The following is a 144,179-nucleotide window of genomic DNA, read 5'->3' as shown; positions in this document are numbered from 1 at the left end:
ACTTCTTTCTAATTTGGCCTACACTAACAGAAAAGATATATTGCTAATCATCTTAAATACAAACCACCAAACATTATTAACACCACAAATCAAGACATTCAACTGAACAACAACGGGAGACTGCAAGAATATTCAAGTAAATTCAACTTTTATCACTGTTATCCAGACGGAAATGATAATTACACTTTGGAAACTTTTATAAAACACGATAATTTACCAGACGACAATGAAATGCAGTATTCTTTTCTTATACCAAATATGAGGACGGAAAATAACTGACATATTAATCAATAACACAACAAAGGTCTATTATTTTAATATTTTTACACAAAAAAAAAACAAAAACAAAGATAATTTTTTGACTGCATGGATTTTCAAACATTCATTTTACAGTGAGCACTAATATCATTTGCGATGACTCTCCAAATTTGTATTTAAAATTGCTTGCTTTTAGAAATAAAACAAAATAGACACTTAACCCTTTGAATACGTGGCCCGTATCCCATACGGGGGTAATTTACTGTCCCAGGACGTGAGGCCTGTATATACGGATTACTTTTTGTGGTCACTGAATTGCATTATTTGACATTTAACCTTTGACATAGTTCAAACAAAATAAATGCAATTTTTTCGGAAGGCCAAAACATTCCACATAATTTCGTACTTATCTATCGTATTTGATTGAATAAAAAAAGAAAATTTAGGCCTTTATGAAATAGGATCCAAATAAAAGTATTCCAAGAGTTGATTATTATATTATTTAAACCAACTTAAACAAACTAGACAGATAACTTGAAGTGCTACTATAATTGTAATACAATGTGTGAATTAATATTAATTGACTTTATGCAATTAAACAAATCATGCGGATAATTAAAAACATATTTTCATTTCCTATTTAGAGATTTAATCTCAGTACCACGAACGTTAGTGGTGTCCAACTGTATTTGATTGCTGTAACTACTCTTGTGCAGGTATAGAGTTATGAACAACACCATACTCGTGATCTGATGTGTGTTTGAGTGCCACCCGATAATTACACAATGTTAGATCACGGGAATATATGCCCACTTTTATGTACTTTACCTTATTCTGTAATGTTGGAGATACACCAAGCTTAATGAGATTAGTCACTATTTCTAACGTAGGTTTAACATATCTACCACTTAGATGTACATGTAGAGCATTGCTTCCTTCCTAAACAAATAAAAAATGTTATATTTTTAATAAATAAATATTTCTCTTCGATTGATTATGCAACATGGATAACTAAATCAAAATAATTGAAAGGAGCTAAATATATTATACCAAGAGCAGTTGCAACGTGTTAATAATAATAAAACAACATAGTACAATAGTACATTACCTTCTACATTTGAAGGTAATAATAGGATGAACAAAAAAAACCAGTATGCTTTATTTCAATATACATTTTTATGACAAATTACCTCTTTTGTTAATGTGGGGGATACACCATTGGTTATCAGACAAAACAATATCTCTAATTCCACATCAAGACGACTCAGATAAATATTGATCGGTGTGTTTCCTGCCTGTGAAGAAGTCATAAACATCAAATATAATGAGTCTTATAAATAACTTTGGGGTTGGGTCAACCGGCTCCGCTACAGTGATTAAGTTCACTTAGGTTGACCATTTTGTTATTTATATATTGAAATAGACAGAATAAATAATGAAATGAAACACTGTTATATAATGTAACAACTGAAACATGAATAATACCCATACTCCATTATTAGGAATGGTGAAATGCAGTAAGAAAGTCAGAAAGTTTTAGATCACTTGATAGTTTGATCATTTATAAAGAAATGGGAACCGGTAACTTTGAAATGATTGCAAAATCAAAGTTTGCCGAATATAAGAGACTCTTGAACAACTACAACACCAGGATTGTAGTAAAGCTGGCTTATTACAACGTATTCATAAGCTCGCGAGGCATTGCATCTTACATTGGCTCAGTAGTTTAAAATGGTTCCAGCATATCGGAAAGTGGTTCAAACGATTGTCAACAATAGTGATAAGAGATGTATTTGAAAAGGATATGGTGAGGATGATGATACAACTAATAATTGAAAAGTTGAAAATCTAGATTGTTAGAGATATTTAAAACAGAAAACACATCATCATAATATCAAAAAACATCAGATCAAATTTGCTGCTCATGGCGTGAGACAACCACATTACATCCAGACGAAACAGCTACTGTTTAATAGTTGATAAAAATTGTAAAATATGGTACCAACTTTAATTAAAACTGCAGTTTCACATTAATTTAGAATTGTCTGACACACAGCTAGATAATCCAGAGGTAGGAATCGGGTGGTTGAGAGATTCCAGGTTGTACAATGATGTATGGCCGTTTGGGCAACCACCATTTTTGGTGATTGGCTACCATATAATAATAATAATTATTATTATTAATTAAAGATGTATTGCCCCCAAAATCATGAACATTAAAGAGCTATAAAGTCAGACTTTGAATAGATAATTTTGCAGTTTTAATAAAACTATTCACTTCTATAAGAAAAAAACCCAAAGAAAATAATGATTTTACTTATTCATTGTCTTGCATACAATTTTACAATGTTTTGATTTACATTACAGTTTTCTCAGGTAAATATTTTTTTTTCGATCCAAACTTTGGTCAAAGTGAATAACTATTACGTGAAATTAAAATGGCATATTCAACAAAAAATGTAAACCAATTATTTTTTCAAGGGGACAATACATCTTCAACTACTTTTAAATGTTATGCATGTTTGAATGGATATAAATATATTGGTCAAATATAATGATCAATTCGTAGAACTAAACCTAAACTTTTTTGTCGGTATCTTAGATGGTAAGTATACCATTTTTGAGATTCTATTTTTTTAAATTTATTACCATATTTAATGAGGGTGGCCTATCCAGTTCTTTTGAAGGAAGGGCCCTCGTGAGTTAGTTTGTGGCTGCTTAGTAATGTAGTACAACGGTGTAACCACCTACTCGTATAAATAAAATATGCACTACTTTCTTTAAAATGCACATGAGCTAGATTTGTACACTGGACCTATGGTTTATAGTCTTTATCCGAGAAGACTCTTTCTCTACCACCAGAACCATGGAGCGAGTGAGCCTCGACCCCTTACGTTATGGCTACGGTTCCACTCTCTTAACCGCTCGGCCACTCACTCACTCTATTTGTCTATCTGAGAGGGAATTTATTCAAAGCAGGACGTTTATTCAATAAATTGGGCTTTAGAGATATGTATGTGACATGGGAATTTCCGTCGTATAATTAATTCATAATCATGATGTTTATACATACATGTTATTGCAGCAAATAATTGTAGAAAAGTAATTATAATAAAACAAAAAACAAATTAAAATAAAAGGGTTTGCTGGTGTATTATTGGTCTGTGAACGTGGGCTCAATCTATAATAGCACTAAGCCAAAATCTCCTCCCAAACTGACACTAGCGCCGTTCGAGATGGGGCACCTTTTAATTCTCCTCTATCCATTAGTCTATATTATAACGAAAATGTCTACGAAAAAATGTGTTTTAGGCCAATTTCTTTGCAATTGCCGAATGCCGCTTTCGGAAATTACTGGCTATTTTCATTCGTCACAATTAGATCACTAGGGTAAGTAGCAATATCGATATCGAGAGAGCACACGTCATGTGAACAGCGCAGCTGCAGTTATAATATAGCGGCAGAACTCCGTGCCACATTTCAAATAAAACGGGCGGTAGGCCTACAAAACTGTATTCTTGCTCATGTTTCTATATCATGAACATCGCTCCCGCCAAACTTAATTCAGCAACCCTTTACCATTTTTCCAAACACCAAATGCAGTGATAACACTAGGCTACCGTAGGTTATGTTTCTCAATAAATACAAGGTCTATGAAATAGCTGAATGCGGGATGATTCGGCAAAGGTGTAACGGGAATCGGCTCACTTTTAGGCCGATATAATATCTGATTGGCTGGTAATTTCATTAGCTCCCGATAGGTGTATAATATGAAATGGTGTGAAGTACATTATGCTTACACTGTGTTTTGCTATTTTTTGGTTGATTTTTAATTGTTTGTTTTATGTAATTTATTTGCAAAGAATGTAAGCTATTGTATATAAGGAGGTACAAACAATGAGGACGAAGTTGCAATTATATTTACTTCTTTCTAATTTGGCCTACACTACCAGAAAATATATATTGCTAATCATCTTAAATACAAACCACCAAACATTATTACCACCACAAATCAAGACAATCAACTGAACAACAACGGGAGACTGCAAGAATATTCAAGTAAATTTAACTATTATCACTGTTATCCAGACGGAAATGATAATTACACTTCAGAAACTTTTATAAAATACGATAATTTACCAGACGACAATGAAATGCAGTATTCTTTTCTTATACCAAATATGAGAACGGAAAATAACTGACATGATATTAATCAATAACACAACAAACGTCTATTATTTTAATATTTTTACACAAAAAAAAAACAAAAACAAAGATAATTTTTTGACTGCATGGATTTTCAAACATTCATTTTACAGTGAGCACTAATATCATTTGCGATGACTCTCCAAATTTGTATTTAAAATTGCTTGCTTTTAGAAATAAAACAAAATAGACATTTAACCCTTTGAATACGTGGCCCGTATCCCATACGGGGGTAATTTACTGTCCCAGGACGTGAGGCCTGTATATACGGATTACTTTTTGTGGTCACTGAATTGCATTATTTGACATTTGACCTTTGACATAGTTCAAACAAAATAAATGCAATTTTTTCGGAAGGCCAAAACATTCCACATAATTTCGTATTTATCTATCGTATTTGATTGAATAAAAAAAGAAAATTTAGGCCTTTATGAAATAGGATCCAAATAAATGTATTCCAAGAGTTGATTATTATATTATTTAAACCAACTTAAACAAACTAGACAGATAATTTGAAGTGCTACTATAATTGTAATATAATGTGTGAATTAATATTAATTGACTTTATGCAATTAAACAAATCATGCGGATAATTAAAAACATTTTTTCATTTCCTATTTAGAGATTTAATCTCAGTACCACGAACGTTAGTGGTGTCCAACTGTATTTGATTGCTGTAACTACTCTTGTGCAGGTATAGAGTTATGAACAACACCATACTCGTGATCTGATGTGTGCTTGAGTGCCACCCGATAATTACACAATATTAGATCACGGGAATATATGCCCACTCTTATGTACTTTACCTTATTCTGTAATGTTGGAGATACACCAAGTTTAATAAGATTAGTCACTATTCCTAACGTAGGTTTAACATATCTACCACTTAGATGTACATGTAGAGCATTGCTTCCTTCCTAAACAAATAAAAAATGTTATATTTTTAATAAATAAATATTTCTCTTCGATTGATTATGCAACATGGATAACTAAATCAAATTAATTGAAAGGAGCTAAATATATTATACCAAGAGCAGTTGCAACGTGTTAATAATAATTAAACAACATAGTACAATAGTACATTACCTTCTTACACTTGAAGGTAATTATAGGATGAACAAAAACAACCAGTATGCTTTATTTCAATATACATTTTTATGACGAATTACCTCTTTTGTTAATGTGGGGGATACACCATTGGTTATCAGACAAAACAATATCTCTAATTCCACATCACGACGACTCAGATAAATATTGATCGGTGTGTTTCCTGCCTGTGAAGAATTCATAAACATCAAATATAATGAGTCTTATAAATAACTTTGGGGTTGGGTCAACCGGCTCCGCTACAGTGATTAAGTTCACTTAGGTTGACCATTTTGTTATTTATATATTGAAATAGACAGAATAAATAATGAAATGAAATACTGTTATATAATGTAACAACTGAAAACATGAATAATACCCATACTCCATTATTAGGAATGGTGAAATGCAGTAAGAAAGTCAGAAAGTTTTAGATCACTTGATAGTTTGATCATTTATAAAGAAATGGGAACCGGTAACTTTGAAATGATTGCAAAATCAAAGTTTGCCGAATATAAGCGACTCTTGAACAACTACAACACCAGGATTGGAGTAAAGCTGGCTTATTACAACGCATTCATAAGCTTGCGAGGCATTGCATCTTACATTGGTTCAGTAATTTAAAATGGTTCCAGCATATCGGAAAGTGGTTCAAACGATTGTCAACAATAGTGATAAGAGATGTATTTGAAAAGGATATGGTGAGGATGATGATACAACTAATAATTGAAAAGTTGAAAATCTAGATTGTTAGAGATATTTAAAACAGAAAACACATCATCATAATATCAAAAAACATCAGATCAAATTTGCTGCTCATGGCGTGAGACAACCACATTACATCCAGACGAAACAGCTACTGTTTAATAGTTGATAAAAATCGTAAAATATGGTACCAACTTTAATTAGAACTGCAGTTTCACATTAGTTTAGAATTGTCTGACACACAGCTAGATAATCCAGAGGTAGGAATCGGGTGGTTGAGAGACTCCAGGTTGTACAATGATGTATGGCCGTTTGGGCAACAACCATTTTTGGTGATTGGCTACCATATAATAATAATTATTATTATTAATTAAAGATGTATTGCCCCCAAAATCATGAAAATTAAAGAGCTATAAAGTCAGACTTTGAATAGATCATTTTGCAGTTTTAATAAAACTATTCACTTCTATAAGAAAAAAACCCAAAGAAAATAATGATTTTACTTATTCATTGTCTTGCATACAATTTTACAATGTTTTGATTTACATTACAGTTTTCTCAGGTAAATATTTTTTTTTCGATCCAAACTTTGGTCAAAGTGAATAACTATTACGTGAAATTAAAATGGCATATTCAACAAAAAATGTAAACCAATTATTTTTTCAAGGGGACAATACATCTTCAACTACTTTTAAATGTTATGCATGTTTGAATGGATATAAATATATTGGTCAAATATAATGATCAATTCGTAGAACTAAACCTAAACTTTTTTGTCGGTATCTTAGATGGTAAGTATACCATTTTTGAGATTCTAATTTTTTTTATTTATTACCATATTTAATGAGGGTGGCCTATCCAGTTCTTTTGAAGGAAGGGCCCTCGTTAGTTAGTTTGTGGCTGCTTAGTAATGTAGTACAACGGTGTAACCACCTACTCGTATAAATATAATATGCACTACTTTCTTTAAAATGCACATGAACTAGATTTGTACACTGGACCTACGGTTTATAGTCTTTATCCGAGAAGACTCTTTCTCTACCACCAGAACCATGGAGCGAGTGAGCCTCGACCCCTTACGTTATGGCTACGGTTCCACTCTCTTAACCGCTCGGCCACTCACTCACTCTATTTGTCTATCTGAGAGGGAATTTATTCAAAGCAGGACGTTTATTCAATAAATTGGGCTTTAGAGATATGTATGTGACATGGGAATTTCCGTCGTATAATTAATTCATAATCATGATGTTTATACATACATGTTATTGCAGCAAATAATTGTAGAAAAGTAATTATAATAAAACAAAAAACAAATTAAAATAAAAGGGTTTGCTGGTGTATTATTGGTCTGTGAACGTGGGCTCAATCTATAATAGCACTAAGCCAAAATCTCCTCCCAAACTGACACTAGCGCCGTTCGAGATGGGGCACCTTTTAATTCTCCTCTATCCATTAGTCTATATTATAACGAAAATGTCTACGAAAAAATGTGTTTTAGGCCAATTTCTTTGCAATTGCCGAATGCTGCTTTCGGAAATTACTGGCTATTTTCATTCGTCACAATTAGATCACTAGGGTAAGTAGCAATATCGATATCGAGAGAGCACACGTCATGTGAACAGCGCAGCTGCAGTTATAATATAGCGGCAGAACTCCGTGCCACATTTCAAATAAAACGGGCGGTAGGCCTACAAAACTGTATTCTTGCTCATGTTTCTATATCATGAACATCGCTCCCGCCAAACATAATTCAGCAACCCTTTACCATTTTTCCAAACACCAAATGCAGTGATAACACTAGGCTACCGTAGGTTATGTTTCTCAATAAATAGAAGGTCTATGAAATAGCTGAATGCGGGATGATTCGGCAAAGGTGTAACGGGAATCGACTCACTTTTAGGCCGATATAATATCTGATTGGCTGGTAATTTCATTAGCTCCCGATAGGTGTATAATATGAAATGGTGTGAAGTACATTATGCTTACACTGTGTTTTGTTATTTTTTGGTTGATTTTTAATTGTTTGTTTTATGTAATTTATTTGCAAAGAATGTAAGCTATTGTATATAAGGAGGTACAAACAATGAGGACGAAGTTGCAATTATATTTACTTCTTTCTAATTTGGCCTACACTACCAGAAAATATATATATTGCTAATCATCTTAAATACAAACCACCAAACATTATTACCACCACAAATCAAGACATTCAACTGAACAACAACGGGAGACTGCAAGAATATTCAAGTAAATTCAACTATTATCACTGCTATCCAGACGGAAATGATAATTACACTTCGGAAACTTTTATAAAACACGATAATTTACCAGACGACAATGAAATGCCCTATTCTTTTCTTCTACCAAATATGAGGACGGAAAATAAGTGACATGATATTAATCAATAACACAACAAACGTCTATTATTTTAATATTTTTACACAAAAAAAAACAAAAACAAAGATAATTTTTTGACCGCATGGATTTTCAAACATTCATTTTACAGTGAGAACTAATATCATTTGCGATGACTCTGCAAATTTGTATTTAAAATTGCTGCTTTTAGAAATAAAACAAAATAGACACTTAACCCTTTGAATACGTGGCCCGTATCCCATGCGGGGGTAATTTACTGTCCCAGGACGTGAGGCCTGTATATACGGATTACTTTTTGTGGTCACTGAATTGCATTATTTGACATTTTACCTTTGACATAGTTCAAACAAAATAAATGCAATTTTTTCGGAAGGCCAAAACATTCCACATAATTTCGTACTTATCTATCGTATTTGATTGAATAAAAAAAGAAAATTTAGGCCTTTATGAAATAGGATCCAAATAAAAGTATTCTAAGAGTTGATTATTATATTATTTAAACCAACTTAAACAAACTAGACAGATAATTTGAAGTGCTACTAAAATTGTAATATAATGTGTGAATTAATATTAATTGACTTTATGCAATTAAACAAATCATGCGGATAATTAAAAACATATTTTCATTTCCTATTTAGAGATTTAATCTCGGTACCACGAACGTTAGTGGTGTCCAACTGTATTTGATTGCTGTAACTACTCTTGTACAGGTATAGAGTTATGAACAACACCATACTCGTGATCTGAGGTGTGTTTGAGTGCCACCCGATAATTACACAATGTTAGATCACGGGAATATATGCCCACTCTTATGTACTTTACCTTATTCTGTAATGTTGGAGATACACCAAGTTTAATGAGATTAGTCACTATTTCTAACGTAGGTTTAACATATCTACCACTTAGATGTACATGTAGAGCATTGCTTCCTTCCTAAACAAATAAAAAATGTTATATTTTTAATAAATAAATATTTCTCTTCGATTGATTATGCAACATGGATAACTAAATCAAATTAATTGAAAGGAGCTAAATATATTATACCAAGAGCAGTTACAACGTGTTAATAATAATTAAACAACATAGTACAATAGTACATTACCTTCTTACACTTGAAGGTAATTATAGGATGAACAAAAACAACCAGTGTGATTTATTTCAATTTACATTTTTATGACGAATTACCTCTTTTGTTAATGTGGGGGATACACCATTGGTTATCAGACAAAACAATATCTCTAATTCCACATCACCACGACTCAGATAAATATTGATCGGTGTGTTTCCTGCCTGTGAAGAAGTCATAAACATCAAATATAATGAGTCTTATAAATAACTTTGGGGTTGGGTCAACCGGCTCCGCTACAGTGATTAAGTTCACTTAGGTTGACCATTTTGTTATTTATATATTGAAATAGACAGAATAAATAATGAAATGAAATACTGTTATATAATGTAACAACTGAAAACATGAATAATACCCATACTCCATTATTAGGAATGGTGAAATGCAGTAAGAAAGTCAGAAAGTTTTAGATCACTTGATAGTTTGATCATTTATAAAGAAATGGGAACCGGTAACTTTGAAATGATTGCAAAATCAAAGTTTGCCGAATATAAGCGACTCTTGAACAACTACAACACCAGAATTGTAGTAAAGCTGGCTTATTACAACGTATTCATAAGCTCGCGAGGCATTGCATCTTACATTGGCTCAGTTGTTTAAAATGGTTCCAGCAAATCGGAAAGTGGTTTAAAAGATGATCAACAATAGTGATAAGAGATGTATTTGAAAAGGATATGGTGAGGATGATGATACAACTAATAATTGAAAAGTTGAAAATCTAGATTGTTAGAGATATTTAAAAAAGAAAACACATCATCATAATATCAAAAAACATCAGATCAAATCTGCTGCTCATGGCGTGAGACAACCACATTACATCCAGACGAAACAGCTACTGTTTAATAGTTGATACAAATCGTAAAATATGGTACCAACTTTAATTAGAACTGCAGTTTCACATTAATTTAGAATTGTCTGACACACAGCTAGATAATCCAGAGGTAGGAATCGGGTGGTTGAGAGATTCCAGGTTGTACAATGATGTATGGCCGTTTGGGCAACCACCATTTTTGGTGATTGGCTACCATATAATAATAATAATTATTATTATTAATTAAAGATGTATTGCCCCCAAAATCATGAACATTAAAGAGCTATAAAGTCAGACTTTGAATAGATAATTTTGCAGTTTTAATAAAACTATTCACTTCTATAAGAAAAAAACCCAAAGAAAATAATGATTTTACTTATTCATTGTCTTGCATACAATTTTACAATATTTTGATTTACAATACAGTTTTCTCAGGTAAATATTTTTTTTTCAATCCAAACTTTGGTCAAAGTGAATAACTATTACGTGAAATTAAAATGGCATATTCAACCAAAAATGTAAACCAATTATTTTGTCAAGGGGACAATACATCTTCAACTACTTTTAAATGTTATGCATGTTTGAATGGATATATATTGGTCAAATATAATGATCAATTCGTAGAACTAAACCTAAACTTTTTTGTCGGTATCTTAGATGGTAAGTATACCATTTTTGAGATTCTATTTATTTTTATTTATTACCATATTTAATGAGGGTGGCCTATCCAGTTTTTTTTTAAGGAAGGGCCCTCGTTAGTTAGTTTGTGGCTGCTTAGTAATGTAGTACAACGGTGTAACCACCTACTCGTATAAATATAATATGCACTACTTTCTTTAAAATGCACATGAGCTAGATTTGTATACTGGACCTACGGTTTATAGTCTTTATCCGAGAAGACTCTTTCTCTACCACCAGAAGAACCATGGAGCGAGTGAGCCTTGACCCCTTACGTTATGGCTACGGTTCCACTCTCTTAACCGCTCGGCCACTCACTCACTCTATTTGTCTATCTGAGAGGGAATTTATTCAAAGCAGGACGTTTATTCAATAAATTAGGCTTTAGAGATATGTATGTGACATGGGAAATTCCGTCGTATAATTAATTCATAATCATGATGTTTATACATACATGTTATTGCAGCAAATAATTGTAGAAAAGTAATTATAATACAACAAAAACAAATTAAAATAAAAGGGTTTGCTGGTGTATTATTGGTCTGTGAACGTGGGCTCAATCTATAATAGCACTAAGCCAAAATCTCCTCCCAAACTGATTCTAGCGCCGTTCGAGATGGGGCACCTTTTAATTCTCCTCTATCCATTAGTCTATATCATAACGAAAATGTCTACGAAAAAATGTGTTTTAGGCCAATTTCTTTGCAATTGCCGAAGGCCGCTTTCGGAAATTATTGGCCATTTTCATTCGTCACAATTAGATCACTAGGGTAAGTAGCAATATCGATATCGAGAGAGCACACGTGATGTGAATAGCGCAGCTGAAGTTATAATATAGCGGCAGAACTCCGTGCCACATTTCAAATAAAACGGGCGGTAGGCCTACAAAACTGTATTCTTGCTCATGTTTCCACCTCATGAACATCGCTCCCGCCAAACTTAATTCGGCAACCCTTTACCATTTTTCCAAACACTAAATACAGTGATAACACTAGGCTACCGTAGGTTATGTTTCTCAATAAATACAAGGTCTATGAAATAGCTGAATGCGGGATGATTCGGCCAAGGTGAAACGGGAATTGGCTCATTTTTAGGCCGATATAATATCTGATTGGCTGGTAATTTCATTAGCTCCCGATAGGTGTATGATATGAAATAGTGTGAAGTACATTATGCTTACACTGTGTTTTGTTATTTTTTGGTTGATTTTTAATTGTTTGTTTTATGTAATTTATTTGCAAAGAATGTAAGCTATTGTATTTAAGGAGGTACAAACAATGAGGACGAAGTTGCAATTATATTCACTTCTTTCTAATTTGGCCTACACTAACAGAAAAGATATATTGCTAATCATCTTAAATACAAACCACCAAACATTATTAACACCACAAATCAAGACATTCAACTGAACAACAACGGGAGACTGCAAGAATATTCAAGTAAATTCAACTTTTATCACTGTTATCCAGACGGAAATGATAATTACACTTTGGAAACTTTTATAAAACACGATAATTTACCAGACGACAATGAAATGCAGTATTCTTTTCTTATACCAAATATGAGGACGGAAAATAACTGACATATTAATCAATAACACAACAAACGTCTATAATTTTAATATTTTTACACACAAAAAAACAAAAACAAAGATAATTTTTTGACTGCATGGATTTTCAAACATTCATTTTACAGTGAGCACTAATATCATTTGCGATGACTCTGCAAATTTGTATTTAAAATTGATTGCTTTTAGAAATAAAACAAAATAGACACTTAACCCTTTGAATACGTGGCCCGTATCCCATATGGGGGTAATTTACTGTCCCAGGACGTGAGGCCTGTATATATAAGGATTACTTTTTGTGGTCACTGAATTGCATTATTTGACATTTGACCTTTGACATAGTTCAAACAAAATAAATACAATTTTTTCGGAAGGCCAAAACATTCCACATAATTTCGTACTTATCTATCGTATTTGATTGCATAAAAAAAGAAAATTTAGGCCTTTATAAAATAGGATCCAAATAAAAGTATTCCAAGAGTTGATTATTATATTATTTAAACCAACTTAAACAAACTAGACAGATAACTTGAAGTGCTACTATAATTGTAATATAATGTGTGAATTAATATTAATTGACTTTTATGCAATGTAATATTGTTTCTAAAAAACATGTCGGTTATGACATGTCTTCATTTCTTTCTTCATTCAATAACTGCTTCTAAAATTCGCAATAAATAAATCAAAATAATTAATATTTATTATAAATTACATGTTATAAATGAAATAGAGATGTTTGCTTGAACAGATACTGTTTTCATAATAATGACATAAATACCACTATGATTGTATGTACATTACTACATGTTGTGATGTTACTGATGCGCCATACTATGTGAGACAAGTCACTATTGCTGTTAGAATATCGCAAATACCTATGTAGTGTATTGTCTCCATACTAGAAAGAAGTCATATTCATGTAATGTATTAATATTTTTTTGTTATGTTAAATTAAGACCCAATGAAATTAGTTCAAGAATAATAATTATATTCTAACGAGCTTAAAAAAATAGAGAGATAAATTGAAGAACTACTATAATTGTAATACAAATGTTTGAATTACAATCGATTATATGACGTCATAATTGGCGAGACGCACTTAGTCATACTATGGAATAATTGTTTTTACAAACACATATCGATCATGGCATGTCTGCATAATATAGTTTTTAATTAATTTATTTTTTTATTTAATAAGTATTTTTAAATTTGCAATACCTACTTCTAAATAATTCATATAATTATAAAAGAGACGTCATAAATGGAATAGAGATGTTTGCTTGAACCGATAATGTTTTATTAATACTGGCATAATAGACCTCCTAAAGTTGTATGTTACCTCATCTTGTGACGTTACAGATGCGCCGTGTTGTAAGAGATATTCCAATATTTCTATTGTAGGATTGGACCATCGTAAATACAAATGTAGTGGAGTGTCTCCAATCTAGAAAGAAATCATAATCATGTAGTAGTAAATATCAATTCCAGCTGTAATGCCATCATATATTTCGGTCATGCAACTTTGATAATGGTTGTAAATTCTACATTGTTATGACAAAATCTTCGCAATGTACAAAACAATAAAAACAAGCTACATTCTTTTGTACATTATTTACCACACATAGCTTGTTACATAGCATACCGTACTGACCAACGTCAACGCAACAGTATACTTTTCTACGCCTTTATAAAATAGGACCCAAATACAATTATTTCAAGAGTTAATTATTATATATTATATAAACCAACTTAAACAACCTAGACAGATACATTGAAGTGTTATTATAATTGTAATACAATGTGTGAATTAATATTAATTGACTTTATGCAATGTAATATTGTTTCTAAAAATATATGTCGGTTATGGCATGTCTTCATTTCTTGTTTCATTTAATAACTGCTTCTAAAATTCGCAATAAATAATTCAAAATAATCAATATTAATTATAAATTACATATTATAAATAAAATAGAGATGTTAGCTGGAACAGATACTGTTTTCATAATAATTACATAAATACCACTATGATTGTATGTACATTACTACATGTTGTGATGTTACTGATGCGCCATACTATGTGACACAAGTCACTATTGCTGTTAGAATATCGCAAATACCTATGTAGTGTAGTGTCTCCATACTAGAAAGAAGTCATATTCATGTAATTTATTCATATTTTTTTGTTATGTTAAATTAAGACCCAATGAAATTAGTTCAAGAATAATAATTATATTCTAACCAGCTTAAAAAAATAGACAGATAAATTTAAGAACTACTATACTTGTAATACAAATGTTTGAATTACAATCGATTATATGACGTCATAATTGGCGAGACGCACTTAGTTATACTATGGAATAATTGTTTTTCCAAACACATATCGATCATGGCATGTCTGCAAAATATAGTTTTTGATTAATTTATTTTTTTTATTTAATAACTGTTTTTGAATTTGCAATACCTACTTCTAAATAATTCATATTATTATAAAAGAGACGTCATAAATGGAATTGAGATGTTTGCTTAAACCGATAATGTTTTAATTAATACTGGCATATTAGACCTCCTAAAATTGTATGTTACCTTATTTCGTAACGTTACTTCTGCGCCGTGTTGTATGAGACAATCCACTATTTCTGTTGTATGGTTGGCACATAGTAAATACAAATGTAGTGGAGTATATCCAGACTAGAAGGAAATCATAACCATGTAGTAGTAAATATTAATTCCAGCTGTAATGCAATCGTATATTTTGGTCATGTCACATTGATAATAGTTATAAATTCTACATTGTTATGACAAAATCTTCTGAGTGTACAAAACAATAAAAACCAGCTAAATTCATTTGTACATTATTTACCATACATAGCCTGTTACATATAGCATGCCGTACTGACCAACGTCAACGCAACAGTCTACTTGTCTACGCCTTTATAAAATAGGACCCAAATAAAATTATTTCAAAAGTCGATTATTATATAATATAAACCAACTTAAACAACCTAGACAGATAAATTAAAGTGCTACTATAATTGTAATACAATGTGTGAATTAAATATTAATTGATTTTATGCAATGTAATATTGTTTCTAAAAAAACATGTCGGTTATGGCATGTCTTCATTTCTTGCTTCATTCAATAACTGCTTCTAAAATTCGCAATAAATAATTCAAAATAATTAATATTAATTATAAGTTACATATTATAAATGAAATAGAGATATTTGCTGGAACAGATACTGTTTTCACAATAATGACATAAATACCACTATGATTGTATGTACATTACTACATGTTGTGATGTTACTGATGCACCATACTATGTGACACAAGTCACTATTGCTGTTAGAATATCACAAATACCTATGTAGTGTAGTGTCTCCATACTAGAAAGAAGTCATATTCATGCAATGTATTCATATTTTGTTTATGTTAAATTAAGACCCAATGAAATTAATTCAAGAATATTAATTATATTCTAACCAACTTTAAAAAAAATAGACAGAGAAATTGAAGAACTACTATAATTGTAATACAAATGTGTGAATGACAATCGATTATATGACGTCATAATTGGCGAGACGCACTTAGTTATAATTGTTTTACAAACACATATCGATCATGGCATTTCTGCATAATACAGTTTTTAATTAATTAATTTTTTATTTTATAATTGTTTTTGAATTTGTAATACATACTTCTAAGTAATTCATATAATTATAAAAGAGACGTCATGAATCGAATAGAGATGTTTGCTTGAACCGATAATGTTTATTAATACTGGCATAATAGACCTCCTAAAATTGTATGTTACCTCATTTTGTGACGATACATCTGCGCCGTGTTGTATGAGACAATCCACTATTTCTGTTGTAGGATTGCCATATAGTAAATTCACATGTAGTGGAGTGTGTCCAAGCTAGAAAGAAATCATAATCATGTAGTTTATAAATATCAATTCCAGCTGTAATGCAATCGTATATTTTGGTCATGCCACATTGATAATGGTTGTAAATTGTACATTGTTATGACAAAATCTTCTGAATGTACAAAACAATAAAAATCAGTTAAATTAATTTGTACATTATTTACCACACATAGCTTGTTACATATAGCATGCCGTACTGACCAACGTCAACGCAACAGTCTACTTGTCTACGCCTTTATAAAATAGGACCCAAATAAAATTATTTCAAGAGTCGATTATTATATTATATAAACCAACTTAAACAACCTAGACAGATAAATTAAAGTGCTACTATAATTGTAATACAATGTGTGAATTAATATTAATTGACTTTATGCAATGTAGTATTGTTTCTAAAAATATATGTCGGTTATGGCATGTCTTAATTTCTTGCTTCATTCAATAACTGCTTCTCAATAAATAATTCAAAATAATTAATATTAATTATAAATTACATATTACAAATGAAATAGAGATGTTTGCTTGAACCGATAATGTTTTATTAAAACTTGCATAATAGACCTCCTAAAATTGTATGTTACCTTATTTTGTGACGTTACTTGTGCGCCGTGTTGTATGAGAAAATCCACTATTTCTTTTGTAGGATTGGAACATCCTAAATACACATGTAGTGGAGTGTATCCAAGCTAGAAAGAAATCATAAACATGTAGTAGTAAATATCAATTCCAGATGTAATGCAATCATATTTTTCGGTCATGCCACATTGATAATGGTTGTAAATTCTACAGTGTCATGACAACATCTTCTGAGTGTACAAAACAATAAAAACCACCTAAATTTATTTGTACTTTATTTACAACACATCTGGCTTGTCACATATAACACGCCGTACTGACCAACGTCAACGCAACTAACAATCAGTCTACTTAAAAACCGGTTTGCAAAACGTCGTAGTAAGTACTTTTTTATTTCGTACATAACTATCGAACTAACTTGATTGAATCAAAAAAGAAAATTTACGCCTTTATATAAAATATAACCCAAATAAAAGTATTCAAGAGTTGATTATTATATTATTTAAACCAACTTAAACAAATTAGACAGATACATTGAAGTACTACTATAATTGTAATTAAATGTGTGAATGACAATCGATTATAATGATGTCATAATTGACTTTATGCAATGTATTATTGTTTCTATAAACAAATGTCGGTTATTGCATGCCTTCGTTTATTGTTTCATTCCATAACTGCTTCAAAAATTCGCAATAAATAATTCTAAATAATTAATTTAAATATAAATGACAAATTATAAATGAAATGAGATGTTTGCTGGAACAGATAGGCCTACTGTTTTAATAATAACGACATAAAGACCTACTGTAATCGTATGGGCATTATGATTTTGTGTACATTACCATAGTTTGTGACGTTGCTGATGCGCCGTGCCGTATGAGATAATCCACTATTTCTGTTGTAGAGTTGGCACATAGTAAATAGTCATGTAGTGGAGTGTATCCTTGCTAGAAAGAAATCATAATCATGTAGTTTATAAATATAGATTACAGCTGTAATGCACACATGTTTTTTATTCATGTCACATAATAATTAACAACTGTTGTAAATTAAATACTGTTTTGATGACTAAAATCAGTTACATTTATACTCACAAACAGCTATGTTACAACCCTGAAGTAAAAAATAATTATAATTACTATAATGATAAGCGAAAAAAGTGAATACAAAGTTGCTGTTGTCGATTGACAAAGACATGTGAGTCTGGTCACCATTATGAATTATCTGTACTAGATGGTACGCTCGCTTCGCTCGCGTACCATCTAGGTCGTGCCCACAGACACAGATGGTTCTCGAATACATAATAATTTCAGCGTTAAAAAACTGGCGATTTCATATGTACGTACCGCAGGACAATAATACATGTCGTTTACAGCCTACAGGAACGAATAAATAGACACTGTGATTTATGTACTCAACTAAAATTAGCACCATGTGAATTACTTCCGAAAGAGAAACCAATTGTTTAAGTCAAATTTAAACAAACTTAATTTGTGTTTTGTATGTAACATTAGGGTTGAGGGATGGATATGGGGAAGAGGATGGGTGCAAAGAGGAACAATTTTTTAATATTATTCTTTATCCATTTAGTAACGAAATATTAATTGAACTTATTCAACCTTATGTTCCTAAGCGGTCTCTGAGATCTAGATCCGAGTCTCTTCTTGCCCATATATTTCATCCTTCCACTAAGTTTTATGGAAATCGTTCATTTTCTTTGGCATCCGTTTCTCTATGGAATGCGTTGCCTATTGAAATCCGTCAGGCTACTTCCACCAGTGTCTTCAAATCTCTCCTCAAAACCCACTTTTTAATTTGTAAATTTATAAATTGTTCTGTCTTTGTAAAGCGCATTGAGGCTTTCAGCATAATGCGCTATATCAAGTACCAGTTATTATTATTATTATTATTATTGTTTTCATGTTTTACAAATAATATACCACTAAACACAGTAAAACATTGCGATGTAATACTTTGTTGAAACTATCACCGTCCTAGTCGATTGAAATAGTACAGTGGGCCCTACATGTAACGATACATCACTACGACGTGTATATGTTTATATAATGTAAAACAATTTGTGAAAACCACCTCTATTCGGGAAAATCATAAATTCGATTTAATCGTCAATAAATATTAAATTATTTAACTTAACTTAATTAGTAGGCCTAATGGTTTTCAATTGTTTCTTAGAGCCAATTCATACTTAAGTTGGTTCCTACCCTACCCACCAAAGTTGTTCTGCGTTTAGGGCATGTGATGTACCGTAGGCCTATCCTTTACTGGTTTTACAACGCTACTCATGCCAGTGAGGGAAGGGTGATGATGTGGGTGGTTTAACTGCAATAATAAAGATTTATAAATAATATACGGCGAGTGAAAACGCTAGCTCTTTATCCGTTTAAAAAAAATGTATATCCAACCTCTGCAGCACAGATTGAAAAAAAAAATGGATCGAATTTCTGTTATGAGTATACAGTACTTGCCTTTACGACGCCTGAGGGAATAGACACTTGTGGAACAGAGATTGGAATGTTCCATTCATCGCAAATCAATACATTTGTATAAACGTATATTAAATCTATCAAAATAGTATTTTTTAAAGAAAATCGGCCTGTCTTCAACATTATGATGCTGTACTCGAGCTGTTCAACCGGTTTTCAGCCATTAAAAACAATTATCGTAGGAGAAGATAGGAAAATGCGAAGCATCCTCGTATTATCGTCTGCGGGTATTTTTCAAGACGGACATCCATTAGACAGTGTATACCACGATCGAAAAACACCCCTATTTGGGGCAAATCGTTGAACCTAAATTCGTTTTAATCGTCAATAACTAATTATCGAACTCAATTTAATTAGTAAACAGGGTTACATCAGGCGGTTAAAATCAGTACCGAATGTACGAACCAACTTTATATACCATCGAGTAAACATTCTAGAAATAACGCGCGATTTACCGAATTTTTCCCTTACGTAAATTTATATATAGATAATGATTTCGAAAAAGTTTTACTAGATTGGATTTGGATGAACTTAATTATTATAATTATTTCACATACAAAAAAATGGCTCTTGACTTGAAACTGTCATTCTGACCGTCTAACTAATCGGCCAACCCTCTACAGTAACCGTACACATCGATCTCATAATTTAAGACAAACATTAACAGTAAGTACCGATAAATAATGTCACTAAATTTATTTATTTATTTAATTTGCAGCATTCGTCACTAAAGCATATGTTATTGATCCAGGATATTAAACAGTATTCATTATATTTGAATATAGGTATAATGATTACACTTTACAATTTACATAAATGTATGATCTTCTTGGAACTAAATGAATTACTATACTTTCTTATTAGTAATAATATGGAAAGTCTATCTTTTGTTTTACCTCATCTTTGTTTTTCAAAAGATCTGGATTTTTCTGACATATTTCTTTAATTTGTTGCAAGTCATTCATCTTAAAAGCATCTTGTAATCTGTAATGGTCAAATATGAAATATAGAATGAGTTACATCAATAATTAAAAAAAATGATAGCATTTATGTTTTTCGTAGCCGTGTTCGTATAGTATTGTAACTCTTCAACTTTACAACTCACCTCGACATCTTAAGTACTATACTTAGTCTTCATAAAGCTCTTTGCTGGTTTAGTTTGATTTGATTATCTGAAGATGATATTATTAATCGAATTAAATATTATTATTACAATACAAGTTTTGATACAACATTAATATATAATATGTATACAGCAATACTATTAGTGAACACTAGTATTAATATTCAGTTGTCAAAAACATTTGAAGTACAATACAAACATTGCTCATTAAGAGCACGTGACTTTCTGTTGGATACAGGACAAGAACCCTACGTGCACAATAAAACAGAACAAGAAGAAATTAAGCTCGATCTATACAAAAAGATTATTAAGACTATTGTGTAATATGATTTATGAAAAGTATCACAGAAAGTTTCTTCAAATGAAGACTTTTAATTTCTCACAAAAAAAAGTTCGAAAATTAATAATTACGGTTTTTTGGAGAATATTGCGTCAAAAACTGTAAATGTAAATGTTGTTTTTTGTTTGTCTTATGTAGAATCAACCCACTTTTATTTCTTCATCAATAAAATGTTCGTTTACAATGCATTGCACAAGAGTAATGTAATGATACAATACACTATAATTGACATTAAATAACTTTCACTACATCTGATATCTCACTCCTACCATTACATTTTATATATAATAGTATAAGGAAAGAGGAAAAAAAACATTTTCCTCTATGTTATACACACTTTACACGTTTTTCAATCCTTAACAATGTACGTATAATTTACCACATAATTCTTTATTTTATAATTCTTTTTATCTCTTTCAGGCAATCAAAAAAAAAAGTTATATTTTACTTTACCTAAATATCAATTTTATAAACGTTAATTTTATACCTTGCTAAATTGTTACGGTCCATATCTGACCACATTTTTTTTGCCTTTTCTTTATTTATTAAAAACTCACAATTGATTATACCTTCTAACTCCACAGTGAACATTAACCATGGACATTTTTTGACAAGTCCTAGTCTATGTTTGACTTTACTTTTATAAACACAGAAAGTTAAATTGGAAAATATTTCAGTAATTTTGACATCTTATTTTCCAAGTACAATTTTCTCCAATGTAACTTCCTGAGTAAATGCAAAACATGTTTTCAGCATAGCGCAACATTTTACCCAGCAATGTTTTACTTCTTTGCATGTAAATAACATATGTTTTTCATTTTCAACCTCCTCATTACAATATTTACTGTTTGACAAATTTCATAATTTTAGCTTACACCTAGTTGGTAAAATGTTATGTAGCAACTTAAAATTAAAAAAAGCCACTCTTTTTATGTGCAACATACTCTTAACTGTATTATTATATAACACAATAATAGGCACAATTCAGCACTATAAGCAAATTATGCTTCAGATCATAGCATGGCAACAATTTACTATCATACTAACGTACGTGCATGTTGCGTTTGCAGGGATTTTTTTTATTAAATGTCAGGAAAGTTATTTTTATCACAAAAATTACCTATAATTTGTGAAAGTGACAAAATCAAACAATGACTTGACATAGTAGACGCTTTATTAAAAGTAAAAACACAAGCTAAAATTACACTGAAAATAAATGGAATAATTTTCCTGAATAAATTAAACATCTAATGGTTCACGAAAACTGTACATTTATTGAACCTTCATACATTTAAATGAAAACAGAAAATACATACCAACAAAAAGATGTCTGAACAAAATAGAAAAACAACTCAACAATAACATAGTATGCTGCATTACATTCGGAATGTCATTTATACTAGTATAACAGTAAGGTAAAACTAATCGATAGCAGCTAAAGCAACGTCAATATAATTCCATAACACTCCAACAGTATAATGGCTACGTTTACAAACCCATACATAGTTAAGGCTTTCTTCTGCATAACCGTAGCTTTTTGTATAAACAACTAAAGTGTAGGACTATTGTGTTTGTGAACTCGGGGGTTTTCATTCAAAATAAAGAGGTTTCACATGACTACTAAACAAACGAAAATGAATTCATCTTTAGTTGTATTGACTACTGTGTAGCATCATAAATATATTTATAAAACAAGAGTTGGAATCATCATGTCAACGGATTATATATCATCTACTAGCAATAAAGCTCTAGACAATTGCGGTTCTCTTATTAATTCCACAAATGTTTATTTTCTGTACTGTCCTTTCCGGTTTCCAATTTACTGAAACTATACAACACTATAAAGTTAACTATAAGAATGAGTACATATTCAAATACATGCATGTGGGAATTAAAAGGCCTACCAGCCAAACTAAAATATACATCTGTTCTTAAATAATTAAATTTCTAACATTGTATCACCATGTCAAGAACTGTTGATGATGGAAACATAAAGGTTTAACGTAAAATTTACCATTATAACCTGATTTATAAAAAATAAAATAATTTGTCTTGTTTCAAGGTTTAACCCCTTTTCAGTTGTTAGGGTATTATTATTCATAAGCTTCTTGGTATTTCCTGTTTGGCAATGATACCTCTAATTGCTGATGCAAAACATGCATTGGCTAGGCTAGGCTTAACTTGGCTAAAACTAAGATGATGATAATTGGTGCGGTTTTTGTAGACTTCGCCTTCATACATTTGCAAAGAAAATAAATAGGTTTTCGAGGAACATTGCATACACTAGCATGTAAACGTAATATGATTTTGCACTTTTCTAAAACTGTTTAACAAATAAAACATTATAATTTTAACAAATAACAGATAAAAGTAAAGAGGATTGGAGGAGTGAGGCCGATATGCACTTTGGCCACAACAACATCGCTATTCGCAATATGGTCCCGATAACTGTAAAACTGCACATTGAAAATATTAACCATATTAATGAAATTGAAACGGAATTGTCACAATATTATAAATACACAAATGGTAAAACAGAGAATATACATACCAACAAGAGGCGAGGAAATAAAAAAAACATGGATGAAAAAAATTCAAAACAGTTTATGTGATTTATACTAAAAAGGTAAAGGTCCCGTATTTAATTCTGAACATAGGGTAATGAGCTAATTCTACATGCCCCGCCATTATGTGGTAGGGTAGCAAATTTCTTTCCACGCCGCCTTATTCTCTCTAGTATTTTCAATCAAGTACTCATTTACAGCTGAGTAGACTGGGAGTGTTGGGGAATTGAACCCAGGTCTCTCTGTGTGACAGTCAAGTGTCCTAACCACCTGGGTGACAGTCAAGTGTCCTAACCACTCGATTACCAAACTACATTTATACTAGCATAGGGTAACATTAATCGGTAGAAGCTAAAACAACTTACATATAACTTCACGACACTCAAACAGTATAATAAAACCATACATATTTGAGGCTTTCTTCTGTAAATCCGTAGCTTTTTGTTTAAACAAATATAATAAAGTGTAGGACTATTGTGATTATGAACTTGGTCGTTATAATTTAAAATAAAGAGGTTTCGCATGATTACCAAACAAACAAAAATGAATGAATATTTTAGTTTAATGATAATATACTTTGAGTAAATATCTATCACTGTATTGACTACAGTGTAGCATGATACGTATTATTGATCAAACTACAGTTGAAATCATCATGTTGACTGATTATATATCATGTACTAGCAATAAAGCTCTAGACTATGTAAATGCCGTTCACTTCTTCATTCCACAAATGTTTTTGTTTGTGCGGTCTGTATCGGTTTCCGATTTACTGAAACTATACAACATTATAAAGTTGACTAAAAGCTTGAGAGTACATATTTAAATACATGCACGAGGGAGTGAATAGGCCTACCAGTAAAACTAAAATAATACATCTTGACATGTCTTAAAGGTGTTAGCCAATATTTAAATTTCTAACTGTTCACCATGTCAACTAATATTGATGATGGGAAAATAAATGCTCAACTAAAATTTACCAATATAAACTTATTTTTAAAAAATATAGAATATTTTTACAACCCTTTTTCAGGGGTTAGGGGATTTCTATGGAAGTCCTAATTATTCATGAGCTTCTTGGCATTACCTGTCTGGCATATCATACTGATGCAGAACATGCATTAGCTAGGGGAGGCTTAACTTGGCTAAAACTAAGGTGGCGATAATTATTGCACCTTTAGTAGACTTTGTCTTAATACACTTGCAATGAAAATAATTAGGCTTTTGGGGAACATTGCATGCAAAAAAGCATGTAAACGTTAATATGATTGTGCACTTTCTAAAACTGTATTTATCAAATTTACGTTTATCTGTTATTTGTTAAAAACATATTTTAACAAATAACATATAAACGTAAAGAGTATTGGAGGAGAGATATCCTCATGTATGTTCAATTGACTCGATAACGCCCTATATAGTTTATTTGTTAGCATGATTGAAAACAAAAATGTTGCCAAATGAGGGCACGCGTACCTGGAAGCCACTTAACTAACTAAACCAACACTGAAGTGTCAGGAAAACTATATGATATCTCAAAAAGTACCTACAATTTGTGAAAGTGACGAATTAGTTTTATTTTAGATGTGGTGTGTACGAAAGACAAACATTATAGACTCTCTATTCAAATTCAAAACAACATATAAAATATCTCTAGGCCTAATATTTACCCTGAATGAATAAAACATGTAGTGGTCTGTAAAACTGTACATTGATTGAAAATAGTCAACTTATTAATGAAATTGAAATCAAAACATAAATAATCTTGACTACGGCATTGTCACACTAATAATAAATAAACTCTTGACCAAACAGAGAAAATACATACCAACAAGAGGCGAGAAATATAAAAAAATAGTTAACAAAAACAATAACGTATACTGCATTACAGTCAGAATGTAATTTATACTAGCATAAATGTAGGGTACAACTAACCAGTAGAAACAATAGAAGCTAAACAACTTACATATAATTCCACGGCACTCCAACTGTATAATGGCTACGTTTGCTAAACCCATACATATTTATGCTTTCTTTTGAATAACCGTAGCTTTAAACAAATAAAGTGTAGTACTATAGTGTTTGTGAACTCGGTCGTTATCATTGGAAATAAAGAGGTTTCGCATGACTACCAAGCAGACGGAATTGAATCTTTAGTTTAATAAAATAGATGTTTAGCAATTACATATCATTGCATTGAATACTGTGTAGCATTATACATTATTTATAAACTAGAGTTGAAATCATCATTTTTACGACTTTTACCTATAAAGCTCTAGATAAAAGCGGTTCACTTCTTCATTCCACACATTTTCATTTTCTACCTTGTTTGTTCAGGGTTCCCATTTTACGAAAATATACACACAATAATTATAAATGTGACTATCAGCATGTTTACGTATTCAAATGCATGCATGAGAGAGTCAATACCAGTCAAACTAAATTATTTTATTTAACTCAAGCTGGTAAACAGTGGTAGTATTTATTAGACCTACCTAATAATTCCTTTACCATAATTCTAATAAACACTTAAAACAACACTGAACCTATTATAACATTCATAAAACTAGAATTTAAGTCTTCGATTTGACGAATTATAGGTGATCATTTATATAATTTTGCTGAAAGTTAATTTAAAAAAACATTCACTTATGTTAAAATATGATCGCAAAATATTGGCTTGATTTATGTATGAATTGTACATTTTTCAGCTTTCATTACATGACCTACGTTATTTAGGTGTTTAGTCATGAGAAAGATAACTAATTGAACAAGCACATATCAAAATTTGAGGGAAAATCGGGCACAAATAATCAAGATGCGTTCTGTTAAATGTGATAATATTTGACGAAAATAATCAAGATGCGTTCTGTTGAATGTGATAGTATTTGACGAAAATAATCAAGATGCGTTCTGTTGAATATGATAGTATTTTACGAAAATAATCAAGATGCGTTCTGTTGAATGTGATAATATTTGAAAAGAGAAAAACAAATTAAATTGACTCGTGGCCATTTGATGACGTCACAATATTTTGTAGCTCAAATGTGTACATGAATGCATATCTACAACTCAATGACTTCCAGAATAAATTAAAAAAGTGAGGGTCATCGTTTATTCTGAAGAATTATTTTCATTTTAAAATTGCCTTTTTCTCTTTTACTTTTCAGCACTTTTTGCAATTATTGTGCGCATTTTGTCATTTTTTACCTGCTCGTATAGCGTTATTTTAATTCGTAATTGTCTCAAATTTAGTGAAATGTACTAAGAAAGGGATTGAAAACAAAGGAGGTACCTGACAAATTAGGGTCAATCTGAAAGAAGCATTAAATCAAACTTTCTCTATAGACTATAACATTCACTCTGAATCAAAACACTAAAGACTGTCGACAAGCATTCGTTTATTCAACCATGTCTTTAATAACAAATCTGTAAGATCTCTTTAATTTAAAATCACTGGTTACGACGCATTGTTTTGTATTCGTTTGTCTAAATAAATACAATCAACCAACCACATTTCATTTGTACCTTGTTTATAAACATGCCAATAAATAATATCGGATCGTATAATGCAGTTCTATGCAGTATACCTATTGTTTTAATTTGACGTTTAGTGCAGCATACACATCAAACTTTAAACGTTGTCCTAAATAGACATCATTTTGTCGTCCTGAAATTGGCCTAAAAATAACTGTTATTTATGTCACCGGAAGACAGCAAAAAAAGTAGAGAAAAAAAGAAAGCACACAACTCCAAACTGAATGGAATATGTCATATATTTAATATCGGAAACGATTATGAATAAATAAAAAATTTGGCAGCCACATCATATTATTTACATTACATATCAAGACACAGTATTTGTATTACAAGCAAAATTGAGATGCTCAAAATCAAATAATTAGATAATCGTTATTTATAATAAAAGAAAAAAAATAATATCAAGGGTATGTTAAATGAAAAATACACATTTAGCAAAACTAAATTACAATGTTTTGCACTACAAAGCAAAAGCTATTGTGATGTCACACGGAAGTGAGCCCTCTAGAGGAAAAGAGGGGAGATGAATAAAGATGGACGACAACTACAACGTGTTTTGTTATGTTCTTATTGTTGGTTTCAGCCTAACGAGCGAGCCCGTACCAAATTGGGGGGTCATCCGGGAACAAAGTACGGAATTGTAGTTGTAGATCGAACTGATGGTAATTTTAGTTACTTATTCTAAGCTGGTTTTAGGTTTAGAGGCGTTTTATAACGAACGAGGTTTGGTGGTCGTCGAGCCAGTACACTGTGTTGTTGTTTTAGGCTTGTGTAGGCTTGCCTGTGATAGTAGAAGTCGGTTTGGCTTTTATTTTAGGGGTCTAGTTATTGAGACCACGGCGCACGGTAGGTTTAATACTGTGTGGGCTTGGCAGGTATTTCATTACTGGTGCCTTAATTATCGTCATATTGGTTATTTTAACCTGTGTTTTTGTTTGTTTGTTTCGAATAGAAACTATGTCAGAAAGTGATTTTGACGAGGAATTTTTGGATAGCATGTCCATTGAGGTGGTAGCTCAGCTATCAGAGGAGCGTTTGCGACTCCTAGGTACTAGGGTTGGAGCATCTATAAATGATACCATGAATAAATATGACTTGATAAATGTGATTGGAAATCATGTTGGTTTAATTACTCATGAATCCGTAAAAACTGCGGGGAATGAGGTCGAGTTGGCTAGAATTGAGTTGGAACGTGAAAAATTGATTTTTGAAAGAAGAAAAATAGAGATGCAAACTCAAAGAGAAATGGAAAAAGAAAAACATGAATTTGAGTTAAAGAAATTAGAATTAGCTAACCAAATGGGTCACACCACACGGGTTTCTACACCTAATGATTCAGAGATTACTCAGAATATTAAATGGGTTCCCAAGTTTAATGAGGACGAGGTAGAGACATATTTTTTAGCTTTTGAGAAAATTGCTAATAGATTAAAGTGGCCTGCTAGACACTGGACTGTGTTTTTACAAACTGCTCTTGTGGGTAAAGCCCAAGAGGTATTTTCTGCATTGGCTGATGATCAATGTGAAAGCTATGATGCGGTTAAAACTGCTGTTTTGTCAACTTATGAGTTAGTTCCAGAGGCGTATCGTCAGAAATTTAGGAACTTAGGTAAACCTTATGATCAAACGTTTACAGAATTTGCACGTAAGAAGCAGATTCTTTTTGATAGATGGTGTAGTTCGGAACGAGAAAAGGGTGAATTTGGAAAGCTTCGTGAGCTTATGTTAGTTGAGGAGTTTAAATCTTGTTCCCCTACTGAAGTTCGAACACATCTAGAGGAGCAGAAAGTTGATGATTTAAGGAAAGCGGCTTCTGTTGCCGATAATTATGTGCTCACGCACAAGGTGGTGGATACCAAATCGGTTTCCAAATCTGTTGATGATTCTAAGGTCCAAAGTCAGAAAACTACAGTTAATAGTAGTAGTAAATTTGTCAGAACTTGTTTTTACTGCAAGAAAAAGGGTCATATAAAGGCAGATTGCTGGCTGTTTCAATGCAAATCTAAAGGGGATAATAAGAAACCCCAATCACTTCCAAACACGTTAGTAAATACAGTCCCGTTGAAAGTGACAGCGAGTCATGACGTTGATGAATGTGAGAAGTTGATCCAATCTTCAGGTCCGGAAAAAGTGCGAAAGCTATTTAAGCCTTTCCTCTCTACTGGTTCTGTAGCATTGATCAACGATGTGAATCTGAGTAAAGTTCGTGTCTTAAGAGACACAGGGGCGTCACAATCCCTGATAATAGAATCGGCATTGTAATTTTCAAACGAGTCTTCTGCTGGAGCAAGTGTGCTCATTCAAGGTGTTGAAGGGGGTTATAAGGAAGTCCCACTTCATGTAATTCGGATTGAAACAGATATTGTTAGCGGAGATTTTGTTGTCGGTGTCGTTCCGAGTCTTCCAGTATGGGGTGTCACACTCCTTTTGGGGAATGATTTGGCCGGAGACAGAGTGACAGTAGAACCGGTTGTGTGCAAGAGTCCTGTTGAAGACGAAAACACGGTGTGTTTAGAGAAAGAATTATCACATGTGTTTCCATCATGTGCGGTGACGCGATCTATGGCAAATAAAACCATAGATGAGGATGAGAGTATTGACTTATGTGATAGTTTTTACGGAGAAATTACAGATCGCGTTTCCCAAGAGGCTGTCTGCTCAGGTCCCAAGTCACACACTGCCCAGGCTGAACAACAGCACCCAAAAGTGTGTGATTTCGGTCCGACAGTTCTCAATTGGTCTAGGTTAGTGGAAGAGCAGAGTAATGATCCTGATTTGGTGTCATTTGGTCAGCAAGCTCTTTCTGTAGAGGAAATGTCTATTGTTCCTGTTTGTTATTATATAAAGGATGGCATACTTATGCGTAAGTGGAGGCCACCAGATATTCCAAGTAGTGATGTTTGGAATGAGATTCACCAGATAGTTATTCCTAGTGGATACCGTCAGGATATTATTGGTATTGCGCATGATGATCCTCTTTCAGGGCATTTAGGTGTCAATAAAACGGTAGACAAAATTCTCAGGCATTTCTTTTGGTCAGGTCTTAGAAAAGATGTGTCTAACTATTGTAAATCCTGTCATGCGTGTCAGGTAGTGGGGAAGCCTAATCAAAAGGTTCCAGTAGCCCCACTTAAGCCTATTCCTGCATTCGGTGAACCATTTTCAAGGGTTATTGTTGATTGTGTGGGTCCATTACCACGTACTAAAAATGGAAATGAGTATCTATTAACAATAATGTGTGCATCAAGTAGGTTTCCAGAAGCGATTCCTCTTAGGCGTATTACAGCTAAGAATGTTGTTAAAGCATTGGTCAAATTTTTTACATGGGTAGGATTGCCTAAAGCTGTTCAGTCCGATCAAGGATGAAACTTCATGTCAAAGATATTTAAACAAGTCTTAGAGCAGTTAGGTGTTGCCCATATAAGTTCAAGTGCTTACCATCCACAGTTTCAAGGGGCACTTGAGAGATTTCATCAAACACTTAAGAATATGATTAAAACCTATTGTTTTCAATGTGAAAAGGAATGGAATGAGGGAGTTCCCTTATTGTTATTTGCTGTTCGTGAAACAGTGCAAGAGTCCTTAGGGTTTAGCCCATTTGAGTTGGTGTATGGTCATTCGGTCCGAGGCCCTCTTAAAATAGTCAAAGAAAGGCTGTTAGGGAATTCAGAAGAGTCTGTATCGATACTAGATTATGTGTCTGAGTTTCGTGATCGATTAAATCGTGCTCGTGAGATGGCTAGAAAGAATCTTGTGAAGGCTCAGGGTAAAATGAAGAGATTGTTTGTTAGGAAATCAGAAAAGAGAAGGTGATGAAGTGTTAGTTATGTTGCCTCTTCCCAGTCAACCATTATCTGCAAGATTTGCTGGTCCTTACAAAGTATTAGAAAGAGTAGGAGAAGTTGACTATGTGTTAGATACTCCAGATAGGCGTAAGAAGAAGCGACTGTGTCATATAAACATGTTGAAACCATACACAGCGAGAAATAAAATTGATACCTGTACGTCAATTCTGAAGAGTTTGGTGATCCTGATACATGTGTTAAGTTCAGTAATTCAGATGTTCTTGCAAACATTGAAGAGAAAGTTGGTCATTTATCTCGTGATCGTAAGGTTGAAATTGTTAGTTTGATATTTGGAAATCTGCAGTTGTTTTCGGATGTTCCAGGTCGAACGAACTTAGTGGAGCATGACGTTAAGACAGCTGATTGTTCACCAATAAAACAAAATCCATATAGAGCAAATCCGTTCAAGATGAAGATATTACAAAATGAGATTGATTACACGAGCCTAGTTGCAGTGCTTGGAGTTCTCCATGTATATTAGTTCCGAAGCCAGATAAATCGTATCGCTTTTGTACTGATTATCGGAAGGTTAATGCCAAATCTACTACAGATTCATATCCCATACCGAGGATAGACGACTGTATTGATCGTGTGGGTAGTGCTAAGTTTGTCAGTAAATTTGATCTTCTAAAGGGTTACTGGCAAATTCCTTTAACCGAGCGTGCGAAAGAAGTGTCAGCTTTTGTAACTCCTATGGGTCTTTATCAGTATAAGGTCATGCCTTTCGGTTTAAAGAATGCACCAGCCACGTTCCAGAGATTGGTTAATGGTATAAGTTCAGGGTTGGAGGGCTGTGAAGCTTATATAGACGATTTGGTTGTTTATAGTGATACATGGGTTGTACATGTGCAGAGAATTAAGGCATTGTTTGACAGGTTGACAGCTGCAAAGTTGACAGTAAATTTGGTGAAAAGCGAGTTTTCCTGTGCAGAAATTGTGTTTTTAGGTCATAAAGTTGGTTGCGGAAAAGTGAAACCATTAAGTGCTAAGATTAAGGCAGTCTGTGATTTCCCAGTTTCAAAGAGTAAGCAGGAGTTAATGCGGTTCTTGGGAATGGCTGGGTTTTATCGACGTTTTTGCAGAAGTTTCTCAACGCTTGTAGCTCCATTAACGAATCTGCTGAAAAAGAATGCGAGCTTTGTGTGGTTGGAGGAATGCAATAATGCGTTCATTAAAGTTAAAGCAATGTTATCAAACGAACCGGTGTTGATGGCTCCACAATTTGATAAACAGTTCTCGTTAATGATTGATGCCAGTGATGTTGGTTCTGGTGCTGTGTTGGCGCAAACAGACGAGAACGGTGTTGACAAGCCTGTGTGTTTCTACTCCAGAAAATTCAACCTGCATGAGAAACGTTATTCTACTGTTGAGAAGGAGACATTAGCTTTGATGTCAGCGTTAAAGCACTTTGAAGTGTATCTTGGATCTACTCCGTTTCCAATTGTAGTGTGGACTGACCACAACCCATTAACTTTCTTGGCAAGAATGAAGGACAAGAATCAACGCTTGTTGAGATGGAGTTTAGCAGTTCAAGAAATGAATCTGGAAATTCATCATATCAGAGGAAAAGACAATGTTGTAGCTGACGCTTTGTCAAGAGTTTAGATAAAACATGCATGAAATGATTTTAAAAGTTTTGTTGATTTTAAAAGTGTTTATTTAATTATAATATGTTAGTTGTGATAGAGTGATGCATTAATGGCATACACGGATTTAAAGTAATTATAACTTGTGAAATTTTAAAGAAGCAGTTGAAGTAAATTCATATCAACGACCTGTTAAAATAACTACTGTATAAGAAAAGATTTAAGATGTTATAGTAAACCGTTATAAGTTTAATCATATCAAACTTTCTTTAAGTGGGGGTGTGTGATGGGTTTCTCACACTGAAGTGAGCCCTCTAGAGGAAAAGAGGGGAGATGAATAAAGATGGACGACAACTACAACGTGTTTTTTTATGTTCTTATTGTTGGTTTCAGCATAACGAGCGAGCCCGTAACACTATACATCTGGAAATTAAAAGATAACAAACATTGTAAACAGTGTGGCATCACTGATGGTGAAGATCACATTTTCTTCAAATGTAAACAGATTAAAGATGTTTGAAAAAAGTAGGAAGTATTCTTAAATTAAAAAAAAAAATAAACGATAAGTTCACATGCATACCTGTTTCAGTAAAATGACAAAACATAGCTAGTACCGGTAGTTTATTGTCTTCTATATTTACATCATGTGTTAGACACAAAATAATATTGTAGGCATGCATGCACTGTACAGTTAAAAACATACAAATCAAATTTAAAACAAGATTTGAAATACAAAAACACAGTATGATATTGATGAAAACGTTAACATGTTAAACATAATAAAAGTTAGGAACATACGATCACTGGAGCAACGATTATATTTTAGAAAAAAAACATTTGAATTCGTAAAATTACCGATGGTCAATGTAACTCTTTGAACTTTAACTGTTTACGGTTGTTTAATTTGATGCCGGTGAGTTTTGCTGCAGTATTTATAATTAATCTGTTAAGTAGCTTGTTCGCTATGTCTTGCAATAGGGCTTGAACTATAATATAGTTTGTTTGTTTTTTATTATGTATTTTCACGAAATTCGAAAAAATATAGACATATATTAATTATAAAAATACAAAGCATTGAACAACCGGGCATACACACACATCCTTAAAAACATAGTGGTTATGTTGGTACTCTCCATGTTCAAACTATAATAACGAATCGTAACTCTTTTAAAGGAGTTAAAGAATAGCAAACTAAGTGTAGCAATGACATCTACTAAATGTAAAAAAAGGTAGGCCATATGCCTAGTTTGGTAAATAAATGTGTGGACCAGTTTTTTGTTACGACTAATAAACTCCGGATCTTTCCAGTTTGCTTAAATGCATGAAATGTTGATTTGGGAAGATATTTTTATTTGTACTGAATGGGTACCAGCACTGTAAAGCATAATACCAAGAACACAGACGGATGTGGAGTTACCCATCGTATGTGCCTGAGTATTACGCTTAGGTGTCATCGCCACTTTTAAGACAATAATGTACTAACTGTATTAAAATTCAGTATTATAAAATCAATTCATAATATCATACCGACATTTAAAACCTATAAAGCTACTAAATTATACTATGCTACTGAATATTAATAATACAACTGTATCACGGTATTGCATAGGTATATGACACTCCCGCATTACATCACAACAATAATGAACAAGAGTAACACAAATATAAAAACCAATGGTGCAATTATGACAGATAGGCCTATGTACTGTAAATTCATCTTATTTGTATAGTATAGTAATGCATAGGTACATTGATTGCAGTAGTGGTGAAATGTAGACCACCGCAAGTCAGCTTAATTTCATTTCATCTTTTCAAAACGTCCTTCTCAACTGATTCAAGTTTATCTTCACTTAGCAACCCTCGTGATTCCAAATCCAAAATCAAACTCCACCTGTCGTCATACTTCTTAAGAACAGGGAAGTTGAAACGTCCATCAAGAGTTTTCATATCTAAGTCACTGAGACTTTTTCCCAGATTAAACAGATTTATGGTATGTGGTGAAAATGACAATGTAGTTTGGGTCTTAAAACTTTGGAAAAAAGGAAGCTTATTTTTAACCATGTCCTCAAAGCCATTTTGTTTAGTTATCTGTATTGTATCATACAGTACAGACATTTTTTGTCGACTCAACAGCCCAGAATCAGTTAACAGTGCTAACAGGTCGAATGTACTGGTAACTCTATTCAACGCTTCAAAGTCGCCTAGCATTTCTTTGAACAGAACTTTCAGTCTGTTAAGGAGTCCACGTTCATCATACCATTGTGCAAATTCTGTAATTAACTGTTTAAACTCATCTTCCGAAAGATCTACATGGTTAAATAAAGCAATTTTACAATATGTAATCAATTCAGCATAATAGGTTAACATGATTATAATCACTGTTGTCATTTGCTATAAGATTGTGATTATAATATAAAGTAATGAAACACCACTCAGTATCCTTGTACACTGTACACTTTATAGTGAACATTTATTATTGTGCATACTTTTATGTGACTCTAGATCATTCTTTCATTATCATAACCATCAATTTCGTTTCCATGGCCTAACAAGTATACAAATGAGAGGTTACTTTATATAAATGTTTTAAACATGGCACCGAATGTTATCAATTGTTAAACGTAAAATTCACTTCACTCATATTTACAGTTCTCTGTTCTATCAATGAGCGACAGTGAGTTCGACTGTAGTGCATTGTAATTAATATCCACTAATCTAAACCACTACAACCAACAAACCTAAACCTCTGTCTACACTATCAAACTAGTTTGACAAAAAAAGTGTGATGTTCCGAAAGAGGGTAGCGATATGCTTAAATATGGTCCATATATGGGCACATCACTTTTTTTTTGTCACATAAAGTTTGATAGTGTAGACAGAACTTAACATACCTGGATATGAACTTGATGCTCCAACAACACCTGTAACAAATACAATTCATATTGTCAAAAATCAATATCAGAAAAACAATACATAATATTTATTTATAAATCGTAAAATCAATGCAAAAGTAAAAAAAATTGAAAAAAACTCAATTCGTAAAACAGTTTTCTAACAAAATAAGCTTTATAATATGTAGAGTTCTATTAGTAAAACAATATGTATGTTTATAAGGTGAGAGTATGTAGGGCCACAACGCAACTCGTAAAATCAACGCACGAAAAACGTAAACATTAACACACAACAATTTAGAAATTAACGCCATTTTCCAAAATATGCTTTAAAACATATAGAACTCCAATAGTAAAATTAACACAAACGTAGAAAGAAAAAAAAAAACAAAAATGATAATATGATATACATATGGTCCATTACAAACATCTAGATTTTAGGTATATTAGCAAATTTCATGAATATAAAACGGGTCGGTAAATTATGTAATAATACCATCATTTAGCAATTACTTGTATTTCTTTCATTCGACTACACCTTTACTATTATCAACGCGTGTATAGCTAATATTTCAGATTTATTTTTTGGCTTAGCATAATATTAATTATACATATTATTTTTAATTTTTAAAAACACAAAATGTTTGTTTCAGATTATCTCTCATAAACCTTTACTAAGACAGTTGTTATTACTAGCAGGCAAGCTATTATTATGTTTAGTTAAATCTAAATTTGGATAGAAACTACAGGAGATTAAATTGCTAAGTTAGCTGACGATAAGATACTTTCGGTTGGAGATAAAAAAAAATATTGAAACTTATTTAAATGAAGTAGACTGGTTTTGTAAGGTTTTTTTGTTTGTTTATGTTCCTTAAAATCACTGATTAACATAAATTGGTGCTTGTATAACGCAATCTGGCTCTTCTAATAGAGTATCTGCTCCTGTTGATTACTATATTGTCCAGTAGGCCTATATGACAAGGGACAATAAACAGAACCTGCATTTACTTGTCTACTACTACCCTTCCATTACATTTTTTCCGTTACTTTTTAAGTGCCCTGGGTCGTCGCAAATGTAAATTCCATTCATGTTTCTGAACATGACATGATACGGCGTAATATCATTTTACTACAGTAATTCATGTTAATTTTATTCCTCGTTTTTAATTTCTTGAAACATATACATACTTTCAACCAAAATGAAAATCAAATGATTGTGGATCTTCAAAACATTATGTTTTGTGAATCATTTAGAATACAGTGAGTTGATGACCCTGTACATTATTTGGTACTTTGTTTGATTACAATAACAAGAAATGCCACAAAAATAATTGAGGTGAGAAGATCAACAAATTAAAAAAGGTGTTAAAAGCTTGGGAAAAAAGAAATGTATTTTGGTAAAATAATGAAATTAAAACTTTCCAAGCTAGTTTACACTACTGCTAGTATATTATATGTGCCCACAAATATTATAGATACATGGTTAGTATTATTTGTAATAGAAACGAGAAAAAATAATAATATAAATTACTGTATGTTTCAATAAATTAACATATAATAATAAATAAATAATAATAAAATTAACATGAATTATTGTAGTAAAATGATATTACGCCGTATCAAGTCATGTTCAGAAACAAACATGGCATTTACATTGGCAGCAAGACAAGTAAAATGCGTGTGCTGTTTAATACTGGACTATATAGTAATCAACCGGAGCAGACTCTATTTTCAAGAGCCAGATTGGATGGCAGAGGATTTTTTCATCTCTCGATTTATTGTTAATCAGTGATTTTACCCAAAAATAAGAAAATTAGAAGCAATGTGTCTTTTATTTTCTTAAAAATATAAGAGGTTCATTCCTAACAGTCCACTCAACATTTGTTTTGTAGAAATCGCTGAATTTTGCTTAGTTTTATTACATAGTTAAGAGTTAGTTAAGACAATTTACCAATATTAATTTAAAATGTGTGAATAATTATTGTATAGTAATTAATTGTAATTTTGTATTGTATATTGGATTTCAATAAATTTAGTATTATTATTTCAATTATCTAACTGCTTACAAATGTTTAGTGACAGATTAGCTCTCACGGACCCAAGTGAAGAAGTTGTAATCAATAGCAATATAGCTATAGACTCTTTTGCTAAGACTCTTAAGTTCCAAACGTTATTTGTTGATATATATCATTGGTAATGACGAATAAAGATGATGAAAAGGATGGAGATTTAATTAAGATGAAGTAATTAAATTGACAAGGAACATAAACAGAAAAAACTTACCTTTAGAAAAATATCGCTTGATATGAGCTGTATTCATAGACGTATCGGTTCCACATGGAACTACATCATTCTTCAAACACTTTTCAAGGTCAACTAAGTGATGTTCCTTTGGATTACAAGCATCGCATACCACACGTAGTTTGTAACCACTACCTTCGTATATGTTGCATACGGTTTGTAGTTGATCCTTCAAGTAACTTAGTACCTGAACACATGGAAGGGGTGTAAAATATTTAATTAAATAATTAAAAATTAAATCATTTAATTTACACTACATTTTGTTTGGAAGTGTTTATGTCACGCATAATAATAATTACCTTCATACAAACACTCGGTTGCAGTTGTCGTTTCTTTGGTTTGGCGCCACCAACTTCTGTGTCATAACTCTGTTCTTTCCTACGATATATTTGAAGCTATTAAGTAATAAAAAAAAGTAAATGTTTGTTGATCAATCTTTTCTTTTTTTTTATTAAAGATGTGTAAACATCATTTGATAATTTTGTTGGTTGATTTGTGTTATTGTAAACATTACTATAATAGATATGTTAAGTTGGTAGGTATAGGTGCGTAGTGCAAGATGCGTTATGCAATCATATACGATACCATAAGTAATAAATAGACCATATATTCTATTGATCTAGTATTTATGTATATGCTACAAAAATAGTGAGATATTTAACTTTTATTGTCCTACCTTAATTGCGTGTGGTTTTTCATTTTCACGCTTAATTTGTACGGCACCTAAACTGACTTTGTGATCTTTAAATTCAAAATCACTACGATTCCGGAACACTTGTGAATCATCACTATCTGTACCCGTCATCAATTCAAGAAATGCAACAACTAAAGTGTGGTACACAGCCTCAGGAAGAAAGTCTTTCGGAGTCAGGTAAATGGATACCATCTGCATGTCATCTTTTGTCACTTCTAGACTAGTATTTGTATAAACTTTCATCTGACATGGAACCAAGAATTCACGGTTACCTTCTTGTACCTGTTATTATAAACATTGGTGATTACACAATATTGATGAGAGAGAATAATATCTTATAATTATCAATTGATGCACATAATACTTACACTCTTCTTCTCATAGAGCAACCGAAACACCCTCATCACTTCAATGAAGATTTCGAAGTGATCTTGGGTTTGAGTTGTCCACAAATAACGTAGTAACTTTTCCTCAAGAATACCTTCTTCGTCAAGTCTTTTCCATAGCGTCTTCATTTTCTTCTATTTACAAATAAGTAAGTAAGTATACACAATAATTACTACAAATTGCTTCACAATTGAAGACTCCAGTTGTCAGCAAAATAGAAATTACATTTTATGTATTTTTTTTCTCATTCTAATACTATGATAATTATTATGATTTGTCTACTTACATCTTCAATATGTGGTGGAAATACTGTGATTACAATTGTCAACATCTGTATCATCGTGTGGAGATTAGTTATTACTGTCTTCTTTAATTTCTCGTCTTTATTGGAATACATAATCTTTCCAATGTCATTCATATACCTTATGGCAACGATGATCGCTTCTTCGGCAATTCCACATTCAGTGCAAATTCGAGAAGCCTAATACAAATGTACATTTTAATAAAACGATTTTTTACTATTATATTGACGAATAAGTAAATATAAACATTGTGATAACAAACTACAATTGTATTCATTATCTATATATACATTTACGTAAGGGCAAAATTATTCGGTAAATCACGCCTTACTTTTAGAATTTTTACTCGATGGTATATAAAGTTGGTTCGTACTTTCGGTACTGATTTTAACCACCTGATGTAACCTTGTTTACTAATTAAATTAAGTTAGACAATTAGTGATATTATAATAATAATAATAATAACCCACAAGGCTTATTTTAACATAATCATTAGATTATATTGATTTAAGCATTAGTTAGTTAATTAGTTTATATTTTTTTATACGGCTCATATTGTATCAATTTCTGTATTTGGATGTATGATGATGATTCGTGGATATTCGGTTGTCACATATAATCTGTTTAATGGTAACAGCATTGTAAGTGTATGATATATTATTTGTATATTATTTTAATCTTTTTTTCGCAAAAACAATGAATAGTTTATTGTGTTATTATGGTGCCGTAAATGTTTTACGTTAATATAATTATTGTATGTTATAATGACGCTCGGTGACGCGGTGACCAACATCGGCAATGAGCTTAAGCGAAACGAAATTGGGCATAAATATATAATAATAATATTGAATAAAATGAATACGTAGTGTATTTTTTTCAAATTAAAAGAATTGAATTAAAAATTAATACATGCAGACACAAACCTACATATTTAGCTATTAATTTGATATGTGATACAATATCATTAATGCGGTAGAGATTTTGTTTTCAAATGTGATACAATTTAAGGAGTGTATTTGGAAGCCTATAACATAAGTAAACAATCACTTGTTAAAAATCCCTTTTTTTAAATAAATTGTAAATCAGAACACACAAAAAATATCATACTAAAACTACATTGTTTTTTCTACAGTTTCTTTTAGAGGAATGCGAATCTCTCAAATACTGAAGGTATTAGTAAGCCACTACCACACACTACCATCTAACAAACTTGATATCGCGACGCAGTCTCTGAGTCGGATTATCTCGAGCACTCGCGAACACGTGATTTGCATAACAATGAACTCACCAACAAGAGGGAAATGGAAGATTAAAAGAACCGACACTCAATTCCAGTATCTTTGGATATTATTATCGCTTTTTTTTGTAAAGCTCAGATTAGGCGTACCTAACTACTATTAAATACTTTGCACACATACACGTGACAATTGTATGAACACGACACGGGTACTGCTGTTACGAAAGCACAATCAAAATTTACCTCATTAAATGAAATGCATAGTCTTGTTTTTCCAATTTCTTGCAATCTTTCCTGAAAATCAAGCCACTTTAGAGGAATGACCTTCGCCCCTATTACATTCATGTATCTAACAACGTTCCTCTTAAGTTTCTCAATACCTTCGTGTGATTTCACCGTGTTGTTGACCATGTACATTTCACGATCTACATGCTCGGCATATTCCATTCTTTCCATTTTAGCAAAAATGGTCTTATACATATTCTGAACCTTCAAAAAATGACAGTACATGTATTAATATTGTTACAGTTTACGTTTATAAAAAATTAATAATTTTAATTTAATATATTGCAATGTGTGTTTAATGTTGCCAACTATGCCTATTGCTAAAGTCTATCAAATTTATAAGATTCAATGTTTAATGTTGTTTCAGTGGAGTACTATTTTTAATTAGGAAATCGTTTGTACATGTACAATATATGCATAGCTGTCCAGATGATACGAAGCTAGATAACTGATATTACGTGGTATGTCCTATGTTGATACACACTATGCCTACAACCACGGTCGTATCAATATTAAAATAAACTCTAAATTTATCTTAATGCAACCGTTTGGTTGTGGTGTGCGAATACAGTATAATACGGTTACGGGGTATCGTGCACGATTCATTTTGAATAAGCATCTACTGGTTCATTACTACGATTGAATTGAAACACTTTGTGAGAAAGAAATATTTTCGGACACACACTAATCAAGCTAAAGAAAACATTGTTGGCTTAACTTGAAATGTATAAAGTTGATGAGTCTAAGAACACTTTGATGCATAAGAGCAAATTCGGCAAATAAAAATAAGAATAGTGTCAGTCGAACACAATTCTATTTTGAAACTAGAGAGGGCGTAATTTTAACCTCTTCAATTTGGTCGCCACGAGGTTCAGACATCCACATTTTGTAAGAAAGACATTCAATCTACCCTCCCGCCTACACCCTCTTACATAGTTTATATTCTATAGGGCTATTTTTCTCGGATGTGATGTTGATTGCAATGTATATTTGATGTATGTGTATTATTGTTTCAGACGTATCTTAGTGTCAAAAAACTGTTGACATTTTGGTGCATAGCATGCAACACAAAACATTCATTTAAACACATATAATTATCTTATCTTTATCATTATACACGTTGTTGATTGTTGAAGCACTAATTCCGGCACTGATCAAAACTTAATTACACTCTTCTGATATTATTATTTCTATTGATGATTGATTGAAATATATATTTATACTGGGTTACCTCTTCAGTCAAAGACTGGTCTCCCAGAGGGCCCAGTTGGTGATCAGTGGCTGTGATGTACTAATACACCGGGGTAACCCCCTACTCGTCTCGAAAGATGTACTAGGTTCTTTAAAGTGCACACGAGCAAGTTGTGTACACTGGACCTACGTTTATAGTCCTTATCCGAGAAGACTCGTTCTACCACCAGAACCATGGAGTGAGTAAGCCTCGAACCTCTGCCGATGTTATGGCTACGTGATTACGGTTCCACTGTCTTAACCGCTCGGCCACTCACCCACTATGTGATAGATGTGTGCTGATTATTTCCATTTTCTTGGGAAACCGTTATCCAAACGCATAACAGTTATATTGATGATTTCTAAGAACTCATAAATGTATACAACATTTGTAATTCTCCCAAAAAAAAAAAACCAGGAATATTATTTTTGATAATAGTGTAATATTTATTCTATTTTACATCTTATCTGTGTATCTTGTAATACTCAACGTTATGACCATTGCTCTTCATATTATATTAATTATGTTTTTACATACTAATACTTCAGTAAAACACTGTTATAAACTAATAGACCGAAGTAATCAATATATATTCATAAATCTTTATATTTCATTAATTTATTGTGGCTATTACCTCTTTCAGCTTTTCTGATTTTGTCCCTGGCAATTTGTCTATATGAGTAGCAACCAAACTGATGGGAGGCGACTTTATCACTTTGCCATCAATTGAAATGGTGTTTCCTGAAGCATGTTGTACCACAGTATGTTCATATACTGACCTTACCCAGAACAGAATTATGTCCAAATTAGTCATTCCTAACGGACCCTAAAATGAAATGTAATATAGATTTTAAAAGGATAAAATTATACTGTATTATTTTATATAGTCAACGTCAATTATAAACAATATTCTAATATTAGATTTTGATAAAATGAGCATAATATTACGTACAGTACTTGGTGAACTTACCAATGCTGGATCTCGTCCTTTAGCTAGTTCGTCTAATTTATCCAAAGCACTAAACGCAATGCAGTACGATGCTGTATTTGTGAGGAAAAACTGAAAACAAAACACATTGTAATTGATGTATATAACACTTTTTGGAACATCATTTTGGCGGCTGGAGCATTCTCTACCTGTATGGAGGACAACTTGTGGGTAATAATACTAACGCTATACACATGTAGGTTGTTTCAAATTCACTTTTAATTTGAAATGTTTACTAAAACAGAATCTTTTTTATGGTATGTGCATGGTGGTCTATGAACTATTTGGCACCTATGGACGGTCCGATTATGTTTACAACAATTAAATGAAAAATGCTCCAATTGCCAAAATAATAATTAGAATATACCTCAAATGTATTAATGATAAATATATAAATGGTTGATTGGTAAATGTTATCTTATGTAATGTTAAAAAGATAATGCTAGCTATATTCGTTTTATTGCAGTGCAAAAAACGCAAGTACGTTGTGAAAGATACGGACAGCAAGATTTACGTAACGCAATATTATAACAGCATTGTTAAATAGTTAAAAAGATGTCATAAAATGTACATGTGTTTGTCATTAAGCTTGTGTTGGCACACGATATAATATAATAATGAAGAATTATTCATACTGAAACTATAAGGGGATGTTTACGTTACCGCAGAAAATGTTAATATAGATAGCCATCACCGCAAATAATTTTTCAATTTAATACGTTTGTATGGAATATACAATTACGGTAACGGTAATATCGATATTACGCCTGCCTATTAATTTTAGGGATAATGTCAAATGCAATGTACATCCTATTTACATACTTTAATAATACTACTTATATTAATAATTAACATATTGATAAGCACACCCTATGCGTTATGTAGTAGTCCAATTGACCAGCGTAGTCCCATATGCTAGTTATTTCATTTGGAATATTCTCTGAATCATCACTTCCTATTTTACTTCTTATAAAATCTTCGAATTTGTTCCAGAGGCTCCGGTTTTCATTGCTATCTACTGCAGGATAAACAAAAACACATGTAAACAAAAAGAATTTGATCGCTGTCCAGTTTTTCAGGAATGCTTCTTTTCATTAAATGTTAATTAGATAGACATTTTTGTTTGGGGGGGGGGGAGGAGGTATCATATTTGGTTGTAGACACCTACATACATGTTTCGAGAAACATTACCCATCAGTGTGAATCTATTTTACCCTCTTTATATTATGTCAAGTTTTTTTTAAATACTATCCTATGATTTACTATTGCCAGTACTTTTCATTTCTATTTTTTTTTTATGTCTTGTTTTTTAATTTTAATGTCACGTTTTTTTAATGTCATGATTTTAAATTGATATTAATCATGTGGTTTTTTTTACCTTTTGGTAATCCTAAATAAAACTGTTAAAGTTCACCATTTTTATACTATCGTCTAGGTTTTATTCCTTAATATCCAATCATTAATCTACAGTTTCGTTTATCATAATTGATAAATGAAAGGTGAATACATTCAAATGTTAACAAGCTTCCATTATTGTTGCTGTACATACCCTGTTTTAACTCTTTGTCAACTTTTTTTGCTAATGCATTTTCACGCATTTTCTTGGTTAGCTCAGAATCTGTACAAATAAACTAATTGGTAAAAAATGAAGATTGTATGCAAAGATGTTGTTTAAAGTTTATCAGAAAGACGGAGTTAATTTTAACATATATCATGCCTATTACTATGTGATGTCAGTCATTTAAGCCTTCACACAACGCGGTGTCTATTCCTGATACAGAGTTTATCAATGTTAAAGTAATATAGATATAGATTATAAAGAAAGTAACACAAACATTTACAGTTTTGGTAATCAAATTATCTTTACCGTTTTCAACTTTAATATTCTTCCATTTACTCTCTCCAGTTGCTTTAAACACGGTAGCTGTAACTATACCATCTGTCGATGGTTCTTTGGGGTTGAATCTATTGTAAACATGTACGTTGAAGTTGAAACAAAATTCCTTAAATATTTTTAATCCATTACATCCAGCATTTAAGTTTAACAAAGTGAAATTATCAAACTAGCTGATACAAATCAATTTTAAAAAGATTTAGATTATACAAATCCAAGAGAGGCAACCAATAGTCAACATATTACCCGTATGCATTTACGTTGAAATAATTGATTAGGCCTAATAATATTAGCTTATGTTAACACATATTTGTACCAATTGTATTTTTTTTTACCTCTCTCTAAGCATGGACTTTACGCAGCTTGTCTTACCAGCGCCTTCCTTCCCAAGAAACATACATCTTGAATTCACAACTGCAATTTTACCATCTTTCAATTCATCTTTATATATCTTAATAGCCTCTTTACCCATGGCAAATATTTCTGGAGGAACTAGCAGTTCTGATTTTAAATAATTAAAAATACGCATAACATACAGGTATTATTTCGATTTTCGCATTCATGGTTATATGTAAAATGTAATGTATGAATTACATTTGTTTTTAAAATTCAAATGTGTATTGCTAATATCGAGAACATTTCGCTTTAAAGTTTAATCAACTTTAATTTAGTTTACTTAGTTAAAAATGGCATTTTCCACAAAAAGTTACGAGCGTACACGCGTTTACAAATTTGAAATGCAAAAAATCAATTTCTAATCATATTTCTACGCGTTTCATGTAATTTTAGGCATGTCTAAAATTTCCACGTGCGTCCAAATGTGTTCCCTAAAAACATCTTTTTTCGTGTGATTTATGTTTTTCCAGCCTTTTCTAGTAATTTTACCAACTTAAAAAAAAATTCGACTTAAAATCACGTCATACGAGCACGTCGAATTGGACAATTTGCGCGCGTTTTTGATGAAAAAGTTAAAAAATGTGTCAAAATTATGCTTTTTTTTAAACAGCCCTAGATTCTAAACAAATTACATATTCTGGAAGTTGATAAGTTTTAGATATCGAATAATGTATCAATATGGCTAACATGACATTGTGACGTCATCGTATGGCCACTCGAATATAAAATATAGAATGTTTGTCTCTTTCGTCATAGCTTTTTTTTCTCTCTTTTGTGGGGGCAACCCACTTTTGCCATAGCTCATCACATTTAAAAGAGCGCATCTCCACTTATCCGTATTCCATTTCCCCCCATAATTGTATATTATGTAGGTCAATCAATTATCTTTCGCATCTTTTACCATTTTAAAAATTGGGATGACGTCAGCATGTGCAAAAGCGGGAATAACTTTGGTCATTTATTTTCAACATTCCAATAAATTGCAATATGTTATAACTCCTCATGATCAAAAGTTTTTCTGGAAGCAGTTGAATTGTAGATACGAATTCATGTACAAATTATGTCCATCGGATAGTGTGACGTCATCATATGGCCATATGGTCATATGGTTGAATTATAAAAGTCGTATTTTCATATTTTGCGTCATAGTTCGTGACATTTAAAAGAGTGCGCTTCAATATTCTACGTATCCAACTTTCTTCAACACGTTGTTATGCTTTTGCTATGATAATTTCCTTCAAAAATTGCTATCTACGTATTTCATGTTGTTTGATGACGCAATCATGTTAAAACTTTCATATATGCTACACTGTATATAACATATACAGTGTATTTTGTAAATAGTGTTATAATACCTTAATGATATAGGTACCATTCAACACTCTAAACATATAACATAATTCATGTCATAGGATGGCATAATATTTGTCGACGTTTATATTGTTTAACGTATGTGGATGTGGCGTGTCCACGGATAACTCGAACTCGTCAAAGTGACGAGTTCTAATAATTTAATATAATATTTTTAACTTACTGTCAAAATACTCTAAAATCATCATTTGTTTCGTTTGTTCTATTTGCGTATTTTCTTCTAAAATAGATACTGCTGTTTTTCCTTCCTATAAACATAAAAGTAAATTAAATATGTAGGTCATTCGCGTACTAAACAATTTCAGCCCACTCTATGCATCATACACGTCAGATGTGTTATTTTCGCAATTCTGGTTAAAGTTGATGATTCTGGAGTGATTCCCATGATGATGTAGTCATCTGGGAAGCTACTTTTAGTATAGCCAAGACAAATGTATGTGCTTTCGAATGTTTTCAAATTGTTTGATAATGATCGAATTGGTAAGTTTACTTACATTTGTTTCTAAATAAGATAGAATTATAAACATTTGAGGCCAGTGTATTATAAAAGGATTATTAAACGTAAAAAACATCAGTACCATATTATTGGAAATTATTCAAAAATTAGTACTGTATTGTGTTAAGGAGAAGTTGAGTTTTTTGCAAGATGCAATAGTATGAGATAGTTAGGTTGTAATTTACCTCCGCCAAGGAGGTATATGTAATCGATCGCGTTTGTTTGTTAACAGGACTACTCAAAAAGTAAAAAGTAACAAGATCTTTACCAAAATAAATGTACAGATATATATGTGGTCAAGGACCATTCCATTATATTGGAACCATTTGGGACCATGGTCGTAATTCTGGACCACATTTTAATATACTTTTCAGACCTTCTAGTGTTAAAAGAAAGTACAAAATTTTAATATAAATAAAGTAACAAGTAAACTGAAATTGTACAAACTTCATTTTTGTACAAGACGCAATGGTTTTTTTTGTGATTTGTAATTTTAAAACATAATTTGATTTAATGTACACCTGTTGATGCCAGTAGTTTAAGAAACCAATTTGTTTTCAAATTCACTCGTTTGATTTTCGCGTTGCTGTTCTATTGTTAGTCAACTGAAGCTATTGTTAATTGAAACGCGTGTTACATAACCATTACACTAAACGCGCATACACATGTTTTTAGTGAAATTAGCCTAAATCACAAACAGCATTAAGACACACACAAATATAAAAATATATTTTTTTTCCCGGAGAAATCTTATGTAGGAGAATTTTGGCAACATTAAGCGGCAAGATGGAATGGAGAAGAGAGTGTTGGAGGCTTAAATTCCAGGGAAGAGAAGAAGAGGAGGACCAAGATGCAAATGGGAAAATAATATAACAGATGTGTTTGGCTCTATGGAGCAAGCAAGTAGGATGACAGAGGACAGGAGACGGTTTCAGAATGCTGTTAGAGAAGCCACGCTCTGATCAAGAGTTTGCTTTGACGACGACGAGGAGGAGAATTTTACAGTAGGCGGATGTATGCACTTTTGGAGTGACTTTCTAGTTATAAGTAGTATTCGTACTGGAATAGAAACGTTTGAAAATTCCGCGGCGTGTTCTTCCTGTCATAATTCATTCGTATCATTATTAAATATTTTGATGCCATTGTTGTAAGTTACATCACACCAAAACATTACATTTTTAAATGGGGTAAAAACAGATAAATACACATAATTTACCAAACTAATTGTACGCCTTTTTTGACTTAAAAAAAGTAAAAAAGATATGATAAGCCCGATAATAATTAACTATCATTACCATACACTATATACTATTTAATTTAAATAGTAAAAAATCCATTCCATACAAAATAACTGCTTCCTCAATCTGGTTATAACTCAGGCAATAATAAACTACGTCTCTTCAAAGGGAACTAATTCACCCAATAAAGTTATTGTATTTAAAATTAATGTTAACAAATTTATTTTGTTTTTAACAGTATTTCCAATTAAGTTTAAAGTAACATTTAATGAAAGGCATTTTTGTACTAGTATATAGTGTACATGCATGGCACATGGGCGACGTAGTCAATTTGCTATAATTTGGATTATGTGTTTTTGAAAAAACAAAACAACTATAATTCAAATGACTGTTCATGCTGTGGGGTGTTTCAGTCCTATAAAGAAATTATGATCATGGAGTTTATACAAACAGGTTATTGTAGCAAATAGTTATAGTTAGATTATGATAAATAATACACAAATATATTGAAATAAAAGGTTTTGCTGGTGCCTATGTTGTGGACGAAGACTGAATTATATAAATTTTCTGTGCATTCCTTAATTTTGAAATGTTAATGAAAGGTAAAGAAAAATCCAAGAAAAGAAAAAATAAATCATAATTGTGTAGTTTAGGTTAATGTGAACATTGTTTTTTGTCATTATTCTAAATTCAACAAATCTATAATGACATGTCCACATAAAACTATTTAAACCATTAATAATTTCATTGCTCAATATACCAATCTCACAATAATTGTAGGATCTTGTTTAATTACTACTCAATAATTATTGCAGCAAGTCATTCTAAATAACTCAATCAATCTATATATAAATTTACGTAAGGGCAAAATTCGGTAAATCGCGCCTTACTTTTAGAATTTTTACTTGATGGTATATAAAGTTGGTTCGTACTTTCGGTACTAATTTTAACCGCCTGATGTAACCCTGTTTACTAATTAAATTAAGTTAGATAATTAGTTATTGACGATTAAAACGAATTTAGGTTAAACAATTTGCCCCAAATAGGGGTGTTTTCCGATCGTGGTATACACTGTCTAATGGATGTCCATCTTGAAAAATACCCGCCACAAAAATGCGAGGAGGCTTCGCATTTTCCTATCTCCTCCTACGATAATTGTTTTTAATAGCTGAAAACCGGTTGAACAGCTCGAGTACAGTATCATAATGTTGAAGACAGGCCGATTTTCTTAAAAAAATAATATTTTGATAGATTTAATATACGTTTATGCAAATGTATTGATTTGAAATGAATGGAACATTCCAATCTCTGTTCCACAAGTGTCTATTCCCTCAGGCGTCGTAAAGGCAAGTACTGTATACTCATAACAGAAATTCGATCCATTTTTTTTTCAATCTGTGCTGCAGAGGTTGGATATAGATATTTGTTAACGGATAATGAGCTAGCGTTTTAAGTCGCCGTATATTATGTACAAATCTTTATTATTGCAGTTAAACCACCCACATGACAGCATCACCCTTCCCTCACTGGCATGAGTAGCGTTGTAAAGCCAGTAGAAGATAGGCCTACGGTGCATCACATGCCCTAAACGCAAAACAACTTTGGTGGGTAGGGTTAGGAACCAACTTAAGTATGAATTGGCTCTAAGAAACAATTGAAACCCATTAGGCCTATCATTAAGTTGAGTTAGATAATTTAATATTTATTACTCGAATTTATGATTTGCCACGAATAGGGGTGGTTTTCACAAATTGTTTTACATTATATAAACATATTATACACGTCGTAGTGATGTATCGTTACATGTACTATACTATTTCAATCGACTAGGACGGTGATAGTTTCAACAAAGTATTACATCGCAATGTTTTACGGTGTTTAGTGTTATATTATTTGTAAAACATGAAAACAATTAATATTTCGTTACTACATGGATAAAGAATATATTTAAAAATTGTTCCTCTTTGCACCCATCCTCTTTCCCATCCCTCAACCCTAATGTTACATACAAAACACAAATTAAGTTTGTTTAAATTTGACTTAAACAATTGGTCTCATTTTGTGACAAGTTTCTCTTTCGGAAGTAATTCCCAGGGTGCTAATTTTAGTTCAGTACATAAATCACAGTGTCTATTTATTCGTTCCTGTAAACGACATGTATTATTGTCCTGCGGTACGTACATTTGAAATCGCCAGTTTTTTAACGCTGAAATTATTATGTATTCGAGAACCATCTGTGGGCACGACCTAGATGGTACGCGAGCGAAGCGAGCGTACCATCTAGTTGTAATAATTATGATATGAAATAAAGTGGATAAAATATATTTGCGGCGCAGACCATACGTACGTTATAGGTGTAATCATATAAATTATTTCTAGACTTATATCACCTTATTTTGTGCTGTTATTGAAGCACCTTGTTTCCTGAGATAGTTTACTACTTCCAAAGTAGGTTTATTTGAACGCATGTATTCATGCAGCGGGGTGTTTCCGTCCTATAGAGAAAACAAAATATTATGACAACGTTTATTATTAAAAGTAAAAAATAACAGTTGCACATACCATGAATATATTGGAATCTATTCGAAAATTAGTATTGTGGTAAGGAGATGTTGAGTGTTATGCAAGATGCAATATGAGATAGTTAGGTTGTAATTGAAAGTGGTATTCGTACTGGAATAGAAACGTTTGAACATTCTGCGGCGTGTTCTTCCAGTCATAATTCATTCGTATCCTTATTGATTATTTTGATTCCATTCTTGTAAGTGACATCACACAAAAACATTACATTTTTAAATGAGATCAAAAATAGATAAATAAACATAATTTCGCCGACGTTGGGTGTAATCATATAACTTATCTGTAGCCATATAATTACCTTATTTAGTGCTGTTACGGATGCCCCTTGCTTCGTGAGATAGTCTACTACTTCTAAGGTAGGTTCATTTGAACGCATGTATTCATGCAGCGGGGTGTTTCCGTCCTATAGAGAAATTATAATCATGAAGTTTATACAAACAGTGTATTGAAGGAAATAATTATAGTTAGGTAATGATAATAATACACACAAAAATTGAAATAAAATGTTTGCTGGTGCATATGTTGTGAACGTAGACCGAAGTATATCAATTGTCTATGCATTCCCTTATTTTGAAATGATCTCTAGCCCATTATTACCTTATTTAGTGCTGTTACGGATGCACCTTGCTTCGTGAGATAGTCTACTACTTCTAAGATAGGTTCATTTGAACGCATGTATTCATGCAGCGGGGTGTTTCCGTCCTTTCAAGAAATTATAATCATGAAGTTTATACAAACAGTGTATTGCAGCAAATAATTATAGTTAGATAATGATAAACAATACCTACAAAGAAAATTAAATAAAACGTTTTTCTTATGCATATCCTGTGAACGTAGACCGAATTATATCAATTGTCTCTTATATTGTAATTTTACAGAATAATAAAGGAAATCATAATCGTGTAGGTTATGCATACAGGTTAACGTGAACATTGCTTTCTGTCATGATTCTAATTTCAGCTCTTTTATAATGACATGTCCACATAAAACATAGTCGATATACCAATCTTACAATAACGGTAGGATCTTGTTTACTTTCTACTAAATAATTATTGCAACAAGTAATTCTAAATAACTTCAATCAATCGTAATGATATAAAATAAGTGGATAAGATATTGTTCCGTTGCAGATCATACGTACGTTAAAGGTGTAATCATAATAACTTATCTGTAACCCTATATTACTGTACCTTATTTTGTGCTGTTATTGAAGCACCTTGTTTCCTAAGATAGTCTACTATTTCTAAGGTAGGTTTATTTGAACGCAAGTATTCATGAAGCGGGGTGTTTCCGTCCTACACTTTAAAAACAACGTGGAGCTTTTAAACGTGTTTAACCTACAAGCAGTTTAAAATATAAACACGTGTAGACTGATGTGTTGTATTGCTCCACGTGTTTAGCATTCAACGTGTCTCATACGTGTTGAATTTATCCACATGTTTAGGAATAAACACGTTTAGCAATCGTTTAGCAAGCGTTTAGCTTGCCTGTATAGGATTATGTCTGTATTAATTTAAAGCTCCAAGCATAGGCTCCACGCATGGGTCAATTAAACATGTAGAGCTGCTGGATAATCAGCTAAACACGTGGAGCTTTAAAACATGTTGGTTACGTATTTAGCCTATAAGATCGTGTATAAACATGTCACTAGCTAAACATGTTTAGCACTCATATGCCATGAGTTGAATTTATCCTATGGTTGCTAAACATGTGGAGCTTTAAAAACTAAAAACCTTATGATTTATATAAATATAAACTTGGACTTGTCTGGAATTCAATTTTAACCTTCTATACCTATCAATAAGTATTATTGGTATCGACACACCATTTATGCGAAAAATCGCTACCGCTCTTATATTGGTCCCGGCCTCGAATAAACTCCTCTCTCACCCACAGTGGAACGTAATTTAGAATAAAAAATCCCTCGATCAAACGCCCCGGGCGTTTATTTATCCTTCTTCTTCGAATAAATTCCGCCCATAATATACAAAATAAATAATATAATACAAAATTCATGACGAGAAGAAAGATAGTTAAAACAATACAATTTTTTTCTCATCTTTAAAATGAATAAAACAATATTATGAAGGAGGCACAATTTCTAAAAAGCAAAAGCTTGTGTTGAAAGTGCCTGAACAAAAACAAAAAGTAACTAAAATCAAATTAGTAAATAAACACCTCCCTCAAATAAACTTCCCCTAAAAAGTCCCTCAACAAAACTACCCCGGGGCGTATATTCGACAAAAAATACGGGCTAGACTAATACAAGACATACAAGACAAATTCAAACTATCTATTATTATTAAGGTCATTATTTGATCATGGTCCGCCCTCGTGCCCCATGTGATCACATGCTTTGAGATATAAACCAATAAAAGAAGGTTGATCCGCTGACTTCTCTCTGGCGCCGTTCTTTGAAAAAAAATCAACTGTCATGACGTCTCATATCGTCTTCTTCTTTCTACACAATTTAAATCCACATTATCGGTTTATTATTACTAAAATTAAACACACAGAAAATGATGTGTACACGGTAAGGATCCCATTTGTTCGTCTTGTATTGTAATAATTATTATATTATTAGCATAGGCCTAGGACTAGGCCTAGCCTCAGCCAGGCCTCTACTACTCTAGCTGGCCTAGCTTTAGAGGTTTAGCTAGGCCGAGCTAGGCTAGTATAGTACTTAGTAGGGGCTAGGCTAGCAAGGAGCCTAGAAGCATGTAGGCTCCTTCCTCAGTCAGGCCTAGGCTAGCCTAAACTAATTAGGCCTAGCCTAGGTAGACAGAGAGAGGGTTGTAATATAGGCCTACCTAGGCTACTATCTTTAAGCCCTGTAAGTAGTAGAGTAGCCTACTCTTATGGGCTAGGATCAAAGCAAGTAGAGTAGCCTAGTAGACACAACTTAAGAGCCATTGTCTGTAAAAATCAAAGATTTGGTGGCAGATGTAAAAAAATGGATTTCTCTCAAATTTTTACCATGAATAGACATTTCAATAAAAAGCATATCTACAACATTCATTTTAATTTTTAGCCTCCGTTGCCATGACAACGGTCAATTATCCAAATTTTGATGTTTTTGCCATTTTTCACAGATTTTCTATAGTGAAAAAGTACAAACTTGTATACTTATTTTAACCAAAAATACTTACAGTATACAGTTTTTGTTTATAGCAGTGTAAACAACATGTATTGAGTTCCATTTAATATAGAAAAAAAAAAATTACAAAATGGAGTTTGGTTGATACCATTATTTTAAAAAGGGGTGTTTTTAAAAAATATTTTTTTTATAAAAGTATACCTCATAAACGTACCTATAACTTCCAAAGTGGTGTTTTTAAATCAATGAGGTTTTTTAATTTGATAGTCAATAGGTTTGTCAACAATAATCACGAAAAAAACACTGGGGTAAATTTCGTACATAGGTTTTGTGTTGGCAGGAAAATACGAAAAATGCAAAAAATATAACAAAATATCAACAAACAAAACACATGAAACACAATTTAAATATGGCTAATCCAATAATAAAATGTATATATGGCTTGTCATAATGCTACTAGAGTCATACGAATAGTTTAGATAAAATAGGAGAATGTGTTGCCAGGTTTATTTCAATTAATTGCCAGAAAAACAGTATTTTGCATTGAAATATTTAGTTGATGGAAAATAATGTTAAACTTGGAAATAATTGAGTCAATAGTTTTTATAAATTTTTAAATCTATTTTGTGTAAAGAGATACAGAAAGACCTCCCAAAAAATCTGACCTTGTAAATAGGTCATTTGAGGTCAAAAGGGGTCAGAATGCAAAATAGGACAGGTCCCCACTTTACTACAACTATTAATATTTGATCAAAATTTACAAGATAGTTCATAACAATTCTCAACAATTTTCATATTTTACCTATAGTGTTACCTTAGCAACCATTTCTATGTGTAACTAAGGAAAGTAATTTAAAAAAAAACGTAAAAAATTGCGTTTTTATAAATACAAAGAATTGATTGCATTTGTACATGTTTCTCAATTTTACTTCTACTGCATTCCATTAATGACAAACTTGACCTTGTAAATTCATTCATTTTGAGGTCAACATTTTACCATAGTAACTGTTTCTATGCGAAAATTTAAAAAAAATAAGGGGTTTTTCATAAATAAAAAACATTTTTTCTACATAGTTTTACATTTCTACTTTTTGCCAAATTTACTTTAAATACTGAATCCTAATAATCTCAGAAAGAAAGTCTTGACGAATCTGAATAAAGGTTTAAAAAAATTACCTTTAGTGTTATCTTAAACCTGTTTACGTAACAAATGATATTAAAAAAAAAATTAAATATGGAGTTTCATGAAAAAAAAAAATTTTACATATTGAGGTCAAATGACATCAACATTTTACCTATAGTGTATTGTAGCAACTGTTTCTATACGTAACTAAGTACAATATTTTTAATATGGGGTTTCATGACTACAAACAATTGATTACATAGCTTTACTACCTTTTCCCAAATTTACTTATCTACTGAATCCCAGAAAATGTCTGACCTTGTGAAAGGGTCATTTTTTGGGTCAAGTTATGTCAAAATGTATTATTTATGTTATCTTAGAACCTGTTTCTATGCGTAACTAAGGATAATTGTTTTGTTAAATACAGTTGAACCTCCCGTAAGTGGCCACCCTCGGGACCTAGAAAAGTGGCCGCTTACGGGCGGTGACCCCTTACGGGAGGTTCTGCCGATAAAGGGCCAAAATCACTTATTATGGCTATATACGATATTCTTAAAGAAACGAGCCTCTCAATTTTCCAGCTAATTGTAGGCATATTATTATTTATAATCAGGTGGTTTAGTATTTTTTAGCATTTTCAGACAAATTTTAAAAACTTTTATCATATGAAAAATGGTCGGTCAAAATCTGTCTAGTTTTCTCATCTCTTCACAGTAATGTTTTTAAAACCTCTTCAAAATAAAGCTAATATATAAAGAAATACAATAAACATGCACCTCTAATTCATAGGTCCATGCAATAAGTATCACATTTTTCGATTGGCCTCTTACAAAAAATCTCATTTTTAGTATAAAGAGGTGCTCGCAGCTGCTTACGGTAAGCACCAAATGCACTAATTAGATAGGAAGAACAAACAGGCTTTTCAAAGTGCGTCCGTTAAGGGAGGTGGCCGCTGTAAATAAAATATGGGGTTTTCATGAATAAAAATAATCACAGAAGAAAGTGCTTACGAATATGACCTTGTGAAACGGTAATTTGAAAATGCAAATAAGGCATGCCTGCTAATAATCTACAAATTTAAATTTGTATGAGATAAATATGCAAAATCTAAAGAATATCTCATTTTTAGTTACCATAGTAACTGTTGCTATGCATAACTAAGGGAAAATAAATAATTATCAGATAATTATTAATTAATAGTTATTACTGAATCCAACCATCACAGTAAAAAAAATATAGAATTTAAAACCAATATTTAATAATAAAGTGTGATATTTTACATGCTGACCTTAAATGAAATGAAATTTCAAATCAGGGCTTCAATATTTGTTATGTAGCATTAACATACCTGAGTATATCATTGACTTTTGATTGGTTCTATTTTGGGGAGGGGAAAGTGGTGGATCCAGGACTTTTAAATAGTTAGGTGGTTGAAGGCGAGGGTCTAAAAACTTAACTTTATGTCCTATCTTTTGCATTGCAATTTTTAACTTGGGGTGGGTGGGGGCTTGGAGAAAAGGGGGAGGTGGTGGGATGGAGGAGTTTGAATCCGTCTATTCATTGGGGCGATAGTAGCGGCAGTGTGGGTGGTGCTTGAATGCATGCATTTGACACTCTATAGTGGATGATCGACCAAAGTGTTGCAGTTTATCTTTTTGTGGTTATAGTCGGGGTGGGGGTGGGGAGGGGTGGTAGTCGAAAGTGGTGGTGGATGGGCATGTGGGATCTGCTTAGGTTAGCAAATAAAAGAAGTAAACAAATGAAAGAGGAGCTTCAAAATAAGAGAGGAGTAATCTGTTGCAAAGATTAAAATTCACAACGATCTGATAATTTATTCAAATTTCCAGAGGATATAACCTATAAAATGACATTAAAACTGGGAATTACAGAATCTATAATTAAAAATTAATTTTTTTTCTCACAACACAACTAGAACTATATAAAACATTAAGAATTTTTCTGACCAATGAGTTTCAAATCAAATAATCAAAGAAAATAAAATGTTTTTACTAATATACCATGTTTTTTTTTTATATAAAAATGCCTATGTTTCTCGCAACACTGCTTGTAGATTTTAAATTTACCCCAGTATTTTATTTTAGAAATCAATTATTAAACATTAGAACTACCTATTTGTAATAAATCAGCTAAAAAAATACACCACTTTGGGCGTTATGGTGAAGTAAAGTTTAGTTGCATTGAACAATTTAAAAAAAGTGAAAAACACCCCTTTTTAAATAAATGGTATCTCCCAAAGTATGAAATAAAAAAAAATAAAAAATTTTGAAACAGGTACACAATGCATTGTTATTATGCATACACTAATTATTTTTTATAATTAAATGAACAACACAAAAATATCGTTCATCAAAGTAGTGCCAATATCCATTTTAAAAAACCTTAAAAAAGGACAAAATTTGTCAAAAACATAAATTTGGCCGTTGCCATGGAAATATACGTGTGAAATAAAAAATACTTCATATTTGATTTCTCTCAACACATATATAGCCATGTGCAAAATTTGAAAGAAATCCATTTTTTTTAGTCTGCCACTTTTTTTGATATTTCTTTGATTCTTACAGACAATGGCTCTTAATAGATAGTAGTACTAGTAGTGATTTTCTCAATATCAACTAGGCCTACATATGATTCGCTAATCCAAATATGTTTTTGTAGTGTGTTTCTAATTCTAGTATAGGCCTACATCGACAAATGCCCAATCAATTTTCTAATTATATAATCATCTAACTCAAGTGTTGTATTGAACTATATATTCTAATTTTCAATTCCACTATATTAACACTACAGTATCTATATATAAATTTACGTAAGGGCAAAATTCGGTCAATCGCGCCTTACTTCTAGAATTTTTACTCGATGGTATATAAAGTTGGTTCGTACTTTCGATACTGATTTTAACCACCTGATGTAACCCTGTTTACTAATTGAGTTCGAAAATTAGTTATTGACGATTAAAACGAATTTAGGTTCAACGATTTGCTCCAAATAGGGGTGTTTTCCGATCGTGGTATACACTGTCTAATGCATGTCCATCTTGAAAAATACCCGCATACAATAATGCGAGGATGCTTCGCATTTTCCTATCTCCTCCTACGATAATTGTTTTTGATCGCTGAAAATCGGTTGAACAGCTCGAGTACAGCATCATAATGTTGAAGACAGGCCGATTTTCTTTAAAAAGTATTATTTTGATAGATTTAATATACGTTTATACAAATGTATTGATTTGCGATGAATGGAACTTTCCAATCTCTGTTCCACAAGTTCTATTCCCTCAGGCGTCGTAAATTCAAGTACTGTATACTCATAACAGAAATTCGATCCATTTTTTTTTTCAATCTGTGCTGCAGAGGTTGGATATAAATTTTTTTTAAACGGATAATGAGCTAGCGTTTTCAGTCGCCGTATATTACGTACAAATCTTTATTATTGCAGTTAAACCACCCTTCCCTCACTGGCATGAGTAGCGTTGTAAAGCCAGTAGAGGATAGGCCTACAGTGCACCACATGCCCTAAACGCAGAACAACTTTGGTGGGTAGGGTAGGAACCAACTTAAGTATGAATTAGCTCTAAGAAACAATTGAAAACCATTAGGCCTACTGATTAAGTTGAGTTAGATAATTTAATATTTATTGACGATTAAATCGAATTTATGATTTGCCCCGAATAGAGGTGGTTTTCACAAATTGTTTTACATTATATAAACATATACACGTCGTAGTGATGTATCGTTACACGTACTGTACTTTTCAATCGACTAGGACGGTGATAGTTTCAACAAAGTATTACATCGCAATGTTTTACTGTGTTTAGTCATGGGGGTATAAATACTTCCATGGTTTAGTGGTATATTATTTGTAAAACATGAAAACAATTAATATTTCGTTACTAAATGGATAAAGAATATATTTAAAAATTGTTCCTCTTCCATCCCTCAACCCTAATGTTACATATAAAACACAAATTAAGTTTGTTTAAATTTGACTTAAACAATTGGTCTCATTTTGTGACAAGTTTCTCTTTCGGAAGTAATTCCCAGGGTGCTAATTTTAGTTGAGTACATAAATCACAGTGTCTATTTATCCGTTCCTGTAAACGACATTATTGTCCTGCGGTACGTACATTTGAAATCGCCAGTTTTTTAACGCTGAAATTATTATGTATTCGAGAACCATCTGTGGGCACGACCTAGATGGTACGCGAGCGAAGCGAGCGTACCATCTAGTATTATTAATTGTTCTAATCTAAGGTGATGATACTGAAGAAACATATCAGGAAGCAATTGGTATAATGAAGCAGCAGTACAGTGAAGTAAATATGGACAAACCAAAACTGACAAGATTGCAGAGAGAAACATTTGCCAAGAGAAGAGACTGGCTAAGACTATTGAAGGATGGTGATGTACATACCATTGTCACAGAATTTCCTATCCTTAAAACCAGTGAGTTTTAATGTAATTTCATAATGCTATATTTTGTTATGTAGTATCTTAATGTATGGATGAGTGACTGAAACAAATTTTAATTTTAGGATGTTGAACATTTTTTAATTGTTTGTGTTGTATTGTGCGTGATCAAATGGCATACGTATAACTACGTTACCTTAACTTGAAATGCTAGGTCAAGACTGTCAAATTTTATTTGACAAAAAAAATAATTATCATGTGCCTTTATAATGGTCATGATGACATTGGTATGGTTATACCTGGGCGCATCACATTGTTTTTCAAAAACACACATACACAGAATGTCAAAGTTTTTTACCATAAAAACCTATTTGAATGATATTAATTAATATAATACAGGGAATAAAAATGTTCATTGTAATAAATTAAATAGTTTACATGACGCCTATTAACTTTTTTTTCTTATTTTTTATAGATAATGAAAGAGTTCTTCTTGCTGAGGGCTGAACCTAACTGTGAGAAACTTTAAGAAAATATGCAAAAGATGATTAACATTCTGATGAATACAGAGCCGGAAAATGTAAGCATACACATTATTTTATGGATCTAGAACTATACCTAATTTAATGGGATTGGTTTCTAATAATTTAGTTTAAATGATCAGAATGTATTTTACCTATACAGCAGAGATGTAATTTCTTAGAGCTTATTTCAAGTGCTTGCACCCAGCCTAATTTCAATCTAGCATCCACCCAAGAAGCCTCTGGATACCTGAATTGAATTGTCGTGCATTTTCGTGTATAACAACTATATAAGATGGCAAACTGTATGTAGTCTATATTTAATTTTGTACTAATTATGTTAAATGTCTTGATAGAATGAGGACAGTGACAAAAGTGTTTGTTTGGTTTTGCTACAGCCTCAAAAGGCAGTCAACCTAAAAAGCACAAAACAGCATGAAGATGTGATAAGTTTAGTGGAGGTAGGTACTAAATGTTGTTATTTATACTGTATACGCAATTTCCATTATTGTGTTCTTTGGCTAGATAAAGACTGGCTAAAATAAATAATTTGGTTGTACTGCAAGTCCTACCCATATATATTGTTTAAAATTAAAGGTCTAAAAATGTTGGTGGTCATTCATTATTTTAGGCGAAAAACTTCTAAACTATCTGAGCCACCTCGCCTGGTTGTGATGTCAGCTTCGATGATGAAGACAAATACAATAGTGGGTTCATTTTGGCCGATAGAGAGGCTATTGATTGTAGTGATGCCAGCATAATTAAGATGGTCCTATTATTAATGTGCTGTTTGGGACTTGTCTTATCCCAAACAAAAACAATTAGAATCTAGTTAATCTTATCATACACCGATCATGCCATAGTGTAATGTGAATAGTTAAAAGTACAATTAAAATGTATTTCAATGTTAAGGAAAAATAAAATTGATAATAAGTCTGTACATGTTTGGTTTGTTTGAATTTATGTTTTGTCATCCACAGCATTTTGTTTTTTTTTATGTAAAAATACGTGGAAAAACTAAACATGTGTAAAGCTAAACATGTGGAAACGTGGGTACAAGCTATGCATTTATAATCTAAACGCATAGAAAAACTAAACATGTATCAAGCTAAACGTATGGAAAAAGTGGGTACAAGCTATGCGTTTAGAATCTAAACGCATAGAAAAGCTAAACATGTATCGAGCTAAACGTGTGGAAAAAGTGGGTACAAGCTATGCGTTTAGAATCTAAACGCCGTTTTTACAGTGTATAAAGAAATTATACATACAGGTTATTGCAGAAAATCATTTTAGTTATGCAATGATAAATAATACACAAATAAATTAAAATAAAAGATTTTACTGGTGCTTATGCTCTGAACGTAGACCGAATTATATCAATTTGCAATCTTACTGACAAAAGAAATCATAATCGTGCAGTTTATACATACAGCTTAATGTGAACATTGCTTCCAGTCATCATTCTAAATTCAACCATTTTATAATGACATGTCCACATAAAAAATAGTTAAATTGATAATTCATTCAATATATTATCTCTATCCCTATTGCCGTATGCTATGTGATATGAAGATGTAATATTACATAATAAGGAAGACGTACGTAAGACAGCACTTAGCGGAGCACTGTGGTGCAGTGGTTTGAGCATTGTACTTGCAATCAATATGTTGCCGGTTCAAGCCAGGCTCGGTCACTGCGGTGTTGAGTCCTTGAGCAAGATTCTTTATCCACATTGTTCCTCCCCACCCAGTTGATATAAATGGGTACCGGTATGTTAAAAGTACTGGGAAGGTAAATCAGACTCGTTTGTGCGGGAGGAGTGGCGTACCCCCGCATACATAAACACTTAGTGGTGCCTGGCCCAAACTCTAAGGAAATGGAGATGGGCACCAAGACCGTTAGCATTAGCTTAGGTTTCGACTTTACTACTTTACTTACGTAGGGCACTTTTCTCTCAAGTTCATTATAAATCATACGTACTTATTTTATACAATAAAAAATTAAATTAAACAAAGGATGCGGATAATTAAAAAAATATATTTTTTAATTCCCCATTTAGAGATTTAATCTCGGTACCACGAACGTTAGTGGTGTCCAACTGTATTTGATTGCTGTAACCACTCTTGTGTAGGTATAGAGTTATGAACAACACCATACTCGTGATCTGAGGTGTGTTTGAGCGCCACCCGATAATTACACAATGTTAGATCACGGGAATACATGCCCACTCTTATGTACTTTACCTTATTCTGTAATGTTGGAGATACACAAAGTTTAATGAGAGTAGTCACTATTCTTAACGTAGGTTTAACATATCTACCACTTAGATGTATATGTAGAGCATTGCTTCCTTCCTAAAAAAATATAAAATGTTATATTTTTAATAAATAAATATTTTTAAATCAAATTAATCGAAAGTCGCTAAAATGTTTTATTTATACCAAGAGAAGTTGCATCATGTTAATAATAATTAACAGTACAATACCTTCTTACGTTTGAAGGTAAAAATAAATCGAAAATAATAATTATCATTAAGCATACAATTACCAGTATGCTATTCTATTGTAATTTAAATTTTTTTTCAAATTACCTTTGGTAAAGTTGGTGATTCACCATTGGTTATCAGACAGTACAATATCTCTAATTTAACATCATCACGCTCCAGATAAATATTTATCGGTGTGTATCCATTCTGTGAATAAATCATAAACATAAACTATAAGGATTCTTATTCTTATTGTTAGACACAACTGATAACATGATTGATTGTTGTTATTTGTGGCTGATGCAATATGAATATTATAAGACATATTGTGTTCACAAACACTTCAGATATAGGAATACTCATACTTTTTACTCATACAATTATAAGGAATGGCAGAACGTTGGTTTGTTTTATATTTGTTGCTCATTCATCAATACTGTATTACAAATACATATAATAAAATGACAGGATGAGAGCAAGATGATAACTCTATAAGGTCTAGAGCTTGTTGCCATAAGGACTCCCGACATAAAAAAAACAACATACACCAACCATCTTAATGAACAACCATATCTTAGTTAAATCATAAGTTGCAATGCAGAAGATGTGTTTAAGTGTATATTTGAATTGATTATGGTTTCCAATGTCCTTTAAACTATTATGTGACACATACATCGTAAGAAACCACCTTTCTTACGTGTGGTGATCCTTTAAAAGTGATGGACGCTTACAAGAGGCGGTGGTTCTTTAAAAGTGGTGGTCACTAATTTAATTAAAAGTTCGCTTAGGAGAGGTGATGTTCCTTTAAAAAGATGATATCTAACAAGAAGTAAAGTCAATATATTTTAATTGATCTGTGTTATTTCCATCTTATTTATTTTTTTATCTTGTATATAAATTATCTCTATCCCTATTACCTCATGCTATGTGATATGAAGATATATTATTACATAATATTGAAGACGTACGTAAGGCACTTTTCTCTCAAGTTCATTATAAATCACACGTACTTATTTTATACAATAACAAATTAAATTAAACAAAGGATGCGGATAATTAAAAAAATATATTTTTTAATTCCCCATTTAGAGATTTAATCTCGGTACCACGAACGTTAGTGGGTTCCAACTGTATTTGCTTGCTGTAACCACTCTGATGGAGGTATAGAGTTATGAACAACACCATACTCGTGATCTGATGTGTGTTTGAGTCCCACCCGATAATTACACAATGTTAGATCACGGGAATATATGCCCACTCTTATGTACTTTACCTTATTCTGTAATGTTGGAGATACACCAAGATTAATGAGATTAGTCACTATTTCTAACGTAGGTTTAACATATCTATCACTTAGATGTATATGTAGAGCATTGATTCCTTCCTAAAAAAATAAAAAATGTTATATTTTTAATAAATAAATATTTTTAAATCAAATTAATTGAAAGTCGCTAAAATGTATTATTTATACCAAGAGAAGTTGCATCATGTTTATAATAATTAACATATAGTACAATACCTTCTTACGTTTGAAAGTAAAAAACGAAGCAAAACATAATAATTATTATTAAGCGTACTATTACCAGTATGCCATACTATTGCAATTTAAATTTTTGTCAAATTACCTCTTTTGGTAATGTTGGTGATTCACCATTGGTTATCAGACAGTACAATATCTCTAATTTAACATCATCATGCTCCAGATAAATAGTTATCGGTGTGTATCCATTCTGTGAATAAATCATAAACATAAAATATAAGGATTCTTATTCTTATTGTTAGACACAACTGATAACATGATTGATTGTTGTTGTTTTGTGGCTGATGCAATATGAATATTATAAGACACATTGTGTTTACAAAACACTTCAGATACAGGAATACTCATACTTTTTACTTATACAATTATCAGGAATGGCAGAACGTGTGTTCGTTTTATATTCGTTGCTCATTCATCAATACTGTATTACAAATACATAATAATAAAATGGCAGGATGAGAGCAAGATGATAACTTTATAAGTTCTAGAGCTTGTTTCAATAAGGACTCTCGATAAAAAAAAAACAACATACATCAACAATCTTAATTAACAAGCAAATCCTAATTAAATCATAAGTTGCAATGCAGAAGATGTGTTTAAGTGTATATTTGAATTGATTATGGTTTCTAATGTCTTTTAAACTATTATGTGACACATATATCGTAAGCAATCACCTTTCTTACGTGTGGTGATCCTTTAAAAGTGATGGACGCTTACAAGAGTCGGTGGTTCTTTAAAAGTGGTGGTCACTAAATTAAATATAGGGGTAGTGGTCGCTTAAAAGAGGTGATGGTCCTTTAAAAAGATGATATCTAACAAGAAGTAAAGTCAATATATTTTAATTGATCTCTGTTATTTCCATCATATTTATTTTTTTTATCTAATATATAAAATATTTACAAAAGCCAGAAAAAGTCTGATGAAATAATTGTTTTACAAAGACGTATTAAAATATAAAAATGGATATTGAATTATATCTGGTAATTTTTCTACCTAATACCATAAGAAACACAATTCAGAACAAAATCTTCTTGTATTAACAATGACTGTAAATACACCAGGATATTTGAGAACCACATGCTTTAAGTACCTTGGATTGTATACTATCAGGGGTCGGTGCCTTGGAATGTTTTAACTTTCGGAATAATTCAAAGACGTCTTGTTCATTAGTTTTACCTAATGAACAGGAAATATTTGATTATGAAGTTGACCTATTAGAATAGGTCAAATTCACTATCAAAATTTTACAAGCAAACTAATAGCTAACTTACCGTAAATAATTTTTGTTTTTAATCAATATTGCCAAATCTATTAAGAAATTTATTTCATTTGCATAACCTATTGATGGTTATAGTTTTATAGTTTCTATTCTTCATATTCGATCCTTTATAACCAATCATTATCCGCATTCCTGTCCAAACCCTTTCATGTCATTGCTGACAAAATCATTTTCAATTTTTCGTTTGTATTAGCTTATAACAAGTTCAGCTCTATTTCTGAACACGTTTCAGTTCTTCTCGATTACCTTTTTGAAAAATACCATGTTCTTATAAGTTACCTTATTTGGTGCTGTTACTGATGCACCTTGCATCGTGAGAGTGCTGCATAGGTTTCCTCCTTTGCAGTTATAGCATATTGGTTTCAGTAAAGATTGAGGTGCAATATCATTTGTCTGTCATGATTGGAGGTGATTGTCATGAATCCTCCAGCCTTTTCCATCGGGTTTATAGCATTTGTATCCAAGACCTTCCATGTAATAACTTGCTGATGAGAGTGCTGTATAGTTGAGCCATTTGTTGGTGGTAGTCTGTCTTGATTTAATTTACCCGTTGTTGCCTGTCGCACAAATTTGTAATGTCTTACCTTTGACAAGATATCTATCTCTGAATTCAGACCATGTAATCATCAATAATAATAATACCTTAATACCATATTTACTAACGTTTTCGATGCTTGATAGCGGTTTGGTGATAATCCATATAACAGTATGTTTAGTGTATCCACATATATATGATACAGTGTCACACACAGACCCTGCATAATTAAAAAGAAATTCATCACGGTCAGCGATTAAACCAGTAATAGACGATATGTTACAGATTCAGCTACTTGTTTGAAAAATGAGCTTTGAATTGGTTGGATAATGGTAGCATAAAAGAACTAACACATCTGTATCTTCTGTAAATACAAACACATTTGTATCAGAACAATTGGTTTGAGATATTATAGCCTCTCTAACCACTACCGTGTCTGCATCTTCATCAGCTTGGATGGTTTTAATACCACATCTTTCCATTTCCTGAGAAAGTAATGTTATGAAAGATGCTTTGTTGCAGCCATTACGAAGTAATTCCTCTCGTTTTGATGAAACCTTGGTATCTAGAGTAATGTTCACATTACTGCTTGGTTTTTTTTTTCTGGAATGTTCTTTGATGATGCTCGTTGCCTTTGGTTGTAGGTTTACTAGGATATCCATCCCAAACAAGTATACACCACCATTAAATGTTATTCCATTTACTGTGTCTATATATGGAGTCAAAACATCTTCATCCTGTGTCATCATTGTATGATAAACAGCTGAATCTGCTAAAAATGGGCTTTGAGAGCTTTTGAATATGCATCTCCCTTTAAAATGTAAGTTTTTGGTTCATAAAGTAAGCTAAGCACATCGTCCAAACCCGAACCAGCCGTTATATGTACAATACAACCGAGGATGCTCTTGAGAAGATTGAATCCTCCAAGCCTGACAACAACGGTAGGTGCCTTTTCTTAACTATCTGTATTGTTTTAACCCACAGTGGTTGATTTTGTGAAGAGCTAAGATATGAATATATATATTTACAGAATGAAGTATAAACTGTCGAATTATCATTTGGGTCATTGAGAATGATCGGCAGAAACTCGATTGTCAACTTCTCCACTGATCCAGTACTTGAGCATAAATTCAGACCAGTTAGGATGACCAGTGCTGGTCTCCGGTGTATTTGGTAACCATCCATTCACCACATAAGACGCTGCTTTAAATGGGATCTCCTTCGTCACAAAAAAAAACATATATGATGATAAAAGCTGAGATATGAATAAAATTCTTTAAATTTTATGGCAGCCATTTCGAAAAACAAAATGGCGAACATAGAGTGAACTTAAAATAATTTATTTTTGCATTCATTGACCCTCAAAACATACATTTTGCCACCAAAATCACATCCAAATTTGTAGAAGCTGAGATATGAGAAAATCTGTATTTTATGGCGGCGATTTTAAAAACAAAATGGAGGCCATTGAGTGAACTTCAAAATGCTGTATTTGGATTCCTTGACCCTAAAAACATATACTTTACCACCAAAATCATGTCCATAAAAGCTGAGTTATGAACAAAAATCTGTCACCCGATTCTGCTACTGTCCATAGGTGCTATCTGTAAAACTATAGCAAGTTATACACGTTGCTGTCTGCTATAAATGTTGTACTTTTAATACACGGTACACTGTCCGTAGCACAGTGTCTGTTGACAATTTACAATGATGTACAACCATAGGAAGGTTTTCGTACTGTCATGCAAGAATGGATAGGTGTTTTCCGCCGCTTTTAGGCATTCTAGTCAATTATTGTTATTGTTATACGAATTACGTAATTAGTTTAGTAGCTCATCTACCTTTTTAGCTGGGCATAATGAATATTGTAGTTAGGCTAGGCCTACTAGTCTAGCGGGAAATCAACCAATTTTTTGGCTGGATACGAGTTTAGGGTAGGAAGTTAAGTACGAGTTGGCATGGGTAGCCTACGAGTCGACCAGGGGTGAATCGACCAGGGTACACCCGGCCGCCCAACTAGAGCATAGGTTAAAGGCCTGCAGGAATGGGAAATCTGTCCTAGCTATAGGCATAGACCTACATTGGGACGCCCAAAAAAGCCATCCTATGAGCATAAAAAGGCCTCGTAGAGCCAGACGTGTTAGCATAATACTACACAGTACTAATACGTCTACCATTTATTTTAGTCCCATGGTACTACGGATCACTACTATCTACTAGGCCTAAGTCTAGGTCTAGTAGGCTAGGGTAGGGTTCCAGTAATTTTGGTCGCGTTTTTTCAGGAGGGCATGTGAGAGTTGAGGTAGGTTAGCCCAGCTAGGCTAAACTAACATGTAAGTAGTATTCTACCATGGGATGGGAACGAGTTGGCATGGGGTACGGGTTGATTTTTATCCGTATTCTAGGGTGCTGGTCAAGCCGTACCCATGTCAACTCGTACCAAACTTGGCTAACTCGTACCCAAATAATTGGTCAACTCCTACCAATAGCTTTATAGCTGGGTTCAAATCTAGGTTGGGACGGTTTTTTCTCATTTTAAAACAGATTTCCATATACTGTAATAATAAAATAATATCGACCTATGAATTTAACTGTAATATTGTATTGTATACATAATATTAGTAGTAATAATAATTCCCATTGCATTTATTATTATTATATATTTTACGGTTACCCTTTAATTATATTTTACAATATTTTCTTCATAATTCAACAATTTTTTTTTTCACAGCACAAATTATCAAACTGAATCATCACACAACAAATCTCAGGAAATCTCTAGTGTATTTCTCAAAGCTAATCCAGCTACATGGTATTGCCTTGAGGCTAAACTACACTGTATACTGGGCACTACCATCATTCCTGGCCCGTCAACCTGGATCACATTATGGTCCAACACACAGTCGTGTACTACTGATTCCAAATAATGAATTACATCCTGTGGTCAAGGATTTATTTGGACTTATGCTTGTTTTGTTTTACAGAGTACGTAGGACATTTAATTTGCTTTTATACCTGTTAATTAAAAAATCGTTTATGCCTATTGTTGCATATAGATCAAAGTTAGACTGTAAATACTGGGATTATCACCCTAAATTTTCTTTTTCATTTAACAATTTTATATTTCAAAGGCAGAAAAAAGCATACATAGTTTTTTTTTATTCATAACTGTTGAATTGCACCTATTGATATTACTGTATATCTATAAATATAAAGTATTATCTTATAAATAGATGTATCTCTCCAAACTACTCCTACTACCTAATCTAATAATAGTACTATTAGCATACTACTGTACACTTTGTAGACAAGAAATAAGTTGTATCCACCTAGAGGACTTATGTTAGTACTGTACAGTCGATCGTCCTCTCACTGGTCTGGTCAACATAATCTACGCCTAGATTATTACAGAAATTAAAGTACATTATTACAGAGATTTTTTTTTTCAGAAATCAAAGTTATGTGTATAGAAAGCAGTACTCGTATTAAAAACTAAGCAGGTTGTACTCTTGAACGCAAACTGGCAGGAAAATTTTGAATATTTTTTGTTGTTGAAATGATGGAATCCTAACTTCAATTTCCACGAACTGGAGACGAAGACATATTACGACCCTTTTATTTAAATTTATTTGGATAGACCTCCATGTAAATTCATTAAAGGCTATATGATTGTTTTATATTTTAATATGTGATAGTAGAAAATTATTGTGTATAATGAGGACTATGAATCTGATCTTTACTTGCATTCTCATCTTTTTAAAATGTTATTTATAATGCTGGTAATGAATTCACTATTGAAAAAGTCATGTGTCCACTTATCTCAAATTGTGGCACACCTCTAACCTTGGTAGAACTGACTGTGTTCTATATGAGTACATTTATGTTGCCATTATAGTAGTGTTTCCACTATACTTCAACCTGGTAATTGAATACATTTCATCGGGGTAAAATTATCACCTTTAACATAAAGTATCCTCCTGAAACATGTATGTGTACTGTACTTCATCTACTATCCATTTAATTACTTAATAATAATTTGGGTGATTTATGTCTAACTTCAGGAATAATCTGAGGCTAGAAGAACGAATTTCTGCACATATAATTTATATAAAAAATAAACCAATGTTTTCCTAAAAATTTAACCTCTAGGTTGATAAACAAAGAAATGATTGAAATTGTGTTCTCACAATATAGGTGTACTGTATCTACATACATAATGGCATTAAAAAAAAAATGTTTTATAATTATTATAGGTTATTTCCAAATATTAAAGGTCTGAAACAGAAACTAAATGATACCAAACTATGTTTTTGAAAATCTCTATGATATAATAATAATATGAACATAATATTAAATTATATTGACTATTTTTGATAATCATCATGTCCTTATAAATTAATTTATATTTATTTTGTGTAATATAGTTCATATAATAAATTATGTATTAAATATATTGGTAAGGCCCTATACTGGTTATATTGAAGGAAAATTTATATACACTATTATGTTATGCCTACCAATATTAGTATTAATTGTTTATGTAACTATTTTGTCTAATTGCATCGATTTTTTGTATAGGCCAATGCCATTAATGTTTTTCTCAAAGCAAATTAGCCTAATAATGCCATATTTAGACACATAATTCATTGATTTCTAATATTCTGTAATTGTGTATGCATTACTAAAATAGCAGTTATTTTATTTCATTTATAATGTATGTTTAACAGTTTTTTTTATCTTTTTAAGTTTAAAAAATATTAAAATACCTATAAACCATTCTGTTATTGTTACTATTATAATATTTTTTGCAGAAGATTGATTTCAATAAAAAAATGTCAAACATTTAATTTGACTTATACTGTACTATGTTAGTTCAGTAGATAAAGTGTGTGTTGGTAGAATCTGGTGTGTTTGAGGTTGGCGATGTGTGGTGTATTTTTGTGACTTTAAGACCTAAATTAGATGTTTTCTGAAGAAAAGAAGAAGCGAATAGGCTGTCAAACAACCCCAAGAAGATTCACACAAAAATAATTATTATACTCTGTATTCTTTTTTCTAGCTGTGAAATAAATTTTTGGGTGATCATTCCAGTATTTACAGTCTAAATTTGATCTTTATGCACCAATAGGCCTAAATGATTTTTAAATTAACAGGTATAAAAGCAAATTAGAAGCCCTACGTACTCTGTATGTTAGAGGAAATAAGCATAAGAGCAAATAAAGCCTTGACCACAGGATGGAATCAGTAGTACACGACTGTACTTATGTGTGGGCCAGGAATGATGGTAGTGCCAGTATACCGTGTAGTTTAGCCTCAAGGCAATACCATGTAGCTGCATTAGCTTGCAGAAATACAGTAGAGATTTCATGAGAATTTGTGTGTGATGATTCAGTATGATAATTTGTGCTGTGAAAAAAAAAATGCTGAATTATGAAGAAAATAAAATATAACAAGGAAGTTATACTATGGTATAATTAAAGGGTAACCGTAAAATATATAATAATAATAATAATAAATACAATGGGAATTACTAATATTATGTAAACAATACAATATTAAGTTAAATTCATAGGCCGATATTATTTTATTATTATAAGGAAATCTGTTTTTGAATGAGAAAAAGCCGTCCCAACCCAGATTTGAACCCAGTATCAATAAAGCTATAAACAGAATAGACCATTATTGTAGCCGGAATTTAGCGTAGACCTACTCGAGGCCTAGTAATATTAGCTAGAAGAATACAGGTCAACCCGTAAAAATTCCAACTCGTAACCAAAATGTTGGCTCACTCGCACTCATCAAGGGCTGGCTCGTACTCTTCATGGTTTGACCAGTACCCATGTTTAATGCTATTAAAAATTTGGGTACAGGTTAGCCAAAGTTGGTACGATTTAACCAATTATTTGGGTACGGGTTAGCCAAATTAGGTATGAGTTGGCTTGGGTGATGATGCTATTAATTCCCCAACAGATTTAATAATATCTGGTTTAATGTCATCGAAACCGCTGCTAGCACCAGATTTCAGATTTCTGAATATTGTGAGTACTTCATCTTTATCAGTTGGTAAAAAAAACAGAGAGCTAACGGGTGATTTTATGTTATTTATAAAATAATTAAAAGTAATATCAGATTGAGGAATTTTACGTAGGTATTCAGGACCAATGTTGACAAAGTAATTATTAAAGTTATCAGCAATAATTTGAGAATCAGATATATGTATATCATTTATTTAAAAAAATGATGATATGTGTTTATTGTTTTGTCTACCCATAATGTTATTGAGAACATTCCAAGTCTGTTTTGAATTAAATTTTGTTTCCTCAAGCTTTTCAGCATAATACTGCTGTTTAGAAATCCTGATTATAGAAGTAAGTTTATTACGATAATTAACATAAGACGTTTTGTTGAATTCAGTAGGGTTACTTGCATACTTTTTGTATAATTTATCTTTTCGAGTTATTGATTTTAGGATCGCCGAAGTAATCCAATGTTTTTGAGGAATACAACGACGCCGGGAATTGTTGTTGGAATGTTTAGAGATGGGAAAATGTACATTGTACACCTTTGTGAATTTATCGATGAAAACATTATATGCATGGTCAGAAGAATCAAGATCAGTAATACAACTCCAATCAACCAAGCTTAAATTTTCAAAAAAGTGTTGAATTCTAGTTTGGTTAAATAAACGAGTGGAAATTTTATTCGCGGTATTTGCGTTGCTAATTGGAGTTGATTTAGTGATTTGGTAAACAGGATAATGATCAGAAACATCGGCAATAACAACACCCGATTTTATATAATGAGTAAAAACGTTAGTGAAAATGTTATCAATTAGGGAAGCTGTTGAAGGGGTAATTCTGGTGGGTCTATCGATAAGAGGAAACATATTATGGTTATAAAAAATAGAGAGGAACTCATTAATAATGTGATTGTCATTAGAATGTAGAAGGTCAAGATTAAAATCACCGGATATATAACATTGTTTTTCTTTAGTATTAATTTTTGTGAGACAATTTGTAAGATCATAAAAAAATGTTTCAATATTGGTACGATGAGCATGATAGATATTGCCAACGACAATGTTTTTCCTACCGGGAACTGTTATTTCAATAAAGATAGATTTAGAATGATCAAAGTGCTCAGATGGTTTGTCAATTAATTTTAAATCATTTCGAATTCGAAATGAGATTGTATTATGAACATAGATAGCAACACCACCACTTCTTCTTCCACAGCGTGGTGTATTAACCAAGTTATAGTTATCTATGTGGATTAAATTGGAACCATCCTCTTTAAACCAGGTTTCTGATAAAGCTAGAATCGAAAAGGTATGCCTTAAACTAGTGAGGAACGTGCTAATCAGAACGTTTTTATTGAAACTTCGTGGATGTATATGTAAGATGGAAAAGTCCTTTTCACATGTAGCTGAGATGTTATGATCAAATGTATAAGAACATGAATGTGGTATGTCATAATCAATTAAATTATTAGAGTTATTTATCACATCGTTAAAGACAAATGGATTAAATTTCAGATTTAACATTCTATTATATTCAAGGGTATTATTAAGACTGAATAAAGCAAATTTAAATTCATCGTCGTCAATGTAATGGTTGAAAGGAAAGACATTTCCAGTACATTGAAAACAAAACCAGTCTTCATTAGCATTAACATCGGTATAAATACAATGTGTATGGTAAAAAGAGTTACAAATTTTACAAACAATCGTTGACTGATGACTTCTAATGTCTTTTGAATAGCAATTACAATAGTTAGTCATTTACTTGAATAATATAAAATGAAATGTAATAGGTCATTAAATATAACGCATAATGAAATATATATGTAAAAAAAAAGAGTACCATGCCAACATATAACATATATTATACACACTTAAACACATATACTTATCTAGGCAGAAAGTGAAAAACGAAGAGGACAAGAAAAATGTGTTACTGGGGAAAGGTCCATATGATGTTTGAATTTAACGTGTGGACAGATAGAAAGATCAATGAAATCTCACACTACTTGCATTTTAAAAATTTATGAAATAATTAATTAATGTAAGAATGGAAATACAAACAATTTACAGTTTCTCACTCCATAAAGTACTGCCGGCATTTGCATAGTTCAATAAATAAAGGAAAATAAACGATTCTCATTCTAAACAGTACGGAAATTCATTAAACAGTTGGGAAGTTCATGAAATAAATTAAATGTTGAAAATGGCAAATAAAACGACTACCGTCCGGCATTTCGAAGTTAAAAAATGAGTTAATGTTGAAATAGAATAGTAAACAATTTACAAATTCTCTTTCCATATTACCTTATCAACGAAGATAGCTACCTTGGTGCCTTGAACTCGTATTTTGGCGTTCTTCCCACTGTCTAACAGCTTGTTTCGAATTGGAATGAGCCTTTTCCGTTCATGTTGCATGGCTGTAGGCAGATGTGGAACAGCAACAACCGGTTTCCCAGCGATGTTCAGCTTAGCGCGAGAAATGTAATTCAAAACGGCCTCACGATCTTTCATTTTTAGAAATTTTGCTATGATGGGCTTAGTAGTCGTTACAGACTTGGTAGGCAGACGGTGGACATTTGCAAACTCGATATCGTCAGCAGCGGTGTTTACTTTGGTCAGCACCTTCCGTAGGACATTCTCTGTGTCCTCACTTGCACTGGATTGAGGGATGTTAAAGAACAATAAAACGTCTGGTTCTAGGAGGCCTTTTTATGCTCATAGGATGGCTTTTTTTGGCGTCCCAATGTAGGCCTATGCCTATAGCTAGGACAGATTTTCCATTCCTGCAGGCATGTTAGCCTATGATCTAGTAGTGCGGCTGGGTGTACCCTGGTCGATTCACCCCTGGTCGACTCGTACCCATGCCAACTCGTACTTAACTTCCTACCCTAAGCTCGTATCCAACCAAATAATTGGTTGATTTCCCGCTAGACTAGTAGGCCTAGCCTAGCTAAAATATTCATTATGCCCTGCTAAAAAGGTAGATGAGCTACTAAACTAATTACGTAATTCGTATACTAATAACAATAACTGACAAGATCAAGGCCTAAAAGCGGCGGAAAACACCTATCCATTCTTGCATGGCAGTACGAAAACCTGCCTATGGTTGTACATCATTGTAAATTGTCAACAGACACTGTGCTACAGACAGTGTACCGTGTGTTAAAAGTACAGCATTTATAGCAGACAGCAACGTGTATAACTTGCTATAGTTTTACAGATAGCACCTATGGATAGTAGCAGAATCGGGTGCACCTGTAATTTATGGCCGCCACTTTAAAATTCCAAAATTTGGTGGATATATAGACCCCAGATGACACAAATCAGTTGAGAAACACTTGTTTCTAATTTTTTCCCAAATTGGCCCTTTTTAGACTTTAGGGATACTAAAACATAAAACATAGTTAAATTAATAATCTATTCAATACATTATCTCTAGCCCTTTTACCTTATGCTATGTCCGCCTTTATGAAGATATATAATTAATTCATTACAAATCACACAACGTATTTATTTTATACAATAGAAATAAAACGATGCGGATAATTAAAATATATATAATATATTCATTTCCCATTTAGAGATTAAATATCGGTACCACGACCGTTAGAGGTGTCCAACTGTGTTTTCTTGTTTTAACCACTGTGATGCAAGTAGGCCTTTATAGTTATGAACACAATACTCGAAATATGAGGTGCGCTTGAGTGTCACCCGATAATTACACAAGGTTAGATCACCGAAATATAGGGTCCACTCTTATGTACTTTACCTTATTCAGTAATGTTAGAGATACAACCAAGCTTATAAGTAACTATTTATAACGAAGGTTTAACATATCTACCACTTAGATGTACATGTAGAGCATGTACATGTAGAAAATGTTATATTTTTAATAAATATTATTCTTCGATGGATTATACAACATTGATTAACTAAATCAAATTAATCGAAAGGAGCTAAAATGTATTAATTATACCAAGAGCAGTTGCATCATGTTAATAATAATTGAACAACATACAGTACATTACCTTCTTATATTTGAAGGTAATAATATGATGAACAAAAACAAAGCAAAAAAAGATTATTTTTAAGCATAAGTGTACTATTACCAGTATGCTATATTTCAATTTAAATCTTTGTCGAATAACCTCTTTTGTAAATGTGGGGGATACACCATTGATTATCAGACAGAACATATCTCTAATTTAATATTACGAAGCTTCATATAAATATTGATCGGTGTGTCTATTCTATGTGAAAAAGTCATTAACAACAAATATAAAATGAGTCTTATATTTATAACTTTAATAAATAACTTTGGGATTGTGTCAACCGGCTCCGCTACAGCGATTAAGTTCACTTTGGTTTGCCTTTTTTTGTATGTATTTATATTGAAATTGAACGAATAAAAAATGAAATAAAATACTGTTATATAATAATAGTTCATTCTTATATAGCGCATATAACCAAGCTATCAATGCGCTAAACATTATTACCCCAGTCATTTCCTGATCAAACACCTATGGAAACATACTCCCATAGATGCAGATACTAATCAGCGCAAACTTGTGTCTCGATCTAACCGGGTTCCCAATTATACACCTATGTGGAGAGAGGCAAACGTAAGTAAAGTATCTTGCCTAAGGATACAAGCAATGCGGCGAGAGTTGGATTTGAACCTCGGTCTAATGATCAGTCGAACGTCCAACACACAGCGCCACACGCCCTCACTATATAAGGTTACAACTGAAAAAATGAATACCCATAACCCATTATTAGGCTTGGTAAAATGCAGTAAGTAATTCTGAAAGTTTTTGTATAACTTGATAGTTTGATCATTTATAAGGAAATGGGAACCGGTAACGTTGTGAACTGAATTTGCGGTCCAGGTTGAAAAATCAAAGTTTCCCGAATATAAGCGACTCTTCGATATGATATCTGGCTGGTAATTTCATTAGCTCCCGGTAGGTGTATTATATGAAATATTGTAAAGTACATTATGCTTACATTGTGTTTTGTTATTTTTTTGGTTGATTTTTAATTGTTCGTTTTATGTAATTTATTTGCAAAGAATGTAAGCCATTGTATATAAGGAGGTACAAACAATAAGGATGAAGTTTCAATCATATCGTCACTCGTCACACGAACCGGCGAATCCGCAAAATGTCCATTTCGAGAAAATCGCGATTGTAAAAAAGGCACTTTTTGCACGGTCATTTCTCGCAAGAAGAAAAGCGAATGTCCATTATTTTTGTGGTAATTATGTAAAAATATATCAAATGAATAATTTTAAAGTGTTCATAAAAAAATATACTCATTAATTAAAGAGTAATCACTTAATTAATACATTCGTCACTTCGTGTGAAGATTATTTACCGCGTATCGCGTAACTAAGCGATATTCGACGCATATTCGTCACTTCGTGTGAACCAGAATCTTACGCAATGACTATGAAATATGCGGTATTCGCCGTGATTGCGTGGTAATAGAGAGCTTTCGCTATCTCGATCGGGAACGAGAACCAGCATTAATTACCGGTTCTCGATCTCGTACTCGTTTTAAGAACAAATGTAGTTTCGTATCCTCGATCACCGATAATATGAAAACTATAGGTGGCAGCAGAGTTCTGATACGCTTCAAAGCATACGATATAAACAAAAACAAACAGGCCTACTGTATAGTAGTAGTACAGTAGTACTGTGTACACTCGATCCTAACTAATTGGCACCAGGTCCTTGAGTACTATTAAAGTAACGTGAAAATGGCCGAAAATTTGGTAGATTTTGCAATTGATAATCATGATGAGGATCTATTACAGTACGCTTTAGATAGACAGGTATTTGAAAGAAGAAATTCATCAACTTATCCTATACGCCCATGGCTGATTTCACCATTCAGACAAGGAGCTGCTAACTTAGATCAGCGTCAGCAGGAGTTCAATGCTGCCATGTCTTCTGTACGTGTTTGTGTGGAGTGGGTATTTGGAAAGATACTACAGAACTGGGCTTTTGTGGACTTCAAGAAAGACCTTAAGGTGTTTTTACAACCAGTGGCAAAATACTATATTGTGGCTGGTTTGCTAACCAATTGTCATACTTGTTTGTATGGGTCAGTAACTGGATCATTTTTTGAAGTCGAACCCCCAACACTCGAGGAGTAGGCCTATTTGGGCAATGCTTAATTGAAAACTATAATAGATCCTCAACATAATTATCAATTGCAAATATATGTATTTATTGCACTACTACTACCATAGGTCAAAATTACTTTTCAATTACTATATTTATAAACAGTCTACTATGCTAAATTTCATATTTATGTATTGTCCCTTGAAACACAAAAAAATAAAGGTAAAAATATTCTAAATTTAAAGTGGCCATATCAAAGTAATATTAAAGTTATTACTTTAAGTTGAAAATTCGAGCCAAAAACAACAAGTTTACGTAATAACAGGTAAATTAGTTTGATTACATTTCATCTGGAAAATCGTCGCGAGCGAAAGTAAACAAAGATTTCACACCATGGGTACGCATTATGCATATGCTAATTAGGATTGTTTACAACTCGACATGGTTGAGAAGGTATTTTCACACAGATCATAAGGAAGTTTTATGATTATGCATACAGAGTAGCCAAACAAGCGCGTTTTATTATGGGATATGTTTTGATCGAAAACTTTGACTGGAAGTCAGAGTTATTTTCTTAACAAAAAACGTCTGTATTTCAGTTTAATGATTTTTTTTTTTAAACATTTTTGGTGATAGTTAATAATTATTATGATACTTCAAAATGAGCCACCTTTTTTTCGAAATCTTTAATTTTTAATTTTTTTGGAATTAGTCAAAGGGACAATACATCTTTAATATATAAATAATTAATGTTTATTAGTTGAATAGTGAGAATAAATAAATTATTTATTGGCAAATGCCTTCAAACACTCTATTAGTGCGTCCCTCTCTTCTTTTTCACTCTCTCTTCTGAAAACCGCCTCCTCCCTCTGCAACTGCAGCTCTTGCCTTCTAACCTCCAACTCCCTTTCCTTAAGATCCAGTTCTCTATTCTTTATAGTTATGAAGTGAATTTGTCTTCAGCTTTTTTTTTTCACTGGTTTTATCTGCCATAAAATATAAAAACAAAGTACAGTATAACACCATTATAAATTTTGAAAGTATTAACCCTTTCTGAAGATGTTTTGGAAAAAAGTCTGGGTTTTCAGTTTTATGACATAATTTGTAATGATATATTTTAGAATATAAAATATGGGACCAATCAAATAGAATTTTTTTTTTCACTGAATGAGGTTTTACATATTATTTTGCTAATCCTTGCTGTGTCACCACCCAGGGTAAAATGTTCATGCTTGTTTTCAAAGAGTTAAAGTTTATAATTACTTTAACTTTATATATATTACCTCTATTTACTGGACCCAATGTTTCCAATGCTCTTTTTCTAATTTCTAAACCTGATTCAAACAACACCTCTGATTTAGTATTTTGCTTGATTTGTGGCTTCTGGCTCTCATCCTTCAGGGTAGTTAGTTCTGTTAACAGCTGTTCTCTCTCCGAATATTCTTCAGCACATCCCGATCTGTAAAATTACATTGAATTTCTGGTAATTTAAAAGCAGGTTAATGAAAACTTTATACATACATATTATTTATTTAGCACAGTGGGTGAAAAGTATTATTACCTTTTTTTATGCAGATGTCCTTATTTTGTAGACATTAGAAAAACTTACATACCTCATTTTTACTTTATGTTTCCAAATAGTTATGTTAACTATGAAGAATTCATAAATACACTTACTTTCTTAGTGATTCTAACTGCTGCGACTTAAATATCCTCAAGAGCTTTTCAACCCTCTCTTTAACTGATCTCGTGTTTACCTGCAAGGTGGATGGACGAAACACCTTGAGGGCAACATTGAAATTTGAAGCCACATCGTTCCATTTTTCTCCATTTTCATAAGGGTTTAGTGACAGGACCTCCTTCAGCAGCATTATGTCCGTTGCTGCGCAATACCTTATGGTTTTTTTGCTATAAAGAAATAAAAGTTATTATATGATTTCAACTATTTTCATAATACTAATAGACCATTCAGTGTTTTTAACACTCATTATTAATATTAGGCCTATACAGAAAAGTTCCATAACGAAAATAATCAATAATCGATCGAATAATTGATCATTTTAAATGACGACTTACCTATTTTTTTTCTGACCCAGTCCAAGCTCTTTATTTAACAGCTCCTGTTAATTAAAATTGTAAATATTTTGGTGGAGAATATAATATTTTTACAGCTAATTAGTAATTCGGCCTAGGCTAGGCCTAGTTATAAGTTAGGCCCTAGCTGTTTAATAAATTATACAAGCCATTAGTGACTAGCCTAAGCCTAGTAGTATTAGTAAGTAGGATCGGAGGCCCTGGCACCTACACCGTCTAAACTAGCCTAGGCCTAGGCTAGTTTAGGCCGCCTCCTCCTCTAGCTAGGCGTAGGCTAGCCTAGCCTAGGCATAAACTAAATGTTTTCTGACTAGGCCTAGCCTAGGGCAGGCCTACCTAGGCCTAGGCCTACAGAAAGTTCACAAATATATAATTTAGATTAATGTTGAGATGAGTCTAATTCTTATTTTAATAACTTATATCAGGAAAAGTACATGAAACGTTTTTTTGCTATTGGTCAAAAGTTTAACTCACCATGTCGCGACGTCGTGTATTTCTCGATTTTGCAGAACGAGAACCAGCTCCTGTATCTCGGGTTACGAGCATTAGTTAATTAAAATTTCACATAAACTAATGACGTCATACACAAAAAACCCTTACTTTCTCGGCGGCTCGTTCCCGATCGAGATAGCGAAAGCTCTCTAATGAATAGGCAGTCCCACGTAAACATCTTAGATAGGGCCCTAACGATAATAATATAAAGTAAACAAATTATTCTGTTAAAAATGCAAAAGAACAATCACAAATCAATTGCAAAATATAATTTATAGTAGCCTAACTGATGCACAAACATCATTCTAGCTATTTTAAATAATGCAAAAACGGAAACATGGTTCATTTAATTAAATTTAATTATTAATTTATACATTATTTGATATCTACATAAGGCAAGGCAATGTTAGATAGTTAGAATAAACGTTTTTAATTCAATATTCCCTTAGTAGGCCCTACGGGAACAGTTAAAAAATAATTAAAACAGTCCATTGTACAATATGACTTTTTCAGCATATTAGGCCTACAATCATTTAGCCATTCATGGCCAATATAGTATTTATTAAATAACATTAAATGTGTTATCTGCCTTTTCTAATATCCGTATTAAAAGGCTAATTTAAATTATTTACTAATTTAATGTGATACCGTAGCAATGTGGTCTTATTGTAGGGCATATCACAGGATAATGTGCAGACTACCCTATAGTATACGATAGTATTTAGAGTATAGCCATGTCCCAAAGATATTTGGTGACTCTCTGATTATAATAATTATACTGTAACTATCTAATTTAAAAAGCAAAAACAAAAAATATAAATACTCTAACATCAAAATGTATGAATTGTTTAATAAAAATGTGAACACAGAAATGAAAGTTATTATCCTTAGTAGCATTACCCATTGACAATAGAGGGGAAATTTGATGTTTCTTTTTAATAATCGGGTTATTTATTCTCTAAAAAATTAAATATTTCAAAATACTTAAGACTATAACATTGATTTAGGCCTAATCGTTACCGTACCGTTTCGTGTATGTGTTGTCAGTGCCATAATGTAATGTAATGTTTTGCTAGTGCTCGAGTGAACGTACGAAAGAACAAACATTGAAACGTTGCATTAAATTTTCTGAAATGTATTTATATAATTAGCTTACTAAATAATTTATCAATAACCACAAAAATCAGTTTTTACTGGATAAAATACTGTTCAATATTCTTTAATCTATGCTCAATCTAACTTCGCGGGACTGAAAATTGGCCATCAAATAATGGAATGTTCCAGATATGCAATAAACCAATCAGATCACATGCAATTAGTGACGAATTGCATATTCGCCGTTTATTGAGGCGCGTAAACAGTGTGCGTGATGCGCGTTTTACTCACACGAAGTGACGAATCGATATTCGACGCTTCGTGGGACGAATGATTATAATATCACAATATATTCGCCAAATTATAATTTAAATAATTAATTAATGAAATAAGATACGCAGTTGATATTTGCATCAATTGTTCTTTAGAATAAATACTTTCGAAATATACAAAAAAAAATTTCGCGCCAAAATGACGATTCGCCGGTTCGTGTGACGAGTGACGATATTTACTTCGTTTTAATTTTGCCACCAGAAAACATATACTATTCATCTTAAAGACAAACTACGAAACATTCTTACCACCACAAATCAAGACATTTAACTGAGAACAACGGGAGACTGCAAGAATATTCAACCAGATTCAACTAAGTCGCTGTTAACCAGACGGAAATGATAACATACTTTAGAAGCTTTTACAAAACACTACAATTTACCTGACGACCATGAAATGCAGTAATATTTTCCTATACCAGACATGAGGACGGAAAATAACTGACATAATATTAATCAATAACACAATAAACGTCTATTATTTTAATATTTTTACACAAACAAAACAAAACAAAGATAATGTACAGATGTACGGTATATTAATTATATTAACGTGATTTAAAATGTTTTGACTGCAAAGATTTTCAAACATTCATTTTACAGTGAGCACTAATATTATTTGCGATGACTCTGCAAATGTGTATTTAAAATTGCTGCTTTTAGAATTAATAGACACTTAACCCTTTGAAAACGTGGCCTGTATCCCATACGGGAGTAATTCAATGTCCCAGGACGCAAGGCCTGTATATATACGGGTTACTTGTTGGGGTCACTGACTTTTTTTACATTTGACCTTTGACCTAGGTTCAAAATAAAAAATAAAACCAATTTTTCGGAAGGCCAAACCATTTCAAATAAATAAAACCAACAATTGCAGAAAGTTACAGTCATAAAAATGTATTTTGCATTTTTAGTTGCGTGCAATGTGACTCTACAGTTCACTATATCGGTCGGTCGGTCGGTCGGTCGGTCGGACGCGACTGCAGCTATGTATATGTATATGGCCTTGTTCCTAAACCTATTAAAAATACCTTATTTAGCTTTAGTTATTAATTGGGGTAGAAACCCAGCGTCTTCAAATGGTTAATTTAAAAAAAAGAACACAGCATGCATATATTAACTTTAACTTCCTTCTAACTGTTGTATAACGTACCTATCGGCATTATACATCCAAACCGAAGTATTAGGATATGCCCTTGTCGGTAACTAGGGTTCGGTAGGTAAATTGAACGCTGGTGAGCACCCGATCATCCCGGAATGTAGACTCATAAAGTGAATAGGTTTACTGTACTCTTAAGTTAGGGAAGACAGCAAGTATATTTCCCTATTCACTACAAATATTGTACTTTGATGTATTGACTGATAGAACAAGGAAATGAAGGAACGTTTCACGCGGGTGGTACAATTCGACTTCCATATTTATATGCTATAGATGTTCAATTAATTCATCATATAATAGAACAATATACAATGTTAAACTGTATAAGAGACATGTAATGTACATAACAATTTGGAAACTTTATTTATAGGTTCAAGTTGAGGCCAATTTGATGTTATTAGAATCGGCATTGTCATTTTCGGACGAGTCTTCTGCTGGAGCAAGTGTGTTTTTTCAAAGTGTTGCATGGGTTATAAGGAAGTCTCACTTCATGTTTGTTCGGACTCAGGAACATATATTATTAGTGGAGTTTTTTTTTTATGTCGGTGTCGTTCCGAGTCTTCCGGCCTGGAGTGTCAATATCATTTTGGAAATTATTAATTGGCCGGAGAGTGACAGTAGCGCCGGTTGTGTGACAAATTTGAATTATCACATGCTTCCATCATGTGAGGTGGCGCAATAGATGGCATAAAACCATATATGTTATCCATGGTCCGTGCTTGAGGTTTAGCCCATTTGAGTTTAGTCAAACGTTTTGAATCCCTCCCAAAATAGTCATAGAAAGACTGTTTGGGAATGTAAAGGAGTATGTATCAATACGTGATTATGTGTCTGAATTTTGTTAGTTAAATCGTGCATGTGAGATGACAAACAGTAATATTGTAAATGCTAAAGTTAAAATGAAGAGACTGTTTGATAGAAAAGAAGAGAATAGAGGTTTTAGTTCAGGGAATGACGTGTTGGTTATTTTGCTTCTAATTTTTGTAATTTTCAGCAGCTAAACCATATTCGACGCATATTCGTTACTTCGTGTGAACAATAATCTTACGCAATGACTATAAAATCGCGATATTCGCGCGATTGTGTCGTGTGAATGAATAGGCAGTCCCACATAAACATCTTAGATAGGGCCCTATCGATAATAATATAAAAGTAAACACATTATTCTGTTAAAAATGCAAAAGAAGAATCACAAATACGTTGCAAAATATAATTTATAGTAGCCTAAACTGAAAAGCATAATTTTAGCAATAATTAATTCCAAAAAGTAAACTTGGTTTATTTAATGAATTTATTTATTAATTTATACATGATTTGATCTCTACATAAGTCAAGGCACTTTTAATTGTTAGAATACATGTTTTTAATTAAATTTTCCCCTTAGTTGGGAAACAGTTTAAACACGGCTTTTCAGGGCTAATTTAAATTATTTACTAATTAAATGACATTCAGGTTTTAGTGTAGGGCCTATCACAGTATAATTTGCAGACTACCCTAAACAGTATAGTATTTAGTATAGCCAGATATTTATTGACGAACTGATTAAATGCCGTAACAATCGAATTTAAAAAGCAAGAACAAAATATAAAAATAGTCTAACATCAAAATTTATGAATTGTTTAATACAAGTGTAGGCCTATACAGATATGAAAGTTATTATGATCATTATCCATTATCAATAGAGGTGAAATTTGATGTTTTTTTTAATAATCTCCTTAATTATTCTCTAAAAAGTTCAATAATTCAAAATACTTTTTCAATAAAGTGAATATAAAAACATATATTCTAACAATTTTGACACCATAATTAAGTATCTGTGACTAGCGGTTTTCAAGATACAGAGTACGTTATCAAAAATGGCGGCCATTTTTAATTATGCAAATTAGGCTACTTCCCGTTTTTGAAAAATGTCCTAACGTTGATAAATATGTTCAGTAGGGTCTAAAGAACACATTTCATCAAAAAAACCTTTTCTTGCAATTTGTGTGAGAAAAGGGTCATTTTTTAGCTAAATCCCATGGACTATATATGGGGCGGGCGGTATGTAAATATGGATTTCGAATCAACCAATGATCATTTTGTTTCAAAATGAAAGAGATCGAGTACGTAGTAGGCCTACCAGTGCTTAATGTACGATCGAGACTGTTGAAATATAAAATAGTAATGCCAAGTTGTTTTGTTTATTAATTGTTTAGTCCTTGGCCTAGGCCTCTTTCGTAGGTCCTACTCAACTCGCACGTATGACCTGCCAAATAAAACGCCAATGAAGTAGGCCTACATACCACCGGCACACAACAGGGCTACACCACTACACAGAACAGGACAGGGTCTGGGTGGGATTAAATCAAAATTATCTCCGCGTAATAAATGATCCATTCAATGTTTGATTTGCGGAGAAGCTAGCCTATCATATATCAAGACGAGTTTTCATGTTTCAAAGATCCCATCAAATATTTACCAGACTACTAGGCATATAAAATAATTTCTAGCCTTCAGAACTTTCATAAATGTACCCAAGTACACATTGTCTAAACGTAACATAGCGCATGCGCATCATCTTAGTTGTTGAGTTTTTGAAATTCTGAAATATGAATATTTAAACCGTGTACGAGAGAGTAGCCAATCGCATGCAGCTGAAACTAGTCAACCGGATAATCGTATGCACCAAGAATTATTGGTGTCAAACCACGTGACTTGTGCGTGTTTCCCCAGACGGAGTATCCAAAATCAAGTAGTATACGTATGAAACGCCATATGTGCCAAAATATTTATCTTTTAACTAATATTAAGACAAAACTCCGTCTGGAACCCAGACTAGTGTATTGTCAGTGCCCTAATGAAACTCAATGTACATGATTGTGCTTGGGAGAACGTATGAAAAAACAAACATTGAACCGTGGCATTAAATTGCCTGAAATGTATTTATATAATTTATCAAATACCACATAAATGTTTTTACTGGGTAAAATACTGTTCAATATTCTGTAAACTATGCTCACTCTAACTTCGCGCGATTGAACATTATCAATCAAATAATAGAATGTTCCAGGTACACCATAAACCTATAAGATCACTTGCAATTAGTGACAAATCGCATATTCGTCGTTTATTGAGCCGCGTAAACAGTGTGCGCGATGCGCTTTTTACTCCCACGAAGATGACGAATCAATATTCGACGATTCGCCAAATTATAATTAAAATAATTAATTAATAAGTAAGATACGCAGTTGATATTTAGATCAATTGTTCTATAGAATAAATACTTTAGAAATATACAAAAAAAAAAAAAAAAAAAAAAAAATTCGCGCCAAAATGATGATTCGCTGGTGCGTGTGACGAGTGACGATATGATTAAAAATGATATAGAGCCTAGTTGCAGTGCTTGGAATTCTCCATGTGTATTCATATAACTTCAAACGCAAAATAAATCTTAGCTATATCTTGTTTGCACTGATTATTATCGGAAGGTTAATGTCTACTACAGATTCATATCTCAAATATAGAGGAGGATAGAGAACGTTAATGATCGTGTGGCTAGTGCTTTGTTTGACAGTAAGTTTGACCTACTGAATAGTTTACTGGCTGATTACTTAAACATAAAGAAGGGTCAGCAATCGTTTATTATGATGTCATAATTGTTTTTACAAACACATGTCGTTCATTGTATGTTACCTTATTTTGTAACGTTACTGATGCTCCATTTCGTACGAGACAAGCCACTATTTCTGTTTTAGGGTTGGCACATCGTAAATACGTATCTAGTGAAGTGTCTCCATACTAGAAAGAAATCATAATCAAGAAGTTTATAAATATCAATTCCATCTCGCTTGTTAAATATACCATGCCGTACTGACCAACGTCAACGCAACTAACAATCAGTCGACTTGAAAACCGGTACGCTTGACGTCGTGGTAAGTACTGTTTTATTTCGTACTTATCTAACGTATTTGATTGAATAAAAAAAGAAAATGTACGCCTTTATAAAATAGGACCCAAATAAAATTATTCCAAGAGTTGATTTTATTATTTAAACCAACTTAAACAAACTAGACAGATAACTTGAAGTGATACTATAATTGTAATACAATGTGTGAATTAATATTAATTGACTTTATGCAATGTAATATTGTTATGGTATGTCTTCACTTCTTTCTTCATTCAATAATTGCTTCTAAAATTTGCAATAAATAAATCAAAATAATTAATAATAATTATAAATTACAAATAATAAATGAAATAGAGATGTTTGCTTGAACCGATAATATTTTATTAATACTGGCGTAATAGACCTCCTAAAATTGTATGTTACCTCATTTTGTGACGTTCCTGATGCGCCGTGTTGTATGAGACAATTCACTATTTCTGTTGTAGGATTGGCACGTATTAAATACACATGTAGTGGAGTGTATCCAAGCTAGAAAGAAATCATAATCATTATAGTAGTAAATATAAATTCCAGCTGTAATGTAATCAAATTTTGCTCATGCCACATTGATAATGGTTATACATTCTACATTGTCATGACAAAATCTTCTGTGTGTACAAAACAATAAAAACCAGCTACATTCATTTTTACTTTATTTACAACACATCTGGCTTTTTACATAGCATGCCGTACAGACCAACGTCAACGCAACAGTCTAGTTGTCTACGCCTTTATAAAATAGGACCCAAATAAAATTATTTCAAGAGTTAATTATTATATTATATAAACCAACTTAAACAGACTAGACAGATAAATTAAAGTGCTACTATAAGTGTAATACAATGTGTGAATTAATATTAATTGACTTTATCCAATGTAATATTGTTTCTAAAAATACATGTCGGTTATGGCATGTCTTCATTTCTTGTTTCATTCAATAACTGCTTCTAAAATTCGCAATAAATATATCAAAATAATTAATATTAGTTATAAATTACATATTATAAATGAAATAGGGATGTTTGCTGGAACAGATACTGTTTTCATAATAATGACATAAATACCACTATGATTGTGTATACATTACTACATGTTGTGATGTTACTGATGCGCCATACTATGTGAGACAAGTCACTATTGCTGTTAGAATATCGCAAATACCTATGTAGAGTAGTGTCTCCATACTAGAAAGATGCCATATTCATGTAATTTATTCATATTTTTTTGTTATGTTAAATTAAGACCCAATGAAATTAGTTCAAGAATAAAAATTATATTCTAACCAGCTTAAAAAAAATACAGATACATTGAAGAACTACTATAATTGTAATACAAATGTGTGAATGACAATCCATTATATGACGTCATAATTGCGAGACGCACTTAAAACAATGTAATAATTTTTTTTACAAACGCATATCGATCATGGCATGTCTGCATAATATAGTTTTTAATTAATTAATTTTTATTTAATAACTGTTTTGAATTTGCAATACCTACTTCTAAATAATTCATATAATTATAAAAGGGGCGTCATAAATGGAATAGAGATGTTTGCTGGAATCGATAATGTTTTATTAATACTGGCATAATAGACCCCCTAAAATAGTATGTTACCTCATTTTGTGACGTTACTGGTGCGCCGTGTTGTGTGAGACAATCCACTATTTCTGTTGTAGGATTGGCACATAGTAAATACAAATGTAGTGGAGTGTATCCAGACTATAAAGAAATCATAACCATGTAGTAGTAAATATTAATTCCAGCTGTAATGTAATCATATATTTCGGTCATGCCACATTCATAATGGTTGTAAATTCTACATTGTTATGACAAAATCTTCTGAGTGTACAAAACAATAAAAAAACAGCTAAATTCATTTGTACATTATTTATCACACATAACTTGTTACATAGCATACCGTACTGACCAATGTCAACGCAACAGTCTACTTGTCTACGCCTTTATAAAATAGGACCCAAATAAAATTATTTCAAGAGTTGATTATTATTATATAAACCAACCAACAACCAAACGAGACAGATAAATTAGTGCTACTATAATTGTAATACAATGTGTGAATGACAATCGATTATATGATGTCATAATTTACTTCATACAATGTAATGTTGTTTCTAAAAATACATGTCGGTTATGGCATGTCTTCATTTCTTGTTTCATTCGAATAAATGACGAACTGATTAAATGCCGTAACAATCGAATTTAAAAATCAAGAACAAAATATAAAAATACTCTTAATATATCATTTATTCTCTAAAAATTTAAATAATTCAAAATAATTTATATAGTGTAAGACTCTAACATTGTTACTCTAACAACGTTACAGTACCGTTCTCTGTGTGTTGTCAGTGTCATAATGTAATCCAATGTACATGCTTGTGCGCTAGAGAACGTACGAAATAACAAAGATCAAACCGTGACATTAAATTGCCTGACATGTATTTATATAATTAGCTTACTAAATCATTTATCAATAACAACATTTTTTTAATGGATAAAATACTGTTCAATATTCTATAAGCTATGTTCACTCTAACATCGCGCGACTGAACATTTGCCATCAAATAATGGAATGTTCCAGATACACAATAAACCAATAAGATCATTTTCAATTATTGACGAATTGCATATTCGCCGTTTGGAGACGCGTAAACAGTGTGCGAGATGCGAGTTTTCCTCCAACAAAGTGACGAATAGATATTCGACGGTTTGTGTGATGAATACTTATAATTCTCATCACGATGCTACCAAAATCGCTCATAAATTAAGTACTGTCCTAGCTAAGTGCTAGGACTGGTTAACTGAAAACAAATTATCTTTACATGATGGCAAAACCGAAAGTATTATCTTTGGTAGCAGAGCGAAGCTTAACAAAGTTAAAGAGTTTCCTGTAGAATTAATGGGCCGTAGAATCAAAAGTACTAAGCAAGTTAAATATTTGGGTATTGATTTAGACCAATATGCAACTAGTGTTATCAATAAAGTTAAGTCAAGGTTGAAGTTTTTACATAGGCAAAGTTCGTGCTTGAATAAAAAATGTCGTAAACTATTAAGCACTGCTTTAATACAATGTACATTAGACTATTCTGCCTCGGCATGGTACGGCGGTGTCAATAAGAATCTTAAACATAAATTACAAACTGCCCAGAACAAGATGGCACGTTTCATTTTAAATGTTGGTCCGAGGTCTCACATAGGTGCCAAAGAGCTTTTCGATCTTGGGTTTCTTAATGTCAGCCTCAGAAATAAGTTTTTAAGATTAAATTATGTTCACAAAATTCGTTATAACTTTAATACGCCTTCTTTCCTTAAGGATAACTTGTTGTTAATTTCTGATCATCATAACCATTTTACCAGGGGTACAACATTTAATTTTGTCACTCCTAAGGCTACTGGCGTTAATGATACGACTTTTTATTTCTTAGGTATCCGTGACTGGAACAGGCTCCCCAATTCACTCAAATCAATACAAAATAATGCAACCTTCAAAATAAAACTTAAATAATATTTTAGTAATGAACAGCTTGGAATTTCAGTTTAATTAAGTTATTTTTAATATTGTTTTTTTGATGTTATCTTGTCTTGTATGTATTTTCTTGTTTTTTTCATTTTTACTGAGTCATACTTAATGATAATTTTACTAGGCCCAACCACTCACTTTTCAGTCATTACGGATTGGACCCCATTGGAAATAAGTTTACTTTTTTGTCGACTTAATGGGTTATCCAGGTATTCTTTTTATACATTGTATATTTTAACTTTTATGTATGAATATCGAATAAAATCAATCAATCAATCAATATTCGCAAAATTATAATTAAAATAATGAATTAATGAAATAAGATACGCAGTTGATATTCGCATCAATTTTTCTTTAAGAATAAATACTTTCAAACTATACACCAACAAACTTTCGTGCCAAAATGACGATTCGCCGGTTCGTGTGACGAGTGACGGTATGATTAGAAATGATATTGCACTGATTATCGGAAGGTTAATGTCATATCTACTACAGATTCATATCTCATACTGAGGATAGAGAACTATAGGCCTAATAATCGTGTGGCTAGTGCTAAGTTTGACAGTAAGTTTGACCTCCTGAAGGGTTACTGACTGATTACTTTAACATGACGTGTGAAAGAAGGGTCAGCAATCCATTATTATGATGTCATAATTGTTTTTTTCAAACACATGTCGTTCATGACATTTTTCATTCATTCATTAACTGCTTTTAAAATTCGCACTAAATAATTATAAATAATACTAAATTTGAATGAGACGTCATAAATGGAATAGAGATGTTTGCTGTAACCGATAATGATTTATTAATACTGGCATAATATTACCTATTACTGTATGTTACCTTATTTTGTGATGTTACTTGTGCGCCATTTCGTATGAGACAAACCACTATTTCTGTTGTAGGGTTGTCATATCGTAAATACGCATGTAGTGGAGTTTCTCCAGTCTAGAAAGAAATAATAATCATATAGTTTATAAATATAAATTCCAGCTGTAAAGCAATAATATTTTTCGGTCATGTCACATTGATATAATGGTTGTAAATTCTACATTGTTATGACAAAAGTGTAAAAAACATTACAAATCAGCTACATTCATTCGTACTTTATTTACAACACATCTGGCGTGTTACATACAACATGCCGTACTGACCAACGTCAACCCAACTAACAATCAATCTACTTGAAAACCGGTACGCTTGCAAAACGTCATAGTAAGTACTTTTTTATTTCGTACTTATCTATCGTACTTGATTGAATAGAAAAAGAAAATTTACGCCTTTATAAAATAGGACCCAAACAAATTTATTTCAAGAGTTGATTATTATATTATATAAACCAACTTAAACAAACTAGACAGATAAATTAAAGTGCTACTATAATTGTAATACAATGTGTGAATTAATATTAATTGACTTTATGCAATGTATAATTGTTTCAGAAATACATGTCTCCATTTACTGTTTCATTCGATAACTGCTTCTAAAATTCGCAATGAATAATTCTAATTAATTAATTTTAATTATAAATGACAAAATATAAATGAAATAGAGATGTTTGCTGGATCAGATGGGCCTACTGTTTTCATAATAACAATCAGTATGATTGTGTGTACATTACCATATTATCTTGTGACGTTACTGATGCGCCGTGTTGTATGAGATAATCCACAATTTCTGTTGTAGGGTTGGCACATAGTAAATACGTATGTAGTGGAGTGTATCCATACTAGAAAGAAATAATAATCATGTAGTTTATAAATATCAATTCCAGCTGTAATGCAAACATGTTTTTATTCATGGCACATTGACAATTGTTGTAAATTCAACACTTTTATGATATGACTAAAATCAGCTAAAATTATACTACGTTCAATAACATGCTAATCTTACAAATCATGAAAAACAAAAGCACAGACAAACAGTTATTGTACAACACTGAAGTAAATAATTGTTATAACTATAATGATAAGCGAAAAAAGTGAATACATAGTTGTTGTAGTCGACTGTCAAAGAAATGTGAGTCTACTGTAGTCACCATTATTAATTATCTGTATAATTATTTCGAAAAAGTCTTACAGATTGGATGTTATTAACTCAATTATGCTCTTGAAGTTTTTTATTCACATACACAAAATGGGCTCTTGACTTTAAACTGTCATTCTGACCGTCTACCTATTCGACCAACCCTCTACAGTAACTGTACACACCGATCTCAAAATTTAAAACAAACATTGACAGTAGGCCTAAGTACTGATTAATATCGTCACTAAGTTTATTTAATTTGCAGCATTTGTCAATGAAGCGTGTGTTATTGATCCAGGGTATTATACAGTAATCATTACAATTGAATATAGGCATAATGAATACAGTTTTACAATTTACATACATGTAATGGTCTAATTGACTAACTAATTGAATGAAAATAATTTGTTATTAGTTGGGAGTCCTATCATTATTTTGTCTTACCTCATCTTTGGTTTTCAAAATATCTGGCTCTCTTTTACATATTTCTTTAATTTGTTGCAAGTCATTAACCTCGAATGCATTTTGAAATCTGTAACTGAAAAGGTATAGGATATAACATGAATTACATCAATACATTAACAAAACAATGATATAGTTGTTTATAGTCTCGTTATAAAAAGTTATTGATCTGCGTAGGCCTATAGTGTTGTTCTTTAACTTTATAACTCACCTCATCTTGATTATTATACTGAGTCTTCATTTAGGTTTTTTTAGGTGGTTTCGTTTGATTTCTTTCTGTGAAGATAATATAATAATATAATTAATGACTTTTGATGAAACAATAATATATACTTTATATGTTGATATAAAATTTATAATTCACATTTAATGTGAATTATAAAATTATCCTTTAAAAATGTAATGCAATACTAACAATATGCAACATTTAAGGAAAATAAGGAAGCCCAGCTGCATAAATGTGACTAATACATGTGTGACTATTACTCATAATGAGATTCTGTACATTTAAAAAATGTACTATTTGACTTTTGTCATTTACCCATATGGGTAGTGTTTTACAGATCATTCAATCATACAATGATAGAACTGTTAAGTACAATAATTAATAAAACTAGGTTTGTCAGGAATACCTTATTATAATACATTATTCACTTTTGTGAATTTTACAATTAAAATGTTGTTTCTCCTAAAATACTCGTTTAACTTGTTGTAGAAAATAAATGTATTACAAAAACCTTTGAGGACTCTCAGAATTCTTTTTATTTTAATAGATAAAACTGTATAATTATTATAATAGGCCTAAACATTTAAAAACTCGAATAGTCTGATAAATGCATTTACATTTACTTTAAATTCATAATTTCGTCCAAGCAGAATACTACGAAAGATATCTCACCCATGAGGAAGCAATGTAGTCCTGAATAGCCTGTATTATATTTTGGCTAACATTGGCCAGTACAACGTACATTAATATAGAAACAAGATATTCCACTCCAACATAAATACGTTGCTTTCAATCAATGTATATTTTATACATACTTGCGTTATGATAGTTTTAAAATAATCAGTTTAAACAGTATGAGGATTGGATTTTGATTGAATTTACCGTTTATTTTTTTCTTTTTAAGTGACACACTACGAAAGTAATTAACTTGATTAAAACTGCAAAATTACCTATTACCTTTCATGTTTTAGGGGTAAAATACATCTTTAAGTGAACAGACCCATTGCTAGTCTACACATACCGAACGACAGTTTTGTATAATGTACGGTATACTAAATAGTACGGACATGGCAATAATCTAATGAGTTGAATATATAATATAAACCTTCCTAATGATTCGGTCGTGTGTGATCCGATGTGGCCTACGTTATAGTTGTGTTACATTGGTACTAGTAAGTTGCTACTTTTAAACAGACGGTCCAATTCATCAGTAGATTGATTCGATTATAGAGATAGAGAGGTAATAACCATAGTATTTCCAAAATGTTTCCTATCTTTTCGTGTTTGTGGCTGGCGTATATATCGAAAACAAAAACTAATATAGATTTTGATCTATTTTTAAAATGTTTGTATTTAATCAAGAATGATTATGATCATAATAATAAACACATATTTGTCAGATGTTTTTCCCTACTCGGACGTAATTGTACTATGTACATTGAGAAAACATTCGCAACTAATTACACAATAACAATCCTGCTTAGGCTCGAATCTCACCCCTTGCCAGCTTGGTGATCAAGAGGTATGAATGCCATGGTAGAGATCTTGAGGTCGTGGGTTAAATACACTTTGACCAATTGTTGTTGTACGTTTTCTCAATGTACCTATAGTACAAATTAGGGCAAAACTCCCTGACGCAAAGCTACTCCACAGTAGTTAGCAATCAAATTCCGGTTGGTTCAGTACCCGCTGCACTATTAATTTTGTTACGTGTTTTTTCTCAGTCTGTTTTTACGCCTTCAAATAATACGTAGCTGTACTTGGTTTACATTTTCGCACATTCTTTATATCGAACCAACAGTGTAAAACACCAATAACAGGTTGAAAATAAAAATTAAACTATAAAATATGAGCAAATATAAATATATACAAATAAACAAGAAAATTTAAATAATTTCATTAATAATACATTTAAATTGAGAAAAATTACAGTTAAACATTTTACCGCCGCTTTAATAAATAAACAAATTAAGAGAATGCAAACAATATAAGGAACTACAGTAACAAACCAGAAGATATAGTTAGTAAACAAGAAACGCACTTTAGCCAAAAGCAAATTAATGATTACATTAAAAAAAGTGAATACTATATCCGAGAAAGAGAAATGTTAAAAGTTAAAATGTGTTATTCTGGTCCTCAAGCTTAACTGGAAACTAAAGGAAATCGGATTAGGCCCTCCGCGGACACACGGCTTTTCTTTTCGATTAGTGCACCAAATTCTTTAACGTGCACTCTTAAGTATACGGGACAAACGGCTTTACATCTCATCTGAAGAATTAGTCAATGTAAGTAAAGCATCTTGGCAATCAGTATGCTACCGATAACCTCGAACCCATGGCTATCACATGCTAGTCCGATATTATCATTACACCATGACTCTTTGGTGTATATGCAGCACCCGCCGCTATTTCTAGGCGGTCTCCCATCCAGAACACAACCGGACCCAACGTCGCTTAACTTCGGTGATCTGACGAGAACTGGTGTTTCAACGCAGTGTGTCCGTATATATAACGCAGTATGGCCGTGTATAAAGAACTGTGTGAAGAAAACATCACTACTGAGGAATGTAAAGCAGCCCTCTGTAACATGAATAAAAACACCTTGTTCTGATGAGCTGGGTGCAGAATTTTAAACGTTAGGAGTATATGTAGAATAGGATCGCAAAGCATGTAAAGTAAACAACTGGAATGAAACTTGATAAATATTTTAAAATTATGGAGTTCTAAAAATGTATATAGCTGTATTTAAATTACTTGTACTAGCAAAACTAACGTATACTGTATTATTTATGTACCAAAATATGTTTCAAAAATAATTAGCACATTCACTTAAGAATTTCTATGACACAAAAATCATAAAAAAACTAAAAGGAAAACCCAAATTGGAAACTTAAATGAAGGTGTGATTATGATGCCTGATTTAGTGTTCCATACAGAAGCACTTAATATTTCATGGTGATTAAGTAAAATGGAAAATTCCAACATTCTTTATTCATAAAATATGTCCAGAGAAAATCCATTTTAAGATTACAGATGAAAATCGTATTATACATGCTATACCTTTATTTTATGCAAATATGTTAAAAAAATAAGGCATCTGTAAAATATAAAGATTGTTGTAAACAAATTGCTGACACCTATATGATGGTATAGACTTGCCTCAAGTCTGTATTCATTGTCTTTTTTTAATTTATTTGTTTTTATTTCAATTTTTGTCTGAACATACAGACTTGTGAAACGCGTATAAAAAATCGATTTGCAGACCGCAAACATCCGATAAGAATGACGTAGGCTATCATACCGCATTTGGCTAAATGGAGCGGGAGGTATGTAAATATGGATTTCGAATCAACCAATGATTATTTTGTTTAAAATCGAAAAAGATCGAGTAAGTACAGTAGTACTAATAAATGCTGAATGTACGATCGAGACTGAAATAACACCTATTAGAATATAAAATCGCGTTGCCAAGTGTTTTTTTTATTATTAATTGTCTCGTCCTAGCCTAGGCCTCCTTCGTAGGCTTACTTGTACGTATGACTTGTCAAATAAAACGCCAATAAGATAGATACCACCGCCGGCACACAGAGCTACACCACACAGGACAGGGTTTTGGATGGGAATTAAATCAAACCACATAATAAATGATTCATTCAATGTTTCATTTGCGGAGAACCTAGCCTATCATATCAAGACGATTTTTTTGAAAAACAATTCCATCAAATGTTTACCAGACTACTAGGCATATAAAATCATGTCTAGCCTTAAGAAACTGTCATCATCACATCATCATCACTTGGCTTCGCGATAATGTACACAAACATGTACACAATGATGTTGTAAACGAGAATAGGTTCTTAACATCAAAAGAAATATTAGGAAATTTAACACCTATATAAAACTGGTAGAACGAATACATGTACTTATTAAAAGCATGACTAACCAAACAAATGGAAACGATTTCATCTTTAGTTGAATAAAATAGACTAGATAAATCTCTATTCTTGCATCTATTACACACATGTATAAGAATAGAGTTGAAATCATCATTTTTAAGAATTATAACAAATTAGCATGTCCTACCAATTATACATCTCTAGATTATGCAAATGTGGTTCACTTCTTCACAATGTTCATTTGATGTCCGGTCTTTTCCGGTTTCCGATTGACTGAAACTATACAAGATTAAAAAGTATGAGTACATTCAAATACATGCATGAGGGAGTGAGTATATATATATATGCGTACAACTGAGGACTAGTGCTGTTCCGCCGTACCACGCCGAGAATGTTAAAGAGTCGCTATCCAATCGAGTTTGAACAATACCATGAAAGCCCCAGTGGTCTAATGGTTAGGACATCTGCATTTCAAGCAGGCGGTCCGAGTTCGAGTCTCGGTTGGGGCGACTTTTTCTCATTCTCACAGATTTCCTCATCTTTATCGTTTCAAATTAAATAATTAAATTTCAGTATATCACCGGGCGGTTTAGAATTAATGTTCTTTGCCTATTGTGTGTATTGTGTATATATATATATATATATATATATATATATATATATATTTATCGATTTGATTTAGCTTTTCGCTTTTTATTTTTGTATCTCCATTGAGATCCAGCCACTGATACCCACAGCATTGTCATTTTTTCAGTAATTTGCCTTTGGATTTATATATATATACATATATATATAAATCCAAAGGCAAAATACTGAAAAAATGACAATGCTGTGGGTATCAGTGGCTGGATCTCAATGGAGATACAAAAATAAAAAGCGAAAAGCTAAATCAAAACGATAAAGTAAACAGCCAGGAAAGTTAGCAGAGCTTTCGGGCAACACTAGCCCTTCATTAGTGCAAGTGAAGGAATTTGGATAACGTCATAGTATAAAGCTGGCAAGTGCTGCCTGGGTGGACAGGAATAAAAGAAATATAACAAAGGGAGCCAGGGTGGAGTCTGAATAAGAGTGAAAAACAAAGAAGGTAGCATATATATATATAAACACATCAGGCAATGAACATTAATTCTAAACCGCCCGGTGATATACTGAAATTTAATTAATTAATTTGACACGATAAAGATGAGGAAATCTTTGAGAATGAGAAAAAGTCGCCCCAACCGAGACTCGAACTCGGACCGCCTGCTTGATATGCAGATATCCTAACCATTAGACCACTGGGGCTTTCATGGTATTGTTCAAACTCGATTGGATAGCGACTCTTTAACACTCTCGGCGTGGTACGGTGGAACAGCACTAGTCCTCAGTTGTACGCCCGTGCACCAGAGATCAAATTGATACGCCCTCATCTTTCAGTATTATTATTCACGAGGCGGGATCTCCGAAGAGATACTTTTATATATATAAACGCATCAGGCCATGAACATTAATTATAAACGGCCCGGTGATACACTGTATATATATATATATATATATATATATATATATATGTATATATATATATATATATATATATATATATATATATATATATATATATATATATATATATATATATATATATATATAAATCAATGATGTTGCGTAGCACTGTGTAAATTATATATAAATCATACTGTAAATTATAGAAACAGTGCTCATATTCGGAACATGATCTCATAATCGCGTCGAGCATAGCTCATTGGCGAAAGTTCCGTATTTAAAATACGGAACTTTCGCCAATAAATACGGAACTTTCGCCAATGAGCTATGCTCGACGCGATTATGAGATCATGTTCCGAATATGAGCACTGTTTCTATGATTTACAGTATGATTTATATAAATAAATATATATATATATATATATATATATATATATATATATATATATATATATATATATGTATATATATATATATATATATAAACAAATCAGGCACATACCATTTATTCTAAAGCGCTTTTTATTTTTGTATCTCCATTGAGATCCAGCCACTGATACCCACAGCATTGTCATTTTTTTCAGTAATTTGCCTTTGGATTTATACATATATAATTATATATATATATAAAATAACAGCAGAAAACTTGGTTACTTCATTATTTTAATCACTACAAATTTGTTTCGTACGACCAGCATGTAGCTGGCCGCACTCTTCAGGTGAAATATAAAACATAAGTGACACAGTTGTCTCATAGTGCTTAATAGAAGTGAGTCATCAGGAAGTCGTATACAATAGCCTATTTTTTTAGATAAACTATCTGCATTTTAGTAAGAATTTTTTCCTATGAGACAACTGTGTCACTTATGTTTTATATTTCACCTGAAGAGTGTGGCCAGCTACATGCTGGTCGTACGAAACAAATTTGTAGTGATTAAAATAATGAAGTAACCAAGTTTTCTGCTGTTATTTTATTTATTTATTTATGCTCTACCTTGGTATTGAGCACTCTATCCTAACGGTCTGATAATTTCAACCTATATATATATATATATATATATATATATATATATATATATATATATATATATATATATATATATATATATATATATATATATATATATATATATATATATATATATACTCGCCCTGTAAGCGAGAGGTTGCAGGTTCGAATCCAGCCAGAGACATTTTTTCATACAACTAAAAAATATGGAACTTTCGCCAATGAGCTATGCTCGACGCGATTATGAGATCATGTTCCGAATATGAGCACTGTTTCTATATAATTTACAGTATGATTTATATATAATTTACACAGTGCTACGCAACATCATTGATTTATATATATATATATATATATACATATATATATATATATATATATATATATATATATATATATATATATATATATATATATATATTCAGTGGTTAGGAAATTTCTATGGAAGTCATTAATATTCATGGGCTTCTTGGCATTTCCTGTTTGGTATATGATACCTCTACTGCTGAACAATTATTTCGATTTTTTCTCACTAACATTTTATAAATATTTCCTGTCATTTCAACATGTTTTATACTGAACAATTATTTTAATAATATCAGGTTTTTTCTTGTACAATGTTTATTCCATGGAGGTCTCCCTGATTTTCTCTCGCGTTGTATTTTTATGAGCTTGGTCAAATTGAATAGAAAACAAACTTCCTAGCTACTGTAATTGTTGCCATTTGAAAAATGGGCCATAACCAATTTTCTTATAAAAATCATCATTCATACATGTAAATATTGGTCAAAATTGTATAAGAACTGAATAGCTATTCATTTCTATGTTTTATTTTTTTCGTTTATTTATTTTTTCCACTCACTTATATATATATATATATATATCATTTACATTTACATAACATAACATATATTAAATGTGGGTGGATGGAAGTCACAGTAAGTTCACTGAACTTTAAGTCGTGACTCCCGTATGCCTAAGTATACTAACATTGCTACAGAGTAGACTAAAATATAAATATATAATAGTGAAAGTACATAAAATAAAGAAATAAAAAAAAATTTAAATTATAGAAGTTAAGATAAACCAGGCAATTATATAATATATGATAAAAGGGATAATGATAACAATTAGAGTACAATATGAAATATAATTAAATATGGTATAATAACAAGTATAACGATACAATGTAGCGGAGATTATTGAATACCAGGGTGAAGGATTTAATGCCATGTATCACCACCAAATAAATAAGGATAAAAGATCGGCGAAAATTTATGTAGCATATTCTGACACCATTTTGTGTTTGAAATTAGATTTAAAACTAGAAAAGGAAGATTTATGTTTAAGTTCATTTGAGAGTGAAGTCCAAAGTTTGGGACCAAAATAATACATAGAAAATCGTCGAGCCTTAACATTTAAATTATCAAGGATATAATTGTTAACAGAGGATCGGGTTTTATAGGAATGGCGTTCGTCAATTCTTGTAAATAAAGCATTAAAATGTGAAGGCAGTAAATTGTTAGATAAACGGTACATAAATGAGGCAACTTGTAATTTATTTAAATCATAAATGTTTAAAACGTTAAATCTTTTAAAAAGTAATTTTGTCTGGGCTCTAAATGATTCTCCCGCGCAAATCCGAAGTGCACGTTTTTGTAGTTTAAAAAGGCGGTCAATTTGAGTTTTCTCTAGACTTGTCCAGGGGCATAACGTATTAAATTTATCTAGAGTAATTGCCCAACATAAATTGGCATAAGAAAGGTAAGGCAAAACTAAAGTATTATAAAGGGTTAATAAGGTTTTTTGAGGGAAGATATGTTTTAATTTGTTCAATATTCCAACATTTCTAGAAACTAGATTACTGATTTTATTTATATGTAGTTTCCAAGTCAGAGAGGCATCTATGGTTACTCCTAAAAATTGGGTTTCATTAACTCGTTTGATCATTTTATTATCAATGTATATTTGTTCATTTAAAGAATTTGAAATTTTACGTTTAGAAAATATTATATAGTTCGTTTTGAATGTATTAAGAGTTAATTTATTGTGTTTGAGCCAATTTGAAACTTTAAGTAACTCATCATTGACAATTTTAAACAAGGTATTTAATTTAGGATGAGAGAAAAAAATATTTGTGTCGTCAGCAAATAAGATAAAATTTAGTAATTTAGAGCTGTTTGGTATATCGTTAACAAAAATCAGGAATAAGAGTGGTCCAAGAATCGATCCTTGGGGAACACCACAGGTTAAACGGGAATAGGAAGAGTTAAAATTATTTAAGGAAGTAAACTGAACACGATTGGAAAGGTAGCTTTTAATTAGTTTTAAAGGAAGGCCTCTGATACCGTAATTTGAAAGTTTATGAATTAAAATATCGTGGTTAATAGTATCGAAGGCCTTAGATAAATCAAGGAAAATGCCAACAGAAAACTCATTTTTACTCAGGGCAATTGTAATTTTGTCAAAAATATCTAATAAAGCAAGATCTGTTGAATACTTTTTCCTGAAACCATATTGGCCTTTAAATAAAATGTTATGTTTAGTTAAAAAGGAAGAAATTCGATTATGCATTATTTTTTCAATTAATTTTGAGAAACAAGGAAGTAGGGAGATTGGTCTGTAGTTATTGAAATGATGAGGATCTTCTTTCTTGTAGATAGGGATGACTTTAGCTATTTTAAAAGAATCAGGAAAAATACCGGTTTGAAAAGAAGTATTAAAAATGTGAGTTAAGGGTTTGCATATAAAATTAGAAACACGTTTAATAATTTTATTGGAAAACCCATCAAACCCAGGAGATTTATTATCTTTGAGGGAAAGTATTATACTGACAACTTCATGTTCGGTTACAGGACTAAGAAAGAGAGAGTGCACACATGGACGAGGTAGGGTAGAAGTATAATTATCATTATCCGACACATGTATTTTGTTAACTAAATTTGGCCCTATACTAGTAAAATAATTATTGAATTCAGTTGCAATTTGTTGAGGATTATTTAATTCAATGTCATTGTTAATAAAGTGAGAAGGAAACGGTTTACGAGATTTCTTGCCAAGGACTCCATTTATTGTTTGCCAGGTTTTTTGGATGTTATTTTTATGGAATTCAAATTTGTCACTGAAGTAATTCTTTTGGGCAGTACGAAGGATTTTGGTAAGTACATTTCGATATTTAACATATTTATCTTTGTCCTTTTGCTTTTTAGATATAAGAAATGTTTTATATAATTTGTGTTTTTTGTCGATAGATTTAATTAAGCATTTAGTTATCCAAGGTTTTTTTTCTTTCCGAATATTGCGTCTGGAACGAGTGGTTTTAATGTTGTTATTATATAATGTACTAAATATGTCGTTGAATAAAGCGTATGCCTCATTGGGTTCATTGGAGTTATAAATACTAGTCCAGTCAACATTTGACAAATCATTACTTAAGGCAGAAATTGAAATATCATTGACTTTTTTTATGTATATATATTTTGATTTAGGTTTCAGGTGTTGGAGAGGTTCTGATTTATGTACTAACAAGAAAACAGGAAAGTGATCCGAGATGTCCGAATATAGAATTCCGGAAGAAATGTTATCATATAGATTATTACAAAAAATATTGTCGATTAAAGTTGCAGAATTACGCGTAATTCTAGTTGGCCTAGTAATAAGAGGATAATAATTTGATTGAAAAAAAATATAAACAAAATCAGAAGTACCTTTATGTGTTTTGGAATTTAACAAGTTAATATTAAAGTCTCCTGAAATATATGCTGTTTTTTTCTCATTATTAATGGTGTCAATTAAATTAGAGATATCTTTATTAAATGTGTTAATGGATAATTCAGGCAAACGATATACTACTCCAAGGATTATGTTTTTGGGTTTTGCATCGATTTCAATGAAAAGAGATTCTGAACCATTAGTAATGATAAATGATAAATCAGGGCGAAGAATATATTTAAATCTCTGGTGTAGGTAAATGGCAACGCCTCCTCCTGGTCTATCAGCTCGTGAAACATGCAAGAGGTTATAATTGGGAATATTATAAAAGGAAAAAGGCGTATTATGATTAAAAAAAGTTTCGGTGAAGCATAGTGCTGAGAATTCATGGTTAATAGCACCTACGCATACATTGATATCGTTAAAATGTTTAACAAGACTGCGTGCGTTTAAGTGAAAGATACTAATGAATAATCTTGGGTTGAATATTTGTTGTTAAGACTATCAATATATTCATAGGCACAAGATTCAATATTTTCGGAAAATAATTGGGCATCGTTGTCATTAATAACATCTTTAAAATTAATATCAAAAGGGTTAAAAATTAAAGAATTAAATCTATCAAAGTCAATTCTATCGTCACAAAAGTAATAGTGAATGACATGCAAGAATTCATCATTATCAATAATGTGATTAAATGGGAATGCATCTATATTGTCAAAAGGGTCCATGAGAATATCTAACGATACATAATGTGATCAGTTTATTCAATAGTATGTAATAAAAGATGCCTGGTAATGTTACGTAAAAACAGAAAAGTAAAAGAACGTAAATATAAAGAAGCAAGTTAAGAATTGGGGGGTAACAATAAAACAAAGGTGAATAAATGGTTTTAAGTGGTTTAAACATCTTATGACAATGCAATTATGTGAGAACAGACTCCTGAAAACGCTATTGTAAAATTATTATGTAAAATCAATCAAGAGGCTTATACAAATTAAGCAAAGTATGCAGATGTAAGGAAAATAATGGATAAAAGATTCTTAGTCTGTTGTAAAATTAATAATGGATTGAATTTGTAAAGAAGAAATGCTTCTTAGACAGTCCAAGTGTTTACAACAACATTCCGATCACTAGTATGGCAATGGAATTTCGAAAAGTTTACCGGAACTATTTCAATGGAATTTCGAAAAGTTTACCGGAATGCCAGTTGAATTTCGCCATTTTCCAGCCGTAAAACGAAGCTTGGTACCTTTATTGTACATCTCTTTTACTTGTGATCTCCATTTCTTTTTTTCCAGTAGATCGGCAGCAGTAAGATCATCTATGATATAAAATTTCTGGCTATCTAGCGCAGAACTTCGTTGTTTCATAACTTCAATCTTAGAAGCGTATGAGAGAAAACGGGCAATGATATGCCTTGGCTTGCCGTTCATACTTTTACCATCTCGGTGGGCCCGTTCGATTGTTGGCCTGGGATCGAGTGTGAAAAAATCGGAAAGAATGTTCTCAAAGATTAACTTACAGTTTTCTTTTGTGTTCTCTTCCACACCAACAATTCTTACGTTATTACGACGAGAAAAGCGTTCCGTCTTGTTAATTTTTGCCAACAGGTCAGTTGTACTACCTTGTAAATTAGCAACTGTTGTTGTCAGCTACCACCATTGCAAAGGCCGCGCGCAGCAGACGATCGGTTAGGCTAGGCCTACTCTGTACTACTATAGTACTGTACTACTACTAGAGACGCTCGTCAGGCCAGGGAATTCGAACGGTTTGGCCTTCCACCTAACATGCATGTTAGGCATACATAGGCATAACTATATACTGTATATGTATTGGCAAAGGGTCATATCAGTGTGGCACACGCTGACGCTGGACAGACAAATTTCTGAATTTTTTTTGTAATGATAGATTTTTCACGAAACGGAAGACATCTTCATGTATATGTGAACTTTATTCAATCAATCGTACATTTGTTATAATGGTAACAACAATAAGATATAATATTACAGTAGATTTTTACAAAAAAACAAGACCAATAAAATATTAATTATAAAATATATACAATGATTATTTACAGTAATGATAATAATAAAAATTAATTGTTTATATTGAATATTATTGGAAACAGAAGTTGAATAATAAAATACTGGAAAGTTTAATTAGAGGTTTACAATCAATGGAAAAGATGAAAACATATAATATTGTAAGTATTAAAAGTAGCAGTGTTTAGGGAGATTACTGTATATTGGCAACGGCACACAGTTGAACATGGTTTTAAGCAAAAGTAATATATTGATTGATTGAATCGGGCATCACTATAAGCAAAGCTTTAAAATGTGATGTCCTATGTAACAATTAAAAATTGGAAAAAATAAATAAATAAATAAATTACAATAAAAACAATAACAATTAGTAAATATATATGTAAACAATAGAGACAATAAGCAATAATCATAAATGACAGTTGAATAATAAAAAAAATATATATATTATTATACATGTAATAACAATTTCAAAAATATGACCAGAATAGATCATTCATAAAAAAAAAGAAAAAAAAAAGAAATCGATAATGATAAATATTTTGTTCATAATACGTTGTGATTTTAGGTATTAGAATATTTTTTGAGGAGATTAATATGAATTGTTTTTTTAAATAGTCTTATACTCTTGATTTCTCTTACTGAGTTTTCAAGGCTATTCCATGTCTTGGCATATAGCATATACTCTGTTGTCCTATTTTGGTTCTTTTTAGTACAGTGGTATAGTTTTTTTTATTCCTGGTATCATAATTATGTGTTGATTCAATTGTTTGAAAGTCAGTGTCAAACGTAATTGGGAGCTGTTTATTATGAAATTGGAAGAGTAGTATTGCCATATGTTTTTCATAAAGATCGAATATATTTAATGTGTTGGTTTGTATAAATAGCGGTTGGGAAGGATGTTGATAGTGGACTTTGCATATAATTTGTAGTGCTTTTTTCTGGAGGATGTGAAGTCGGTTTAATTTACTTGGTCCGAAGGAGCCCCATACTACTATTGCATACGTTAAATGGGGAAGGATTATAGAATTATAAATTTGCAATAGAGTCATATATTGTAAAAAATACTTTTTTTTTTTTTTTTTTTTTTTTTTTATTGAACACTTTCATATTTAAATTTAAAAAATAGCTTAAAATAATAACACTTTCTTATTAATAGTAATACACAATATAAATAATAACACTTTTTAAATAATAATAATATATAATATACATTTCTCTTAAGAACAAACTATAAATAATTTCATGATGTAATAAATATAAATCTACTTTTTCTTTTTTCTTAAAAACAAAGTCTATAAATAATTTGTTGTCAATTTTTTTTTTTATAACATATTTCAACTAAATAATTTAATTAAACATAAAACTTTCTTATTCAAATATATAGTTATAACTTACTAAATAAACAGATCATAAAAGTGTATAAATAATTCAGGATTAAAAAACATATTATAAAAAACAGTACTAAGTCCTTTTTTTTTAATGCAAAGTTACCAGTCAATAAGTTCATGTTTTTCCAAGAAAGGACTCCATTTGTTTAAGTAAGTATGATGCTCCCCTTTGGTTTTCAAAATAAATTCTTCTTGTTTAACGTGTAACTTAATCTAATTCACGAATCGAACAATATTGGGCTTAATTTTTCTCATTTTACAGCTATATATGTAGTGTCGACAAATTAGTAAAATAGTATTTAGGGCTTTAAATGGTTTTTTTCTAACTCCAAAAAGGCATAATTCGGGGTTGATAATTACATTTATATTAAAATATGATTTCAACCATTGTTTAATCTTTCTCCAAAATATTTTAATTTCACAGCATTGTGCAAAAATATGTATTAAGGTTTCTGTTTCTGCTTTACATAAAGCACATAAAGGTGAGTCAATTTTCCCAATTTTATACAAAAAGGAGTTATTACCTAAAATTCTATGCACAATTTTATATTGAAACCAGATTAGTGGTGTGGACATAGTAAGTGAGAAAAACATGGTATTAATAATTTCCCACTCTTTATCAACATATAAAGTATCCAATGCCTTCTCCCACTTAATTTTAGCTTTCGATTGTTTTTTTCTAGAGTTGATTAGAGTATTATAAATTAGCTTTGATCCTTTTTTATTTTTTGTTACTACGCTAAGGTTAAAAGGTAGTAGTGGGCTATTTATTTTTCCTTTTGGAGAAATTTGATATAAAGACGTATGTTGTCTGACCGCATGTATTAGGCCTTCATATTGAAGAAAGTTGATGTTAAGATTATGACGTTTACTAAGTTGTTTTAATGGAGTTATTCCATGTCTATCAACTAAATCATTTATAAAATTCACCCCATGATTACTCCAGTTTTTATAATAGATACTTTCTCCGCCGACTTTAATATTATCATTCATCCAGAGTGTTTGTCTACATATCGATTCGGTGCTCATAGGAGTGTTGTGTTTCACAAATACGCACCACGCCTTTATTACATCCAGCCAAAATGCATTGTAAGGCTTAACCTTCGCTAATTTGATTAATTTCGATGATCCGCCTTCTATGAGCCAAGTTTTATGAATATTCAACACGAGTGGAACTAAAAGAGCCCATCCCGTCTCATTGGACGTTACTAACCGTCTAACCCACGTGATTTTTACCGATTGAATATATGCGTTTATATCGACCATTCGTAAGCCTCCAAATTTATTTTCTTGTATAAGTTGATCTCTGGATATTCTATCCACCCCTTTCCATATGAAACGATATAGTTCTGACTTAAGTGATTTTATTACATTTTCAGGGGGATCGGGTAATGTCGAAAGGATATAGGTAAGTTTGGACAGTAATAAAGACTTCACTACCGTGATTCTTCCCAAAACAGTTAAGTTTCTTTTTGACCAATGTCTCATTGTATTTTTAATTGATTTATATACGTCTTCATAGTTCAAATCTACCATTTTATTTAAATTTGTACTGAACCGAATACCCAATGATTCAAAGGGTTCTCCATGTTTGATCCATTTTATATTATAGTTTTCGCATATTGAGTCACCTCGGTCTTTAAAAGAGCCAACCCAGACAGCATTTGTTTTGTTCACATTCACTTTTAGCCCGGAAATTTTGGAAAATACGTCGAGAGTCTTAAATGCTTCGTGCATTGACTTCTCTTTACCGTCAAGAAACAATACAGTGTCGTCCGCATACTGAGATAATCGATACTCATGATTTGCAATTGATATTCCTTTAATTTGTTTATTTTCAGATATCATTGAGGATAAAATTTCTGCGCACAGAAGAAACAGGTATGGACTCAGCCCATCCCCTTGTCTACATCCTCTTTCGATTAAGAATGATTCGGAGAGAAAGCCATTGACAAGAACTGAGGATCTTGCATCTTTATATAGTACTTTCACACATTTTTGAATGGATTGTCCGAAGTTAAAATGTTTAAGAACGCAGTTAACAAATGTGTGAGAAATGCAGTCGAACGCTTTTTCAAAGTCTATCAGTAAAAGCAGACCAGGGATTTTCTTCTTTTCACAAATTTGAATAACTTCATACATAAGTCTTGTATTTTCGCCTATATATCTCCCATTAATAAATCCTTTCTGTCGTTCACTAATTAATATATCAAGGACCGATTTTATTCGTTCTGCAATGCATGACGAAACAAGTTTATAAGTGACACTTAACAGGGTAATAGGTCTCCAGTTTTTTAGATACTCTCTGGGTTTATCCCTCTTAGGGAGTAAAGTAATTATTCCTGACTTTTGGGAAGTTGACAGTTGACCTGAGTTATACGACTCGTTAATAGCTCTCAAAAGATAGTAAACTAAATCCGCAAAAAAGAACTTAAAAAACTCATAGCTAAAGCCGTCAATACCAGGTGACTTTCCATTTTGTGACCTCTTAAGAGCCACTAAAAGTTCGTTATAAGTAATTGGCCCTTCAATTTTATTTTGTTGTTCTTTTGTTAATGTTGGTAATGTATTCATAGTTTTAAGAAGTTTTACAATATTTTTTTCATCATCTGTATTGTGGTTTGAGGAATAAAGGTTTTTATAAAATTGTCTAGACTCAACAAGAATTTCATTTGTGTTTTGCAGAATACTATTGTTGCTTTCCTTTACTATTTTATTTATAGTTTTATCAACAAAATTTTTCTTTTCCATATTAAGAAAAAATTTGGTCGGCCTTTCGCCTTCTTCGATCCATTTAAGTTTAGTTTTCATCATTATTCTTTCCATCTTCACTTTTCTGATACTCATAAGTTCGCCGGACTTAATTTCTAGTGTACCATTTAACGTGGCGTCGCCCTTATTGATATCAAGTGTTATTTTTTCTATTTCCCTTTCTAATTCTTTTTCTTTTTTATTTTCAATCTTTTTCTTATAAGCCCCGTAAGAAATTGTTTTTGCTCTAATTTCCATTAATATCATTTCTAAAAGAAGTTGATCACTGATGCTAAACAGCGCTTTATTAGCATCTTTATTATCTTTTTCGTTTTGCACTATATATTGTTTTAGGACTCTATTTATGGTTTCTTTAAATTGTTGCACGTATTGAATATCTTTTAATAAGGTATTGTCAAATTTCCAGTATCCTGGCCCGTATTTTATCTGGTTCATCGTCATTTTAATATCTACGAGTGAGTGATCGGTTCGGTAACCTGGTTTTATATTACAATCCAGCATTTTGCTGTTTAGTTCAGATGAGATTAGGAAATAATCAAGCCTGGCTTGTTTATTGAATTTATTCTGTCTCCAGGTAAACTTTTGTTCATCTCGGTTGTAAACACGCCAAACATCTGTAAGATTAAATTCACTACAAATATTTATTATCTTTTCTCTTGCCTTTGGATTATTAAGTTTTAGGTAATTTTTACAGTCTAATTTTTTGTCCAAAATACAGTTCCAGTCGCCGCAAACGATATTATGTGGGTTTTCATGTTCTAAAACAACTTCCCTCATTTTGTCGTAAAAACCGGGGGTGTCGTTGTTGGGCCCATACATTGAGATTAGCGTAAATTTTAGATCGTCAACCTTTACCTCCAAAGCTAACATATTTCCATCATTATCTTTTTTATGCTTTGTAACAGTGTAGGGAAAGTTATTATTGAACAAGATTGCGACTCCCCTTGCATTACTACGATATGAACTAAAAAAACAATCAAGGCCCCACTCCAATCTAACAAGTGACTCAGTTTCTGCCGAGAAGTGTACATCTTGGAGGCAAATAATATTGTATTTTTTTGACTTTAGATAGTGTAACACATCTCTGCGTTTTGATTTTTCTGCTAGACCTCGACAGTTCATTGAAACTATTGATAGCGTATTATTATTATTAGACATTTTTTATTGTTATTTTTTTACTTATTTTGTTTATATATAACGGTAGATAAAATAATAAAGCAAGGGTATATATGGTGTCATAATGGTTGTTTTGTGCAACAACCATAAACCATAGCAGTCCAAAAATTGTTTTAGCTTCGATGAGTAACGGACTGATTCTATTGCATTGTATTTTACTACGTTCGTAAAATTTGCATTTTATGTTAATTAAATTTTTATTACAGACAATTATAAGTTTACTTGATTGCTCTCCTATATTTTCTTTTATTTTAACAGTATTTTTTCTGAAGTTTTTAAGGGGCCCAACAATGTCTATACACCATGTTCCGGCCGAAATGAAAGAGTCGTAATTAGTATTAACCTCAAGTATCCAGTAATTTTTATTATTAATTATCAGTGGGCAACTACATTTTCCAAGATCATTAGGTAAAGTAAAATTTGTATGTAATCGCAGTCCAAAATAGCCCTGTGCTGTGGCAATGCGTATTACTTTTGTATTCAGATTACCAATTGTTCGATCATACCTCGTGTTAAAATTAGCATATGTGTTCAGTTTTTTTTTGTTATAGAGTAAAAATAAAATAAAATAAAAAAAGAGAAACAAAGAAAACCCACCCAACAAAGGATAAAAAAACCCGGTATATCCTTCCCCCTTCCATACCCCCGAAACATAAATTCTCTTCAAATATAATAATAGCCTAATTTTCTTTTTTAAGCAACGAAAAAAGTAGCGAAAAAAGATAAGTATCAATACAATCATCACTGATATACCCCTAACAGGCATACATACAATATCAGTACATTGTTGGATAAATTAATATATCATATAGCGACACAGAGTTATGTTTTTAAAGTTAAATTACAGCCTTATACAGACAGATTTACTGCACTAGTCTCGAACTTCCGTCTTCTTCTACAATTCTTAATACAGCCGGGTAATTTAAGAAAACTTTTCTGCCGGGTTTCTCCTCTAACAGTCTCTTACGTTTGGCCCACAACCGCTTCCTCTTTGTTCTCAGATTTGGGGTAAAGTCATCCGTTATCCAAAAAATACTTTATTTATTCAGAATTCCTATTATCTTTGAAACTTTGTTTGCAATGCCATCAATATGGGTACAGAAGGACAAAAATTTGTCTATGGTAACTCCTAAGAATTTGATATGGGTTACCTCTTCGAGTGTGGTGTTATTTACGTATAGTTGCATGTCTGTGAAGTCGGTTGAATTCTGGCGCCCTCTAAAGATTATATATTTAGTTTTATTTGTATTAATTGAGAGTTTGTTAGCTCTAAACCAAGTGGTTAGTCGTTGTAATTCGCAGTTTAGTATATTACATGCAACTATGGGGTCATTATGTTTGAGGAATATGTTTGTATCGTCCGCGAATATAATAAGTTCGACAACTTTGCTTACACAAAGTATGTCATTTATAAATAACAAAAATAGCAATGGGCCAATGATAGATCCCTGTGGAACACCAACTTTTACTTCTCTTTTTATTGATTTGTGTGATTCAATAGTAACATACTGAGTTCTGTGGTTTAGGTAACTCCTGAACCAGTCTAACACAATACCACGTATGACATAGCATTTCATTTTATTGATTAGTATTCTATGATCGTTTGATCGATGACAAACAATGCCGTGCAACGAAGCGTAACCAACAACAGAATAACAGCGTTTTCAGCCTATTTTCGGATGACAACTTACTTAAAAATTCGTAACTCCTCAACGGACAGTCGTATGGACAAAATTTTTACTGTAAAATGTTCTTAAAAGATTAGCCTACATAACTGTGTAATTTAAAAAAAGAAAAAAATTTTGTCACTGTTTAAAATCCATTGAAAAAAACCCCACAGTGTATAACTATAATAAGCATAGGCGCCGCGACTGCACCGCGAAAAAAAACGCCGGTGACAAACGCCTATGCTTATACACTGTGGTGTTTTTTTCGATGGATTTTAAGCAGTGAAAACAAATTTCAAAATTAATAATAAATAAATAAAAGGTGAACAAAAATAGGCCAATGCTGCATTACCGTTATGTTTTAAAATGGTTGACTATGTGTGTAATATAAAAAATAGCATTGATACAAGTGTACATTTAATTCATTTATTTTCATTCAGCAAGAAATTAAACTAGACATGAAACTCATCACTTTGACGAGTTAGTTATCCGCATGACAAACGCCACGTGCATGTCATACGTTGGGATATTGCACACAGAAAAATATTATGGCATTATGACCTGAACTGAAGAATAATGATATGTTGTTATTGCTGAATTCTGTTATTTTGTGTCATATAGTATACACAGTATAATCTGTATACATATCACATACAGTGTAGAATAGGTGAAATTACGGGACCCGCTATTTATTGCAATTTTTAACATGTTGACGGTTTTAAAATGAAACGCGAAGGTAGCAATTTCGGAAGGAAATTATCTCAGCAACAATAATATATTAACGTGTAGAAGAAATTTTAATACGTGAAATATTAATGCGCGCTCTTTTAAATGTAATGAACTATGACGCAAAATATGAAAATACGACTTTTTTTATTTAACTGGCCATATGATGACATCACAACATCCGATTAGCGAAAAGTTCACATGATTTCGTATCTACAATCCAATAGCTTCCAGAAAACGTTTTAATCGTGATTATCACATTTTATTCTTACGAGCTATTACAGATTAAAAATTACTGTAAAGATGAAATTAATGACCCACGTAATTAAAATGTTTAGGCATGATGACGTTATACAAATTAAAATATTTTTATCTCATGCTAAAGATAGTTGAGTGACCTAGACAATATCAAAATCGGGGTGAAAATGGAAAACGGATAAGTGGAGATGCGCTCTATTAAATGTGAGGAGTTATGACAAAAGATACAAAAATCCTAAATTTCATTTTCACGTGGCCATACGATGACGTCACAATGTCCGGTTAGCCATATTAATGCATGATCTGATATCTACAACTCATCAACTTCCAGAATATGTAATAAAAATAATTTTTACCTTTTAGTTTAGAAACTACGATTGTTTAAAAAAAGGCTTAATTTTGACGAATTTTTGAAGTTTTTCATCAAAGAAGCGCACAAATTATCATATTCTACGTGCTCGTATGACGTAATTTGAAGTCGAAATTGTTTAAAAGTTGGTAAAATTACTAGAAAAGGCTGGAAAAACATAAATCACTCGAAAAAATGACGTTTTTAATGCTACGTGTGCACCGCGCGCGTAAAAATTTGCGCACGTGTGGGAATTTTTGACATGCTCAAAATGACATGAAACGCGTAGAAAGTTGATTAGAAATTGATTTTTTGCATTATAAAATTTTAAACGCGCGTGCGCGCGTACCTTCGTGTAAAACATGCCATTTTTAGTGCACAAAACGTTAGCGCACGATATAAATTAGACTTTTGCTAAGTTTCAATTTAAATTGTTATATAGTTTTCGATCTATGTTAAATACGCGAAATTCATAAAAACGCGCATAAGTCATGTTGCGCAACTCTGATGTCATTCAAAAATAGGAAAGCACAACTTCACGTGATTGCCCATATGTTGACAAAGTTATAAAATGTTAACTTTAACGCGTAGAAAGTTGATTAGAAATTGATTTTTCACATTATGAAAATTTTAAACGCGCGTGCGCGCGTAACTTCTTTTAAAACATGCCATTTTTAGTGCACAAAACGTTAGCGCACGATATAAATTAGACTTTTGCTAAGTTTCAATTTAAATTGTTATATGGTTTTCGATCTATGTTAAATACGCGAAATTCATCAAAACGCGCGTAAGTCATGTTGCGCAACTCTGGCGTCATTCAAAAATAGGAAAGCACAACTTCACGTGATTGCCCATATGTTGACAAAGTTATAAAATGTTAACTTTACACGTTTTAGAGATACGCTCTGCACAAAAATGACAGAAAGAAAGAAGAATAATACAGAAAAAAAAAAAAGATGATGAAACAGGACAGTTACAAGGAGTTATCCGCTGAGTGCGGATAACTAATAAATATAAAATTATATAGATATATAATTGTTACAGTGTTTTATTTGATAATGCTGTAAAATCAGTTAATTCCTTGCGTTTCTTGCCACAACAAGTCAATATTCCATCTGGAAAGATAAGAAAAGATAGTAAGTATAATATATATATATATATAAAGGTAATTGCTATAGCCCCTAAAAAACTTGACTGGTACCATACATAGGTAGCTGCTACTGTCAAGTATGGTCGTCTGTCGAGTAAACAAAGTTTGAGGAATCTGTAGGCATATAGACTTGAATTAACAGCAGTACTGTATTTTTAGTAAACAAAAGGTTAAATAAATAATATAATTCATATATTCAATAACACTACTGTACTACAGTTTATATGATGGCCATTATTTAGAGTCAATAAAAAAGTAGCGCTTACCCGGGTTTTTTCCATCAGGTACAAATTGTCCACCCTTTTAGTTTAGTTTACTGGAATGCACGATGCGTGATATTCGAGGCAATCCATCATTCAAGAGGTGGTCTCCTCTTTTGCCGTCTACTACTACCATTGTCCTTCATTGGGCTTATATCATATTAGCTTTTATGCAAAAAACTTCACTAGGTAAAACTGTAATGAGGCTTCAAGAACCAACGATTCATCTTGTAGAATGTACCGAAGTTTTCGGAGAAAATGTAAACACTCGCGACCGGCCTAGCCTAGAATCGGCTGACACCATGTGTGTTTCGTGTGACGTATGTTGTTTACGTTCGCTTCCTGTCTGCTTTGAAAGAAGCTCATTGGCTGTAGTTGGGCATTCTTAACCAATCACGAAACAGCTGCTGCCGTGGATACAAAAGCGGGCGTTTTAAATTAATCGGAAGATTCCGCGTACGTTTGTTTAGAACATTAATGAAATCCAAGATGGCATGATGGTTGGTCGGCCATCTGTCGGTGGTTTTACACTGAATTTTATCTTATTTATTTCTCTCAAGTTTTACAATGTATTTAAACCTAATTTTTTGTGTGTTGCTATTTTATATCTAAAGCATTCATATAAAATTATTTTTGTTGATATTTTGATATTGTTTCATATCCATTTTAACCTTAAAAATGTAATGAAAAATTTAAAACTAATAGATGTGGGGAGGTTAAAGAATGAAAATAAAAACCAATTTACATGGCGACAAAAAGTTAAGAATATTTATCGTAGGTTAGATTACTGGTTTATATCAGAAGAACTAAATTGTGATGCTATGTATTTTGACATTCGGCCTGCGATCCTAACTGGTCTTTGAAAATTCAATAACAATTATTTGCAATACCCAACGTATACAAATTCAATAATTGGTATAATTGTGAAAACAATATCAAGCAATTTAGATATCTTGGGTTAATCTAGTCAGTTGAAACTTATAAAAAAAGATAAACATAAAAAAACAAATTACAACAAAAAAGAACAAAACAAAGATAGATACAAATTGAACTCAAATGTTAAATGATGGCATTTATAATACGGATCTTGAATAAAACAAGGCCAACAGCCATTAGGTCGCGTGCTACAATGCATATTGATACCGGACCGACCGACAGACAGACCGACCGACAGACCGACCGACCGACATAGTGAACTATTGTGATGGGTTTGTCACACGGAAGTGAGCCCTCTAGAGTAAAAGAGGGGAGATGAATAAAGATGGACGACAACTACAACGTGTTTTGTTATGTTCTTATTGTTGGTTTCAGCCTAACGAGCGAGCCCGTAACAAATTGGGGGGTCATCCGGGAACAACGTAACAAATTGTAGTTGTAGATCGAACTGATGGTAATTTTAGTTACTTATTCTAAGCTGGTTTTAGGTTTAGAGACGTTTTATAACGAACGAGGTTTGGCGGTCGTCGAGCCAGTACACTGTGTTGTTGTTTTAGGCTTGTGTAGTAGAAGTCGGTTTGGCTTTGATTTTAGGGGTCTAGTTATTGAGACCACGGCGCACGGTAGGTTTAATACTGTGTGGGCTTGGCAGGTATTTCATTACTGGTGCCTTAATTATCGTCATATTGGTTATTTTAACCTGTGTTTTTGTTTGTTTGTTTCAAATAGAAACTATGGCAGAAAGTGATTTTGACGAGGAATTTTTGGATAGCATGTCCATTGAGGTGGTAGCTCAGCTATCAGAGGAGCGTTTGCGACTCCTAGGTACTAGGGTTGGAGCATCTATAAATTATTCCATGAATAAATATGACTTGATAAATGTGATTGGAAATCATGTTGGTTTAATTACTCATGAATCCGTAAAAACTGCGGGGAATGAGGTCGAGTTGGCTAGAATTGAGTTGGAACGTGAAAAATTGATTTTTGAAAGAAGAAAAATAGAGATGCAAACTCAAAGAGAAATGGAAAAAGAAAAACATGAATTTGAGTTAAGGAAATTAGAATTAGCTAACCAAATGGGTCACACCACACGGGTTTCTACACCTAATGATTCAGAGATTACTCAGAATATTAAATGGGTTCCCAAGTTTAATGAGGACGAGGTAGAGACATATTTTTTAGCTTTTGAGAAAATTGCTAATAGATTAAAGTGGCCTGCTAGACACTGGACTGTGTTGTTACAAACTGCTCTTGTGGGTAAAGCCCAAGAGGTATTTTCTGCATTGGCTGATGATCAATGTGAAAGCTATGATGCGGTTAAAACTGCTGTTTTGTCAGCTTATGAGTTAGTTCCAGAGGCGTATCGTCAGAAATTTAGGAACTTAGGTAAACCTTATGATCAAACGTTTACAGAATATGCACGTAAGAAGCAGATTCTTTTTGATAGATGGTGTAGTTCGGAAGGAGTAAAGGGTGAATTTGGAAAGCTTCGTGAGCTTATGTTAGTTGAGGAGTTTAAATCTTGTTCCCCTACTGAAGTTCGAACACATCTAGAGGAGCAGAAAGTTGATAATTTAATGAAAGCGGCTTCTGTTGCCGATAATTATGTGCTCAGGCACAAGGTGGTGGATACCAAATCGGTTTCCAAATCTGTTGATGATTCTAAGATCCAAAGTCAGAAAACTACAGTTAATAGTAGTAGTAAATTTGTCAGAACTTGTTTTTACTGCAAGAAAAAGGGTCATATAAAGGCAGATTGCTGGCTGTTTCAAAGCAAATCTAAAGGGGATAATAAGAAACCCCAATCACTTCCAAACACGTTAGTAAATACAGTCCCGTTGAAAGTGACAGCGAGTCATGACGTTGATGAATGTGAGAAGTTGATCCAATCTTCAGGTCCGGAAAAAGTGCGAAAGCTATTTAAGCCTTTCCTCTCTACTGGTTCTGTAGCATTGATCAACGATGTGAATCTGAGTAAAGTTCGTGTCTTAAGAGACACAGGGGCGTCACAATCCCTGATAATAGAATCGGCATTGTCATTTTCAAACGAGTCTTCTGCTGGAGCAAGTGTGCTCATTCAAGGTGTTGAAGGGGGTTATAAGGAAGTCCCACTTCATGTAATTCGGATTGAAACAGATATTGTTAGCGGAGATTTTGTTGTCGGTGTCGTTCCGAGTCTTCCAGTATGGGGTGTCACACTCCTTTTGGGGAATGATTTGGCCGGAGACAGAGTGACAGTAGAACCGGTTGTGTGCAAAAGTCATGTTGAAGACGAAAGCACGGTGTGTTTAGAGAAAGAATTATTACATGTGTTTCCATCATGTGCGGTGACGCGATCTATGGCAAACATAACCATAGATGAGGATGAGAGTATTGACTTGTGTGATAGTTTTTACGGAGACATTACGGATCGCGTTTCCCAAGAGGCTGTCTGCTCAGGTCCCGAGTCACACACTGCCCAGGCTGAACAACAGCACCCAAAAGTGTGTGATTTCGGTCCGACAGTTCTCAATCGGTCCAGGTTAGTGGAAGAGCAGAGTAAAGATCCTGATTTGGTGTCATTTGGTCAGAAAGCTCTTTCTGTAGAGGAAATGTCTATTGTTCCTGTTTGTTATTATATAAAGGATGGCATACTTATGCGTAAGTGGAGGCCACCAGATATTCCAAGTAGTGATGTTTGGAATGAGATTCACCAGATAGTTATTCCTAGTGGATACCGTCAGGATATTATTGGTATTGCGCATGATGATCCTCTTTCAGGTCATTTAGGTGTCAATAAAACGGTAGACAAAATTCTCAGGCATTTCTTTTGGTCAGGTCTTAGAAAAGATGTGTCTAACTATTGTAAATCCTGTCATGCGTGTCAGGTAGTGGGGAAGCCTAATCAAAAGGTTCCAGTAGCCCCACTTAAGCCTATTCCTGCATTCGGTGAACCATTTTCAAGGGTTATTGTTGATTGTGTGGGACCATTACCACGTACTAAAAATGGAAATGAGTATCTATTAACAATAATGTGTGCATCAAGTAGGTTTCCAGAAGAGATTCCTCTTAAGCGTATTACAGCTAAGAATGTTGTTAAAGCATTGGTAAAATTCTTTACGTGGGTAGGATTGCCTAAAGCTGTTCAGTCCGATCAAGGATCAAACTTCATGTCAAAGATATTTAAACAAGTCTTAGAGCAGTTAGGTGTTGCCCATATAAGTTCAAGTGCTTACCATCCACAGTCTCAAGGGGAACTTGAGAGATTTCATCAAACACTTAAGAATATGATTAAAACCTATTGTCTTCAATGTGAAAAGGAATGGGATGAGGGAGTTCCCTTATTGTTATTCGCTGTTCGTGAAACAGTGCAAGAGTCCTTAGGGTTTAGCCCATTTGAGTTGGTGTATGGTCATTCGGTCCGAGGCCCTCTTAAAATAGTCATAGAAAGGCTGTTAGGGAATGCAGAAGAGTCTGTATCGATACTGGATTATGTGTCTGAATTTCGTTATCGATTAAATCGTGCTCGTGAGATGGCTAGAAAGAATCTTGTGAAGGCTCAGGGTAAAATGAAGAGATTGTTTGATAGGAAATCAGAAAAGAGAAGCTTTAATTCAGGTGATGAAGTGTTAGTTATGTTGCCTCTTCCCAGTCAACCATTATCTGCAAGATTTGCTGGTCCTTACAAAGTAGTAGAAAAAGTAGGAGAAGTTGACTATGTGTTAGATACTCCAGATAGGCGTAAGAAGAAGCGATTGTGTCATATAAACATGTTGAAACCATACACAGCGAGAAATAATAGTGATACCTGTACGTCAACACCAGTTGCGTGTGTTGTTGAAGAGAATTCTGAAGAGTTTGGTGATCCTGATACATGTGTTAAGTTCAGTAATTCAGATGTCCTTGCAAACATTGAAGACAAAGTTGGTCATTTATCTCGTGATAGTAAGGTTAAAATTGTTAGTTTGATATTTGGAAATCTGCAGTTGTTTTCGGATGTTCCATGTCGAACGAACTTAGTGGAGCATGATGTTAAGACAGCTGATTGTTCACCAATAAAACAAAATCAATATAGAGCAAATCCGTTCAAGATGAAGATATTACAAGATGAGATTGATTACATGATTAAGAATGATTTAATCGAGCCTAGTTGCAGTGCTTGGAGTTCTCCATGTATATTAGTTCCGAAGCCAGATAAATCGTATCGTTTTTGTACTGATTATCGGAAGGTTAATGCTAAATCTACTACAGATTCATATCCCATACCGAGGATAGACGACTGTATTGATCGTGTGGGTAGTGCTAAGTTTGTCAGTAAATTTGATCTTCTAAAGGGTTACTGACAAATTCCTTTAACAGAGCATGCGAAAGAAGTGTCAGCTTTTGTAACTCCTATGGGTCTTTATCAGTATAAGGTCATGCCTTTCGGTTTAAAGAATGCGCCAGCCACGTTCCAGAGATTGGTTAATGGTATAATTTCAGGGTTGGAGGGATGTGAAGCTTATATAGACGATTTGGTTGTTTATAGTGATACATCGAATGTCCATGTGCAGAGAATTAAGGCATTGTTTGACAGGTTGACAGCTGCAAAGTTGACAGTAAATTTGGTGAAAAGCGAGTTTTCATGTGCAGAAATTGTGTTCTTAGGTCATAAAGTTGGTTGCGGAAAAGTGAAACCATTAAGTGCTAAGATTAAGGCAGTCTGTGATTTCCCAGTTCCAAAGAGTAAGCAGGAGTTAATGCGGTTCCTGGGAATGGCTGGGTTTTATCGACGTTTTTGCAGAAGTTTCTCAACGCTTGTAGCTCCATTAACGAATCTGCTGAAAAAGAATGCAAGCTTTGTGTGGTTGGAGGAATGCAATAATGCGTTCATTAAAGTTAAAGCGATGTTATCAAACGAACCGGTGTTGATGGCTCCACAATTTGATAAACAGTTCTCGTTAATGATCGATACCAGTGATGTTGGTTCTGGTGCTGTGTTGGCGCAAACAGACGAGAATGGTGTTGACAAGCCTGTGTGTTTCTACTCGAGAAAATTCAACCAGCATGAGAAACGTTATTCTACTGTTGAGAAGGAGACATTAGCTTTGATGTCAGCGTTAAAGCACTTTGAAGTGTATCTTGGATCTACTCCGTTTCCAATTGTAGTTTGGACTGACCACAACCCATTAACGTTCTTGGCAAGAATGAAAGACAAGAATCAACGCTTGTTGAGATGGAGTTTAGCAGTTCAAGAAATGAATCTTGAAATTCATCATATCAGAGGAAAAGACAATGTTGTAGCTGACGCTTTGTCAAGAGTTTAGATAAAACATGCATGAAATGATTTTAAAAGTTTTGTTGATTTTAAAAGTGTTTATTTAATTATAATATGTTAATTGTGATAGAGTGATGCATTAATGGCATACAGGGATTTAAAGTAATTATAACTTGTGAAATTTTAAAGAAGCAGTTGAAGTAAATTCATATCAACGACCTGTTAAAATAACTACTGTATAAGAAAAGATTTAAGATGTTATAGTAAACAGTTATAAGTTTAATCATATCAAACTTTCTTTAAGTGGGGGTGTGTGATGAGTTTGTCACACGGAAGTGAGCCCTCTAGAGTAAAAGAGGGGAGATGAATAAAGATGGACGACAACTACAACATGTTTTGTTATGTTCTTATTGTTGGTTTCAGCCTAACGAGCGAGCCCGTAACACTATACTGACCGAAATTACTTTTTCTCATTCTCACAGATTTCCTCATCTTTATCGTTTCAAATTAATTCATTAAATTTCAGTATACCACCGGGCGGTTTAGAATTAATGTTCATTGCCTGATGTGTTTAGAATTAATGTTCTGTGCGTGATTTGTTTATATATATATATATATATATATATATATACATATATATATCCAATCGAGTTCGAACAATACCATGAAAGCCCCAGTGGTCTAATGGTTAGGACATCTGCATATCAAGCAGGCGGTCCGAGTTCGAGTCTCGGTTGGGGCGACTTTTTCTCATTCTCACAGATTTCCTCATCTTTATCGTTTCAAATTAATTAATTAAATTTCAGTATATCACCGGGCGGTTTAGAATTAATGTTCTTTGCCTCTTGTGTTTATATATATATAAAAGTATCTCTTCGGAGATCCCGCCTCGTGAATAAAAATACTGAAAGATGAGGGCGTATCAATTTGATCTCTGTTGCACGTGCGTATAACTGAGGACTAGTGCTGTTCCGCCGTACCACGCCGAGAGTCTTAAAGAGTCGTTATCCAATCGAGTTCGAACAATACCATGAAAGCCCCAGTGGTCTAATGGTTAGGACATCTGCATATCAAGCAGGCGGTCCGAGTTCGAGTCTCGGTTGGGGCGACTTTTTCTCATTCTCACAGATTTCCTCATCTTTATCGTTTCAAATTAATTAATTAAATTTCAGTATATCACCGGGCGGTTTAGAATTAATGTTCTTGTGTTTATACATATATATATATATATATATATATATATATATATATATATATATATAAATGTTCGGTTCAGTGTAAGTCTAAAAAGTGCTCAATACGGTAAAGTAGAGCTAAAATATACGTTAAGTCTGGAAAAGAAGTAAAAACTACAGTTTGGTCTCTGCAGGCTTGTTTCGTGAGTCGTGCAACTCACTCATCAGGAGACTGTAATGAGAACAATCAATTACGACGTTGCTTATAAGCACATTTACTTGTAGAATTAGCATTTTACAGGCGATATGTTTTTGGAATGTCAGCTTTTATGTAACAATGCTTTCTTTCTGTGCCGGCAGGCGGACATCGGTTGGGGCGACTTTTTCTCATTCTCACAGATTTCCTCATCTTTATCGTTTCAAATTAATTAATTAAATTTCAGTATATCACCGGGCGGTTTAGAATTAATGTTATGTGCCTGATTTGTTTATATATATATATATATATATATATATATATATATATATATATATATATATATATATATATATATATATATATATATATATATATATATATATATATATATGTATATATATATATATAAATCAATGAAGTTGCGTAGCACTGTGTAAATTATATATAAATCATACTGTAAATTATAGAAACAGTGCTCATATTCGACGCGATTATGAGATCATGTTCCGAATATATATATATATATATATATATATATATATATATAATTCGTTTTGTTTCATGGTTAAAACCCTTTTTCAGTGGTTAGGAAATTTCTATGGAAGTCATTAATATTCATGGGCTTCTTGGCATTTCCTGTTTGGTATATGATACCTCTACTGCTGAACAATTATTTCGATTTCTTCTCAGTAACATTCTATATTTCCTGTCATTTCACCATGTTTTATACTGAACAATTATTTTAATAATATCAGGTTTTTTCTTCTACAATGTTTATTCCATGTAGGTCTCCCTGATTTTCTCTCGCGTTGTATTTTTATGAGCTTGGTCAAATTGAATAGAAAACAAACTTCCTAACTACTGTAATTGTTGCCATTTGAAAAATGGGCCATAAACAATTTTCCTGTAAAAATCACCATTCATACATGTAAATATTGGTCAAAATTGTATAAGAACTGAATAGCTATGGATTTCTATGTTTTATTGTATAAATCCAAAGGCAAAAAACTGAAAAATGACAATGCTGTGTGTATCAGAGGCTGGATCTCAATGGAGATACAAAAAAAAAATCAAAACGATAAAATAAAATAGCAAGCAAAGTTTCGGGCAACACTGTCCCTTCGTCAATGCAAGTGAAGGTAGATAGGTATATAAGGCAAGCGCTGCCTGAGTGGACAGGAATAAAATAAAAAGAACAAAAGAGGCATAAGGCTGGTGAATAGAGGGTGGAGATAGTATTTGGTAGAAAACTAAGGAAGATAGCTTGGTAGATATAAACAATTTAGGAATAAAACTAAAAAACTGCTTAAAAGGTGGTTAATATTGAAACATAAATTTAGGTAGTCAATGGAGTAATTTTACCGATCTGGGAGTAGGTTCCTAATGTTAAGTCCAAAAGATGTTGTGGTTTTAAGTAGTAATTCCCAGAGCTTTTATTTGTCTTTGCGAGTTTTGTCGCTGCAGTTGACATCGTGTTCTATTACAATTAACTTTGAAATGTGCAATCGAGTGTTCAGCTGAATTAAAATGTTTGGATACAGGTTGATCAAGCTTAATGTTTGGATAAATGATCTGTGTTGTGTCATTCTCATACGGAGCATGTTTTTTGTTTCCCCGACATACTGTTTACCATAAGTATTACAGTATATGGGATAAATGGCGTTTTTTGTTAGATAAAGAACTGATTGTCTTATCCGAAAAATGCGGCCAGTTTGGTTACTCTTAAATTTTCAGTAGTCAACCAATGAACACGTTTTGCAAGATTTTCCGCAAAGGTGACTGCCTAAATTTTGGCTGTCATGAGAGTTAATTTCACTCTTAAATGTGGATCTTTCTAATATAACACGAAGGTTGGGAGGTCTACGAAATACAATAATGGGTGGTTCCGGAAAAAACAGTCCAGAGACGTTTTGTGGACTGTAGAATGGGCATATGTTTCTCAATAATGGCCTGTATTTGAGGCAATCTAGGGTGATAGGTTGTGACCAATGGCACTCTGGTCGATTTTGGCTGACGTGCTTTGTACGTCAGTTTCTGAAATTGAGGAATACCCTTTGCTTTCTTTATAGCAGTTTCAATTTATATTCTGGAGATGTCCGGTTAGTTTTTCTGTACGATTCTGAAAATCTAAATCTGAAGAACATAAACGTCTGATACGTACTTGACTGTACGGTATGTTTTGATACAGTGTCGGGGATGACAACTGCTAGGTAGCAGGAACATATTTTATCCGTGGGTTTACGGAATAGGTCAGTTTTGAATGTACCATTTTCTATGGTCACTATAGTGTCCAAAAAGTCAACGCTACTAGGGATTTAGTAGCTGTAAATTTGATAGTTGGGTGAACTTAATTAATATTCAGAAGAAATGAATCCAGATTTGTTTCACTATGGGTCCAGATCAAGAAGATGTCTTCAATGTATCTGAACCAAACATGTGGTTTATTAGCTTGGAGGAACAGAAACTTGGCCTCAAATTGTCACATCAATACATTTATAAATGGCGCCATTGTTGTGCCCATCGATGTGCCATAAATTTGGAGGTAATATCCTTTACCATTGTGTTTAATTTTATAAAATTTGAATACCACCAGTTACCTAGTTGGGCAAAGTTTGACAGCCTTGTTCTTGCATTGGGCATTCACATTCATTTTTCAAATACAGTTTCCACCTTTTATAAGACAATATTAGAAATAAGAGATTGAAAATTGTATTCCGGAACACACCTTTAAACTTAAGCTGGTAAAAAGTTACTAATCAAAGACGTCCCAATTATGTCTTTACCATCATTCTAATAAACAACAAGTAAAATAACACAGAATCTATTATAACATTCATAATTATAAAATAACAATCTAAATGACTCACCAAAATTTGAGCTTTCTTTATTTAAATAATATATTCTATAATACAGTGGCCTACTTCCATTGGTGTGTATTCACTGCCTTCTGTCCATGTCTGCACTTCACTACATTATAACAAAAGGACAGGAAGGCATATTATATATAGAATAAGGACTTTATATGCAACAGGACAGTAGACCATGGAGGAAATATATATCTATATATTTCCTCCATGGATGACAAAGGGAAGGTAATAACAGAGCGTGACTGTTATATCGAGACATTGGCTATATCATACCCTGTTAGACGCGGGTTGGTGGTCGTGTTTGAAATGTTCTGCGTAAGCAGTAAGTATTAAGTTAGCAAAGTTCAAAGGATGAACTAAAATAACCTTATTACTTACTGACTTATGATTTTTTCTGTCCATGTCTTCTCTAAGAATATTCCCTCTCCAGCACACACAACATAGCTCAGTACACCGAATAATACAGAATTACAGAAGAAAGGAAGAAGAAACTGTATATGATTGAAAGTACATAATACCACCAAGATAAAAACGACGTACAAATCAATACAAATGTAGATCATAATACGACATGTAAATACATGTAATATATACACAGTAGGCAAAGAACATTAATTCTAAACCGCCCGGTGATATACTGAAATTTAATTAATTAATTTGAAACGATAAAGATGAGGAAATCTGTGAGAATGAGAAAAAGTCGCCCCAACCGAGACTCGAACTCGGACCGTCTGTTTGATATGCAGTTGCCCTAACCATTAGACCACTGGGGCTTTCATGGATTGTTCAAACTCGATTGGATCGACTCTTTAACACTCTCGGCGTGGTACGGCGGAACAGCACTAGTCCTCAGTTGTACACACGCGCAACAGAGATCAAATTGATACGCCCTCATCTTACAGTATTTTTATTCACGTGGCGAGATCTCCGAAGAGATACTTTTATATATAAACACAGTAGGCAAAGAACATTAATTCTAAACCGCCCGGTGATATACTGAAATTTAATTAATTAATTTGAAACGATAAAGATGAGGAAATCTGTGAGAATGAGAAAAAGTCGCCCCCACCGAGACTCGAACTCGGACCGTCTGTCTTGATATGCAGTTGCCCTAACCATTAGACCACTGGGGCTTTCATGGATTGTCCAAACTCGATTGGATCGACTATGTAACACTCTCGGCGTGGTACGACGGAACAACACTAGTCATCAGTTGTACACACGCGCAACAGAGATCAAATTGATACGCCCTCATCTTACAGTATTTTTATTCACGTGGCGGGATCTCCGAAGAGATACTTTTATATATAAACACAGTAGGCAAAAAAACATTAATTCTAAACCGCCCGGTGATATACTGAAATTTAATTAATTAATTTGAAACGATAAAGATGAGGAAATCTGAAGGCTGTGGGTATCAGTGACTGGATCTCAATGGAGATACAAAAAAAAAGCGAAAAGCTAAATCAAAACGATAAAGTAAAACAGCCAGAAAAGATAGCAGAGCTTTCGGGCAACACTATCCCTTCTCAGTGAATCAGAGTTATATAATAATAATAAAAAGATACGTAACAAAACAAAAAAGAATGTAAACAAATAAATTAATATAAGCGTCTCCCTGTAATTATGCACAATTCTACAAGTTATTAATTCATTTGTGAACGGAGAGATTTAAATAGGCTTTATTACTGATACTTCCCAAACTAGCTAATAGCAATCTGTGTTACCGTTATGTATCTTTTAAATAGACAGTGCTTTAATGATATATTTCATAATGGTTTCCGAAAAAAATCTTCCATAAGGCAACTTTATATTCATTCATTCATAATAACATTTATTTTTTTCTCTTTCAAAGTAAACAAGATAACAATTTAAATATAAATAATAAAAAGGAAAAATCCAGGAAGTAATAACATTTGAAGGTCTCCTTTCAAAAAAACTTGTGACGCGTAGGCAGTTAATACAAAATTATTACAACCACCAGCCATATTGAAAATAAAACAAATCATACTAATACGAATACGAATAGAACTTTATTGCAATCAAACGAAAGATTGAAGTTTAACAAAAGCGTTTCACTCAGACAAAAGCGTTTCACTCAGACAAAATCGTTTCACTCAGACAAAAGCGTTTCACTCAGACAAAAGCGTTTCACTCAGATCATCATCCTGGGTGTATTCTAAGAACTCAATAAAATAAGCCATTATACATCATATTGGTTTAAAAATTACTTTAAAAAAACGATGACAGTGTATATAATTATATAAATGTAATTTATTGTTGTGCAACGTTATACTCAAACTAAATGTCTTGACAATACACTTTCATTTGTATTTTATTATGTATACTAATGTATGTGTATAACAACATAAAGAACAAACATAATGTGTAATCTTATATTAAATTTAGATAATGTGTACAATTACCTAATCTTACCTAGCCTATATTATGGTATCTATATGGGAATTCATTGCGATTTAACGTATTCCTTATCTCACAAAACATACACTAAAAATAATACAATTAGTTATTTCAAACATCATTATTTTTCTAATTGGCCATAATATTTCATATTTATCCCGTTACTAAAATAATTACGATCTTCATGTTACGTATCAATGTCACCACATACATAAACATGTCTCTAAGCGTACGTTCACACGTGCGGCGTAAGAATTAAACAAAGAAGTCCAAGTATCGTTTACGTTTTAAAAGTTAACCCCAGGGTAGCTTTTTAAATGTTACACTGTTGTGATGACCATTTTTCGTTTTTTTTTTAACTATTTCTTGAAATATAATCAATACGCTTGATTTCTAAATCAATTTTTCCAGAAAAACACTCTGCTTTCGACCATTATTTACTTTATTTTACCCAAAAACAATTCATGCGCTTTTGATGAAAGAGCAATTATAGTACGTTGCGTTAATAATGCGACTGCCTAGTTCACGCACAAGACGTACGCCATGGTTTACTCCATACGGGTTCTGAAACTCTGACCAAAAAAATATACCAAGAGAGCGCATAGATAGATATTTCAATTTACCAATACATTTCAATTTATGCTATGTGTTTTAAGATATGGTTTCGGTAACAACACATTATCTTGAGGCCGCTATATTTAAAGTAACATATTGGCTTAAATAAAATAATAGAATAATAAAATTGAGATAAAATCGAATTAATTAAAAATTGGAAATGAAAATAAAAAAGTTATTATAATTGACAGAAATATAATAATAAAAGATTAATACAAACAAAATAAATAATAATAAAACCGACGTGATAATATGAATACAAATGTTAAATAATACGTACAATTTAGGTTGTTATAATTTAAATGTTATTTAAAGAAAATATACTCCATTGTTAAATAATTGATATTGTTTTCCAGCTTTATCATTGCAATTGTTTACTTTTTTTATACTTATTTTGTTTGTTTCACCAATTGGATTACTTGTCTAAAAAAGAAAATTGAAATGGCAGCTATAAATCTCATTTCACTGAAAAATATATGTCAACAATTAAAATAATGTTAAAGAAGCCATTTCTGGTATCAGTATGTTGTGGCATGCATTTTGATACAAAAGCCAAGATATACAAGACTTTAAGACAAATTAAAGGCGGCTATATTGGTTTTCAAAATGGCCGTGAAGTATAAGGAAATGTATGAATGCAAAAAGGTCACACAGGTTATTGGATTTTAAGCAACAATTGTCTTATTCGGATTAAAAACTTTTGTAGTCAACATTAATATTTGGTAAGTGCTTTTGTATTCAAATGGTAAATTTTAACCGAATTTTTCTCAACAGAAACAGAAATTTTTTCGTAAAATCAATCTCAAAATACTGCGTCAATTAAGTACTCAAAAGAAAAACTATACTCAACGGAAAAAACCAATCGAATAAAACATTTGTATCTAACAACTTATAAACCGTAACATTCATAGATCTTTCCGCGCGGACTTGGCGGGCGTCACCGATTACATTCTCCGTTAGTTAAGTCTTTGGTAAAAAGGAATAAACTAAAAACACCTATTTTTTAAATTGATATATACGAATCTATATATAAATTTACGTAAGGGCAAAATTCGGTAAATCGCGCCTTACTTTTAGAATTTTTACTCGATGGTATATAAAGTTGGTTCGTACTTTCGGTACTGATTTTAACCGCCTGATGTAACCCTGTTTAATAATTAAATTAAGTTAGATAATTAGTTATTGACGATTAAAACGAATTTTAGGTTCAACGATTTGCCCCAGATAGGGGTGTTTTCCGATCGTGGTATACACTGTCTAATGGATGTCCGTCTTGATAAATACCCGCCACAAAAATGCGAGGAGGCTTCGCATTTCCCTATCTCCTCCTACGATAATTGTTTTTAATAGCTGAAAACCGGTTGAACAGCTCGAGTACAGTATCATGATGTTGAAGACAGGCCGATTTTCTTTAAAAAAATACTATTTTGATAGATTTAATATACGTTTATACAAATGTATTTATTTGCGATGAATGGAACATTCCAATCTCTGTGTCGTTCCACAAGTGTCTATTCCCTCAGGTGTCGTAAAGGAAAGTACTGTATACTCATAACAGAAATTCGATCCATTTTTTTTTTCAATCTGTGCTGCAGAGGTTGGATATCATTTTTTTTAAACGGATAATGAGCTAGCGTTTTCAGTCGCCGTAATTTAATATTTATTACCGATTAAATCGAATTTATAATTTGCCCCGAATAGAGGTGGTTTTCACAAATTGTTTAACATTATAATATAAACATACGTCGTAGTGTATCGTTACATGTACTGTACTATTTCAATCAACTACGACGGTGATAGTTTCAACAAAGTATTACTTCGCAATGTTTTACTGTGTTTAGTGGTATATTATTTGTAAAACATGTTAATTAATATTTCGTTACAAAATAAAGAATATATTTAAAAATTGTTCCTCTTTGCACCCATCCTCTTCCCCATCTCTCAACCATAATGTTACATACAAAACACAAATTAAGTTTGTTTAAATTTGACAATTGGTCTCATTTTGTGACAACTTTCTCTTTCGGAAGTAATTCCCAGTGTGCTAATTTTAGTTGAGTACTTAAATCACAGTGTCTATTTAATCGTTCCTGTAAACGACATATATATATTGTCTTGCATTATTGTACATTTGAAATCGCCAGTTTTATAACGCTGAAATTACTGTGTATTCGAGAACCATCTGCGGGCACGACCTAGATGGTACGCGAGCGAAGCGAGCGTACCATCTAGTCAAACTGAATTCACATAATATATGATACAATATGACAGTTACACAACAACTGACAAAACAACTTAAGCTCTACCGCGTACTTATTGTTGAAAAGTTTTCAAATGATGTCCTAAACTGTACAAGCTCCGCCTGGTTATCAGACTGAACGTTAAATCTCCCAGATTATAAACGGGACATAATACACTGGGCTTAATACTCATACGCAGTTTAATTTCATTGTATAAATTGCCGTCTCATTGTGTTTACCGTCCCAATACGGAAGTCCACTACAGTAATACTTCTAAGATATTATGGTTAACGATTTTGGAAACACGTACATTAAGGTTTATACCAAGGTCGTTATTGGAATAAAGTCCTCCTTTGTTTTACTGTACACAGGGTATATCCGTAATTTTGATTCGATTCGCTATATATCCGATTTACTACAAATAACAAATAACATACGATATAGTAGCATTGGCTTATGCATCTAAAAATGGTACAAATTCCGTTATACAATACATAATTATTTTGATGTATTTCCTTCTGCGTCGTCATTGTAGTGTATTATTTTATCAATTTATTTGAGTATATTAAATCTACGTCATTTATTTAAAAATAATCCGCACCATGAATGTGGGTGGTTTCTATATCGAGTTTCAGTATTGATTTACTAATTACCGGTACATATTAATAGTATACACTGCAATGTTTTTAATAAATTGTATGCTTGAGGAAGTTTAAATTAATGTTCATTGTTACTTTTAATGATTTAAAAACGTCTATGATTCTAATCTTAATTAACCACCAATAATTCAATTGTGGATTGACATCAGTAATACCCGTCGTTAATGCTAAATCGGATCTTCTAACTTTTCAGCAGCAACACTCATTCCATTCTCCTTTAAATCATTAATAAATGATGGCAATCCTTCTTCTGTAATGATACGTCTTCGTTCGAGATCTAGTATCATAGTCCACTGGTTCTTACGTTGTTTCTTTGAAAAACCTTTAAGATGAGTAAGCGTTGTTATATTGTCTTCAGAAAGTGCTTTACCGAATTTAATCAACCTTTGTCGATATGGAGAGAAAGAATTGACATAGTGGTCGTCTTCATCATACGTGTCTTTTAGCAGTTTGTTGACCTCAAGAACACCATTTGAACCAGTGACATTAATTGCGTCGATAAGAACTTTAAAGTTGGTGACGGTAAGATGGCCACAGCGCTTTAATACATTGAATAATTCAATGGTGCTTCCAGCGTTCTGTAGGTCACTGAAATCTGTTATCATGTCATTGCACAACACCTTCAGCTTATGAAGTAGGTCATGATGATCACACCAGGTGGATACTTGTAGCAACATTGTCTGAAATTCCTTCTCGGCTGATTCTGTACAATAAAAATACATAACAAAATTGTATTATACAATAGTCCTATGATTAGATGAGTTGTTATTGATAACATTATATCGATTATTTTCAGTTTATTAGAATATTAATTATAAACACCCCAATGATTACATAATAAACATAAACATTAGTATAACAGTATAACATACCCACTGACTTTGTTATGTTTATAATCAACACTATATTTCGTTGTGTTATTTTATATTATAATTTAAGAGTAACACCGTCATCAGTATCAAAACATATGTTGTCATCTTATCTTGTTCATCGGCTTAACAAACCGTAGCAGTATATGATGTGTATCTAGGCATTTACTAGTTTACCTTTACTTGTATGGGATCGATGATCAAATGAAGCACCTTCATGTACTTTCTTCTCAATACTTCCTAAAAATAATCACAATGAGACGCTACTTTAAAAATAATGTACATATATGATCTTCTTCAATATATGCATTTATTTATGTGCCACACACAATGTTGTAAACTGTTTATACTGTGTCGTATCAAAAACTTTCTTACAATTCCGTGTGATGATACTTATGGGTAGTGAGTTATTGATGGAAAAATTAGTTACTTAACATCCACTTAATGTCTATTTATTTATTTATTTAAACTTGATAGAGAACATTGTGACAAAAACAGATAAAAACACATAAGAATATAACAAAGCTCAACATATTCACAAAAAAAAGAAGAAATATACAACAATTTGGGAGGTGGTTACAACAATATGGTATACAGGATATAAACGTTTGGAGAAACTGAACATTTAAAGATATCAATTAATAATTGTTTATATTTAAAATTTGGAAAAAATATTTGTTCTGGCCAAATCACTCATTTTAAGCACACTGTTAATGCGAATCTTTAATGTCCATTCATAAAACGATTAACTGAAAAAAAAAAAATATCTCTCAGTCATAAGACAATAGCAAACAATAATAGTAAAGTTATACAAACTAAATAATGATAATGCATCATAATTCAGGCTAGATAATAACTAAATACAATTTAAACATAAACAGGTGAGTATATGATTATATAGGCTATAGCAAATTAAGGCGTGACCCAAATGGCTCAACCACCATAACAAACATGAATACAGTATAAATCCATAAAGCTACCTTTTCAATCGTGTTCAGTTTACTTTCTTAAATAATTTTAACTCTTCCTATTCCCGTTTAACCTGTGGTGTTCCCCAGGGATCGATTCTTGGACCTCTCTTATTCTTGATTTTGGTTAACGATTATAACAAACAGCTCTAAATTACTAAATCTTATCTTATTTGCTGACGACACAAATATTTTTTTCTCTCATCCTAAATTAAATACCTTGTTTAAAATTGTCAATGATGAGTTACTTAAAGTTTCAAATTGGCTCAAGCACAATAAAGTAACTCTTAATACATTCAAAACGAACTATATCATATATTCTAAACGTAAAATTTCAAATTCTTTAAATGAACAAATAATTATACATTGATAATAAAATCATCAAACGAGTTAATGAAACACAATTTTTAGGAGTAACCATAGAGCCTCTCTGACTTGGAAACTACATATAAATAAAATCAGTAATCTAGTTTCCAGAAATGTTGGAATATTGAATAAATTAAAACATATCTTCCCTCAAAAAACCTTATTAACCCTTTATAATACTTTAAGTTTTGCCTTAGCTTTCTTATGCCAATTATGGGCAATTACTATAGATAATTGAATACGTTATACCCCAGGACAAGTGAATAGAATACTCAAATAGACCGCCTTTTTAAACTAAAAAAACGTGCACTTCGGATTTGCGCGGGAGAATCATTTAGAGCCCATACACAATTACTTTTTACAAGATTTAACGTTTTAAACATTTATGATTTAAACAAATTACAAGTTGCCTCATGTATGTACCGTTTATCTAACAATTTACTGCCTTCACATTTTAGTGCTTTATTTACAAGGATTGACGAACGCCATTCCTATAAAACCCGATCCTTTGTAAACAATTATATCATTGATAATTTAAATGTTAAGGCTCGACGATCTTCTATTTAATATTTTGGTCCCAAACTTTGGACTTCACTCTCAAATGAACTTAAACAGAAATCTTCCTTTTCTAGTTTTAAATCTAATTTCAAACACAAAATGGTGTCAGAATATGCTACATAATTTTTCGCCGATCTTTTTTCCTTATTTATTTGGTGGTGATACATGGCATTAAATCCTTCACCCTGGTATTCAATAATCTCCGCTACATTGTATTGTTATACTTGTTTTTAAAATACCATAAATACCACATTTAATTATATTTCATATTGTACACTAATTGTTATCATTATCCCTTTTATCATTATATTATATAATTGCCTGGTTTATCTTAACTTCCATAATTTAATTTTATTTTATTTTTGATTTTATGTACTTTCACTATTATATATTTATATTTTAGTCTACTATGTAGCAATGTTAGTATACTTATAGGCATACGGGGGTCACGACTTAAAGTTCAGTGAACTTACTGTGACCTCCATCCACCCACATTATATGTTGTGTAAATTATATATATATATATATATATATATATATGCATTTTTATATATTATATATATATATATATAAGTGAGTGGAAAAAATAAATAAACGAAACGAAAGGTAATAAACTTAAAACTCATCAAAGATTGTGCTAACCACTTTGTACCAGAACATATAAGCCTATATTGCCATCTACTATAGTTGAACATAGCTATAATAATACTACTATTCTTCTTGTGAGGACACATCCACCTAGCTTTCCACTGGCTTTCCAACTACAACTGACCTCAGAGTTGACTGCCCAAATTTGGCTGTCATGAGAGTTAATTTCACTCTTAAATGTGGATCTAACTACTAAGTGTAATATATCACGAAGGTTGGGAGGTCTAGGAAATGCGGAATTGGTCAGTTTTGAGTATACCATTTTCTATGGTCACTATAGTGTCCAAAAAAATCAACGCTACTAGTGGATTTGGTAGCTGTAAATTTGATGAATTAATGGATCCAGATCATGAAGATGTCGTCAATGTATCTAAACCAAACAAGTGGTTTATTAGTTTGGAGGGACAGGAAATTGGCCTCAAATAGTCCCATAAATAAATTTGCAAAATATGGCGCCATTTTTGTGCCCATGGCTGTGCCATGAATTTGAAGGTAATGGTCATTTCCCAAAATAAAATTGTTGGGTATGTGCATATATATATATATAAATTCAAAGGCAAATAACTTTTTTAAAAAATGACAATGATGTGGGTATCATTATCAACATAAAGAAGCAAACAGTAAATCAAAACGATAAAGTAAAACAGCCAGAAAAGTTAGCAGAACTTTCGAGCAACACTAGCCCTTCATCAGTGCAAGTTAAGGAATTTGGATAAAGTCATAGGATAAGAAATGGCAAGTTCTGCCGGGGTGGACAGGAATAAAAGAAATATAACAAAAGAGACAAGGTGGTGAATGGTGGGTGGAGACTGAATAAGAGTAGTAGAAAACAAAGAAGGTAGCTTGGTAGAGATATATACCTATATGTAAATATGCACATTCTGACGGCATGTGCAATTTAAAATGAAATGGAAAAAAAATGTTTAAATTTGTAAATGGATTATTAAACATAAATGTGGTTAAATGATAATGTATGTATAAACAATAGAATATATGGAAATAATATTAAAAGCAAACAAGTAAAAAAAAAGTGGAATGAAGCCACATAAGAGAAGAAATTATACCAATTATTTTAATATTACCTTTATAGTCAACATAAAATAAAACATACCTGCATTTGAAACGACTGGCTCTATAGTTTGACTAAGCTCTGAGTCTGGCACTATCACTGGTTCTGGCACTGGAGTTGGCACTAGCTGTGGAACTGATTCATGCGCTTGACTAGGCATTGACACGGGCTCTATGAAAAGTAGACCACATATTATTTAGATGAAGGTGTTATGTTGAAGGTTTAATGTTGATGAAATATTATATATGTCTATGATGACATTATAAACAGACGAGAACAGACCTACCCGATAAAAAACAGTGTCTAATATGAGTAGTATCCATAGATTTCATTCTGTTACATTGTACCGTATCATTTGTCAAACACTTTTCAAGATCAATTAAGTGATGATCATTTGGATTACAAGCATCGCACAACACACGTAGATTGTAACCACTGCCCTCGTATATATTGCAGACAGTTTTTAGTTGATTCCTTAAGTAGTTTAGTACCTAAATCATTAAGTGGTTTATTAGGTTATTACTATCATTGTAAATTTAAATTTATTAAACATGTTGCATTATGTCATCGTCATCGTCCATCACCATCAACATCACCATCATCATTATTATTACCTTCCTGCAGATACTTGGTTCCAGTTTTGGTTCAGATAATGTCGTGGTGGCATTGGTAGATGTGCTGTAATGCCCGATTGTAAGACAAAATATTTCGAGCTAATAATAAAAATCAATCAATAAATCAATTATACATTATTTTAACTCTTATCTCTATTGTAGTCGATTTTAGTGGCGTTCGTCTACATTTTATGTAATGAAAAAATGTTACATTAGACGTATAAGTTGATGTATGATAGGTATGGAATGCATTATTCGACATATTACACTCTAATTCATTATATTATTAGTTTAGCATTATATTATGCAAGTTTTAAAAAACATACACATTAATTACATACCTTTATTGCGTGTGGTTTTTCATTTTCACGCGTAATTTTTACGGCACCTAAACTAACTCTGTGTCCTTCAAAGCTAAAATCACTACGATTCCGGAACACTTGTGAATTATCACAATCTGTCAATTCAAGAAATGCAGCAACTAATGTGTGGTACACGGCATCAGGCAGGAAGTCTTTCGGAGTCAGATAAACTGATACCATCTGCCTGTCATCTTTTGTGACTTCTAGACTAGTATCATTATCAACTTTCATCCGACATGGAACCAAGAATTCACGGTTACCTTCCTGTAACTGTTATTATAAACATTGATGTTTGCATTTAGATGATTACACATTATTGATAATAGCTTAATTATTGATTTAATCAATTGATGCAAGCAATTCTTACCCCCTTCTTCTCATAGATCAACCGAAACACTCTCATCACTTCAATGAAGATTTCGAAATGATCTCGGTTTTCAGTTTGCCATAAATAACGTAGTAACTTCTCCCCAAGGATACCTTCTTTTTCAAGTCTTTTCCAAAGGGTCTTTATTTGTTCCTTTGTGCAAATAAAGAAGATAGTAAGTATACACAATAATTACTACAAATCACTTCACAATTGAAGACTCCAGTTGTCAACAAAATATTTTATATATTTTTTCTCATTCTAATACTATGATAATTATTATGATTTGTCTACTTACATCTTCAATATGTGGTGGAAATACTGTAATCACAGTTGTCAACATCTGTATCATCGTGTGAAGATTAGTTATTACTGTGTTCTTTAATTTCTCGTCTTTATTGGAATGCAAAATCTTTCCAATGTCATTCATATACCTTATGGCAACTTTAATCGCTTCTTCGGAAATTCCACATTCAGTGCCAATTCGAGTAGCCTAATCAAAATTATACATTTTATCAAAACGATTTTATATATATTGACTAATACTTAAATAACAACATTGTGATAACAAACTAAAATAGTAGTCATTATAGAGGTAATTACACTTCCAATTACAAGTCACAGTAGGCTATTAAAGTGTATAATGTCATTTTTAGTTGTCACGTGTAACCTCGTCAATGGTTTAAAGCATAAAGTTGTTTTGATGTATTTGTATTTAAATGTTTTGTTTCGTTAAATAATTGATAGTTTATTTGGTTATTAGGCTGCCGTAAATGTTTTACTTTATATAATTATTGTCTGTCATAGTGCATCTCGAAGTACAATGAAGAAATAACTACGATTTTGACGTACTATTAGTTGTGAAATAAGAAGTACAATGATAAATTATATTCTGCACAGGAAAGTTGTGGATTGTCTGCCGAAAATATAATTATTAAAAAAAGGCACAATATTGTATATTATATCTGAGACAACAATATCAAAAGAGATTGAAAACTACGGCATCGACATCAGAAATGAGCTTAAGCTCATTGGACATCGGTGACTCTGCAGATTTTAACTTGCGCAGTTTTAATTGTTTAGTTAAGATCAGTGATCCATGAAGAAGGTTTCGCCGATGAATACACATGAATCCTTGTGATTAACGCCTGGTAAAAATAAGGTAATGCGACGAAATTGGGCATAGACTATCGGAAAATATATTAAGTAAAATTAATACGTAGTGTATTTTTTTCATTCTAAACAATTTAATTGAAAATTAATACATGCAGACAAAAATCTACATATTATGCTATTCATTTGATATGTGATACAATATCATTAATACGGTAACGATTTTTTTTTCAAATGTGATATAATTTAAGGAATGTATTTGTCAAAACATATACAATAGTAACAATCATACTTAATCACATATTCAAAATTATGTTTTTAAATAAATTGTAAATCAGAACACATAAAAATAGTTAAATTACACTGTTTTTTCTACAGTGTCTTTTAGAGAAATTGCAAATCTCTCAAATTTTTTTGTTTTTAGTTAGTTACAAAATGACACACTATCATCTAAAAAACTGTTGGTATCGCGAGGCGGTCTTCGAGTCACACTATTCTTGAGCAAACACTTGTTTTACATACGAATGAACTCGCCAAGAGGGAAATCGAAGAAAAAGAACCGACATTCAATTCTAATATTTTTCTTTGGATATTGTTGTGTATTTTATAGTTGTTTATATGTAAAGTTCAGGTTAGGTTCATCTAACTAAGGTCAACTATGTTGTGCATCATATAGTGATACAATAATTTGAAACTATTAAAATAAACATAAAATAATTCGTTTTAGATGATTTCAATCTGATATCTACGGATGGTTGTAAACCTGCATACATGTCTCGTGAAGCGTTATCCATCATCGGTGTGAATCTATTTTACCCACTATATATATGTCAGTTTTTTTAAAATCCTATTCTATGATGTTTTACTATTTTCAGTAGTTTGCATTTGTATTTTTATCATTTTTTTTAACGTCATGTTTTTGTATTTAAAATTTGATGATGTTAGGCCTAATCATGTGATTTTTTAAAATCTTACTGTGATCCTAAATACTTTTGAAGTTCACCATTTTTATACTATCGTCTAGGGCATTGTTTCATTCCATAATATCGAATCCAATGTATCTACAGTTTTGTTTATAATAATTGATAAATGGAAAGTTTCCATTAGTTTTGCTGTACATACCCTGTTTTAACTCGTTGTTAAGTTTTTTTGCTAACGCATTTTCACGCATTTTCTTTGTTATCTCAGAATCAGTACAAATAAACCAATTAGTAAAAAATAAAGAGCGTATACACATATGTTGCTTGGAGTTTATCAGAAAGACGCAAATAATGTTAACATGTATGCCTATTTCTGTGTTGTGTCAGTCTTTTAAACATTCACAACACGTGGTGTCTATTCCTGACAAAGAGTTGATCAATGTTAAAGATATATAAATAATGATGATAAAGGAAACAACACAAACATTTAGAGTAATCACATTGTCTTTACCGTTTTCCTCTTTAATCTTCTTCCATTTAGTCTCTCCAGTTGCTTTAAACACGGTAGCTGTAACTATACATCTGTCGATGGTTCTTTGGGGTTGAATCTATTATGTTGAAGTGAACAAAATTCCTTAAATACTTTTAATCCATTACATCCAGTTTAAAAAGCTTTATATTTTACAAATTCAAGAGAGGCAACCATTAGTCAACATAATACACGTATACATGTACGTTGAAATAATTGATTAATAAATACTAGCTTATGTTAACACATATTTGTATCAATTTTATTTTTTTTTACCTCTCTCTAAGCATGGACTTTACGCAGCTTGTCTTACCAGCACCTTCCATCCCAAGAAACATACATCTTGAATTCACAACTGCAATTTTACCATCTTTTAGTTCATCTTTATATATCTTAATAACCTCTTTACCCATGGCAAATATTTCTGGAGGAACTAGCAGTTATAATTAAAAATAATAATACGCATAACATACATGTATAATTTCGGTTTTTGAATCTTACTGTATGAATAACAGTTGCTTTCGGAATTCAAATGTTCTATCACAGAGAAACTTCTCGCTTTAAAGTTAAATCAACTTAATTTAGTTTAATATAACATGTTTAACTTACTGTCAAAATACTCTAAAATCTTGATTTTTTCTGTTTGTGCTATCTGGGTATTTTCTTCTAAAACAGATACTGCTGTTTTTTCTTCCTATAAACATAAAAGTATATTAACTATCTAGGTCATTCGCGTACTAAACAATTTAAGCCTACTTTCTCATCACTAGATGGCACGCTCGCTTCGCTCGCGTACCATCTAGGGGTGCTCACAGATGGTTCTCGAATACAGTAGAATCCACGGACGGGGACTTTTTTGGGACACTAAACAAAAACGGAAGTGTCCCCCTAATTGGGGTATTCAGAAATAGAGACAACAAAACCAATACTGGATTCAATAAAGGACAATTAATTTATGTGGATTAAAGAAATTAGGGAGAAATGGAAATGTATGTACGGGAATTGGGCGGCGGCACGTGGTGGTGGTGATGGAACCGCAGTAATAAAGTTGATTGTATTTATATATTATAAGAACCAAACTAAATAAATAGACCTAGACATTCTGCGAAATGGAAATCGGAAATTCAAGCTCCTATTCAGTGAAAAATTAAACTGTAGTCTACCTAAATATTTAGGGCAAATCATCGGTTGTGGTGTTGAACTTCCTGTAAACATTTGTGTGAACCAAACTGGGTCGAATTTCTGTCATGAGTACTGATTTGTTGGCCTGTGATTTATGACGCCTAAGGGATCTATCTATACTTATTTTTTAGAATAATGTACGTACCTGTCAGATACAATTGTCTTGTGTCGTATAATAAATAAGTACTGTAATAGTTACTGAAGTTACTATTACAATCTCGTCAATGAAAACACGAAAATGTATATGCACTTACTTATGAAAACGTATACAGTATTATACTCAGTTATTGAAACAGTTGGTTTAAAAAAGTTTCGTTTGTCTGTAAAATGATGTAATCAAGCTGTTTACATGAGTCTTTATTTATAAGCACATCAATAATAAAATAGTTTATCTATCCTGTAATTGGCGAGATTATGGTCGCTGTTGAATGAAATAAAGCCAATCGGTATCATATTTGTACAGAAACGTTTTCGCGGCCGAAGGGTGTAACCTAAATTCGTTGTATTATCGTCAAGAACTAACTGTAACTAAACTTACATAGAAAGTAGGGTATCATAAATTTGGCCTTAGCACTCGGGGGAGTGGCTAAGATGAAGTCCGTGGGACTACTAAATATAAATTGTAATGAACCTCGAGGGACATAAATAGGAATATTTCATGTTTCATTATCAATGTATAATAAATGGAAACTGTTTACCGATTCAAATAATAGAAATTGGTTTTTAACATTTTCCGAACCTATTGCAAGTTTATTCTCAAAGGGCCCATATATTTACCTACCGTATGTGTTAAACCAAGGGCTCATAAATTTACCTACAGTACTTGTGTTAAACCAAACTGGATGTTCCATTCATCGCAAATCAATACATTTGTATAATCGTATATTAAATCTATCAAAATAGTATTTTTTAAAGAAAATCGGCCTGTCTTCAACATTATGATGGTGTACTCTAGCAATCTATCAAAATAGTATTTTTAAAAGAAAATCGGCCTGTCTTCAACATTATGATGGTGTACTCTAGCTGTTCAACCGGTTTTCAGCTATTAAAAACAATTATCGTAGGAGGAGATAGGAAAATGCGAAGCCTCCTCGCTATGTAACATTAGGGTTGAGGGATGGGAAAGCGGATAGGTACAAAGAGGAACAATTTTTAAATATATTCTTTATCCACTGAGTAACGAAATATTTTGTTCATGTTTTATAGGCCTATAAATAATATACCTCTAAATACAGTAGGCCTAAAACATTTGCGATTTAATACTTTGTTAAAACTGTCACTGTCATAATCGATTGAAATATTAAAGTACATGTCACGATACACCACTACGACGTTTATATTTTTGGTAATTATTAATTAATACAAACGTTGAGAAGGAACTGTCAGTATAAAGTTTATTTTTATATCTAACAGTAGAGCCTATCCACAGTCTCAGTAATAAAGTTTATTTGTATATATTTTTATATTACATCTAACAGTACGAACATTCACAGTAAGAAATGTTCGATTCAAATGAAAAATAGTTAATAGGTATTTACAGTATTGTCAAAGTATTGCAAGTTTATTCTCAAAGGGCCCATATATTTACCTACCGTATGTGTTAAACCAAGGGCTCATAAATTTACCTACAGTACTTGTGTTAAACCAAACTCTGGCAGATTGAGAGATTGGGATGTTCCATTCATCGCAAATCAATACATTTGTATAATCGTATATTAAATCTACCAAAATAGTATTTTTTAAAGAAAATCGGCCTGTCTTCAACATTATGATGGTGTACTCTAGCTGTTCAACCGGTTTTCAGCTATTAAAAGCAATTATCGTAGGAGGAGATAGAAAAATGCGAAGCCTCCTCGCATTTTTTTGGCGGGTATTTTTCAAGATGGACATCCATTAGACAGTGTATACCACGATCGGAAAACACCCCTATTTTGGGCAAATCTTTGAACCTAAATTCGTTTTAATCGTCAATAACTAATTATCTAACTCAATTTAATTAGTAAACAGGGTTACATCAGGCGGTTAAAATCAGTACCGAAAGTACGAACCAACTTTACATACCATCGAGTGAAAATTCTAGAAGTAAGGCGCGATTTACCAAATTTTGCCCTTACGTAAATTTATATATAGATACAAACGTTGAGAAAGAACTGTCAGTATAAAGTTTATTTGTATATAATAATGTGTTTATATATCTAACAGTAGAGCCTATCCACAATCTCGCAAGTTTATTCTCAAAGGGCCCATATATTTACCTACCGTATGTGTTAAACCAAGGGCTCATAAATTTACCTACAGTACTTGTGTTAAACCAAGCTCTGGCAGACTGAGAGATTGGGATGTTCCATTCATCGCAAATCAATAGATTTGTATAATCGTATATTAAATCTATCAAAATAGTATTTTTTAAAGAAAATCGGCCTGTCTTCAACATTATGATGGTGTACTCTAGCTGTTCAACCGGTTTTCAGCTATTAAAAACAATTATCGTAGGAGGAGATAGGAAAATGCGAAGCCTCCTCGCATTTTTGTGGCGGGTATTTTTCAAGATGGACATCCATTATACAGTGTATACCACGGTCGGAAAACACCCCTATTTGGGGCAAATCTTGGAACCTAAATTCGTTTTAACCGTCAATAACTTATTATCTAACTTAATTTAATTAGTAAACAGGGTTACATCAGGTGGTTAAAATCAGTACCGAATGTACGAACCAACTTTATATACCATCGAGTAAAAATTATAGAAGTAAGGCGC

The 144,179-nt window shown here is 32.3% G+C and overlaps 6 protein-coding genes, 1 long non-coding RNA gene and 1 other non-coding gene across 8 annotated transcripts; 3 read left to right on the top strand and 5 right to left on the bottom strand.

Annotated features, from left to right (window-relative positions):
• Nucleotides 1–16,949: 16,949 nt before the first annotated feature.
• LOC140059136 (uncharacterized) lies at nucleotides 16,950–18,256 on the bottom strand. Its single transcript, XR_011847122.1, has 3 exons — nucleotides 18,162–18,256; nucleotides 17,322–17,426; nucleotides 16,950–16,973 (listed from the first exon to the last, which is right to left on the bottom strand). It is a non-coding gene; the product is annotated as an uncharacterized lncRNA (long non-coding RNA).
• A 10,088-nt stretch (nucleotides 18,257–28,344) lies between these two features.
• Nucleotides 28,345–30,753, top strand: LOC140058221 (uncharacterized). Its single transcript, XM_072103785.1, has 2 exons — nucleotides 28,345–29,645; nucleotides 29,757–30,753. Exons 1-2 carry the CDS (start codon nucleotides 28,345–28,347, stop codon nucleotides 30,751–30,753), a joined length of 2,298 nt encoding a protein of 765 aa, XP_071959886.1.
• Nucleotides 30,754–34,560: 3,807 nt separating this feature from the next.
• Nucleotides 34,561–38,845, bottom strand: LOC140058220 (uncharacterized). Its single transcript, XM_072103784.1, has 5 exons — nucleotides 38,687–38,845; nucleotides 38,310–38,405; nucleotides 37,993–38,197; nucleotides 35,710–35,739; nucleotides 34,561–35,124 (listed from the first exon to the last, which is right to left on the bottom strand). Exons 1-5 carry the CDS (start codon nucleotides 38,813–38,815, stop codon nucleotides 34,622–34,624), a joined length of 963 nt encoding a protein of 320 aa, XP_071959885.1. The 5' UTR covers nucleotides 38,816–38,845; the 3' UTR covers nucleotides 34,561–34,621.
• Nucleotides 38,846–39,193: 348 nt separating this feature from the next.
• Nucleotides 39,194–42,977, bottom strand: LOC140058219 (uncharacterized). Its single transcript, XM_072103783.1, has 4 exons — nucleotides 42,781–42,977; nucleotides 40,874–41,119; nucleotides 39,374–39,572; nucleotides 39,194–39,225 (listed from the first exon to the last, which is right to left on the bottom strand). Exons 1-4 carry the CDS (start codon nucleotides 42,958–42,960, stop codon nucleotides 39,194–39,196), a joined length of 657 nt encoding a protein of 218 aa, XP_071959884.1. The 5' UTR covers nucleotides 42,961–42,977.
• Nucleotides 42,978–79,193: 36,216 nt separating this feature from the next.
• Nucleotides 79,194–80,258, bottom strand: LOC140058218 (uncharacterized). Its single transcript, XM_072103781.1, has 3 exons — nucleotides 79,944–80,258; nucleotides 79,550–79,725; nucleotides 79,194–79,252 (listed from the first exon to the last, which is right to left on the bottom strand). The coding sequence occupies exons 1-3, from the start codon at nucleotides 80,135–80,137 to the stop codon at nucleotides 79,194–79,196; spliced, it is 429 nt and encodes a 142-aa protein (XP_071959882.1). The 5' UTR covers nucleotides 80,138–80,258.
• A 17,691-nt stretch (nucleotides 80,259–97,949) lies between these two features.
• On the top strand, nucleotides 97,950–98,021 carry Trnae-uuc (transfer RNA glutamic acid (anticodon UUC)). The gene has a single exon. It is a non-coding gene; the product is annotated as a tRNA-Glu (tRNA).
• Nucleotides 98,022–117,178: 19,157 nt separating this feature from the next.
• On the top strand, nucleotides 117,179–120,766 carry LOC140058217 (uncharacterized). The gene has a single exon (XM_072103780.1). It carries the CDS (start codon nucleotides 117,179–117,181, stop codon nucleotides 120,764–120,766), a length of 3,588 nt encoding a protein of 1,195 aa, XP_071959881.1.
• Nucleotides 120,767–130,332: 9,566 nt separating this feature from the next.
• On the bottom strand, nucleotides 130,333–138,510 carry LOC140058877 (uncharacterized). Its single transcript, XM_072104644.1, has 8 exons — nucleotides 137,976–138,510; nucleotides 137,678–137,830; nucleotides 137,290–137,580; nucleotides 136,949–137,047; nucleotides 136,621–136,825; nucleotides 136,377–136,505; nucleotides 132,903–132,965; nucleotides 130,333–132,559 (listed from the first exon to the last, which is right to left on the bottom strand). Exons 1-8 carry the CDS (start codon nucleotides 138,105–138,107, stop codon nucleotides 132,024–132,026), a joined length of 1,608 nt encoding a protein of 535 aa, XP_071960745.1. The 5' UTR covers nucleotides 138,108–138,510; the 3' UTR covers nucleotides 130,333–132,023.
• Nucleotides 138,511–144,179: the final 5,669 nt, after the last annotated feature.

The sequence above is a fragment of the Antedon mediterranea genome, chromosome 9, assembly GCF_964355755.1.
Source record: "Antedon mediterranea chromosome 9, ecAntMedi1.1, whole genome shotgun sequence".
In the NCBI taxonomy this organism is placed as follows: Eukaryota; Metazoa; Echinodermata; class Crinoidea; order Comatulida; family Antedonidae; genus Antedon; species Antedon mediterranea.
Note: the sequence above shows the minus strand (reverse complement) of the source record. Positions and strands in the feature narration are given on the sequence as shown.

Excerpts from the sequence above, each read along its gene's own strand:
- LOC140058221 (XM_072103785.1), top strand. The coding sequence starts at position 28,345 with ATGTCAGAAAGTGATTTTGACGAGGAATTTTTGGATAGCATGTCCATT. Across the intron at positions 29,646-29,756 it reads CTGATAATAGAATCGGCATT|CGGAGATTTTGTTGTCGGTG; the intron begins GTAATTTTCAAA and ends AGATATTGTTAG.
- LOC140058877 (XM_072104644.1), bottom strand. The coding sequence starts at position 138,107 with ATGAATGACATTGGAAAGATTTTGCATTCCAATAAAGACGAGAAATTA. Across the intron at positions 136,826-136,948 it reads AACCAAGTATCTGCAGGAAG|GTACTAAACTACTTAAGGAA; the intron begins GTAATAATAATG and ends TTAATGATTTAG. Across the intron at positions 132,560-132,902 it reads TCGATCCCATACAAGTAAAG|AATCAGCCGAGAAGGAATTT; the intron begins GTAAACTAGTAA and ends TTTATTGTACAG.
- LOC140058217 (XM_072103780.1), top strand. The coding sequence starts at position 117,179 with ATGGCAGAAAGTGATTTTGACGAGGAATTTTTGGATAGCATGTCCATT.
- LOC140058220 (XM_072103784.1), bottom strand. The coding sequence starts at position 38,815 with ATGACGGGTACAGATAGTGATGATTCACAAGTGTTCCGGAATCGTAGT. Across the intron at positions 38,198-38,309 it reads AACCGAGTGTTTGTATGAAG|GTACTAAGTTACTTGAAGGA; the intron begins GTAATTATTATT and ends CCATGTGTTCAG. Across the intron at positions 35,125-35,709 it reads AGCATCAAGTTCATATCCAG|ATCTTTCGGAAGATGAGTTT; the intron begins GTATGTTAAGTT and ends TTAACCATGTAG.
- LOC140058218 (XM_072103781.1), bottom strand. The coding sequence starts at position 80,137 with ATGCTGCTGAAGGAGGTCCTGTCACTAAACCCTTATGAAAATGGAGAA. Across the intron at positions 79,726-79,943 it reads CAGTTAGAATCACTAAGAAA|ATCGGGATGTGCTGAAGAAT; the intron begins GTAAGTGTATTT and ends GTAATTTTACAG. Across the intron at positions 79,253-79,549 it reads ATTGGGTCCAGTAAATAGAG|ATAAAACCAGTGAAAAAAAA; the intron begins GTAATATATATA and ends ATTTTATGGCAG.
- LOC140058219 (XM_072103783.1), bottom strand. The coding sequence starts at position 42,960 with ATGACTAATTTGGACATAATTCTGTTCTGGGTAAGGTCAGTATATGAA. Across the intron at positions 41,120-42,780 it reads AATCAGAAAAGCTGAAAGAG|GTTCAGAATATGTATAAGAC; the intron begins GTAATAGCCACA and ends CATTTTTTGAAG. Across the intron at positions 39,573-40,873 it reads TATGCATTTCATTTAATGAG|GCTTCTCGAATTTGCACTGA; the intron begins GTAAATTTTGAT and ends CATTTGTATTAG.